At 35.3% G+C, this 144179-nt stretch overlaps 6 protein-coding genes and 1 long non-coding RNA gene across 12 annotated transcripts; 4 read left to right on the forward strand and 3 right to left on the reverse strand.

Annotated features, from left to right (window-relative positions):
• The first annotated feature begins 1202 nt into the window (after positions 1-1202).
• LOC123522841 (calcium and integrin-binding family member 2-like) lies at positions 1203-9014 on the forward strand. The gene is made up of 7 exons (XM_045300306.2): positions 1203-1331; positions 1578-1612; positions 3265-3382; positions 4478-4625; positions 6264-6370; positions 7180-7268; positions 7849-9014. Exons 1-7 carry the CDS (start codon positions 1281-1283, stop codon positions 7868-7870), a joined length of 570 nt encoding a protein of 189 aa, XP_045156241.2. The 5' UTR covers positions 1203-1280; the 3' UTR covers positions 7871-9014.
• A 33-nt stretch (positions 9015-9047) lies between these two features.
• On the reverse strand, positions 9048-16455 carry LOC123522840 (uncharacterized). Of its 2 annotated transcripts, none has more exons than XM_045300305.2 (6): positions 16304-16455; positions 14974-15137; positions 14400-14549; positions 13170-13322; positions 12694-12824; positions 9048-10260 (listed from the first exon to the last, which is right to left on the reverse strand). In XM_045300305.2, the coding sequence occupies exons 2-6, from the start codon at positions 15110-15112 to the stop codon at positions 9949-9951; spliced, it is 885 nt and encodes a 294-aa protein (XP_045156240.2). In that variant the 5' UTR covers positions 15113-15137; positions 16304-16455; the 3' UTR covers positions 9048-9948. The 2 variants fall into 2 exon arrangements, with proteins under 2 accessions (XP_045156240.2, XP_053405546.1); XM_053549571.1 differs by lacking the exon at positions 16304-16455 and adding an exon at positions 15893-16019.
• A 1970-nt stretch (positions 16456-18425) lies between these two features.
• LOC123565451 (protein FAM221B-like) lies at positions 18426-35035 on the reverse strand. 3 transcript variants are annotated; one of them, XM_053549570.1, is made up of 8 exons: positions 34989-35035; positions 27066-27152; positions 26216-26336; positions 24516-24656; positions 23771-23881; positions 22948-23148; positions 22005-22124; positions 18426-21328 (listed from the first exon to the last, which is right to left on the reverse strand). In XM_053549570.1, the coding sequence occupies exons 2-8, from the start codon at positions 27111-27113 to the stop codon at positions 21123-21125; spliced, it is 948 nt and encodes a 315-aa protein (XP_053405545.1). In that variant the 5' UTR covers positions 27114-27152; positions 34989-35035; the 3' UTR covers positions 18426-21122. The 3 variants fall into 3 exon arrangements, with proteins under 3 accessions (XP_053405545.1, XP_053405544.1, XP_053405543.1); XM_053549569.1 differs by having other exon boundaries at positions 34942-35015; XM_053549568.1 differs by lacking the exon at positions 34989-35035 and adding an exon at positions 34942-34956 and having other exon boundaries at positions 27066-27243.
• Positions 35036-35068: 33 nt separating this feature from the next.
• LOC123522839 (coiled-coil domain-containing protein 112-like) lies at positions 35069-73925 on the forward strand. Its single transcript, XM_053549566.1, has 14 exons — positions 35069-35114; positions 43667-43764; positions 46743-46864; positions 47760-47849; positions 48248-48323; positions 48765-48954; positions 51553-51639; positions 52257-52406; positions 53025-53156; positions 59080-59175; positions 59443-59592; positions 61937-62032; positions 63185-63306; positions 73535-73925. Exons 1-14 carry the CDS (start codon positions 35094-35096, stop codon positions 73563-73565), a joined length of 1461 nt encoding a protein of 486 aa, XP_053405541.1. The 5' UTR covers positions 35069-35093; the 3' UTR covers positions 73566-73925.
• Positions 73926-86867: 12942 nt separating this feature from the next.
• On the forward strand, positions 86868-87713 carry LOC128558981 (uncharacterized). The gene is made up of 2 exons (XR_008371999.1): positions 86868-87111; positions 87405-87713. It is a non-coding gene; the product is annotated as an uncharacterized LOC128558981 (long non-coding RNA).
• An 8399-nt stretch (positions 87714-96112) lies between these two features.
• Positions 96113-130217, reverse strand: LOC123522836 (uncharacterized). 3 transcript variants are annotated; one of them, XM_053549572.1, is made up of 7 exons: positions 124552-124626; positions 118757-118898; positions 110815-111387; positions 109497-109655; positions 108924-109091; positions 105830-105899; positions 96113-99460 (listed from the first exon to the last, which is right to left on the reverse strand). In XM_053549572.1, the coding sequence occupies exons 3-7, from the start codon at positions 111373-111375 to the stop codon at positions 96738-96740; spliced, it is 3681 nt and encodes a 1226-aa protein (XP_053405547.1). In that variant the 5' UTR covers positions 111376-111387; positions 118757-118898; positions 124552-124626; the 3' UTR covers positions 96113-96737. The 3 variants fall into 3 exon arrangements, with proteins under 3 accessions (XP_053405547.1, XP_045156236.2, XP_045156234.2); XM_045300301.2 differs by lacking the exons at positions 118757-118898; positions 124552-124626 and adding an exon at positions 130120-130217; XM_045300299.2 differs by lacking the exon at positions 118757-118898 and having other exon boundaries at positions 124552-124693.
• A 4147-nt stretch (positions 130218-134364) lies between these two features.
• LOC123565814 (uncharacterized) lies at positions 134365-136120 on the forward strand. The gene has a single exon (XM_045359597.2). It carries the CDS (start codon positions 134559-134561, stop codon positions 135705-135707), a length of 1149 nt encoding a protein of 382 aa, XP_045215532.2. The 5' UTR covers positions 134365-134558; the 3' UTR covers positions 135708-136120.
• The last annotated feature ends 8059 nt before the right edge of the window (positions 136121-144179 follow it).

Here is a 144179-nt window from a genome sequence, read left to right on the forward strand (position 1 = left end):
TGTTTCTGGTCAGAAAACTTTTCGATTGTAGGATGTTATTGAGAAAAACTTCCCGTTTCTGGAAATGAATTTATGTTTTTCTCCTTCTTCCCAAATGTCTCCTCAAAATGATCGGAATATAAGAATATAAAGAAATATATACGGTACCATTAAATGAGATAACCATCAAATAATTGTAACCCTGAAAGATTTGTCTAAACCCTTTCTACAGTTCTTTTTTTCCAATTATTCTAATAAGTTTTTAATTTTAAATTGAAACACTAAAAAGAAATCTCGAATTGGAAACTTTACTTTCCGTCCGAGAAGCTCATATATAGACTCTTTAATCGCCTATATAGTGTATAGTAAAACACCAAATTTTGCTTGGCTAAAATTCAAATCTTGAAATTTATTTCTGATGTCATGTAAGGAAATGCTTTTAATTGTTTCCTTTTTTTCCGACAAATATTACAGAACGTTTTATTCTGTCTATATATCCTACAGATTTTTTTTTTTTTAAAAAAGGAACTTACCTCCAGATTTTGGCTAAAATGATCTTTCTTTAAAATTGAAGTTAGGTCATGTCATAGACATTAGAACATGAGTTTTTGTTTCTAAACTATCTTAAAAATACCAAAAACAAGAAGAAAACAACACGTTTCTTAGGCCGCCGTGGCAACTATCAACTAATTTTTTTATGTGTTTCCATAACATATATAATGTCAGTTTCAGTCTTCTTAAGAAATACAGTACAGTAATAATTTTCTGATATCTAATCATTTTACATCATCAAAGGCTTTGATCTGAACCATTTGCCTTGTTCTCGGTGCTTCCGAGGGATCTACTTTCCAGAATTTATTCCATTCGAATTGATCGTGCATGATATTCAAGTGGAGATATGGTAGATCTAATAAGATTATACAATTGTTTCTCTTCTAGACTACATATTTCTAACTTTTTCTCTCAGGTTTTTGAAATTTCAGTTTATCACTGCTTGAATACGAGTATACTGAGCATAGTTGACTGATTTCCCACAAATTTAAGTTCAGTTCAGAGTAATTATAAAGGTGAGCTTCCCGATTTGGAAGTTACGTTTCCTATTCAAGAAAAAGGTTAATGAAATAATAATTAGACATGATTAAAATGTCCTGGTTGGACCAGCACAAACCAAAATAAATCTTCCCCAGGCGAGAAGTCACTTTTCGATTTTTGCATGCACGTTGGGTTTGTTTGGAGTCCAAAGAGCAGACATCAAATTAAAAAAATGAAAAAATACAGTTTATGTTGTTTCAAAATAAGAAATGGGGAATAAATTAACAGCTTTTACCGAGGAACAGTTAGAAGCATATCAGGTTGAATTATTGATTTCGTTATCTGCGCCGTTTTCGAGTTAAAATGATATTCACTGCTACTTGAAGTACACTGTATTTCGGACACCACATTATCTTTGGATTTTACATTGTACTCGCTAATCAGTTATATATTAAAGACCGTTTGTTTTATAGTTCCAACTTTTATACAGTTATTAACCATTTTATTATGATAATACGCAGAAGTTATTTGTGAGTAAATGTTATATTCCAACTTTGTTTTCGCAGGATTGCACATTTTTCACCAGAAAAGAAATTCTAAGGTAAGTATACAAAAGTTAACTTTATTTTACACTGCATATAATCTGGATCTACAGATAACACCTGGCATATTTAGACCCAGGTATCTCAAACTACTAACATGGCATATATAAAGAACTTGTACAACTGACAGTTCCCAGATAAAAGGATAGCCAGACAGTTCCCCTCCAAGACTATTCCCCGCTGACAATTCTCCCCCCACCCCCGGACGATCCCCCCCAAACTGGGGGGGGGGGTGGCAGGGGGAAATTGTCACCTTACTTTATTTATATTATTTTTTCTTTATATTGATGTAAAAATATCTTTTTTTTTTACTAATTTTGTTCTAAGGTGAGCTTTTTATTATGCCTCTTTCTCGTAATTCCGAGCCTTCTCATTGATCTGAGCCTTTGGAAAATTTGCACTTGCAGCTATTTCATGTTTCTAAATTTTATGTATGTTGTGGCAAATCATATGACAGTTAAACAAAAATAAAAAGAAAATAGTATTACTTGCATTAAAATAGAAATATACACAACAGAAAATTTTGGCACAAAATTTGCTTATAAATCTAAAATCGCAGGGGTAATATATAACTTTCTTACAGATAACAGGAACCACTTATTGTAAAACTTTTTTGTCCGCAAACACAATAATATATCTGTTCTTAATTTTAAAAAAGAACTTTTTCAAAAAAAAAGCCTTATTTTTTCAGAGCTAGTACAAATGATCGTAAGTCTCGGTTCAACGAGAAAGAATCTGGCTGTTTCAGAGGGTTAGGGTCATCATGTGAAAGCCTGGATTATTCATTTACAACAATCTTTAGAATTTTTCTTCATGGGGATTTTTTAAGTTTAGATGTTGGAATATCAAACTATAGCAAAAACACTTTTGAAACTTAAAACTGTTACTGACCAGCACTGAAATACCGGTTAAGGGGCTCGGAATAACGAGAAAAGGGCATATATTCTACATGAAAAAAATATACTTTCATCATCTTATAGAACTTCATTCAAATCATTCTCAATATGACTGAAAGATGTTGATTACTAGAATTGCGTAATGCCATTATTGCAATAAACAAATTTAATCAAAATGGTAACCAGTCAATCTTTCACACCTCTTGATTGAATTACCAGCTGTAAAACAGTAGTCAAAGCTGACATTGATCAATCAGTTATGATATTGTTGTTGTTACATTTTAATTGTGTTCTATGTGTTAGGATTATGATATCTATCAACATTATAACAATTCGTCCGTATGTATAATGACAATTATCAAATTATTAGTATTACTAACTTTGTGTGATACTTTTGATAAAGCACTTGTTGGATATTGTGATAAACCAAAATTAGATAATGCCAATCAACTTCTTGTTGTAAGGAATTTATCAAAACCTGTATTGTAAGGATATTGTACTTTTTATCCAGAGAAAACACTATTACTCCATGCTTTTTGGAATGAAAGCAAACCAACTCATGTAACATCCTTAATAAATTTCATGGTGAATTCCCCCAGATTCCAGATCTCCAAAAATTGTAACTTGTTATGTAGAAACTTTTTAATTGCAGTGACTGATAAGTGTTATTGTAGAAGTTTTACCACTGTGTTCTTGGGTTTTTTTTTTTTACATGATAACAGTGTCAGTGCTACATTTTGTCTGTAATGTTTCAGGATATTTAAACGTTTCCAAGAACTTTCACCAAATCGTGTTCCAAATGACATGAGAAATGGGAGAGTGAAGAAAGTCAGAATACCTCTAACTGAACTTGAAGTCATGACAGAACTAAGGGTACAATATTTCAGCTAATTTTTATTCACTCATTTTAAAAAAAAAAAAGACTTATAGAATGGCACATTGTCTGTTCAAAGTCAACATTTTCCATTTCTAAGTCACAAAGTATAATAGCTACAGCTTTCAAACTTTTCAGGATGATTAACTTGTTGTTTTTTTAGAAATTAGGTACCAGGTCAAGGCCACAGTGACCTTGAAACTGGAAATGATTTCTTTACTCTTGAGTCATAAAGTATAACAGCAGCATGTCTGAAAATAAACAACAGTGACTACTGTATCTAAAGTTTGGCATAGTTTTTTCTGTAAATATATATTTTTTTAAATTTAATATCTTTGGACAGTAAAAAATCAATCATTTTTTTCATGTCCCAACACTTAGGTTTAAATACTATTAGATGAAGATACTAGTACCTATAGGTTTTGGAGTCAGTTACTCAAAGGTCAAGGTCACATGCATGCCTTACCTAATTTTTCTAGTATTTTTTTTTTTCATTTTTGGACTCTTCGTGCAAAGTCACTCATGTGCATTTTGATGCCAGTTGTATTGCCTAGCTCCATTCTGCTTGTTAACAGGCATATAAGGATTATACCCACTTAGTATAAGCACTTTTTGAAAAATTTGACTGTAATATTACTTGACAATGCATTAATTATTCTCCTTAGGATAAACTTTTATATATCTCAGACTCCCACTCACCTTTCCACACACACAACCCCCTCTGCAATCCAGTAGAAATGATTTTTAGAAATAGATATCGAGATAATATACATTATCAAGATAGGGATTTGTCAATAGTATTGTTCAATGTTATTATAGATAAGAACTTGTTTTGTTGTCTCTGAAGATGTTTAGTTTTACTGGTGGGTTCTAGCTGGGGCTATTAGGGAAGAGGGTTTGAGTGTCAAAAACATGTACCAAACACCTGTGGCTGACATACATATATAAGGGAAAATGTTAATTTAGCTGCTTTGGTTCCTAATATTTACTGTTTGTAGGTTACGTCCTTACCAGATGGTTAATTTAGAGCAAACAGATGAACAAATACTGATTTCAGGGTGACAGTTCTTTGTCTTTTCACTTATTATTTTCAGGAGAACCCATTTTGTGAACGGATATGCCAAGTATTTTCAGAGGATGGATCAGGGGACATGAACTTTGATGATTTCCTTGACATGTTTTCAGTGTTTTCTGAGGCAGCTCCAAGGGACATCAAATGTGTTTATGCCTTCAAAATATATGGTACAAGTTTTATAATTATTTCATTTATTTGTGGCATATTACACTCAAAGAGACCGTATTTCCATGTACTTTGAAGCGGTACCGGTACATTTATTCCATGGAAACACTGGATTCATGAAAAATCGTCGACAGTTTTATAGCATAATCATATCTCAGCTGTAGTTTTTCATTTCAGAGTTTTCATCAGAAAACAAAAGTGGCTCTATAGATGCAACTAAGAGGTTTTCAACTTTTTAAGTCTTAAAATCTACCATTAGATAGAATCTTTGCAGGAACTAGGCCAATATTTTCTTTATTCTACACCAGCATATTTTTTTTTTTACATCATATATTAAGGAAAGATGACTTTTTTTTTTATAAGTTGACACAGATACTGTTTATTTTCATTATATACCTACAAATTTTCTGTCTCAAATACAGCATGTAAGCATGTATTATACTAAGGCGTAAAAAAAATCCCGACCTACCCTAAATTTTTGGCCAGACCCTAAATGTTTTTATGGCCTTGGAGAATTTTTCTTTTCAACTTTTTAACAAACAGTTGCAAAACTGCACTTTTTATGCTTTAAACATGGCCAGTGATGTTAGAAATTAACTTACTGATACCCTAAAGGCATAACCCCCTTATTTGTATTCATTTTTTGATACAAAAATAATTCCTGAAAAGTCTCCCTTAAAAAAAAATCCAAAAAAAAAAAAAATTTCTGACCTACCTACCCTAATTTTTTTCAGCATGTTACCGGAAACAAAGATTTTTTTTTAGGCCTAATGAAGACAGTTCTCATTAGATGGGAATTGCATGCATTGCATGCATCTGAAAGTTCATCATTTCAGACTGGGTTTCAGTCTTATTTACTTAACCCTTACCCTGCTAAATTTCTATAATGAACTTAATGAACTTGTCAATCTTTCAATTTGGACAGTACCATTAACTGTTAAAAGGGGTGTTAACCAAAAAGATACTGACTGAATAGCGAACAGTGCAGACCATGATCAGACTGCACAGATATGCAGGCTGATCTTGGTATGCACTGGTCGCAAAGGGAGAATCACTTGCCGCCAGCAGGCTAAGGGTTAAAGAATGTTGTAGTCAGTCTTGACTGTCATATAACACTAGAAATAGGAATATAATAATAATATGGTCACAGTACCTTAATCTGCAATGGTACATTTGGTTCTCACAGATTTTGCCAGGCAGGATCACATAGTGCAAGCTCCTTGTGGGATCCAGGCCTATAAAAATCCAATCGGGCCAATTACGATCTATAGCAAATCAAAGTACTGTTATAATAAACCCGTTCTACGCAAGTATAGTAATATCTTCATGAACTCTTCATTTTCTGAAATACATTGTATATCCAATGGTAGACCAATATGCTTTTTGATCTTGGCCCAATATCAGTTTTGCAAAGTTGACACGATACTGGTGCAGTATTATTTCAGACAGAAAATGGTTAGACAACTTGATTTATAGTAATGGCTTGATGTCAGACCAATATCATACAGAAATCAGTTTTCACAGTATTGGTCCAATATATACCATTTTTTACTGGGATGTTATATAACACAAAGTTGTTTTAGGATGCTTGTATTAACTTTGTTGCTAGGCTAGCAGTGAATTCTCTTTATTTTCTGCAGATTTTGATGGGGACAACTTCTTAAACCGCTTTGATTTAGAAAAAACTTTGAGGTGCCTTACACGAAATGAGCTCACAGTTGATGAGGTGTCTTTTATTGTGGACAAGGTACATCAGTTCTATAAAAAACAGTATTTGTAATTTGTATTGTTACTTGTTTAAGTGTATATTTATACTGTTAGAAGTAAATTGATATTTTAAAACTTAAACTATCTGGAATTTATTTATTAGTCCAATGTTATATTTTAGAAAGTTCTTAAACTTTCAGAATATCTCAGTTTTTTTGAATTAGTCAGAAAAAATTTTGAGGGGTATTTCCCAGTTTAAATTTCAGCCATTTTACCAGTAAATTAAACAAGAGATCACAGAGTGATCATGGTGCCAACCATTGAGCCATTTTTGAATGTTCCAAATTTCAAGACTAAATTATAAAAATCTCTTATATTGGAGATATAATATATTCTGAAAATACTAAATTGCCTCCCTTACTGATAATGTGATACCACACAAAAACAAATATCCATCATATATCATTTCTAACAAAGTTTCAGTTGGCTCAGAGATGTCAGTCTCGACTTTATTCCACTTATATTTATAGAACATCAGTAAATTACATATTTTTGGGGTGTCTTATTAAAGGTGTTCTGTGAAATATAATCATAAATGAACTTAAAATTATTTTCTCACACTTACAAAAAACGCATTAGATTAGATTATATCAATAAAGTAATAATAATTTAAATGCAACTATAAGCTAAGTAATTACACTGAAAACCTGCTCTCAAATGATCATTCAGTGTACTCTTCACTACAAATATTTGAATATCACAGTTATAAAAGACATTCCCTACAATTTGTGCACATAATACATCTTTTGTTGATGCAAAAGTTTTGTGACTGAGAATATTATGTTTCAGGTAATAGAAGAGGCGGATCTAGACGATGATAATATGTTGTCATACATTGAATTTGAACATGTGATATCAAGGTCTCCAGACTTTCTCAAGTAAGATATTCAATTGTATATACTGTAAAATCATTCTTATTTGCGGAGCCTTGACTTTTTGGTTTCGTCATTTTACAAATTTAAATTGCAATGAAAAATAAATCTCCATTTGATTTAAAGGAAAAAATTAATTCCACAAATTTTTGTCCCCATGAAAACACAATTTTAGTAAAACACCATTAAATTTCATGTCCACAAAATTGAATGATTTCACAGTACTGTAAACTTTACTTTTAACTAGATATTTTTCATGTCAGCGTTATTTTGTAAAAAGAAGTTGACATTTCTTTTATTTCCAATGAGGAAGTTGTGTAGTTGATTTTCACTGTAGCAGAAGTGTTCTAAAATTTCTTAAGTGTCTGAGAGGGGGTTAATTGTTACATTTAATTTTATTTTGTTACATTTAATTTTATTTACTTGTGGAAGGTGGAAAGGAAGTCGGGAAACATTATTCGTAGTTATTGGTTTAATGAAAGTTAAGGAATAAGAGAACTGCTGTTGAAAAACAGCATTAAATCTAAATTCAAACAGAGAAAAATTTTATGACGGAAACTTCAAAAACTTTTTTTTTTACTTTCAGCACATTCCACATTCGAATATGATTGAACAGATAGAAATACACCTCAACATGAAAGAGATTATGCTGTCTTTTAGTAGTTTGCAATACAAACATTTAGTATATTGTGACAATGTTATTTTGAAGGCATGATTAAGGCCAACGCAACAATTTCATGTGCGTTTTTTTTGTTTATTTTCTCATGAATATATATTTCGCTGTAATTTTAATGTGAAGCTCTATTATAGACTCCCCGAGATAATTGTGAGGCAGAAATGTTGAATGTACAAATTTATAATTTCAATTGAATTTGTTATTTGATTTATGTAGTTACTTTACCAGGCATTTTAAAAGATCTTAGTTTTATTTCGATTTTTAAGACACATGACTTGAGCTTTCTCCGTGATAATATGATTTCAAAGTAATCATGACTGGGGACAGGGGTATCTCCATGATTACATGGTTTTTAAAAATTTCCATAACATGATTTCAAAGAAATCATGACTGGGGACTGGGGTATCTTCACGATTACATGGTTTAAAAAAAGAAGGACAAGGTTTTTCCACGAAAACATGATTTTCAAGTAATTACGACTGGGTTTTCTCCATGATATAATGGTTTTAAAGTAATCATGAGTTTTCTGAATTACATGATTTTAAAAATCATGACTTGGTTTTCTCCACGATACAGTGATTCAAACACTCCTCATGACTTTGTTTTCTGTATGGTAACTTGATTAGAGTAGTCATGACTTTGGTTTTTCCATGATAAGAAAATTTCAAGGTAATCTCATCCAATTGTAAAATGATCTGAAAATATTAAATCTGTAAAGTTTTCGATACTTAAAAATATCGTGTAACTTTTTGAATTATTATTTCATTCACTAAGTCAATTACATTTTTCAGGAACTTCTTTGTAATCTGGCCAGAATAATTTTAACTGGTACTGAACATCATAGGTCATGTCTCACAAAAAAAAAAGATTGTTTAAATAATTTTTTTGTCTTCGAAAACTTTAAAAAAAAAAAAGAATCCTTTGATAGACAATGAACATTTTTGGAAATTGTAAAAACCCTGTTATGAAATGGAAAACAAAATTTTGTGTAAATTTTTCAGGCTGTCTTGCATACATTATATGATGATGTATCATTACCAGTACAAATATGGGTAAAACAGATAATAAAACATGTATAAATGTTGTAAATAAAGACAATTAAGCAAATGTAAATGTTTAAGTCAATTATTTATTATTTCATATAATTGTGTAAAATTTATTAAAAAATTGAAAAAAAATGAATAGATTGAAATAAAACATAACTTTGTTGAGCATTATTCATATAATATCTTGAAAGGAGAATGATTTATATAATATCTTGAAATTTCTACCAGAGTTATGAACTATCTCATTATACATGAGACCTTACCAATTGCCTCAAAGACAGAAAAATTCGAGTTTTCTGCGGCACAAAGTATCTGCCAGACTTCTCAATACTGCCTTCAAGCACTTCACAAACATTCCACTGTGAACATTACTTGCATATTCGATAATTCTGTGAAAAAAAAAACATTAGGGGCAAGTGTTAGAGGAAAGTATCAGGAATGTCTGGCAGTTGCTTGTTGCGAGGAAAACACCTAATTTTCTGTCTTAAACTCGTTTTCATGCTATAAAATCTGTCAAGTAATACAGAAAAATGCAGGCACGTTAACTTGAATTGAGCAATTTCCCATATGTGTACACTACCAAAGTGGCATGGGTTGGCCACCATGTGTTATGGGTTTGGTCAATCAAAGAAATTTGTTCTAAATGTATGGACAAATTTCATGTTCTTTATCTTCTGTCAGGTTATGAGATACTGCATTTAACCCTTCCCTTGCTGAATTTCTACAATGAACCTGTCCATCTTTCAGTCTGGACAGTATCATTAACTGTGAAAAGCAGTGATTACCAAAAAAGATACTGACTGAATAGCTAACAATGCAGATTATGATCAAACTGCAGAGATGTGCAGGCTGATCATGATCTACACTGGTTGGAAAGCTTGTCCACAGCATGACAAGCGCCAAGCCATAATATTTATAAACTTCTAACACAAAACCCAACAAAACAGTAATAATAATAACAAGATCAGTGGTCACATGCTAGCATTTCAGATTCAAAGTTCCTGTCTTCTTCAATGATTTCATCAACTTTGCGTATTTCTTCTTCATAATTTATTGACCTTTGCTCAAGGTCATTTAGCTCATATGACCCCATCAAAAGTTCAAAGTTCATCCAGTACCCAGATGGTCCAAAGAATAAATCACCACAACACTGTAACAAATCTGTCACCTGAACTTTACTTTCGAATGGTAATGGAGAATTATTATAATTCCACTGTTTGACAATTTCAGTAATTTTGGTGTTAGCACTGATTTCCTTGTCAGGAGTAGTATGTTCCTGAAAAATGAGAAAACTACATGTATAATTTTCCACTATGACAGCAGTAAAAAAGTATGAACTACCAGACCTGGTCATTAATAGTGGTTTTCAATATCACTGTTTAGGGAATACTAGTACTTGTTTAGAAAAATCAAAATTGTATATGAAACAAGAGCTGTCAGTGGACTGCGTGCTTTATTCTCAGTGCTTGATAGTATAATATAAGTTATGAGTAAAACTTTAACATTACAATAAGTATATTCTAAGTTGAAAAGGGGCCATAATTCAGTCAAAATGCCTCCTTCTTTTTACAGACTGGGGTCATGATGGTAAACAACAATGCAAAATATCAAAGCAATATCCCAATGGACTTTGAAAATATTTGGGGTGGTACGCAAACTTTAACATTACAATAAGCATATTGTAAGTCGAAAGGGGCCATAATTCAGTAAAAATGCTTGATAGAGTTGCCTCCCCCTTTTTACAGACTGGGGTCATGATGGTTAACAAGTATACACAATATCAAAGCAATATCTTAATGGACTTTAAAAATATTTGGGGTGGTATGCAAACTTTAACATTTGTGTGACGTTTACACCGACACCAGGGCAAGTAGGATAGCTCCACTATTCTTTGAATAGCTGAGCTAAAAAAAAGTACTGTAAAATCATCTTAGTTTTGTGGGTATGAAATTTTCAACTTCTGAGTATAAAATGAATGGGAATTTTGTTTGTTGTGGTTTAATTTCATGGATCTATTGACCCAAAAAATGAAATAAATGAATTAAATTCCCTGCAAATATTTGTCTCAACATTATACTGTTGTTGGATGTGAGATTCTCAAGTTAATTCTGAAAAAAAATTTTTTTTTTAAATACATAAATTTCCAAGGTATATAACACATTCTTACAATTTATTTCCCTATATAAGAAAGGAGGCTGAAATTGTGATATTATGCAATGCATTCACTGTTTGTATGTCATAGTTAGAATATCATAGCTTCAAACAACATAGCAGTATGTGAACCACACAGAATATTTGGTGAATTTCTTCAAGGTGTTCATAATAACCCTTCATAACCGGTTAGAATCGAAATTATATATTTCAAAGAATGATTTGCTCTTGAATAAGATCATTATTGTTAGATGCATATCATATAACTAAGGCTGCACCCTTGTGATATTATTTCTTTGCATCTTTACTCCAAACAATAATTTTATACAAATCACTGTTTGGGATATATTTATTTAAATTTATTTGAGCCGCACCATGAGAAACAAACATAGTGGCTGTGCGACCAGCATGGATCCAGACCAGCCTGCGCATTTGTGCAGTCTGGTCAGGATCCATGCTGTTCGCTTTCAAACCCTATAGCAATTAGAGAAGCCGTTTTCGAACGGCATGGATCCTGACCAGCCTGCGCGGATGCGCAGGCTGGTCTGGATCCATGCTGGTCGCAAAGCCACTATGTTGGTTTTCTCATGGCTCAGCTCATTTATTTGATAAACTGAAGTTAAGGTTTAGGAGTATATCACCAAAACACAGAAATATTTTATAAACGAAAAACATCGTTACCAATATTTTACCTAACAATTACATGTTCTGTCGTACTGTCCCGTACTGAAAATATTCTGAAAAAGTTGTCCCCCTTCGAAAATTAATGCCATTTGTAAAGAAATAAAAAATAAACAATTGCTGAAAACTGTGTTCCACTTAGTTATGTGAAATTTCAACACTCGCATGCTATTGCAAACGCATCAAAACAAACGTGTGTAACAGTTCTTTGAAAATGGTGAATTTTTGAAGGTGTTTAACTGCCCGGAAGTGGGGCCCCTTTAGGCAGTCCTTTTTTCGGAATTCAATGTTTATATTAGTATACAGACACTTGTTTTGTTGTTTTTGTAATGATAGCGTGTATATTACTCTACAAAACAAGTGTCAGTATACTGATATAAGCATTGAATTCCGAAAAAGGACTGTCTAAATAGGCCCCACTTCCAGAGTCAAGCGCCTTTAAAAACTCACCATTTTCAAGGAACTGTTACACATGTTTGTTTTGATGCATTTGTAATAGCGTGCGAGTGTTGAAATTTCACATAACTAAGTGGAACACAGTTTTCAGCAATTGTTTATTTTTATTTCTTTACAAATGGCATTCATTTTCAAAGGGGGACAACTTTTTCAGAATATTTTCAGTACGGGACAATACGGCAGAACATGTAATGGTCAGTTAAATATACTGATAACGATGATGTTCGTTTATAAAATATTTCTGTGTTTTGGTGATATACTCCTAAACCTTAATAATCAGTTCAAGCAAATAAAGTCCAAGGTTGTGTTAAAATTATCCGTGTTCAAGCAAATGAAGTTTCACTGTTTAGTTTTACTGTATGACAACAGATGAAGGAAAGTTTTTAAATTCTCGTACATCAATTAAAGGGGCTTCACCAACCTTGTATGCCAGACAGAACTGGACCAGTCTTCTGGCAATAAAGTTCCAGAACTGAGGACAGAAATGAACTCTTCTTAGCATTACCTCCCTTTTTGTTCTGCAAACTGCCATAAAGTCACACCATGGTAAACCTTAAATAAAAATAAAAAGATCCACATCTATCTCTTTTTAACAGAGTTTAAACATTTTAATAACACTGAAATTATGGAAAGTTTTGCACCAACAGATGTGCAGGCTGATCATGGTCTGCACTGTTTACTGTTCAGCCATTTAATTTTCTGTGAACAACCCTTTGAATAAATAAATGGTCCTGCCCAAGTTAAATGAAAGACCAGTCCATTTTAGAAATTTAGCAGGGTAAGGGTTTTCAAACTGATTATTAAGTTTTCATCTATTTTGCCTTGGACTGCTATTGGTATATTCATGGCCTTTGGAATTTCCTGATACGAGCTCTAAAAGCTTGAAACATTACTTGCCTGTAACTGCCATCTGGCCATGCATCTGTACCAAATACTGTCTTGGAATATCCCTGTACATACTGTACACAGGTGCCTTAAACTCACATAACCCAACAAGCTTTCTTGTAGCAGGGTCAAGAACAACAGCATCTGGAGATACTCCTATTTTATCTGTATATAAAAAAGTTTTTTTGTATTGCATTTATTAAAGTTAACCTGCAATGGCATATTAAGATCCAGGCTCAGTCCCCACTACCATGCTTCCCAAAATCCCGCAAATATACATTTTTGATCAGCCATTTTTTACAGCCTGAAATTGAGGAAGCAGTCATCTGAGAAGAAATTTTTAGCACAATTTGATTGCAAAAATTTGTATGAGTAATATTCATAATAGCTGAAGTGGAAAGACCGGATAACTGTTAAAGTCAAACTTTATTTGAAAACTATCATTTCAAATTTCTTTTTGATTGTGTGAAAATCCACTACATTGTGTCAAATATTCATGCATGAATAATGATATAGATCAAATGTATGTCAGATTGCTCCATTTTAGATTTAGCTGAAGCTAAATTAAGAACAAGTTTGTATATCAAAAGACTTTGATTTACAAGTCACCAAGATGACCAAGTCATTTCCAGGCGAGGCAGATGTCTCTGGAAAGTTTTCATTGACAATTTGACTTGAGACAATGCACTTTTGGTCAGTCATTCATTCTGCACATTAACACCCGTGTTACTTTTAAGAGAACCAGTTAATACTGATAGGTTAACTATCTGACATATAAATATGGATACAATGGAATATTAATGAGATAACTGGTTTAAAATCCAACAAATAAAGCAGTCAAGAAAAAAAATTCCAACAGTCTTATCTGGCACCAGTGTAATTATGTTATGTACTTAAAAGGTCACCTTGGAGTAAAGACCAGCCTTGAAAATGTCCCTGTTTCTCTACTTGTATAGCTACAAACAGCTAGTACATTTTAACCTGTTATGATAAACAACCAAAACCAAACACTTTTAAAATTAAATTTCCCAATGGGGGTCTTCATTTCACTGTCATTAGAAATATACTAGACAGCGCTCCATTTTTTTTTTGTATTTTTTATTTCTGTAAAGGGTATATCACAAATCAAACTTGATGCTAGTAAAATATAGACACTAAAGGTACATTCTAGTACAATTCACTTTTATCTTATTGAATCAATACAATTTTTATTTCACTGAAAGTACTTTCGAGATATTTTACCTTTAAGAGGGTTGTTATCATCAAGTATGGTCCAGAAACCTGACTCTCTTGTTGTGTTACCAGTCAGCAGGTCATAAGCCTCGTGTATAACTGGTTCCATTTCGGTACCATGCCGGGTGAACAGGTTACCATCATCTCTGCTCATATCATCTATATGGAAATTGTAGTATAAATTGTTAAACGGAGTATGCCAAGCTAGAGTAATTGGAAAATTCTTGAACATGTGGAATCATTCAAACGGGACTGTCAATTTCATGGATACTTTGATGAATCCACAAATAAACGCCTAATTGAAGAATAAATATTGCTTAAAATTTGTAATACTTAATTCAGGTCAAACAAGAATGCCAAAACATTTTATGCCCATGAAAGTAAATTGTTACTTAAGTCATTTATCATCCACCACCGATTCTTAAATGTAGGGAAGTTATTATCAAATACTGGTAAGGAATCCAGGGACACTGGTTAAGTTAACTGGCCTTTGCACAGATTGACATACCACCAAAAAGCAGTGTTAAACCCAACTTGTAGTGATGTACAAGTGATTTACACAAAAACCAAAAGCTTAGCCTACCATCTAATAAACTTCTAAGGAAGTCATATGGCTTTCCTTTGCCAACACCGATGGCATCGGCAAACCTCGATGCTGTCACAACCATCCCCGTCCTCAGCTCGAACCATCTCTCACTTCTCTGTTTCACATTATGCTCCATTCATACCAGTCACTACTCTTCACTCCTGAAAATGTTATATATCAACAGTTCAAAAGAACATTGTAATTCTAAATCTTCAAAAGGTTATTTATGTTGATTGAATGCCTTTTTCACTTCAAGGGAAGTGTTGGTCTAATTTTAAGGGGTCATCTGCTCATCCCTCAGGTTGTTTGTTTGAGTCCCACTGATCTCACAACCATATCAGACACCATATCTGAATTTTCCAGGAAGCAGACTCAAGAGTTGTGCAGATAAGCTTGAAGCATTCATCACTATCAAGCTTAAACTAATTAATATCAAATTTAATTTTTTGGTTTAGCAAAATATTCTGATAGCAAGTACAGTCAATAAAATGAAAAGACAGAGAAATAATTGTTGAATAAAAGTACATTTTTGGAGAGATAATTATACTTTAACTTCAAGCTAGCAGAGACAGGTTTTTGAAGTGCACAACCTGTTTCCCAGCAAGTGTTTTTACCACCTTCACTATAACACAATCTCTCTCTGCCAACAATAACCAATAACATTCCCCTTGAACGTTGGTCATATTATTACACTTATGAAAACCATTTCACCAAGTAAGTGCAAACATTGCCCATTCTTCTGTTTGGTCTTCCCCTTTATTATTGATACATATACCATCTGTTAGTCATGCATGAGACCTCTCTTAAATAAGTATTACAGGATCAACCCTACATCAATGTACTATATATTCTAGATGTACTTGGTTTAAACTGAGTTTTAAATCATACAAATTTTGATTATATTTGTTAAATTAACCTAGAACATTACAGAAAAGGCAGTATCAAAATAGTTGAAAATACATTCATTCTTTTCATCTTTTAAAATATACATGTTTCAATCAAATAGATAAATGTATTATAACTAAATTCAAAAACACGCAGGTAAAATAAATCTATTTATAAACAAAACAATTTAATTATATCAATGAAACCTTTAAAATCTTAACTCTGACCTATATATAAATCTATTTATAATCATCATGTACCAAATAGTTGACATTTGTAGTTAAAACTGGTTTAATTTTTCCTTGAAATTTCATCTCATAATACATAATTTAAAAGCTAGGTTAAATGACTCAACCAAAACTATAATACATAATGTAACACTTGTTTTTCTTTTTTATTTTGCTGAAATGCCAAGTATTTAAAGCTACTTTAGAATACATACCTGTGACTAAGTCTAGTTTAATATTATTTTCAACAAGATATGTATATTGTTAAAATACTGAAGCACCCAAAGAAGTTTAAGTCAGCTATCTAATAAGCTTGTTGTAAACAGGATGAAACTTTTCTATTTCCCTCCATCCTCCAAAAATCAAAGATCATTAAAGGGAAATAATTCATTGGCTAAAAATATTTAGATTAAATCCCATCTGACTTAAGTTATGCTCTTTAGATTTCTTTGGGCTAAATTAATAACTTCTTTTAGTATATATGTCATTTCCAGTGTTCTTAAGTCATCAAAAAATTGACTTTTTCTTATAAAATTGCACAAAATGAAATGGATTGTTTATAATTAAAATGGCAAAGTAATGTCAATTTAATTAAGGCCAAAAAAAATTTATGTTTAGTTTCTCAGGCCCCGCCGCAAAAGATTTTGACCCGCCACATCTAAAATTTTATCAAAGAAAAACTGAAGAAATTTGCGAAAAGAGAAAATTCAACAAAAAAATGAGGACAAAAGAAGCAAAATATGTGAGTACGTACGAATAAAAACGTCAAGAATGGTTCCTTTGTTCATCAATGTCTTTAAGTGTGTTAAATATGGCAGTACATCATTGGATTTCATATAAAACGGGCAATGTCATTAATAAAAAAGAAAACTAAAAAAAATCTGCACTGCCTCATTAAATTTTGCAAAAAGTGGCCTGAGAAACTAAACATTAATTTTTTTTCCTAATTAAATGCTAAATATCTGTACTGTAATGTGTAAATTAATTGAAAATTGACATGTAGTGTGTAATTTCATTGTACGATAAATTTAAAAGTAAGGCTGATATATTTTAATCAACCAAGGTCATTTAAAAAAGGAGACTAGCATATTTTATTCAGTTGAATATCCTAGTCTAACCTTTAAGTTTAAGGTCTACAAAATGTATCCATGAAGACCAGCCTTTGGGAATGGAACAATATCTTTTTCAGGAGACAACACAACTATATGTATGCCCTTAACTAAAGAGAACTATTTGACGGGTTACGACATCTAAATTTCAATAATTAAGTAATAATCATATGCGAAAATTAACTTTTTCATAATAATGCCCCCTTTTCTTTGAATTTCTTTAGCAAGAAACATTGATGCCAGAGTTATGTACTTTGTCATATTTGATCTGGAATAATCATCATAGAAAGCTACACTAAGTAATTTGAAAGTTAAAGTAGAAGTACATTGATACTTATGATGGAAGGGGCATAATTCAAAATTTATTGGTCACAATGGTGTCAAAGTTACAGCCCTCTGTATATAGATGCATGAGCAAAAACTGTTTCACACCAGAATCAAATTAAAAGACAGATTGGAAAATTGCATCAAAATTTAAACCATGAAGCTGGATGCGTACACCAATCTAATTATTCTTGAAGTTGTGCAAAAAAAAGAAAAAAAAAAGAGTTTTGTTAAAAGGTGGTTACTCGTAGGTTTTAAAACTGGTTTGTTAGGAAGACATTATGTTGATCTTCTGTGGCAGATTATATTGTAAAATCATTAATATTCATGGGGGACTAATTTTTGTAGATACTGCAGATGCAATTATCCACAGAATTTACTGCCAACAAACAAATAACATTCCCATTAAAATTTTCCTCAACAGTTAAATTCCACAAATTCATATCTCATGTTTCATGCCCACAACATCAAATGATTCGAGTATATAACGCCCTCAAGAAGTGGAAAGAAAAATAAACAATCAGAATGTAGGCCCCTATCATTTACACTAAGTTTCAACTTAGAGGTAGGCTTTAACAGCAAAAATTCATCAATTAGCAAAGATACATATTTAGAAATATCAACTGGTCTAGTCAAAAAAAATAACAAACCACTTTTTATGTATAAACATTTTTTTTTTGCAGTTTTTTTTTAATATGTCTCCAGCCTTTTCGTGGACACTGTTGTGGTTTTTATTCAATGGCCGCCTTTAGGAAATGTGCGACATTGATACATTTCTCTAATAATAAAAATAATTCTGATTTTTTTGTATCTATTTTTTTCTCCGTCTTTTACCCCCCATTAAACCAATAAAAGTTCAATTTTGAATAAGTTAAAAGTAGGTGAAAAAATAATGACAATCACCAATATTTTGAGAATTTATTGTGCTTCTTGCAATGTTGAAATAGAATAATAAAACAAAGACTGTACAAACTTAATAAATTATAAACTACATAATTATAGTATTTAAAAAAAAGCTGTATATAAAGTAAAACGGCACCACACATGAATACGAGCATGTATATTGAGAGCTAACTTGTACTGGAATATGTACTTACAGGACTTCATACCAGTATTTTAATAACATGATGCATCTTAGGTGTCACAATATTATAAATTTATTAGTGTTTTGACAAAATTTAGTTCTACACATTCAAAAAATACTACAATATTGATTGCCTGAAGTCAGCAGAGAAAGAGTTTGTTTGTTTCTTTTGGGTTTAACGCCATTTTGCAACAGTGTTTCATTTATGTAACAGCAGGCAGTTAACTAGTGGTCCTGGATTCTACACCAGTACTAACATGTTCTCCGCAAGTAAGTGCCAACTTCCCCACATGAATCAGAGATGGAGGACGAATGATTTCAGAAACAATGTCATTTATCAAATCGTCACAGAGGGGAAAGAGCAAAATGCTCTAATTATCTAGGGTTCACAGAGATCAAAACATGGAAAATAGAAGAAAACAGCCTGGGCATGCTTAAATCGCTACAGTCAGTCCCGGCGCTTCAGCCACTGATACTAGAGTACCAGGTGTTTCAATGTACATGTACTTGTTATTATGACGCATAAAAGTAGCTGGATAATGAATTAAATTATTAAATAATTCAGTCAAATTTTTAGCAGGTTTTTTAACATGTGCATAATCATGAAATTTAAAACTCTGTTTTATGACTGAAAAGAAAACATACATAGCATCAAGTAAAATGTATATATTTTTATAAATCGTATATAAACAGATCTTTAATACTTATCAACAAGTGTTGTTTGTACTGTTGGAATAAATGTGGAAAAAAATCGGATTTTCTGCAATTCTTTTTGCTTTTTAGACATTTTTCATGAAGTTGTTTTAAAAAAAAACTGCAATTTTGAGATGATCTTTTACTGACAATTAGTCAAACATTTAAAAATAAAACATGTAAAATTAATTTCTACTGCCATGTAAGAAAACACCATCTGACCTCACTCCTCAGGCGATAGTTTTAACAATTGACTGGCAAAGCTATTCAATGTGTTTACTATCGATCAGCAAGCAATACAATAAGGATATATTATTACATCACTCCTTATATAAATTGCTGGTCCATAGTTAAAGCTTATGACCAGTCTGTAGCTCAACATGGGCCTTAATTAAAGTGAAGGTAATAATCTTTGAAATTTCTAATGTCATGTAAAAAACACTTAAAAATGGTTTGCTAGCCAATAATAAAAACTATTAGTGCTCAGTCCCAGTAGTTTTAATCAAATGTTGACAGACTATTCAGTAAGATTATACTATATAAAGAAAATATTATTTTATCCAAGTTGTTCCTATCATCCTTGCTGAGAGCAATTTATCGATTTTATTCAACAAGTTAATAAATTCAATGTGGAAAGTCATAAATGTTAAATATTCTTTTTACCACATGAAGCTTTTTCTGCTGAAACATCAAAAATTCTACTTTCTTTAACTTTTATAAACAAGTCAATTTGACCAATGTCTCCTATACTTTAAATGATGATGATATCAAAGCCTTATTACACTTGTGAATTATCAATTTTATGTAAAGGCTGTATTTCACTCCTGCAATGTCAAACATGTGATAATATGTTTCAGAAATACAAGATTAAATCATTTTACTCTAAATAGTTCTAGCATTGTTTGGATCATATGGAATGCATAGCCTATAAGTAGTACATAGGGATAAATATTTTGTGCATCCTATTAATTTAATTGGTCTCAACTGTCACATGTCACATCCTTTAATTCTCCATTAAATTTGCCTTAACTGTCACATTAGTTAATTCTCAATTAAACTGGATTCATTCATCACATTAGTTAATTCTCCACTTAACTAGACTCCACTGTTACATACATAAATAAATTTTATCACAGATTTATAATTTGCTATCACATTCAATGACATATGGACGGTATTTTATGAACACTCAACAAAATTCTTCTTCAGAAAAAAACAACAACATAAATTTAGACAAAAAAATTCAGAGATTTAACAGTACATTTTTGAAAAGAAAATCTTAAATAGTACAGTAATTACAGTTCAAGTCATTTTTCATATTTTCAGACAGAAGAAAAATAAAACTGAACAGTTTCTGAACACATACTTAAAACACATAAGTTTTTAGATTAGAAGGAAAGTGATAGTAGTATTTAAAGGTTTTGAAACTGCTGTCATTATCAAACCTCACTGAAACTTGCTATCATTTTGTTTGATCTGACTCCCATTATTGCAACAGAGTTTATTAACACATACTCTTACATACTGTCACAGATCAGGAGCATTAAACTTATAACCACTCTCTGTACAGGTATCATGAAGCTCTTCCTGTACAGCCTACCAGGCAAGGCTGCATACTTTAAGATGTGTACAGTTTATATCATAAGACAAAGCTTTCTGAATATGTTCTCATTATAGCAGTGGCCAACAAAGCAGGTCTGCATTCCCCCTGACCTTGAAGTTCAGAGAGAAATATACCGGTATTCTAAAAGCTCTATGTATAGAACTATAGCCTAACACGCTTATTTCAGATTTTTTTTCGAACAGGTTCCACATAATTTCATTCTAGTCATAAACGGGTTTGAAACCCGATTTTGTGTTGGCTCCTGGAGCTGGGAAGGGATCATTATTTCCACTGGTGATCTGTTTCTGCCTGGGTATTGAACCCTCACCCTGAGTGAGAGCCAGGTACCGAGAATCATCCTCCTCGTCTCCAGTCAGAGCAATGTTACGTAGGTGGGGCATCTCAGCAAACGGCAAATACATTTCTCCTGAAAAATTGAATGTAATAAATATTGGTTTAGTGTATGCAATAATAATAATTGGAGATGAGAGGCCCAAGTTTTTTTAAATTTTCCAAATTGGGATATTATGATTACGGTACCGGAGCTAGAGAAGTTAGCATGTTTTATTGTAAAATGGTAATTTTTCCCGTCTGTCCTATTTCAGGATTAAACTGTTATGAACCTTATTCACATCTTTAAGAATGAGCAACTCCTTATTGGTTATGTGTTTCATAATGCTGCTTAATACTACTGTCTCTTTTAAATGCAAGTCGCACCATTCACAATTAGTAGAGAAAAAATAATATCATTGCAACTTTTACCCAATCTATAATATCTCAATATATTTTGTATCAATATCATATCATTGTTTGATATGACTGCAAGAATGTGCAGTCAGTCATACTTTTTTGAATAATGTGTAAAACTTTTTTTGTGAACTTTACAATGGACGATTTGCACTGGTCACACATATAAGTTAAAAGGATCATAGTAAGTAGTAATCAATATGCAGAGAAGAAACTTGAAAACCCTAGTCTTTTTGAAACAGAAATGTAAGCAAAATTGGTCAATAAAAAGCATGAATGCTGGACTTGTCCAAACAAATCCAAGGCCTTAATTTTCACATACCACTGCTTGATCCAAAGTGCATAATTTAACTTACCAACAGGAAGCCCATTTGCAACTCGAACATCTTCTGTCTCAAAGAATGTTTCATGGTCCTCCCAATGTTTATCACAGGCCGCACACAGAAAATTGGAGATAAAATGGCCACAACCACAACCTGCAGGGAGAGTACATGAAGCTTAGAACATAATTAACATCAGAATAACTTCTGATACTTTTGTAATAAGTTAATATGATACTAAAGAAAGGGTGTAATTCATTTGAGCCGTGCCATGGGAAAACCAACATAGTGGCTTTGCATCCACGCAGTCTGGTCAGGATCCACACTGTTCGCTTTCAAAGCCTATTACAATTAGAGAAACGGTTAGTGAACAGCATGGATCCTGACCAGACTGCGTGGATGTGCAGGCTGGTCTGGATCCATGCTGGTCACAGAGCCACTATGTTGGTTTTCTCATGGCGTGGCTCAAATTTTGTATGTTTCATGTGTTATATAGTCTGCTTCTTGGATTTCTGATTTAAAGTATCTTAATTTGCCTGGACTGCAGACTAACTATGCTCCTGATGGAATTCAAACTTCCAGAATTGGAATAGATACCCCTTAACTCTACACGTCACATATTATACTGACACACTTTTCTGCTATATTCAAAATAAACTGATAAGACAAATTTTATAGTCCTACTTCAATTCAGTTGAAAATAATTAACTTGATTGACACAAGTATGTGTGTTGACTTGTTCAGTTATATATGTTCGACACTTGAATGACTTCCCAAAGGTATGGTTAGGCCAGTTAGAACTTGTTTACAGTATATAGATTTGTCAAAGCAGAACAAAAGCTAGTAATCTCTAGCAATGGTTTTCAGTAGGAGGACTGTTAATTCCTCAACAGCAAGTAGGGTGGTGGTGTTCTCACAATCTAAGAAAGCTATATATAAATGTTTCGAAGCATAGACTACTAGTATATTAGAATCTAACCTGTTTTACATCTCCTCATTCCTGCAGACTCGTGTTGCTCATGTGTGTGTTTACATTTACATTTAGCTCTCCAAGTAGACGGGTCAAAGTCTCTCCTCCGCTGCATCCAAAATTCACCAACATCCTCTGCTCGAGACGGGATCCAGGCAAACCCTTTACACTTGCATCCACCCTGCTTACAGGGAACCAGCACACTCTTTCCTGATCATTTTGTACAACATACAGATTAATCAGACAGCTACTGCATGCTAACAAAACTAAATATATACAGTCAGTGATCTAGATCTTTGACATACTGATCCAAATATTACTGTTTGTAATGTATTGAAAACTGGAACCAGCATAATTATTTAGTTTGATGATACTGAAAGGAAAATGGTTTCAGTACAAGGTCGTCATAACATGGACCAAATGATCATGAAAACAAAGGTTTGATATGATCAGATCAATGAATGATATTTTGACATGTTATAGGTACAGGTTAAAGGGTTCTCCAAGTTATTGGTCTGAAACTATCAAATGGACTGACTGACAAGTTATATACTAGGGGCTGGTGGGAAAGGGGAAACTACTTACAATATGAAGCTAATGTGTACCCACAGGACAAATGTTCAATGTTAGTAACTACTAATTCCGTTTTTAAATAGAAAAGCTTTGACTGTAAGCTTTATATTCAAGTAAATTTGTGACATTAAAAAAACAGAGTGAAAAAGTTATGTTTCATCAGATTTTAAACACCATTCTGTCATACAGGCAATCCATACAGGGAGAAGTTTTTTACAGTTCCAGTTATACAGGAGAATCAACATTCAGTAAAACTCACCTGTATATTTGCCATGTTCACCTAAGAGATGACCACAGAAACATTTGGACATGTCATTCACTCTCTGACAGTCATGCTTGAAGTCAGGACATCTCCAACCAATATAGATACCTGGAAAAGTAAGAAAATAGCATTGTATCAAATTCCGTTTTACTTGTATATTATTATAGCCCAAAAAAAATTGAAATAATGAGACAGTTTATCAGAATTTTTACTCTTCACATAACAATGAGTAACTAAAGCTTTAAAATATTGCCTAAAGCTCAGTCACAGCATTTCCACTCAGTCATTTTGCTGGCTTATACATAGAAAAAAATCTGCTAGATTAAGCTAAGTCTACCCATTCACAGTCAAACCAGTCCACAAAGACCCCATTTGCAGATTGTGTAAAGAGGTGGTCTTTATTCCCAGGTTAAAATACACAGCAAATGTTTAAACAGAAAATGAAACTAGTGACAATTAGAATCAGGGGGTCTCTGTTACATGTAGCATGAAAGTTTGACAGTACAAATAAAATCAAGGCTTCTTCTGCCATATGCTATTGTCATCCAATGAAAAAAGACATACAATTGTAAAAAAGCTAGCAGCAACCAAATTTTAACTTCAGCAGCATGACAAAATAACAAGACAGTATTAGCAAAAGGTAAATGAAAATTTTGACACATGGCCATTAAATACATCCACTATGTAACAGACACCAAATGTTCCAAAGTAGCAGTAAAACACGTTTTTTATAGTTTTTTACCTGTTTTTTGCGCCCGTACTGCCGCCTCTGTCTCTGGGTCAAATAACTGCTTCAATCGTGGGGCAAAGTCTGGGTTCATGGCACGTGCAAATGATTCAACATCATAATTCTTGGCTGGTTCTATCTTTCTCATAGTATAACCTGTAAAAGTTACATTATAAGTTTTACTCTTGCAAATATTTATGATAACAAAGTCAACAGAGATGTTGCCATCATGCCGTCAATACTTATATAGATGTATTATCAAGTACTTTTAAGCCTTAGGTGAATATAACAGTCAAGCAGATCAACAAAACTACATATCACCTAAACAGAACTCTACAAGCGTAACGATATATTATATATTATTACTTATATCCTAAATAATATTGTATGAAGTTAGAAACAAGGATACTCCTGCTAATTGTGATGTTAGGACAAAGAAGTTTGAACCTGGTAAGTGACTGCATGTTGACAGAATATTAAGACTGAACCGTACAAGTGACCTTGACTTTTGCAAAGGGCTCTATAGATGTATTGTAGGAGACATGCTTCTAAATTTTACTAATGTTTCTTTTATCAGTGTTTATTATAACATGCTACTTAGTTCGTTTATATAGAGGATATTACATGAGTGTCTTTTCATACTGAATTTATTAAATGAGTTGAATAAAATAATAAAATGCGAGGCTCTGCCGAGCATTTTATCCATTTTATTCAATGAGTTTAATAAATTCAATGTGGAAAGTCACAAATGTAATATTCTTTTTATCACAGGTTAGCCTTTCCTGTCGAAACATAGAAAATTCGACCTTCTTTTACTATATAAACAAGTCAATTTGACCAACGTCTCAGATACTATAAACGACATTGACGTCAAAGCTTTATTACACAATTTATATTAGCTTGATTGTGTTGAAAGCTTTAAGAGTAATTGAACCACGCTATAGTCTGCATCCTGGAAAAACCAGTACTGGTGTCATATGAGAAGTCATGGTCGTGACCCCTGTGGGGCTTAAACCTAAGACCCCCTGGTTGAGCGGCTGACACCTTAACCACTAAACCACCACTCCCCCTGCTACTTGAATATCCATCTGTATATGAAGAAATTATAGATCTATGCATACACAATTTAAAGACCAGAGAAGAAAAATGACATGAAATCTTTGACCTCCAAGTATGAGGTTGGCCTTTGAGCTAGAAGTTTAGCTCCTGCATGTGACATGGTGAATGTGATACATGTAATTTATTTCAATATTTTGTCCACAAAGAAATAAAGACATTGACTTTTGAGATCTGGATCTTGCATGTGGCATGTTACCTTGTTATATGGTGATCATCTTTGTCAAGTTATTTTGAAATCCAACCAAACAAGACAAAGTTCTAGGCTGGACATAGTACATATGGAAGCAGATGCATGATCAGGAGCAATACTATAATGGCCCCCATTCTTAAAGGTGGAAATTTAAGAAGTAAAAGTGATAGTGACTGCATTTTTCTCTCTGAAATGTAACAGAAGGTGCCAAATGAGTCATTAATATCAAAGATTTCTTGATGATGTTCCCCATTCCCCTTCTAGCATAAGAGAATTTCCTCCTGTAATTGCACAATTCTTGCAACATGCGTTCCAAATTTTCTGGCTAGATCCCGGAGTAGAAATTAAAAAGACCCAGAAACAAACCTTTCTTTAAAGCCTAATTTAAAAGCTTATTGTAACTGACCTTCAGGTACCAACATTCCATCCTGTTTTTTCATGGCTATGGGACCCGGCATACCCTTCGGTGCCATAGTTCTGGTTCCCCTTGGAACTACAGCTTTACTGGAAGAACCACCTGGCACTGGCTATAAAAACAGAACAAAATTACCAGTGTTTGTATTCATGCAACACCCAATTTCAATAATAGCATGTTGGAATCTATTCACTCTGACAATCATAGCTGACTGGATGTTAAATCTACTTTAGTTTTAATGTTTAATATTTATAAATTTTCATGAACTGTGTCATTTATAAATGAAAGTAAATTTATTTGTAACATTTATATATAACATTAATGATAATTTTCTATTTCTCTTGAAGATTTGTAACCCAAATTAAATTCATAACAGTATAAAACAGCCATTCTGGTGGAAAACATGAAATTTTATGCTGACAAGATTAAATGAGCCATGCCATGGGAAAACCAACATAGTGGCTTTGCGACCAGCATGGATCCAGACCAGCCTGCGCATCTGCGCAGTCTGGTCAGGATCCATGCTGTTCGCTAACAGTTTCTCCAATTCCAATAGGCTTTAAAAGCGAACAGCATGGAGCCTGACCAGACTGCGCGGATGCGCAGGCTGGTCTGGATCCATGCTGGTCGCAAACCCACTATGTTGGTTTTTTCATGGCACGGCTGAAATGATCATATGAAAGTATAGCATATTATCCTACATGATTGCACCGAAGCCAACAGTATGAATTGCTCTCCTGCATTCATCAGAGATGGCTGTTATCCAACCTACTTTCTGAAACATTCTAAGGGTGTTGTGTTTCTATACAATGTATATGAAAGTAATGGTAAAGGTGGTTACCTTTTTAGAAACTGCACCTTGTTGTCTTGTTGGCTGTTTCTTGCTCATCTTGTTTTGTAGGTAAAATTGTCTTAAGTCCTAAGTTTACTGTAAATATTGCTTCAAGTTTAACTCACTAATAGATTTAGATATGTCACAAAAGCACAGTTGTTGCAGAAATGCCACTGGTATGAAGTGACTAAAATATTTTTATCATGCTAATACATTTTCCACACAAGTGACAACTTTACACAGTACATAATTAAAATTTATATCACATTATGGCCATATTAATGGCAGCGTAAGCAACAAACAAGGATCATGTTTATTGTGTTTACACATAAGTTTAAACATATCTTTGCTTCATTGATATTGTGAAGACAATAGGAATAAATACTACTTGGTTCTAAACAATATTTTTTTAAGATAATTTAGCACACCATATACATCAAAGTCTTAAATCAGAGGCATATTTACCGCCACATGGCAATTCCATTCCTTTTGATAGGGAAGAAATATGCATGTGTGCCATAACAAATAGTTGAAGTTCCCAGGACAAAATTGGCAGGTTCTAAACCTCTCTATTTACCCCAGACAGTTTTGGGTCAGCCCAATTCCATCTTCTGTCCCTGCCAACTTTCAGCTGATATCTTTCGGCTTTTCAAAATGAACTGAGGACAGGTCTCAATATAACACAAGTTTTGTTACATTATTAACATGTTTTAACAAGTAGTGTGATTTGGCTGGTGACATTGAGCTGCACTCCCTTACAGAAGAAAAAGGCCTGCTGCATACTCTTGCTGTGTACATACAGCGTATATGATGCGTACATGTGTACTGAAATCAAGGGCTTTAAATAGTACGCAGGATATACACCGCACATACACCGATAGTACGTTTGTAGTACACTTTTGACATGCAAATGAGCTCTGCCGCGTACTACTTGCTGCGTACATGCTGTGGACTACATAGTACACAGGATGTACGCTGGAGGAATTTAGTATGCGGGAAATAGTACGCAGCATGTACGCGGCACATACACTTTTCACATGCAAATGAGCCTGCGGTGTACTACCCCCGTGGCGTACATGCTGTGTACTCCTGCGGCGTACATGCTGTGTACTCCTGGCCCCGAGTCCTGCGGCGTACATGCTGTGTACTCCTGCTGCATACTCTTGTGGCGAAACTGATGTGATAATGTAAATTCCTTACCCCACCAACTTTCGTATGCAAATGCTGATCATTTGGTCAGAAAAAAACAGAAAAAAGATAAGTGACATGCATCAATAAGTATTTACCCTTACCAAAAAAATGTAGACTGATGTTATCAAATAAATTAGTATGCTTTTCTTCATCCACTTTTCAATGAAATAAATCAATTTTTGTAGCATGTAATTTGGTAAACATTTGAAGAAAATGGCATAACTGCATCAAGGGGAAACAACTTTAATGCAACTAAATATAAGTGTTATGATTTATTATAGACGATGTGTGCGTAGTATGTATTTATTTTGATTAAAATCCATCTGAGAACAATCTAGGACTGGAATTATATAAGCATTTATACAGTCGCTAATATGTCTGTAAAAAGTAGCGCGCCAAAAAATTTTGGATTGATTTTTTCCAATGGGGCGAGCGCAATTAGCCAAAAACGTTCTGAAAATATACGAGCAGCAAATCCGATGAACAACTTTTTAATTTGGTGAGGCCTTAATGAGTTAACATAATGAGCATTAAAGCCTTTATAAAACATGATAGAATGGTGTTTTGCTTAAGAGTATTCAAATAACAGTGAGAGCTATTAATTCTTCTCATTCGGGCACTGTTGAGGCATTATCTTGGTAATTATTTCATGTATTACAAAATGTAATGCAACAAAGTTCAAATAAGGCTTTTCAATTATCCAAGTTAGAAAGCTCCAGGATTAATTCAAAATGAAAAAGAATATATTTTTACACTGCATGCAAGGTGCAGCTCAGAAATCACTAAGATGTAAGCGTCACAAATGAACATTGCAAATAGTTTGGCAAATTTTCATTGTTCAGAATACGGGTAATCTGAACTATTCTATGCTATTAAGATAAAAGTTACTCAGAAATCAAGTTCTTGCTTCCAAAAAAAAAAAAAAAATGTACAAATCCTTCCTGCATGAAGTGTACTTCAGACTTTTACCTAAAAAAATTCAAAATATCAACACCAAAAGAAAATGAACAAGTCCCTCCTGCATATATGAAGTTTACTTCAGACTTTAACTTATAAAAAAAAAAAACTAAGTATAAATGCCAAAAGAAATTGTACAAGTCTTTCACCCGTATATGAAGTGTACTGCACAAATTTCAAAGTATCTGCGGTGTACATGCAGTGTACTATTTTCTTGTACAAGTCCCTCCTGCGTACATGCAGTGTACTCCTTAAATTTTCAGAGTCTGTGCTGCGTACTTGAAGTGTACTAGTGACCTCCTGCGTACATGCTGTGTACTCGTCGAAATAGTACGCGGCATGCGGTGTATGTAAAATGTACTCCTCTGGCGTACTACTGTGTTCGCGGCATATACACAGCAAATACGCAGCATGTACGCCACAGAGGCTTGCTTGTGACCGCTCTATGTCCGTTGTCCATCTTGTGTCTACAATTTCTAAAACAAGAGCTGTCGGACAGCAACGCTTGACTATTCAACAGCCTTGTCAATTGAATGAATACAAAAGTCGAAAAAGGGGCATAATTTTGTAAAAATGGGAAAAAGGGTTATGGAACCTTCAAAGTGCTTATCAGCTCATAAAGTGAACAAGTGCGTGAAGTTTCAATCCTTTCCCATAAGTGGATAATGAAATACCAGCTTACATACAAAAACTTAACAAAAAACTTCTAAGTCGAAAAAGGGGCATAATTTTGAAAAAATTGCAAAGTAGAGTTATGGGACCTATACAGTGCATGTCAGATCATGACAGTGAACAAGTGTGTGAAGTTTCAATCCATTCCCATTAGTGTGTACTGAGATAACAGCTTACATACAAAACCTTAACCAAGAATTTCTAAGTCGAAAAGGGGGCATAATTTCATAAAAAAGCAAAACAGAGTTAAGGAACCTGTGCAATGTAGGTCAGTTTATCCCAGTGAGTAAGTGTGTGAAGTTTCAATCCATTCCCACAAGTCGTTACTGAGATACCAGCTTATATACAAAACCTTAACCAAGAATTTCTAAGTCAAAAAAGGGACATAATTTTGTAAAAAAGCAAAATAGAGTTATGGAACCTGTGCAATGTAGGTCAGTTTATCACAGTGAATAAGTGTGTGAAGTTTCAATCCGTTCCTGCTAGTGGTTACTGAGATACCAGCTTACATACAAAACCTTAACCAAGAATTTCTAAGTCGAAAAAGGGGCATAATTTTGTAAAAAAGCAAAATAGAGTTATGGAACCTGTGCAGTGTAGGTCAGTTTATCACAGTGAATAAGTGTGTGAAGTTTCAATCCATTCCCACAAGTGGTTACTGAGATACCAGCTTACATACAAAACCTTAACCAAATCGGGACGCGGACGCCGACGCATGGGTGAGTCCAATAGCTCTACTATTCTATGAATAGTCGAGCTAAAAATCTTCTTCTTCAAAACCACTGGCCAAATTTAATTTATTTTCAAAACTGCCCAAAGAACTGAAATCCATGGAGAACTCAAGTTGCCATGGCAACCAAAAGGAAAAACTAAAAAAATCTTGCATAAAACCACAGGGCATAGAGCCTTGATATTTAGCACATGACATCATCTAATGTATGTATGTATGTATGTATGTATGTATACTGCTTGACGCCCCTTTCCGGTATAACTTGCAGGTGCGCGTCTGTGCCAGAATAAAAGTTAAAAGAATGACAGTAAGATGTCAAAAGGAAGACAGTGCAAGATAAAAATGTATTAACAAGAATAAAATCTGGATAAAAACAGGGTGTGGTCACTTAATAGTAGTGGGATGCGTTAACAGCATGTCTGAAATGTTCAGGATCAGGCTGATTAACGATCAGGGGTGGCAGTTGATTCCATAGGGTAACGGTGTATGGAAAGAAAGAGAACTTAAAAACATTAATGTTTGTATGGATCTGCTTAAGGGAGTGGTCGTGCATATGACGTGTTCGTCTCAATGGCTGTACTAGATATAGAGGAATTGGAATAGCTACGTAACCATGAACGATTTTGTAAAACATGAAAAGTCTAGCAATTGTCCGCCTGTCCTCGAGTGTCTGCCAACTGAGATCATTTAACATGTATGTTACACTATCATAATATGAATATTGACCCTTTACCCACCTGGCAGTTCTTCTTTGCACCATTTCTATTTTATGTATGTTTCTTTGTGTGTGTGGTGACCATACCGTAGAGGCGTACTCTAGTTGTGGCCTAACTAGAGTCTTGTAGGAGGTTTCTTTAATATTTTGGTTTTTGACTGGGAGGTTTCTGCGTAAGAAACCCAGTGATTTGTTTGCATTGTTTGTGATTCTATCTACATGTGTGTTCCAGGAGAGATCATTTGCTATATCTACCCCTAGATACTTTGCACTGGAGACAACTTCCAGGATTTGACCATGTAAAATGTAGTTATGTGTAAATTTCTTTCTATTTTTTGTTACGTTCATGACCTGACATTTGCTGGGATTGAACTCCATCTCCCAGACATGCTCCCAAGTTTCAAGTTTCTGGAGGTCCTGCTGTAGTGTGACGCAGTCTTGTTCTTTAGAGATTGTGAGGTAAACTGCGGTGTCATCTGCAAATAACCTGACTTGTGATTGTAAGGACTGAGGTAGATCATTTATGTATAATAGGAATAAGAGAGGGCCAAGGACTGAGCCTTGAGGGACACCTGATGTGACAGGTACTTCGTCGGATTTCATTCCGTCCACGAGTACTGACTGCGTTTTGCCAATGAGGAAGGACCTTATCCATGTGATAACCTGTTTGTTTACGCCGCACTCTTGTAGTTTATATATTAACTTTAGGTGACTGACCTTGTCAAACGCTTTACTGAAATCAAGTAAAATGAGATCTGTTTGTTTACCTTGACTTAAATTTTGTGCTAGGTCATCAATTAGTTGTATTAATTGTGTTTCACATGACCTTTTTTCTCTGAATCCTGGTTTGTCTGTTGCAGATCATACAAGATGTCATTCTTGTTAAAGTGGATTGAGAGATTTGATGCTATGATGTGTTCCAGTGATTTACATAGAATGCATGTTAGTGAGATAGGTCTGTAGTTGGCAGGGTCACTTTTCAGTCCTTTCTTGTACAGTGGGGTCACATTCGCTGTCGTCCAGTCCTTCGGTAAGGTTCCAGTGTCAAGGGATTTTTGGAAAAGGAGTTGTATCAGTGGCGCTAATTCAGGATGCAGTTTATTTAAGACAAGTTTGATATTATCAGGACCTGCAGCCTTGTGGGGATTTAAATTACACAGGAGCTTCTTGACACCATTTACATTTATCGTTATATCAGTCATATTTGGGTATTTACTCTCTGAGGTTTGAGGGAATGAAAAGGGAGACACTTTAGTAAATACCGATTGGAACTGTTTATTAAGTAGAGTGGCTTTATCTATACTTTGGTCTAAAGTTGCTCCTGTTGTGTTATCGATCATTTAAAGGGGTGATACCCTGTGCATCCTGTTTAGACGCCTTAAGTAGGCTATACAGTTTTTTAGTGGAATATGTAGACGTTTGACTCTTTTCACAGTCTGTGTCATACAAACCTAGTACATGTTGGATATAGTTCTCATGGGCTACTTTGATTTTCTTTTTTATTTGACCTTTTAACTTATGAAACTGGGTAGAAATTTTATGACCTTGATCCTTATTTTTCTTCATTTTAATATACAGACTGTCACGCTTGCGAATAAGCCGTTTAATTTCTTGCGTAATCCAAGGGACAGAATAACTGAACCTGATGGTTTTAGAGGGGATGAATTTGGAAATGCATTTATTGATAGCAGTTTTTATTTCACCCCATAACTCTTCGACTGGCAGGTTTTTACTATAAAATAGGCTGCTTATTCTTTCACCCTCTAAACCCATGTATTTGTGGAATTCAGGCCAGTTTGCTTTCCTATATAAGACCGAGGTGCGTGGGGGTCGTTTTGTCAATTTGGGTCTAACGTTGGAGTCAGCTACAAAAACGTCATGATCAGAGATACCAGAGACTGGGAAAACAGTAATCTTTTCTACAAGGGTGGGGTTTGAGGTAAGAAATAGGTCAAGAATGTTTTCTTTCCTAGTATTTTCTGTGACCATTTGGGTAAGATTAAAATCAGCTAAAAGATTAAGAAAATCATCGTAAAGGGTAAGATTACTACAACCCTGTTTTATAGAGCCTGTATAGTCTGAGTTCCAGGAGAATTCAGTGTAATTAAAATCACCAAGAATCCAGACAGTACCTTTCTTTTTAGAAACTAGTTCAAGGGATTTCCGAAACTCTTCGATACTATCTGTATCCGTCTCTTTTGGTTTATAATAACCACAAATAAAGAGAGGTTTACATGAAGAAAATTCAAGTTTAACCCATAGTATCTCACATTTGGTTTTGAGGGATGGTATCTCTGTAGCTTGGATGTTTTGTTTTACTAAAATAATTACACCACCACCTTTACTATTTCTATCTGTTCTGAATGGGGTATAACCTAGGGAGCTTGGAAAAATTTCTCCATCTCTGTGGTGATTTGACAGCCATGATTCTGTTCCAATAACAATATCAGGCTTATGTTTGTCCACTAGGGCATAAAATTCTGCCTTTTTATTTACTATTGACTGGCAGTTTAAGTACATTACTTTAAGTTTGGTCCTGAAGTTCTGTTTAGATTTTTCTTTTTGTGGGGGCTGACCATTATTTATCTGGTGTGGACTAACATCTGGATCTGTATGTATCGCAAATCTGTTAGAATCTGAAAAGGATGAAATATCTGAGAGGGTGGTAGAGAAATTTAAAGAGTCACATCCAGCACACAGCCATGAGAACGAACAGTCACATGCAACATCAGCGATTTTTTTCCTTCTTTATAAAGTACCCCTAAAAGGACCTTTTCCCAATTGAAAAATGCAATCTTTTTTCCCAATTATCATCCAAAATTTCCCCAAATGACCAAATTAAGTTTGCATTTTGATGATTGCAGAAGGAAAACTTAGTTACATTGACATTCACCATGATTTAACCAGTTAAACAGTTTGTTTGATGATATTTACATGGAATTAAAGGAAGAAACATTCTAAATGATGTTATTAATTAACTATAAAAATTCCCAATCTGAGTAAAAACCCCGCTATTTTTCCCAATTTATACGGTACTGGACCTTTTCCCAAAAGGGCAAAAAAAATCACTGAACATGGGCATTGTACGTTGATAGCGGGAAGTTTTCACACTCTAGGTGAAACCAATTTAGACAGGTGTCACATTCTAATGCATAATGGGAATCGAGTAATGTAACCCTCTATGTAAATTGCTCAAATTATGACCCTTGATTGACAGGCACACACCGGCGTACACAGGATAGACCCGCGTGGTGCCAGCAAGCCAAACGAACGCCTAGCCGGTTGCACCTGGCGAAACAGTGTACGCCGCAAAAGTGAAACGAATTGGCCCATAGACTTACATAGGAAAAATCTTTAAAAAATTATCTTGACTGAAAGTTCAAGGCCTAGGTCTTTGATACTTGTTAAGCAGCCTTGAGTAGTGGACCTCTAACAAACTTGTTTTTTAATGCCCCTTGAGTGAAAAGAATTTTACATTATCCCTCTAAATATATCACGATATGTATCGCGAAAAAATGTTATAAATAAGATTTTTATAGAGAAAATGGCAAGAAATTTCAACAACAAGTTCTAGACATAGCAATGTTCTACACATTTAACTTCACGGATTGTGTTTTTACCATTTGGATGGCGCATTACTTTGTAAAATATAGAAATGAATAACTACACTTAAAATTTTGTTCCCACGGCCGCCATTTGTAAACAAATAATTCGGAATTCCCCGGTAGTTTCCGGTTATTTCCGTAACTCGCACCTGTTGTGTGGCGTCAAAATGGCGACCAATGTTTCCAAGGTAAATTTTTGCCAGTTTTTCTCAATTGAAAAGCCTTTTTATGGTTGACTTTCCATTTTTGTGCCATAAGTGATAAAACGTATGACAAAAGATGACACATAGGTGGAAATGTAATCAATTGAATCTACGATTCGTGCGGAAATTAATTGTGTAATATGATTTCGCGAAGAATAGAAATGGGCTATTCCAGATAATATCTGAACCCCCCACTATGGAAGGCACTTTTTTTTTGTCCAAGGGGGGTATTTCCTGACAGTTGTCCAGGGGGGTCTGTCCAGGGGCGGGTGTTCTGGAAACGGTTTGACCAAGGGGGTCTTTTCGGGCCAAAATGCCTTCCATAGTCATGTCCAGAGGGGTCTGTCCAAGGGGGGTTCTGGAAACAGTTTGTCTAAGGGGGTCTTTTTGGGCAAAAATGCCTTCCATAGTATTGTCCAGGGGGGTCTGTCCAAGAGGGGTTCTCGAAAGAGTTTGTCCAAGGGGGTCTTTTCGGGCAAAAATGCCTTCCATAGTCCTGTCCAAGCGGGGTTCTGGAAACAGTTTGTGCAAGGGGGTCTTTTTGGGCAAAAATGCCTTCCATAGTCCTGTCTCCTGTCCAGGGGGGTCTGTCCAAGGGGGGTTCTCAAAAGAGTTTGTCCAAGGGGGTCTTTTGGGGCAAAAATGCCTTCCATAGTCCTGTCCAGGGGGGGTTCTGGGAACAGTTTATCCAAGGGGGTCTTTTTGGGCAAAAATGCCTTCCATAGTCCTGTCCGGGGGGTGGGGGTGAGGGGGGGGTCTGTCCAACGTGGGTTCTGGAAACAGGTGGTCTAATGGGGTCTTTTCGGGCAAAAATGCCTTCCATAGTCGTGTCCAGAGGGGTCTGTCCAAGGGGGGTTTTGGAAACAGTTTGTCTAAGGGGGTCTTTTCGGGCAAAAATGCCTTCCATAGTCCTGTCCAGGGGGGTCTGTCCAAGGGGGGTTCTGGAAACAGTTTGTCTAAGGGGGTCTTTTTGGGCAAAAATGCCTTCCATAGTATTGTCCAGAGGGGTCTGTCCAAGGGGTGTTCTCGAAATAGTTTGTCCAAATGGGGTCTTTTTGGGCAAAAATGCCTTCAATAGGCTTATCCAGGGGTCTGTCCCAGGGGATTCTGGAAACGGTTTGTCCAAGGGGGTCTTTTTGGGCAACTACTTACTACTTTCTACTACCATGCTTGCAGTTGTGGAGTTGAAGTATCTTCTGCCAAACAAGTCAGCAAAATTGATTCATCTTAACAAAATATAAGTTCAAGCTTTACATTTCACAAGCCAGTTGCAGGGGTGTAAAATTCCACTTGCCTATATCGTTTGCTAAAACAATTCAGCTCGGAGGTGTACGCTGTTATGGATCTCTGAGCTGAAACAAATGCCCTACTGAAACCTAACCTGGAAAGTATTTCTAATCCATTTTTCTTTTGATCTGGCCTTAAATTAGTTAAACAATCCATGCAACGTAATTTGAACACAAGTTACAGGGTTTTCCCGGACGCAGGTTTTCTGCGTCTCTGACGCGCTTTTACTGCTTTGAACTCGCATTTTTTAGTGCCTCTGCGTCCCACTGGACCCGCAAAATCGGTCACGAAACTCCTTTGCACTGAAGCCTCCTTTGCGCAGATACCCATGAAAAATGCGCAGTTTTTTACCACCGGGACCATCACGGAATCGTGGGTGCTCATTATACACAGGTATAGACGATTTTCCAACTTCAAAACAAGTTTTGTTATCGATGTTCGCCATTTTGGTAAAGGGAACCTACTCTCCCCGCTAACTGTCACCGCTAAAATCTAAGATTGCCGTTACGTTCCGTAAAAGATCGAATGGTTTATTTTTTTATTAAACAACATTAATTTCATATAAATTTAAAGTATTTTGATGAAAAAATATTAATAAATCACAGAAATTATGATACTAATTAAGGATCGAGTATTATCTTTAACCGAGATAAAACTGTGAACAACATAACTGACACGAGGTGACACGTTAATTGCCGGTAATTACTGGCTATTTAATCATAACAAAAAGACTATCACACCTTTTGTAATCAGTCTGAATTGAGAAGCTCATGCCATTTTGAAAGATACCATTCCGAAATATTGAATCAACTGCTATCTAAATTAAAAAGATACAATTAAGTTCATTCGGTTTTAGGGTAAATTTTTATAGTAATAATGTCCATTTTCAAGATCAATACTTTGTGGACCCCCAAAAATTATTAGGGACCCTTAAATTAGCAGCCGTGGGAGTCCATGGACTCCCAAATAAAAATCCCGAGGGAAAACCCTGCAAGTTATACTCGCAAGTTTCAAATTTGTACCCCTGTCGGCAATATTTTGTCCACCATTGCAGTTGCGACCTGATCACGGTTGGCCAACTAATGTGATGCAATCCTAGGAAATAATATGAATTAATACACTGCCTAGCATGGGGATTTATCTTTTATATATCCACTTACAAAGAAATATTCAACACTCAAATGAAAATGAAACTTCGCTCTATTAAGTTTAGATATCTATATATAGTGTCACAGGGATCATCCTACAAGGCGATTTGAGCGATATCGTCGCTTTAAAGTCGGCCACTTCGCCTAATTATCGCCTCCGGGCGAAATCCAAATCGCCGAGTTTTTCAGCGAGTTATTATCTGTTTACTTAAAGTTGTAAAACTTGATGCATATTCTAGATTAAATTATCGATAAATCCATAGTCAATCCCGCCTACTCGCCTGTCAAACTTCAGCCAATCGTAGCATTAATATCTAACAGTGTCAATCAATAATATTGTAAGCCGCCACCATTTTGAAAATTTTCAATCGGCGTGTAAAAAACCGATAAACTTAACGAGAGCATGATCTTATGCAACTATTGTATATTATTCTTTCATTTTATTAAAGATTACTTCAAAAATTATTTCAATTACCATAATTACAGTCAATTTCTGTAAATGAACGGCTCGGGTACTGTGGATCAGGATAAAAAATGATTTCACGGACGTCACCCTTACAGAAGCAAGCCTGTGTGGCGTACATGCTGCGTATTTGCTGTGTATATGCCGCGAACACAGAAGTACGCCAGAGGAGTACATTTTACATACACCGCATGCCGCGTACATGCCGCATACTATTTCGACGAGTACACAGCATGTACGCAGGAGGTCACTAGTACACTTCAAGTACGCAGCACAGACTCTGAAAATTTAAGGAGTACACTGCATGTACGCAGGAGGGACTTGTACAAGAAAATAGTACACTGCATGTACACCGCAGATACTTTGAAATTTGTGCAGTACACTTCATATACGCGGGAAAGACTTGTACAATTTCTTTTGGCATTTATACTTAGTTTTTTTTTTATAAGTTAAAGTCTGAAGTAAACTTCATATATGCGGGAGGGACTTGTTCATTTTCTTTTGGTGTTTATACTTTGAATTTTTTTAGGTAAAAGTCTGAAGTACACTTCATGCAGGAAGGATTTGTACATTTTTTTTTTTTTGGAAGCAAGAACTTGATTTCCGAGTAACTTTTATCTTAATAGCATAGAATAGTTCAGATTACCGGTATTCTGAACAATGAAAATTTGCCAAACTATTTGCAATGTTCATTTGTGAAGCTTACATCTTAGTGATTTCTGAGCTGCACCTTGCATGCAGTTTTAAAATATCTTCTTTTTCATTTTGAATTAATCCTGGAGCTTTCTAACTTGGATAATTGAAAAGCCTTATTTGAACTTCATTGCATTACATTTTGTAATACATGAAATAATTACCAAGATAATGCCTCAACAGCGCCCGAATGAGAAGAATTAATAGCTCTCACTGTTATTTGAATACTCTTAAGCAAAACACCATTCTATCATGTTTTATAAAGGCTTTAATGCTCATGTGTACTCATTAAGGCCTCACCAAATTAAAAAGTTGTTCATCGGATTTGCCGCTCGCATATTTTCAGAACGTTTTTGTCTAATTGCGCTCGCCCCATTGGAAAAAATCAATCCAAAATTTTTTGGTGCGCTACTTTTTACGGACGTAAAAGTGTATAAATGCTTATAATTCCAGTCCTAGATTGTTCTCAGATGGATTTTAATCAAAATAAATACATACTACGCACACATCGTCTATAATAAATCATAACAGATGGATGGACGGATAGCTCAGTGGTTTGCACACTGGCCTTCCAATTCTGAGGTCGGGGGTTCGATCCCCGGCAGCTACTCGGGAATTTTCAGAAACGCTTTTCAGTGTTTCCCACCCAACTAGAGGTGTACTGGTCAGGAACCCAGGCAATCCTTAATTGCGTGTATCAGTGCTATACACTGGGCACGTTAAAGAACCAGGCTGTCTATTCGAAACAAGCTAGGCTAAGTTAGCCGGACAAGCCTGTATCTGATTTCTGATCTCTCTGTCGTGGGGGCTTTGTCTCGCTCTGTCCCTCTGGTCAGATTCGCTCTGTGTCTGTACTAGTAGAGGATGAATTGTGCACCCTGTGTGGCTGCATTTGAACTACCGTATGTAAAGCGCCTTTGAACGTGAAATTGATCATGAAAAGGGCGCTATATAAATCTGGTATAATAATAATAACACTTATATTTAGTTGCATTAAAGTTGTTTCCCCTTGATGCAGTTACGCCATTTTCTTCAAATGTTTACCAAATTACATGCTACAAAAATTGATTTATTTCATTGAAAAGTGGATGAAGAAAAGCATACTTATTTATTTGATAACATCAATCTACATTATTTTGGTAAGGGTAAATACTTATTGATGCATATCACTTATCTTTTTTCGTTTTTTTTCTGTCCAAATGATCAGCATTTGCATACGAAAGTTGGGGGTGGTAAGGAATTTACATTATCACAGCAGTTTCGCCACAAGAGTACACAGCATGTATGCAGCAGGAGTACACAGCATGTACGCCGCAGGAGTACACAGAATGTACGCCGCAGGAGTACACAGCATGTACGCTGCAGGAGTACACAGCATGTACGCCGCAGGGGTAGTACACCGCAGGCTCATTTGCATGTGAAAAGTGTATGTGCCGCGTACATGCTGCGTACTATTTCCTGCATACTAAATTCCTCCAGCGTACATCCTGTGTACTATGTAGTCCACAGCATGTACGCAGCAAGTAGTACGCGGCAGAGCTCATTTGCATGTCAAAAGTGTACTACAAACGTACTATCGGTGTATGTGCGGTGTATATCCTGCGTACTATTTAATGCCCTTGATTTCAGTACACATCATGTACGCATCATATACGCTGTATGTACACAGTAAGAGTACGCAGCAGGCCTTTTTCTTCTGTAAGGGGCAGAACTGCCATACAAAATGTTGTAAAAAGATCGCCATTATCTATGAGTTAGATATTATTTCCGAAAAAATAATAAATAAATAAATTAAATGTATAAATCTGAACAAGTTGGTGCAAAAATCGGGCATTATAAAAGTACGAGAATTGAAACATGAATGAAAATTTTCACGCCGTTTTGATCGTGCACCTGTTAAATTTACGAGTTTCGGACATGTAAATTTCGGATAAAAATTTAAAGGCGACTTTTTCTTAGCTAAGTTTATATTTTATTTAGTATTTCATGAAAATGATAATGCAAGAATCAATTTCCTTAAATAATTACTGTTTATAAGTTACAGCTAGACCCACAGAAAGTGGATATATATAGGCAAGAAACTGAATGCTATGCCCATCCTTCTCCTTAAATTTCTCAACTTTCCCTAAATTCTGTGGAGAAGAGAAGTCACTTCTCCCTAAAATTTTGACCTAGGATGATCCCTGGTGTCATCATACCTCTTACAGCGAATATCATACTTTGTTAAATTTAGGGGACGGTGACGTCATTCACCGCATTCTTGCAACTGGCTTTTGGATTTTTTTTGTTTGTTTGCACTCCACGCAGAAACATGACGGCCTCTACACTTCCTTACTGTTTTAAGTGTTTTTCAGTTGCATGTACAGTTTTCATTATGAGAAAGAAGTAAAAGAATCATGGTGGCGCGGTTTACGAATTTCTGTGACTGATTAGGGGTGCTCGGATGTTCATGCGGACAACCAGTCTGCGGGCTGTACATAAACCAGAACCGGAAAACATCGAAAAAAATGCCTCAGTCATAATATGCGAACAACAAAGACGAGTAACTATATACGGACGTTACCGTCTCGGGGATTTTCATCCCCTCTTAAGATAATTTTTTCATATGGGCAATATCCCCACTCCGGTCAAACACTCGAAAGACCAAAATAGTTGAAGCAATTGCCAATGAAATTTTCATTGCTGCCGACGCTTTACATGCTGTAGGTTTAAATGCCGATTATTTCACGCATTGGCATTAAATTCAAATAAAACTTACATATCAAAGGGGATTCAATTCCTCATTGATTTATTTAAAAATTATCAAATGATATCCAAAATTACGAATTTTCTGGTGATTTAAACATATGTATGTACTGTACACGATTAACATTTACCGTGTATACATGCCAATAGGTACACAAGCGATAAAACCATAACTTTACATGACTATGTACTGTGATTCATCCTCCATTATTTTGGACCTTCAGAGTTTTGACATTTAGATTGTCAGTCACAAATATAAAACAATCTGAACGTCAAAATTGACAAATTATTTTGTCTACTAGGGTACACTCCATTTTGAATTTACCAATAGGCGGTCGTTATTTATTGACCTTTCCTGAGAACTTAAACATTCTAAAGTATGTTTTTATGACTTTTATTGAAAATGGTTTATGTTTATGATTAAATTAAATTCCTAAATATGCAAAATTTTGATCTTGATTTTCAAAAATAGCCACATGCTCTGAATGGTTGCATGCATCATCAGTTTCTCATGAGGGACTCTGCAAGATGCTGCGGTTTGACACCGGTTAGTTAACCAAATGGGTTTTTGTCATAACAATATGAACGCGATCATCAGAAAATTAAAACAGTCTCAGTTAATTTATGGTAGTCAAAACTACCACACCACTTGCTCCAGATCAAGTTAAAATGCCACTGTACATGATATACCCTACCTAAATGTATACAGGGATCACTTTTGGCTGCGATTTCAAGATATTCTCAAGTTATTTTGCTGAAAATCACATAAATTTTTGTCAAATGTGATTAAGAATTGCATCCGCGCAGCCGGGGATCTTTTGTCGAAATTGCAACTTTTCTCTGCAATGTGGACTTGCCGATACTTGATTATCCTATGACATTTATTAGGCACTTCAATTTCCTGTTCATCTCCATAAAGCATCCAATGATAATGATTACAATGCAGAAATCACCCGTTTTCACAGTGTCAAAATGCCACCAAAGAAAAAATTGAAGTGTTTGTAAAGCCAAAGTTTGCTTCCGCTTTGCGCGGATGAGTAGCGATAAGAATAGCAATAGCTGATGTACAGACAGTTTGGGCAGTGTCGATCACAAGTACCTCAAGAAGTTGACAAAATTAATGTAGTTTGTTTGCTACACCTCAGTGTCAGGCAGCTTCACAGTACTTGCTTCCAACAAAGTAGGCCTAAAATTTAGTCTGTCTGCAGCTGCTGACAGCTAGAATTTTAGTTTAGTTTATTTAGTAAGACACAGACAATGGAGCATACTTCTATTGTTGGACCATTGCTTCCATTATTGAGGTATAGATGGTACTTCTTCATGTAATTAGCCTGTGAAGGCTGTCAACCTAATTACAGGTTATAGTTCTAAGTTTGCACAGATGAAGACCAGAAACAAACAAACACTGGTTAGACTGCATTTGGGTAGTGTTGTTGACATGCAATACAACTAGGTTGACAGATGCCTATCTTTACTACAATTGTCATACAGCTTAAAAACTCTTGTCACATTACCCACAATCAAAGTACGACTTACACTTTTTATGGCCTAGTTTGTGCGCCATTGATACTTTTATGCCATTTGGTAAGGGACTGTTTTATGTTGAAGTTTTAGGTAAACTGAATTATTTGTATCAACTAACAAGGCTTGTAAATAGTAGGGCAGTAAGGGTTAAGGGTAAAACTGTTCATATCTGTACACTTTATTGCTACCTGTCTCCCAGCTCTATTTATCAACTGTAATAAAGTGCATCAAAATGTATCACAAGCCAAATTTGTCCAAAGCCACTTTGCTGTGAAAGTTTTTGTTCTAACTCTCAGAATAATACACATTTCTGGAGTTACTATACACTTAGTTTTAGCCTTTCACTGACTAATTTGAAATAACTAAATAGGGTGTTACAAAATCCCCTTCATACTTTTGCAGGGGGTATCATAATCCCCTCTGTGATTTTTACTTATTTCATCAAGTTCAAATACAATTATATACAGTCTCTTGCATAAAGCACGTAAATACAATGCCTTTAGCAAACATAATATAATTTGGAGCACTGATATCTATATATCTATAATGTAAATAACAGAGGGGATTATGATACCCCCTGCAAATGTGTGAAGGGGATTTTGTAACACCAAGTCATTTTTCAGTGGAGGGGATTTTGATCAAGGGGATTTTGATATACACTCAAATATGTTATATAGGATGAGGAGAGAGAAAGGGCTATCACATCATGGAGAAACAAGACGGAGGCTGCAAAGAAAGGGGAAATACTTAGAGAGATACATAAACTCAAAGTTCAGTAAGTATACAAATATTTAAAACATTGAAAAATACAATAGATTGATTTTTATAGAAATTTTAGCTCCACTATAGGGTTGCTATTCTACTCGCCCCAATGTCGGCTTGAGCTTTCTTGGTTTTCAGCAACCTTTATTTTTAGCTCACCTTTCACATAGTGACAGGGTGAGCTTTTGTGATCGTCTGTCATCTGTCCGTCCACAATTTCTTCTGAACACAATAGATCAATGTTGGCAAAAAGCCGGTCAATATGAGTATTGACCGGGCTGGTGGTCAATACTGGTTAAAACTGGTCAATACCGGTCAATACTGGTCGATTCAACACTTTTATATATTGTACATTCACAGATTAGCACAGGCTGTAATAGTAATATAAAAATAATAAAGCAGTTTGAATAATGTAAGTTCTGTTCATTAAAAAGTATAGTGGTCAATACTGGTTGATTCAGTTTTGGTCCTTGGCAATGTGTCCTGGTCAGGCTCCATTTTGGACAATATACTTAGACTGGTCAGTACTAGTTTATTCAGTGCTTTTATCTTCTTACAGTTAGCTTTGATTATAAATTAATTTAATAAAGATTTTATTACTATAAATTACACTCAGTGAAATGGACAGTATTGGTCAATTCAAATTTTGGACCTGTGCCGTATTCCTGATCAGTACATGTAGTGGTCAATACTGGTCAATTGAATACCATGATTGCATTACTTATTTTTAAAATAAAGTTACCGTTTTTCAAGCATAGAGAATAATACAGTGGGATTATTGATCATGACAGCTAATTAGTGACTGGATAAACATGCCAGCAACATACCTATTGTATATTGTAAAGACATGGTGTCATTTAGGCAATATGACAACTGCTCTCAAAACACAAACCACTTCCATGGTCCAGGTGTTCACAGCTATTTTTGCTTAAATTATTTATGCCAGTAAAAATAATTAGATTTATCACTTGTGAATCAAACACTTACTGCTACAGTTTATGAAATACTTTCAGTTAAATTAGCAGTTTTTCCACTTATGACATTTTTGTAGAAAAATAATGTATCTTTGGAATTTAGTCTTACAGAAAATGTTCGATGACCAAAAAATTCAACCAGTATTGACCAGCCGGCCACTTCTGACCAATTTAGGAGTACTGATAAGGTTGCTTTAACTAAATAATAATGCCATTCACCATAATGAAGCCCCAAATGCTCTTAAACAGTGATTATTTGATTGTTCATAAACTTTGCTAAATATCTTAACAGTCAGTATTCACTTACTAATTGACCAGTATTGACCAATCGACCAGTATTGACCGGTACTGACCACTGATCGGTTTTAACCGCCCAACATTGCAGTAGATACCACATTTTGCAATCAATTTCAAGTAAACTTGCACACAACTTGTATCAGCATAATATCTCTGTTTCTTTCGAAAACTGGCCAGATCCCATCGTGGGTTCTAGAGTTATGGGCCATGGCCCCTTAGAGGGCCAAAATTTGCGATTTTTGGCTTGTGAACATTTTACAATCAACTTTAATGAAACTTGCAAACAACTTGTATTGGAATAATCTCTCGGTGCCTTTCGAAAACTGGCCAGATCCCATCATTGGTTTTAGAGCTATGGCCCCTTAAAGGGCCAAAATTTGCTATTTTTGGCTTGTGTTCCTAGAGTATTGCCACTGAATGGGGCAATAGTTTCTAGTTTGACATTTTCAGCCATATAGAGGTTTCATTTATGCTTTGATTTGATACAAACTTGCATAGAATGTTTAACATGATGACTTCTAGGCCAAGTTTGAAGCGGGGTCATGTGGGGTCAAAAACTAGGTCACCAGGTCAAATCAAAGGAAAAGCTTAAAAACACCCTGGATGCCACATTTATGACCCTGTCTTCATGACACTTGAACAGAATGTTTATCTTGATGATTCCTGGGCCAAGTTTGAAAGTGGGGCCGTCTGGGGTTGAAAACTAGGTCACCTGGTCAAATCAAAGGAAAAGTTTGTTAACACTTGTATATTTAAGGTCAAGGTCACCAAGATGTTCTACTTTGAATTTTTTTTATGTTAAAAGATAGCTTTGGTACTTTAAAAGATAATGACTTGAAATTAGAAATATTTCTTAATAATTATCATCTGCATGTGTGGTTACAATCCCTGTAACTCTAATTGTATTTTGGACAGAATTATGCCCCTTTCATGCTTTCAGGTTTTTGGCAGTCTTCACTTTCTTCGCTTAACTTATACCCCTCTGAGTAGTACGTAGGGTCTTTTATATCTTGGTGTATCTTCCCTTTAAAGTAGATGTCTCTTATTGAGACATAAATTCATTTTACTTTCAAATCACAGTACAGTATTTATGTCTTCTCTCTTGCCAATTTGTCTTTAACTTGAGAAATAATGATAAACTACAACAAAAAAATACAGTTTTGTACCTACACTACACGTTTGTATACAGAAAAAATAATAGCCAATTGAATTAATTAAGGCAGCACATAATTATGCAGTTGGCTATTATTTAGATGACTATGTGCTATGCCATTGTCAACATTAGCTAGGTTTGCTCTTTTTTTTCTCAGAATATAATTATTAATCTTATGTGAAACAGCAATTAAATTTAAACATAAAAATCTAATAAAATGTCATGCAGTTTCTCCACCAAAAAAACTTCTAACGTATTTTAGGAAACTTGTATCATATTTGCAAATTAAGAAAACTGTTTTGTTTGTTAAATGATAATCATATTTTGAAAATAAATTCATATTAAAATTTTACTTTAAAACTGAGAAATCATTTATTTCTTGGTCATGAAATTTTGTGATTTTAATGCATTGATTTAAAGTTTTGAAGATGAAATTGATAAGACTTATATTTGTATTTCATATCTTTCTATGGATTTAATTTTGTGGATTGACACAACCACGAAATCCACGAAAAGTAGTCTCCCATTAATATGGATGGTTTTACAGTAAGCATTTTTATGATCTAGGATTCAGGCTATGGAGAGGGAGAAATGTACACACTTGTACAGCAAACGTAGTGATTTCAGGCATGACTACTGCCAGCTGGAGGAAATAGAAAATAAAGCTACTGGGGAAAGAAAATCAGAACGTAAGTTTACAGATTTTATAGCAGGTGTAGGTAAAGTTTTCAGTAAGTGATGCTAAGTTTGATGACCACATGGGTCAGTTATTTTAGCAGTCTATTTTGAACTGAACTTTAAATGCTAAAATATTGTTGTGTTTTATTTTCATAAACCGAGCACAGAGTTGTGTGAGTGGTGTTGCATACTGTATAGGGGGTTATATTTGCAGATGTTTAATTTTTGCTATATTCGCAGTATTTCATTAGCTTGTCTGATTTTTTAAAATAAACTACGCGGTATTGTCGTCATTTGATAGTTGGTTGTTGGTTAAAGTTTGTTTTTAGGTCCACCTTTTCTCAAAAACTGTAACAACTATAGATTGGAACTTTGCACATTTGTTTGTCTTTATTTAATGACTACATAAGCCAAGAAAGAGATAACTCTTAAGCAATTTCTGAGAATTTTGGCCCTTTTTGTACAAGTTTAGAGAATTTGATTTCTTTGGTTAAAATTTTTGTTTAGGTGAAACTGTACACTTGTTAATCAGAACAAGAACTATAACTCAAACATGCATTTTGATAGAATTATGACCCCTTTTGTACATTAAAAATTTGAACTTCTTGGTTATTTTTTTGTTTAATTTGTGTAATTATGTAGACCTAAGGCCATAAGTCTGATATGCACTTGTCCAAAATATGGCCCTTTATGTACTCTAAGGAAATTTGAGTGATGGCATCTACAGGTGGTGCTCAGGATACCACCACAAATATGGGAATTCACTTTCATGGTGGCATACAACTACAAATGTTAGTCCGAGATTAATTATACTGATTTCACAATGTTAAACTTGGACTTGCCTGACCTCCAAAATGAGACAGTAAAGATTGTAGCAGCATTATGACAGCTTTTCTTGTTTTTCAGAAATAAAGTTGAAACAGCAACTTGAGAAGATAAGTCACATGGTGAAAAGGTTCCATAAAGAACTGAGAGATGTCAAACCAACACCAGAATGTAAGAATTTTTATTTCCTGATAGGGTCTGTCATGACTCATGAATTTTCATACAGTGAATCAATGCTCTCTTTCTACTGTTATACTTAATTCATTTGAAATGTTTTAATGTACAAACCTTGCTAAGAAGTCATTACTTTGCAAAATATTGTCTTTATATATAGGGTTGACTGTACTTGACAATCACAGTTTTTGGCTTAGAGAGTCAGCGTTGAGAGTAGTTTCCCTTTACTGAATAGAAAAAATTGTAAACAAACTTGTTTTGAAGCTGGAAAATAGTCTTATATCTGTGTATAGCATGCATCCATGATTTGGACGTGGTATCAGGGGTAAAAAATTTGCACATTACCTGGTATACACGAGTATCTACGCTATTTATTAACTGTTATTTACATTTAGTTGTAGAGAGACTAAAGGTGATCATGGAAGAAATAGAAGGAACAATCAATGCATTTAAAGAACAACAAAGAAAACAGTATGGTATCAGTTTCTGTTCTGTTCTGTCTTTTATGTTGTAGACATTTGTATCTCTCTATATTCTTATATACATGTATTAAAGGCTTTGCTGTTCTTTTGATTGAATAAACTCAATAGTTTCTACTATTCTTGTAAAAAAAACAACTTTAGCCCATTGAATACCGTTAAATTATTGTAATTTTGTCAGAAAGAAATATCGTACTTTTTACCAAAATGGCTAAAGTTGTGGTTTCAAAATATGAGGAAGAAATAAAAAGGAATTTTCTATGTTTGTTGGGACATAATTTCAGGGTTTACTTTGGATATAATTGCTGGATTGACATGGCCAATGAAGTTACAATTTTTTTACCCCAAAATGTTAATGATTTTACGGAAAAAATATCAGTGAAAACTTAATTTTATTTTAAATTCATGTAAAATGTGTTTGACATTTCTTCAGATATGAATCTATGTTGTTAGAGGAGAGGACATCTTGGCTGGAGATTCAAGCCTTGGAAAAAAAGTTTGATTCTTGGTCCCAGATTGGCAACGACAGTTCTCTAAGCAAGAGAAATACCAGCGCTAGTAAACCACTGGCTAGTGCTAGAGATATAACCAAGGATCTACCTCCCGAAGTAGCAGCCTTTGAGGTAAGCAAGAGAAATACCAGTGCTGGTAAACCACTGGCTAGCGCTAGAGATATAACCAAGGATCTACCTCCTAAAGTAGCAGCCTTTGAGGTAAGCAAGAGAAACACCAGCGCTAGTAAACCACTGGCTAGTGCTAGTGCTAGAGATATAACTAACTTGAAGGATCTACCTCCCGAAGTGTCAGCCTTTGAGGTAAGCAAGAGAAATACCAGTGCTGGTACACCACTGGCTAGTGCTAGAGATATAACCAAGGATCTACCTCCCAGCAGCCTTTGAGGTAAGCAAGAGAAATACCAGTGCTAGTAAACCACTGGCTAGTGCTAGAGATATAACCAAGGATCTACCTCCCAGCAGCCTTTGAGGTAAGCAAGAGAAACACCAGTGCTGGTACACCACTGGCTAGTGCTAGAGATATAACCAAGGATCTACCTCCCAGCAGCCTTTGAGGTAAGCAAGAGAAACACCAGTGCTGGTACACCACTGGCTAGTGCTAGATATATAACCAAGGATCTACCTCCCAGCAGCCTTTGAGGTAAGCAAGAGAAGCACCAGTGCTAGTAAACCACTGACTAGTGCTAGTGCTAGAGATATAACTAACTTGAAGGATCTACCTCCCGAAGTGTCAGCCTTTGAGGTAAGCAAGAGAAATACCAGTGCTGGTACACCACTGGCTAGTGCTAGAGATATAACCAAGGATCTACCTCCCAGCAGCCTTTGAGGTAAGCAAGAGAAACACCAGAGCTAGTAAACCACTGGCTAGTGCTAGTGCTAGAGATATAACTAACTTGAAGGATCTACCTCCCGAAGTGTCAGCCTTTGAGGTAAGCAAGAGAAACACCAGTGCTGGTACACCACTGGCTAGTGCTAGAGATATAACCAAGGATCTACCTCCCAGCAGCCTTTGAGGTAAGCAAGAGAAACACCAGTGCTGGTACACCACTGGCTAGTGCTAGAGATATAACCAAGGATCTACCTCCCAGCAGCCTTTGAGGTAAGCAAGAGAAACACCAGTGCTGGTACACCACTGGCTAGTGCTAGAGATATAACCAAGGATCTACCTCCCAGCAGCCTTTGAGGTAAGCAAGAGAAATACCAGTGCTAGTAAACCACTGGCTAGTGCTAGAGATATAACCAAGGATCTACCTCCCAGCAGCCTTTGAGGTAAGCAAGAGAAACACCAGTGCTGGTACACCACTGGCTAGTGCTAGATATATAACCAAGGATCTACCTCCCAGCAGCCTTTGAGGTAAGCAAGAGAAATACCAGTGCTAGTAAACCACTGGTGAGTGCTAGAGATATAACCAAGGATCTAACTTCCAGCAACCTTTGAAGTAAACAGTCATTGCTTCACTTAACATTGGTATTTTCTTTGTTATTTACATATGGTTATTATTGCAGTTTTAAGGAGACAGGATGCAATGTACAAAGAATTGTAAAAGAATGTGTAAGGATTTGAACTTTCTTGAAGGAAATGGTTAACTTTAAGTCCAGTGTCAGGAACTATCTTTTAAAAGGGACTTACTTTAAAATCATGAAAGACCGTGCCATCATTATATTGTGATGCTAATGCAGTTTTGTTACTTATTAGAAGTTTTACCAAACAAGCAAACAAGGGCATTGTACAGTATTGTAATTAGTTTTTGCAACAATGTTAAGTTAAAATGCTGATCAGTATGGTATAAATATAGGCATAACACATATTTTTTCATGTTATGATAACTGCATGATTCAAAGGGGTTTGTTGGGAATATTTCCAATGTATCTCAAGGTATTCTACAGTTTTATGCTTGAATAAATGTTATTACATTAATTAGTGTCAAGAAATGCAAGACTTCTGCAGTGAAAGTATTGCCTACTATTATTCTGCAAAAGAATATGTGTATATCTTTAATGCAAAGCAAATAATCTTTTTATTACATGCAAATCTACATTTGTGACAGTCATAGTGACAAGGAATTATTCTCTAACTTTAGGAAACTGGAAACCATTGCTATTAATGCTAATTTACTTAGTAAGCACTAATTGTGTGCTTCCATCAGTCATTTTTGCCAACTGTAAAAAATATTTGCCAAATTCTCAAATCTTGTGAACAGCATTGGAAGTCCTGGACAAAGAATCCTTGAAAATGGTGTCACCTATGCCATATGAAATTTGCATATGAACATGGTATGATATTGGGATCAAGGTTCCTTAGTTTCTATTAAAATGGGATTTTAAGAATACTCAGATCTATGTCTCCACTAGAAAAGCTGTGAACAAAACAATATATATTATAAATCAATATTTTAATGCCATTCAAACATGATTATGGCAAAAAAATTGTTGTCATACTAATTTCCCATTTTTCAATAATAAAATATACAAGAAAAATGGCAAGTTCTTCTCTAGATATTTTTCCATAGTGCTGCTTTGAAAAAGTTTATAGCTCTTTCTTCATGATGCTACTGAGGAAATGTGTATAACCTGTCTGATATCACAATTAATTTATGGTTGTACTGTAGTCTGTATGCAATATGACCTGGTTACAATAATTATATACTCTTGCTCTGTTATTCCTTGTCTTTCACTGTGTGTACTGATAAAATATTTGTATTTCAGAAATTTGTGGAGCAGAATGGCGGGGTACGTGGTGGCTGGGATGAATACGATCATCAAACCTTTTTGAAATTTAGACAGCGGTACCAGGTACGTCAACAAGTACATTATAACTTCTTGTTAATGACAACTCTTAAGAGCAAGCACCAGTTTCTATAAATGTTTTCTGTTCTGTTAAATATGATTCGTAGAAAATCTTTTGAAAGGGCAACTACTTTTGTACAGTTAACATACAACTTGCATTCTTTTAAGTTTTTCTATTCCAAAGTATTTTATTGCTATTACATTTGGAAATAAATCTGCTATGTATACGTTGGTAACTTTTGCTATCTTATATGGTGTCCTGACAAAGTCATTGATACTATTACTGATGCAAAAGAAATTGTACGGCTTATTTTTGAGTGCGGCTAATTTACGAGCCCTTTTTGCCTGTAGTGAAATGGTGGCTTATTTTCGAGACCGGCTTATTTTCGAAACCGGCATATTTTCGGGATTTCAGGGTATTATTCTAATTTTCCCATCATTTAAGTATTTTTTTAGTGTTTGCAACATGTGGTCAGTTACAGTATAAATGAATGTTTGAATTATTCCTTGTAATGTATTGAACTTGGTTAATGTTGCTGACTTCAGATTACTTGCCCCTGATCAGTGTGAGAGTTGTCTTTTTAAACATTGCCATTTGACAATGAATCTGATTGAATTCGTAGGGCAAGCCTGTTTTCTTACAACATTTGTTACCGGCTTTACCAACCCGTACAGAAGAGGAGATAAATGCCCATGAAGAATGGTACCAGGAGTACTTGTTCCTGAATGAAACGAAGAAAGAAGCAATAAAAAAATGGAGGGAACGAAAGGAGGTTAAATATTCTTTTTTCAGTTCAATATGTTCAGTCTTACAGCAATGTTGTTTTTATTTATGAGAGAATTTCTGATTCTACAAATTATACATTCATCAGAAGGATTATAATTTTGCTAAAAAAAAAGATACTGTAAAGTTGTTTTATTTAGTGTGCATAATATTTAATGGTTTGGGTAAAATGAATTATCTCAAAGGGGTATGAAGTCATGGATTCTAAATTTTTAGATAGAATTGGTGGGAAGTGTCTTATTCTTCATTTTCATTTTGTAGATGGACACAAACCCCACAAAAAGTAGTCCCCCATGGATATAAATGATTTTGCATTATGTCATTATCCCATAAATCAATATAAATATGTGACCTGCCTATTCATTGGATTTGTCAAAAAATTGAGCAGTAGAAAGAAAAAGTTACAAAAATTTAATTAGATAATGTTAGCTCAATTATATAATTTATGCTGCAGGTCCTTACATGTATATAAAAAGTTAACAGAATGAAAACTTATAGTAAAATTTTGTCCTTATTCATTATTGTTGAGCGGAAATAATTAAATCAGGAAAGATACACATAAAACAATAAAAGGAAAGGAAATGTAATCTCTAAATATTTGTTTTAGGAAGAGAAAGAAGAATTGCTTGCTAAAGCTGGAGAAGAAACCGAAGAAAAACCAGATGAGAAACAGGAGAGATTAAAGGCTCAGATAGAACAAGAGAGAATGGAGAGAAAATCTAAACTGAATGCATATAAAGTATGTGAAAACTTTTATAAAGAAATTGTTGTGTTTTGAGCAAGTGGGTAAGGTTATGATAATGCATATATGTGTTGATAGAACATAGAACTTCAAGCATGCACTCAGATGCATTTGAATTATACACTCAACAAATTTCCTAATTGGTCAGTTTATATTGTATTACTATTTTGTTAATAATGCATGTATTCACACGAAATTTCACATACCGACATTTGAATAGGTACTGCAGTTAATTATTGATTTATTTTTGGAGATTCACAGCCAAAGTAACCGCATTAGGCGTTTTGACTAACATTACATATTTTGTACGTGCAAGGCATGTGCACCAACATGCACATGTTCGTTTACGCTTTTGGCGTTACTGACGAAAGTCCTACTAGAAAAACACATATCATGGTGAAATTGACACAAAAGCAACGCGATTGAGCTGTCGGAATGTTGCTAGCCGGGACACATTTATGACACGTTTGTAATTATTTTTGCAGTTTCAATGGAATTTTGATATAATTTGTTTGTAGCTGTTACTTTGATGGTTATTTCCATTTTTAGCTCGACTATTCGAAGAATAGTCTAGCTATTCTACTCACCCTGGCGTCGGTGTCGGCGTCGGCGTCACACCTTGGTTAAGTTTTTTAAGTTTTTGCATGCAAGTACATACAGCCATCAATTAAAGGCATATAGCTTTGAAACTTATTTTTTCTTTTTCTAGGTCAATTACCAACCTCTCTGGTACAAGTCCCATAACTCTGACATGTATTTTGAGCAAATTATGCCCCCTTTTGGACTTAGAAAATTTTGGTTAAAGTTTTACATGCAAGTTTCTATCTCCAAAACTAATGCAGATATTGATTTGAAACTTCACATGTGTCTTCGGGGTTATAAAACTAGTTGATAGCAGCAAGTCCCATAACTCTGACCTTCATTTTGGCCAAATTATGCCCCCTTTTGGACTCAGAAAATTCTGGTTAAAGTTTTGCATGCAAGTACATACAGCTATTTCTAAAAGGCATATAGATTTGATACTTATTTTTTCTTTTTCTAGATCAATTACCAACCTCACTGGGTCAAGACCCATAACTCTGACATGTATTTTTAGCAAATTATGCCCCCTTTTAGACTTAGAAAATTTTGGTTAAAGTTTTACATGCAAGTTATTATCTCCAAAACTAATGCAGATATTGATTTGAAACTTCACATGTGTCTTCGGGGTTATAAAACTAGTTGATAGCAGCAAGTCCCATAACTCTGACCTTCATTTTGGCCAAATTATGACCCCTTTTGGACTTAGCAAATTCTGGTTAAAGTTTTGCGTGCAAGTACATACAGCTAATACTAAAAGGCATATAGATTTGAAACTTATTTTTTCTTTTTCTAGATCAATTACCAACCTCACTGGATCAAGTTCCATAACTCTGGCATGTATTTTGGGCAAATTATGCCCCCTTTTGGACTTTGAAAATTCTGGTTAAAGTTTTACATGCGAGTTTCTATCTCCAAAACTAATGCAGATATTGAATTGAAACTTCACATGTGCCTTAGGGGTTATAAAACTAGTTGATAGCAGCAAGTCCCATAACTGATATGCATTTTGGTCAAATTATTCCCCCTTTTGAACTTAAAACTCTTTTGATATTTAAACTTTTAAGCTTGACTATTCGAAGAATAAGTAGAGCTATCCTACTCACCATGGCGTTGGCGTCGGTGTCAGCGTCGGCGTCACACCTTGGTTAAGTTTTTTAGTACCAGTCCACATTTTGACAAAGCCTTTTGAGATAAAGCTTTGAAACTTTCAACACTTGTTTACCATCATCATGGCCAGTTATAGGCAAGAGCACATAACTCCATCAAGGATTTTGGCTGAATTATGGCCCCTTTTGACTTAGAAATCATGGTTAAGTTTTTCGTACCAGTTCATATTTTGACAAAGTCTTTTAAGATAAAGCTTTGAAACTTTCAACACTTGTTTACCATCATCATGGCCAGTTATAGGCAAGAGCACATAACTCCATCAAGTATTTTGGCTGAATTATGGCCCCTTTTGACTTAGAAATCTTGGTTAAGTTTTTCGTACCAGTTCATATTTTGACAAAGTCTTGTGAGATAAAGCTTTGAAACTTTCAACACTTGTTTACCATCATCATGGCCAGTTATAGGCAAGAGCACATAACTCCATCAAGGATTTTGGCTGAATTATGGCCTCTTTTGACTTGGAAATCATGGTTAAGTTTTTCGTACCAGTTCATATTTTGACAAAGTCTTTTAAGATAAAGCTTTGAAACTTTCAACACTTGTTTACCATCACCATGGCCAGTTATAGGCAAGAGTACATAACTCCATCAGGAATTTTGGCTGAATTATGGCCCCTTTCGACTTAGAAATCTTGGTTAATATTTCGTACCAGTTCATATTTTGACAAAGTCTTTTGAGATAAAGCTTTGAAACTTTCAACACCTGTTTACCATCACCATGTCCAGTTACAGACAAGAGTACATTACTCCATCAAGGATTTTGGCTGAATTATGGCCCCTTTTGACTTAGAAATCTTGGTTAAGTTTTTCGTACCAGTTCATATTTTTTGTAGTGTTTGACATATGGCTTTGAAACTTTAATCACTTGTTTAGTATAATAGTCTCTATCTGTAGGAAAGAGAAAATGACTCTGTCATCTATTTTGGCTGAATTATGGCCCTTTTTGGACTTTGAAATTGGTTCTGTTTTCATACAAGTCCATGTTTTGTCAAAACTATTTGACATATGGCTTTTAAACTTTGAACACTTGTTTATCATTATGATTTCCATCTGTAGACAAGAGTACATAACTATTTTGACTGAATTATTGCCCTTTTTGGACTTTAAAATTGCCTCATATATTGCCATTTAGCGCAAGACTTATCGAAATCAAAGTAATACAGGAACATTGTTTGTCTAATCTATTTATTTCTTTTGTCTGAATATCCGTCGAAATATTTTGACCCCATTCTTCAATCAATTCTTCGAATAGTCGAGCGCGCTGTCATCAGACAGCTCTTGTTAGGTAATATTTTCCTGCCTCTGGGACAATATTTCGAATAGTCGAGCTTGGCTGTCTTATGGACAGCTCTTGTTAACCTTATTTCCGTTTACAAGAACCTTCAGTCGTTGGTTATCTATCATCCGTGCTCTTTTGGCAAAATTAAACCCAAGGACAATTCATTGAAGTGACCGATTTTGAGTTTTGTTGTAAAATCCTGACAGCCAGGGCGCGTTGCTCTTGTGTCAATTTCACAATGATATGTGTTTTTCTAGTAGGACTTTCGTCAGTAATGCCAAAAAAGTTCACTAACAAGTGCATATTGGTGCGCATGCCCTGCACGTGCAAAATATGCAATATTGGTCAAAACGCCTAATGCGATTACGCTGGCCGTGAGTCGGCCAAAAATAAATCAATAATTAACTGCAGTACCTATTCAAATGTCGGTATGTGAAATTTCTTGTAAATACATGCATTATTAACAAAATAGTAATACAATATAAACTGACCAATTAGGAATTTTGTTAAGTGTATGTTGATATTTTATCCGAATTTAACCTGACATCCATCAAAACACTTGCGTGTATTGGGTCCAACTAATTTTTTAACTGCTGGTAAAGACACTAGATCAGTTTATCAAAGAGCTTATCTATCATTATGCCCCACCTGTGAAGAAGGTGGGGTATATCGTTTTGCAGATGTTGGTCAGTCGGTATGTTGTTCTGTCTGTCTGTAGACTAATCCGTTTTTGGATTGGATGATAACTCAAGAACGCTTTGGCCTAGGATCATCAAATTTGATAGGGAGGTTGGTCATGACCAGCAAATGACACCTATGGATTTTGAGATCAGTAGGTTAAAGGGCAAAGTCACAGTGACCCAGAGCAGTTAAACCATTTCCAGACGATAACTTGAGAACACTTGGGCCTAGGATCATTAAAGTTGAGAGGGAGGTTGGTCAAAATGGCTCAGTGGTGGGCACCAAGATCACTCTGTGATCTCTTGTTAGCTCGACTATACGAAGTATAAGGAGAGCTATCCTACTCGCCCCGGCGTCGGCGTCTTTCCGCGTCCCCACCTTGGTTAAAGTTTTGGTGCACTTTCTCTTTTTTCAACTTATCTCTGTAATTACTTGATGGATTTGATTCAAACTTGAAGTACTATTCCTCATCATCATCCACATCATCTGACATAAGGGCCATAACTCTGGCACCAATATTTCATGAATTATCCCCCCTTTTCACTTAGATTTTCAGGTTAAAGTTTTGATGCACTTTCACTCTATCTCTGTTATTACTGAATGGATTTGATTCAAACTTACAATAGTTGTTCAACATCATCACCCTATTCATATGACACAAGGTGCATAACTCTGGCACCATTCTTTCATGAATTATTCCCCCTTTTTACTTAGAATTTCAGGTTAAAGTTTTGGTGCACTTTCACTCTACCTCTGTTATTACTGAATGGATTTGATTCAGACTTGAAATAGTTTTTCAGCATCATCACCCACATCATATGACACAAGATGCATAACTCTGGCACAATTTTTCATGAATTATTCCCCTTTTTACTTAGAATTTCAGGTTAAAGTTTTATGCACTTTCACTCTATCTCTGTTATTACTGAATGGATCTGATTCAAACTTAAACAATTGTTCAACATCATTACCCTTATCATATGACACAAGGTTGCATAACTCTGTGACCAATTTTTCATGCAATATTTCCCCTTTTTTACTTAGAATTTTAGGTTAAAGTTTTGATGCACTTTCACTCTGTCTCTGTTATTACTGAATGGATTTGATTCAGACTTGAAATAGTTTTTCAACATCATCACCCACATCATATGACACAAGATGCATAACTCTGGCACAATTTTTCATGAATTATTCCCCTTTTTACTTAGAATTTCAGGTTAAAGTTTTATGCACTTTTACTCTATCTCTGTTATTACTGAATGGATCTGATTCAAACTTAAACAATTGTTCAACATCATTACCCTTATCATATGACACAAGGTTGCATAACTCTGTGACCAATTTTTCATGCATTATTTCCCCTTTTTACTTAGAATTTTAGGTTAAAGTTTTGATGCACTTTAACTCTATCTCTGTTATTACTGAATGGATCTGATTCAAACTTAAACAATTGTTCAACATCATTACCCTTATCATATGACACAAGGTTGCATAACTCTGTGACCAATTTTTCATGCATATTTCCCCTTTTTACTTAGAATTTTAGGTTAAAGTTTTGATGCACTTTCACTCTGTCTCTGTTATTACTGAATGGATCTGATTCAAACTTAAAATAGTTGTTCAACATCATCACCCACACAATATGACACAAGCTGCATAACTATTGGCTGGCACCAATATTTAATGAATTATGCCCCTTTTTGCTTAGGATATACTTATATAGTGTTTTGATACATTTTATCTTTACCTCTCTTATTACTTTAAGTTGATATTTTTGACATAAACTCAGGCTATTGTGCAATATCTTCATCCACAATTGGAGTCATTAAACACTCCAGTGACAGCTCTAGTTTCCTCAGATGTGCCCAGTTTCACTATCCAGCATCGAAATAGTCGAGCGCGCTGTCTCCTATGACAGCTCTTGTTTGTTTAGCACTCATCTGGGTTTAATTATAGGTCATAATATTAGTAATTAAATGTGTATTTTTGGTTTCCATAATAAGAAAAAAATAATAATTGCATATAACTCATTATTGTTGCTCTCATGTTTAGGGTATAGGTTTAATTATTAGTTATAATATAAGGATTTTGAGCTAGTCTTGAAATTTGGAACATTAAAAAATGACTCAGTGGTGGGCGCCAAGATCACTCTGTGATCTCTTGTTCATTATTCATTGTTAAATCCCAGATTACTTCATTTATATGTTACTAGGTGCAAAAGGAGCTAGAGAGGGCACAGAAGGAAGAGAAGAAATTGCGAGAACAGTTAGAGACACATAAGAAACAACAAGAATGGAAAAAAAGACAGGTCTGTTCATTCACACTGTTCATAATGATAGGGGTCTTTACGTACCTTAATTAATGTTTAAAGGTCACCAGCTGGGGTCTTTACTTACCTTGAATTGTGTTTTAAGGTCACCAAGGGATTCTTTTGACTGAAATGATCTGTTAAAGTCACCCAGGTGCTTCCATTACCATTTAAGCTTATATTATGTGCTATAATGTGTTGGTGTGACAACTGAAGAAAAAATTTGCTTTGTGATCAAACTTTATTTAAAGATTTCTTGTTGATTAGGAAGAGATGAAAGCAAAGGTCATGGATCATAAAAGACAGAGGGAAGAAGAAGAATCTTATCTTGAGATGCAGAGAAAACTGTGGGAAGAAGAAGAAAAGGAAAGACAAAAACAAATATCTGCAAGAGAAATTGCTAAATTCAGACAACGGGTTGGTTTGAATGACATTTTTACAATCATTAGCTCATCTGATTTAAAAAAAAAAAAATAATGAGTTATTCTCATCCCTTGTTCCACGTCGGCTTTGCCTTGTTAAGTTTTATGTTAAGGTCAGCTTTTCTCCTAAACTATCAAAGGTATTGCTTTGAAACTTGGAACACTTGTTCACCATCAATAGCTGACCCTGTACAGTAAGAAACATAACTCCATCCTGCTTTTTGCAAGAATTATGGTCCCTTTTGGACTTAGAAAATATCAGATTTCTTGGTTAAGTTTTATGTTTAGGTCAACTTTTGTCCTAAACTATCAAAGCTATTGCTTTGAAATTTGCACCATTTGTTCACCATCATTAGCTGACCCTGTACATCAAGAAATATAACTCCATCCTGCTTTTTTCAAGAATTATTGCCCGGTCTTAGAAAATCAGATTTCTTGGTTAAGTTTTATGTTTAGGTCAGCTTTTCTCATAAACTATCAAAGCTATTGCTTTAAAACTTGCAACACTTGTTCACCATCATAAGCTGACCCTGTACGTTAAGAAACATAACTCTGTCCTACTTTTTGCATGAATTATTGCTCCTTTTGGACTTAGAAAATCAGATTTCTTGGTTAAGTTTTATGGTTAGGTCAGCTTTTCTCATAAACTATCAAGGCTATTGCTTTAAAACTTGCAACACTTGTTCTCCAACATAAGCTAACCCTGTACAGCAAGAAACATAACTCTGTCCAGCTTTTTGCAAGAATTATGGCCCCTTTTGAACTTAGAAAATATCAGATTTATTGGTTAAGTTTTATGTTTAGGTCAGCTTTTCTACTAAACTATTGAAGCTATTGCTTTGAAACTTGCAACAGTTGTTCACCATCATAAGCTGACTCTGTACATCAAGAAACATAAATCAGATGAGCGTCAGCACCCGCAAGGCGGTGCTCTTGTTTATATATGTCTCTGCTATTAAAAAAAAGTTTGTATTTTAAAAGGGAATTGAGATTGTTATTTGGACCAGTATTACAAAAAAAATATCCATTTCAAGTACGTTGTTTGTGGCTTACTTCAAAAGTTATGGCAATTTTGTCAAAACAGAATTACTTTAATCTTTTCATTCATTGTAATTATAAATAAAAAGTAAATTCATAGTGATATGGTGAGCTTGATGGTTTACATCAATATCACTGATATAGTCTGCATGATATACAAGATTCAGATATGTTCTATATCATTTTAAGTTATGTTAGGATGGTGGTAGGGTCTTTTTGAATTTTTAGCTCACCTGAGCAATGCTCAGGGTGAGCTATTTTGATCACACTGTGCCTGTTGTACATACGTGCGTCAGTCTGTCATCAACAATTGTGTTTAAAAGACATCTCCTCCAAAGCCACTGAATGGGTTTTGATGTAACTTTGCATGGTGTTCTTTTGATGGTCCTGTACCAAAGTTGTTCAAACAGTTCTGCTTTGAAAACAACATCTCCTCCTAAACTGGTGGTCCGATTTTAAAATAATTTCATACAAATGGTCCGTATGTCACCCTTACCAAGATTGTTCAAATACCTTTTTGTCAAAAAACATGGCCCCCAGAGAGCGTGGTCACTTTTCCCTATATATATATTGTGGAAACTTTAAAAATCTTCTTGTTAGAAACTGCAGGCCAGATTGCAGAATAATTTTACTTAAATGGTCCTTGTATGACCCTGTACCAAGTTTGTTCAAATTATATTGATTCATCAAAAAATATGGCTGCCAAGGGGCATGGTCATTTGTCCCTATATGTATATAGTGGAAACTTCACAAATCTTCTTGTTAGAAACTGCAGGCCAGATTTTAGAATAATTTTACTTAAATGGTCCTTGTATGACCCTGTACCAAGTTTGTTCAAATTATATTGATTCATCAAAAAATATGGCTGCCAAGGGGCATGGTCATTTGTCCCTATATATATATATATATAGTGGAAATAAAAAAATCTTCTTGTATGAAACTGCTAGCCCAATTTTAAAATGATTTCACACAAATGGTTCTTGTGTGACCTACAAATATTGTTCAGATTTTTCTGATTTGTTAAAAAACATTGCTGCCAGTGTGTGTGAAGTATATACTAGTATGATATAAGCTAACATAGAAGAAACCTTAGTTTGCCTCACCTGCTTCAGAATTCTATAAATTGGTGTATAACACTAAATGTTGAATGAAATGAAGGGAAAAAAGTTGCTACTGAAAAGGTAGATGCAACTTTATATTAATTTTTGAGTCACTAATTCATAAAAGCTTGAATCATTAAAATTTGCCACAAACTACATAGAATTGTATTAGGTTAATATAGGAACAATTACTGTTTCCAGGATGAGAGTGTATTGCATCAAAAGATGGCAAAAGAGAAAGAGAAGGCAGAAGCTGCCAAGGAAAAAGAACGCAGATTGGCAATGTTGAAAAGTCAGGTATAGTAACAGCTTTGATAGAAGCACAACTTTCTGCTTGCCTGCTCTTGAGAGTAGAACCTTTAAAATCTGACCATTTGAAATTACTTATGTTGGTTAACATAACACTCAACAAAGCAGGCAAGTTCAAACCCTGCTGCAGGTCACAACTGGTTGTCTCTTTGAAAGTGGTCAGTACTGTGCCTCTGATAAGAGACTATAACAGATTTTATCTTGGGGGAGTGGTCAACACTGTATTTCTAATAAGATACTGTAGCAGATTTTATCTTGGGGGGGGGGGGGGAAGTGTTCATGACTGAATCTCACATAAGATACTGTAGCAGATTTTATCTTGGGGGGAGTGGTCAACACTGTATCTCTAATAAGATACTGTAGCAGATTTTATTTTAAGAAAGCAGTAAGAACATTATCATGAGACAATATAACAGGTTTACAGCTGTACATCTCAAAAGAGGCTTAAATAGGTTTCCTCTTTGGAAGTGGTTTCAGCTGTATGTCTCATAAGACACTATATGTATAATAGGTTTTTTCTTAGGCAGGGTCACATATGTACCCTAAGATGCTATAACATGCCTTTCATAGTGAATGGTCACAGATGTACCTCTCATAAAAGGTTTAATAGATTTTTCTTAAGAAACTGTTACAACTGTACACCTCGTAAGATGCTATGAAAGCTTTTCTCTTTAGAAGCGGACAGAGATGTACACCTCTTATAAGACGCTATCACAGATATTCTATTAGGAAGTCCAGTTATAATACACTGTTACAGGTTTCTTTTTAAAAGCAGTCAGAACTGTACCTTCCATTAGACTGTAACATGTTTTCCTATAGAAATAGGTAACAACAGTTTTCTGTACATATCACAAGGCACTGTAGCTTGTTTTCTCGTAGGATGTGGTCACATCTGTACCTCACATAGGAAACTATAGTAGGTTTTTTTCATAGGAAGACCTCTCATAAGACACTGAACAGTTTTCCTTTTCAAAAGTGGTTACAACTGAACCTCTGATAAGTGGCTAAAAAGGTTTTTTACTTTTGAAGCAAAAAACAACTGTAGCACACTATAAGTTTTCTTTTAAGTGGCAGACTTTTGATTGGTTCATATATTCAGGATAAAAGAAACAAGCTATACTTGAACTGAATTGTTTACAGGTAGAAGTTGAGGTAGAAAGAGATCCTAACAGATTGTTGAAACCTACAGCTGGATGGAAGAATCGAAGGAAAGATAGAAGCACTGCAGGTGGACAGGTCCTTCCTAATATGATGCCTCATAGGTAAATATTAGTCTGAAGAGATTTATTGAAATATTAGAGTGAAATATATGTGATAATTTCACAGTAAAATATCATATTGATTGAGATTTTTGTGTGTGTGTGTCCGTACGTCAGAAAAATGTTTTGACGCGCCTGGCTCAAAACGGATTTGATATAAATTGGTGAAACCATGCATGAGTCTTAATCATGATGGGAACTTACACATTTCCTATTTTTGTCTGGGTTAACTCCCTGAGACCGATACCGTAACATACTTGCTGCAGCAAGATAAGAATTACCAGCTAACATCGAAGAACATTATCTGATCTTATCATAACCACACTTGCATGCAGTCAATTGAAATCATGCAGCGAAACATTATTAACTTGGGTGTAAATTAAGATAAGCTTACAAAATCTTCGAAGTTTGAACAAATATTTTTATATCTAATTTCGTCTGTAAGTTATATCCAAATAGAGTAATATTTTCACTTCGAAATATTCACAGTTTTAACACACCTTTTGCGTTTAATAAATATTTGAACATTTCTGATTTTCTTACTTTTTATGCCCCCGAAGGGAGGCATATAATTTTTGAACCGTCTGTCGGTCTGTCAGTCTGTCCGCAATTTTCGTGTCCGGTCCATATCTTTGTCATCGATGGATGGATTTTCAAATAACTTGGCATGAATGTGTACCACAGTAAGACGACGTGTTGCGTGCAAGACCCAGGTCTGTAGCTCAAAGGTCAAGGTCACACTTAGACATTAAAGGATAGTGCATTGATGGGCGTGTCCGGTCCATATCTTTGTCATCGATGGATGGATTTTCAAATAACTTGGCATGAATGTGTACCACAGTAAGACGACATGTCGCGCACAAGACCCAGGTCCGTAGCTCAAAGGTCAAGGTCACACTTAGACATTAAAAGATAGTGCATTGATGGGCGTGTCCGGTCCATATCTTTGTCATCGATGGATGGACTTTCAAATAACTTGGCATGAATGTGTACCACAGTAAGACGACGTGTCGCGCGCAAGACCCAGGTCCGCAGCTCAAAGGTCAAGGTCACACTTAGACGTTAAAGGATAGTGCATTGATGGGCGTGTCCGGTCCATATCTTTGTCATCCATGGATGGATTTTCAAATAACTTGGCATGAATGTGTACCACAGTAAGACGACATGTCGCGCGCAAGACCCAGGTCCGTAGCTCAAAGGTCAAAGTCACACTTAGACGTTAAAGGTCATTTTTCATGATAGTGCATTGATGGGCGTGTCCGGTCCATATCTTTGTCATTCATGCATGGATTTTAAAATAACTACGCATGAATGTGTGACACAGTAAGACGATGTGTCGCGCGCAAGACCCAGATCCGTAGGTCAAAGGTCCTAAACTCTAACATCGGCCATAACTATTCATTCAAAGTGCCATCGGGGGCATGTGTCATCCTATGGAGACAGCTCTTGTTTTACATGTAAACACATTAATTTCCAATTAATATAAATGCAGTATTAACACAGAATATTTACACAAGAATTGCTTGAAATTTACACCCGTCTTGTATGAATATGGATAATTAGCTCGACTTTTCGAAGAAAATGTAGAGCTATTGCACTCGCCCCAGCGTCGGCGTCGCCGTTGGTTAAAGTTTCTGATAAAGCCAAATATCTCTGTTACTATCAAAGCTATTGACTTGAAACTTAAAACAGTTATTTACTATCAAAGTCTACACCAGGAGAAACAATCCCCATAACTCTGATTTGAATTTTGACAGAATTATGCCCCTTTTTAATCCCCCGCCACAAGTGGTGGGGGTTTATAGGAATGGTCTCCTTCCGTCCGTCTGTCCGTAACACTTTCGTGTCCGCTCCATATCTTCTAAACCCCTTGAAGGATTTTCATGAAACTTGGGTCAAATGATCACCTCATCAAGACGATGTGCAGAACCCATGAGTCAGGCTTGTCAGTTCAAGGTCAAGGTCACAACTCAAGGTCAAAGGTTTGAGCCTGCCATTTTGTGTCCGCTCTGTATCTCATAAACCCCTTGAAGGAATTTTATAAAACTTGAGTCAAATGATCACATCAAGACGATGTGCAGAACTCATGAGTCAGCCATGCTGGCTCAAGGTCAAGGTCACAATTTAGGGTCAAAGGTTTTGAGCCTTCCATTTTGTGTCCGCTCTGTATCTTCTAAACTCCTTGAAGGATTTTCATGAAAATTGAGTCAAATGATCACCTCATCAAGACGATGTGCAGAACCCATGGGTCAGCCTTGTCGGCTCAAGGTCAAGGTCACAACTCAAAGTCAAAGGTTTGAGCCTTCCATTTTGTGTCCGCTCTATATCTCCTAAACCCCTTGAAGGAATTTAATAAAACTTGGGTCAAATGATCACCACATCAAGACGATGTGCACAACCCATGAGTCAGTTATGCCGGCCCAAGGTCAAGGTCACAACTTAGGGTCAAAAGTTTGAGCCTTCCATTTTGTGTCCGCTTTATATCTCCTAAACTCCTTGAAGGATTTTCATCAAACTTGGGTCAAACGATCATCTCATCAAGGCGATGTGCAGAACTTATGAGTCAGCGATGTCGGCTCAAGGTCAAGGTCACAACTGAAGGTCAAAAGTTTGAGCCTTCCATTTCGTGTCCGCTCTATATCTCCCATGGTTCGCATAGGTCCTTGAAAGTCCTTGAATTTGATCCTAAGTCCTTGAAAAGTCCTTGATTTTTTTGTTCCAAAAATCCCCTGAAAAAGTACTTGAATTTTGAAAAAAAAGGTAGAAAAGTCCTTAAATTTTGCTAAAAACGGGGGTGCAATCGTATTGTAGGGGAAAAATACAAAAAAATAAATAATAAATAAGTCAAAACGAGCGAAAAAACGGTGTAAAATAAAAATACATGCACACCCACGGAGGGAACGCTAGTTGAACACCGTTTCGGTACGGAAGTTAGATACGGAATAGCGATTTTCACAACGTTAAAATATTATGCGCAAGGTCATTGTAGCGTGATTTATCAACAACAACAATGAGAGGCCCAAAAAATAAATGTAGTTTCGCCAATAAATGGCTTACACAGGATTTTTTTTTTTTTTTTTTTTTTTTTTGATTTTTAAATTTTTTTTAATATTTTTTTTAAGGTTCTGATACTTTTATTATCCCCGTCATAGGTGTGTGTGGGTCGGGGAACCATCCACACTCCACACCTTACAAGTTATATATAAATATGTATAAGCATAATATATGCAAGTGTGATTCATGGCATAGTATCATTGTATATAGACATGAAAGAACTGTCATGATATATAGCATGTATCTGGAATCATTGCATCAACACAAGTATCGTCATGAAGTATATACAGATATGAAAGTGTAAACTGTCATGACATAACATATCTGTCATGACATATAACATATCTAGAAACACTGCATCAACACAAGTATCATTATGAATTATATGCTATATACAGATATGAGAGTTTAATCTGTCATGATATATAACCTGTATCTAGAATCATTGCATCATTATGAAGTACATGTATATACAGATATGAAAGTGTGAACTGTCATGACATATAACATATCTAGAAACATTGCATCAACACAAGTATCATTATGAAGTATATACAGATATGAAAGTGTAAACTGTCATGATATGTATCTAGAAACACTGCATTTGCAAAAAAATTTGTATAATACAGATGCGAAAATGCTACATGATGCTTAACATATAATGCTGAAGTACTAAAAGTATCAAATAAGCCTTTAAGAATAAGTGAGAGAAAGGGTTGTGCTCTGTATTTCTTGTTCAATAGTCTGGAATTTTTTCTGATTATTTTTTATGCCTCCGAAGGGAGGCATATAGTTTTTGAACCGTCTGTCCGTCTGTCGGTCTGTCAGTCTGTTGGTCTGTCGGTCTGTCAGTCTGTCCGCAATTTTCGTGTCCGGTCCATATCTTTGTCATCGATGGATGGATTTTCAAATAACTTGGCATGAATGTGTACCACAATAAGACGACGTATCGCGCGCAAGACCCAGGTCCGTAGCTCAAATGTCAAGGTCACACTTAGACATTTAAGGATAGTGCATTGATGGGCGTGTCCGGTCCATATCTTTGTCATCGATGGATGGATTTTCAAATAACTTGGCATGAATGTGTACCACAGTAAGACGACGTGTCGCGCGCAAGACCCAGGTCCGTAGCTCAAAGGTCAAGGTCACACTTAGACATTAAAGTATAGTGCATTGATGGGCATGTCCGGTCCATATCTTTGTCATCGATGGATAGATTTTCAAATAACTTGGCATGAATGTGTACCACAGTAAGACGACGTGTCGCGCGCAAGACCCAGGTCCGTAGCTCAAAGGTCAATGTCACACTTAGACGTTAAAGGTCATTTTTCATGATAGTGCATTGATGGGCGTGTCCGGTCCATATCTTTGTCATTCATGCATGGATTTTAAAATAACTACGCATGAATGTGTGACACAGTAAGACGACGTGTCGCGCGCAAGACCCAGCTCCGTAGGTCAAAGGTCCTAAATTCTAACATCGGCCATAACTACTCATTCGAAGTGCCATCGGGGGCATATGTCATCCTATGGAGACAGCTCTTGTTGAAGTATAAAAAAAAATTCCTCTGCCTGAATAAAACAATATGAAAAACCTGACAACTAATTAATAAGGTTGTTTATTATTTTCCAATTTGCCTCAAATTTGTTGGAAGTTTGGTTTTTTATTGACAATTCTTTATTAATATTGAATTCATGTTGTAGATAATATTTCATATTATTCACTGATAATAATCTACCAAAACTTTTACTTGAGAATATGAATTTTTTAATATATAGCCATGTTAAGTATTCTGGAGTACCTTTTGCTCCGAACAAGAAGCTTATTTTGTCTAATGCTAAGGAAATATTTTTAATCTCCAACTGCCTCTTAAGATCTTGAAGGAACAAACTTGTGTGTATACATTTCCAAAACAAATGTTCTATGGTTTCTGATTCACTCTTACAAAAGTCACATAGATCATTATCTTTCAAGCTTAATGTTCTTAAATACTTATTGACTGGCAAAATACGATGTAGAAGTCTATATTGCAGCCATTGTAAATTGCTGTCCCTGGTTACTTTAAATGGCATACTATAAAAATATTTCCATTCGTCATAATTGAAGTGAAATTCTGAATTCCATTTTGTTTGGCTTGTTGGGGTATCAGAGTTTCTGTTTAGAATATTATAGATGTCTTTACATCCTGATTTTGATTTTAGTATTATTCCTATAGGAAAAGGAATGAATGGATTACATTGTGATTCTGTTTCTGCTTCTCTTAGTGTAATTTGCTTACTGTAGTTCAATATAGCTCTTGTTATTCCAAGATAATGTAATGTGTTCACATGTATTTTTGTGCTATTTTTAAATTCTTCATAAGACATAAGCTTGTTTTGTCTATACATATCATTAATATATCTTATACCATTCTCATACCAGGATTTGAAAAATAGACTTTGTTTTCCAACAAGAATGTTATGATTATAAAAGATTGGACACTTTAAAAAGTCTGTCTTAGTTTCCACAGGAGTAACTTTTAGAAAATTGGAATATGATTGCAAAACACTTTTCCAAAATTTATTTGTAATTTTTTGTTCCATTTTGTCTGCATAATGTTTCCCGCAATTAATCAGTTTGTGTTTATGAAATAAATTTTCTGCCAAAATTGCCCAATTTGCTTGTGTGGCTAACAATCTTCTTATCCAGGTTATTTTCAAACTTTGAATAAAACACTGGACATTTGTCATTTTAATTCCTACTTCACAGTAATCTTTTATTATGACTGATTTTTTCACTTTTGTTGGTCCATGCCATAGGAAGTTATACAAGGTGTCATTAATAGATTTCAGTATTTTGTCACCAGGATCTGGGAGAGAGACAAACAAGTGATTAAAGGCTGGTAACAATAAACTCTTAATAACTGTACATCTTCCAATTGGCGTAAGGTATCTCCTATTCCAAAACTTAACAGAATTTTCTAAGCTACTCAATTTATCTTTATAATTAAGTATAATCATCTTCTCTAAGTCAACATGAAATTGAATGCCAAGTAATTTAAATTCATGTTTTCCCCAAGCCAGCTTGAACTTTGTCTTAATGGACTCGGTACTGAATTTTTTAGAACCAAACCATATCACATGAGTTTTTTCAAAGTTGATTTTGAGGCCTGAAATATTTGCAAAAAAGTCCAACTCTGTCAAGGTTTCATTTAATGATTCACTTGTTCCATCCAGAATTACTGATGTATCATCAGCAAAAAGTGATAATAATTGTTCTATACCATTTACCTTTATACCTTTTATTTTTTTGTTCTTTTTTATTTTCTTAGTAAGAATTTCAGAGCAGAGGATAAATATATAAGGTGACAAAGGGTCACCCTGACGGCAGCCATGGCCAATATTAAAAGAATCTGATAAAAAAACACACTGGCATACAGATGACTGTATATTCGAATAAAAGAGTTTTACCCATCTTTTAAGACAATCTCCAAAATTAAAGAAATTCAGTGTTTTCTGAATAAATACCCAAGAGAGGGAATCAAATGCTTTTTCAAAGTCGATCAACAATAATAGACCAGGAATGTTGCTTTCTTCAGCAAAATGCATAATATCATAGATCAGTCTAAGTCTTGTATTTTCACCAATATACCTATCTTTTATAAAGCCTGTTTGTTCATCGCTAATGATGCTTTTCAGAACAGTTTTTATACGTGATGCAATTGCTCCAGAAGCTATTTTATAAACAGTATTCAAAAGTGTTATTGGTCTCCAGTTTTTAAGGAACTGTTTTGGTTTGTTCTCTTTCGGAATGCAAGTAATTTAGACCATGTCTTTGGGTAATAGACAGTTGTCCTATTTCTAAAGCATAATTCAATGATCTGACAATAAAATGACCCAAGTCTTTCCAAAACAGCTTCTAAATATGTTAGTTTACCTTCAATCTCTTTACTTTCTTGTATGCTTAATTTTCTAACAGGTATATTTTCAAATAATTCATTCAAGTCAATATCACTTATCAGTGAATCATCTTTACAAGAATACAATGCCTGATAAAAAGTTTGCATTTCCATCAAGATATCCTTTTGTGTGTTTATTATCTTCCCATTTTCTAGCTCTATCTTTGAAATAGTTTTATTGATATAATTTCGCTTCTCTAAATTACAAAAAAAACTTGAAGGTTTTTCACCTTTGTCGATCCACTTTGCTTTTGATCGAATAATATGTCCTTTCAACTTATTTTCTCTTATCTCTTTAAGTTCTAATTTCAATTCTTCCATTTGGTCAGCATTTTGTTTATTTAAATTTTCTTCAAAATCTGATATCTTTGAAATTAAATCAGCCTCTGTTTTGTCAATTAAACGTTTCTTATAGCTACTATATGATATTGATGTTCCTCTCAGTTCCATAAGCAATGTCTCTAAAAACAATTGGTCGTTAATAATAAATTCAATTTCTTCATTTGGGATTTGATCAATATTTTCTGTATTATAAACTGGTAGGAATATTATTGCTTTACATCCCTTATTTTTTTCCTGATATTTTTTAAGTACTCTTCATCTTTAAGTAGGGAATTATTATGCTTCCATAATCCTTTGCCATGTTCTACCTCGGAAAAACTTAAACATATAGATGCTATTGAGTGATCTGACTTATAGCTAGTTTCAATATCAGCTTTCTGAATATTTATCAAAAGATCTTCTGTTAATAAGAAAAAGTCAAGACGTGCTTGCTGGAGAGGATTTGAACGACGCCATGTATATCTTTTTTTATCAGGAAAACTTTCTCTAAAAGGGTCTACTAGTTGTCTATCTTTCATATATTCTAGAAGCTTTAATCTTGCTTTATTATTATTTATATGCTTGTAATTATCATAGTCTAAAGGTGGGTCAAGAACTAGATTGTAATCTCCACAAATTATATATGATTCATTACCTATTTTGTCAATAAGGGTGAAAATCTTATCATAAAACTCAGGATCATCTGTATTTGGTCCATACAAATTAATTAGTGTGATTCTATTTGTTTCTAGGGTAATATCTAAAGCTATAACGTTACCAACATTATCCGAATGAGCCTTATGTACTGTATATTCAAAGTTTTTATTAAAGAGAATTGCTACATCTCTAGCATTTGAAGATGAAAAACTAAAATAGCATTCATTATTCCATTGTGAGTATATAAACTTTTCCTGACTCTTGGTGAAATGGGTGTCTTGTAAACAGTATATATGATAATTCTTTTCTTTTAAAAATCTGAAAACAGGATGATTATTCATCATGGTTAAAGGAGTTTAAGTCAGACAAGCATAAGTGTATGTGATAAACTCATTGATGTCGGAACTATGGGAGAAAGTGCGTTGAAATCACACGCAAAAACAAGAAGTGAAGTCCCTTGAGGACAAATTGAAAACTAGTCTTGAGAGCTTGAAAGACTTATAAGAAACATGTACTAAGTATGTATACAGGCAAATATAGCTCATAAAAGGTAATCCCATTGAAGATCTCATAAAGGTTAAGATATGCTATTGTAGCTTATGGAAAATAAAACTGTTCTGTAACTTTTCTTCTGTCATAATGCCTTATGAAGAGCCTAAATGGTTTTGTAATTTAAGATTTAAAGCGATTAAAATAGTCCTTGAAAATCCATAAAAAGTCCTTGAAAAGTCCTTGAATTTTTTTTGCCAAGTCCTGTATGAACCATGTCTCCTAAACCCCTTGAAGGAATTTTATAAAACTTGGGTAAAATGATTACCTCATCAGAACGATGTGCAGAAATTATGAGTCAACCATGCCAGCTCAAGGTCAAGGTCACAACTAAGGGTCGAAGGTTTGAGCCTTCCATTTTGTGTCCACTCTGTATCTCCTAAACCCCTTGAAGGATTTTCATCAAACTTGGGTCAAATGATCACCTCATCAAGAACTCATGAGTCAGCCATGTCAACTCAAGGTCAATGTCACAACTGAAGGTCAAAGGTTTCAGCTCTGTATCTCCTAAACCCCTTGAAGGATTTTCATGAAACTTGGGTCAAATGATCACCTCATCAAGACGTTGTGCAGAATTCATGAGTCAGCCATGTCAGTTCAAGGTCAAGGTCACAGCTAAAATCAAAGGTTTATCCTTTCACTATCCATAGCAGTGGCGGGGGATTTAGCTGTCTTTCAGACTGCCTTGTTTTCTGTCCAAATGATCACCATTTGCATAGTTGGTGGGTAAAGAATTTACATTACGATTTGTTTTCAGGAGAGTTTTGATTTTCAAATTTTCCAATCATTTAGTAGACTAATGTTAATGCACGTTAATCTCCATTTCAGACTTTAATTAAGACTTTGTTTCAACAAATTTAATATGTTATGAAAGTTTAAAGTTAGAAAAAAGAGCTGTACATAAGACATCATGCTCGACTTTTCTAAATCAGAGCTTTGCCAGTAAAAGGGGCATAATAGTTAGAAGCTATTAAAGTACAGAGCTATTGGTCATTATATAAAACTTAATTAAAAATATTCTATGTTAAAAAGGGGTATAACTCTGTCTAGATTCAGACTTAAGAGTATTGTTTCTCCTGGTGTAGACTTTGACAGTAAATAACGGTTCTAAGTTTCAAATCAGAAGCTTTAATAGATCTAGCAACACTCACATAGATATTTGATGTATCAAAAACTTTGTAAAGTCAGCTAAGAATGCTACATTTTCATAGCAGTAAATATTCGATTTGATATTTGATTACAGTGTACTGTATGACAATGTTATTACCTTTTTTCACGAGTTCGCTTTGTTGTGCGTCTGCAGGTTAGATTTTCTCAATCCCTGGGGACTTACTTTATAATTTAAAAGGGCTATACATTCTATTTTAAGGTTTTTATTAGTCAGTCGAGAGCCAAATGAAGACAAATATATTTCTTCGCTCTTCGATCGCTCCTGATTTTCTCAAAAACAAAAAAAAAATATTTAGATTATTTTTTCGCTCGCCGCCTCAGATTTTTCAGAAAAAAATCCGATGAACAACTTATCAATTTGGTGTGGCCTTATATATGACTTAAAACCCAACAAAACAACAATGAATTTAAGGCTATCTGGTATGTTTTTAAATTTTTGCCCTTAGCAGCTGTTTTTGTTGAGGAATTAGACAATTGAAAGTATTCAGATGTTAATCAGATGTCTTATTTATGTCTATTTTATGAAGTTTTGTTTTCTTCAGGGCTGTTCCAGCTTGGCGACAAGGTCCGTGAAGGTCTTAGCACCTTTGACTGATGTAAGCCTGGCAGATGTTGAATAAAGCAATAAAGGGCTTGTGTCTGGATAATAGCTGGTAGCTCAAAAAACTGGTATGATGTTGCTCTCATAGAACATGTGTACCTGGTTCTTATTGGTAAAATATACTAATGAAAAACATTGCCAATATAGTCCAAGGAGTTAGTATGATGCTCTTCCTGCGTTGCACAAGTACCTAGCTTCTTTTTTTGATGAAATCTGTGTGAGAATCTTTGCCAGTGTAAAGAAATAAAAGGAGCTAAAAATAGAATTAAGTATTGTAACATTGTACTACTAAAAAAACCGAAATTAAAAGCTGTTTAGAAAAATTTCATAAATTTTTTGTTATATTTTCTCATTTACATTACCAGCACATCCTTCTTCCTGGCAAGAACAACAACCAGAGAGGTTCTTGAATTGGAGCATTTTCTATACCCAGGCCTGCTCTGCCATTAGCCATTGTAGGCTAATAAAATGCCACTTTGTCAACAAAGTTTTCAATTCGGCTATATTTGATGGTCCATTTTGCATTTTTAAACATAATTATGTCTCCGTCCCCACAGTGGTGTGGGAGACATTTTGATTTACTCCAGTCTGTGTGTGTGTGTCTGTCTGTGTGTTTGTCTGTCACAAAACTTGTCCTCACTCTAAGTCAGACATTTCTCATCCGATCTTAACCAGACTTGAAAATTTGTTTGGTCATAAGACCTCAGCAAAGTTCGATAACTAGCCAAATCGGCTCAAGCACTTTTGAATTATGGCCCTTAAATTACTTGGATGCACTTGTCCAGACAGTCTGATTAAATTCATTCATCTAGACCATTCACAGCATCTACCGGTAGACATTTTTCATACGGACAGTTGTGGGAGACATGAGCTTTTCTCAAAAGCATCTCTAGTTTTGTAGGATTTTACCAGTTTTTAGCCCACCATCATCAGATGGTGAGCTATTAAAATCACTCTGCGTCCATGGTCCGTCCGTCCGTCATTCCGTCCGTCCGTCCGTTAACAATTTCTCGTTATCGCATCTCCTCCGAAACTACTGGGGGGATTTTGACCAAACTTTGTCAGAATGATGTATTGGTACCCTAGTTGTGTCCCCCTGAAAATCAGACTGGTTCAACAATTTATGAACGAGTTATGGCTCTTTGTTTATTTTTATAATTTACATAGATTTATATAGGGAAAAACTTTGAAAATCTTCTTGTCCAAAACCACAGGGCGTAGGGCTTTGATATTTGGTATGAAGCATCATCTAGCGGTCCTCTACCAAGGTGATTCAAATTATATCCCTGGGGTCAAATATGGCCTCGCCCCGGGGTCACATGGTTTATATAGACTTATATAGGGAAAAACTTTGAAAAACCTCTTGTCCAAAACCACAGGACCTAGGGCTTTGATATTTTGCCTGTGACGTCATCTAGTGGTCTTCTACTAAGATTGTTCAAATTATCCCCCTAGGGTCAAATATGGCCCCGCCCTGGGGGTCACATGGTTTGTATAGACTTATATAGGGAAAAACTTTGAAAAACCTCTTGTCCAAACCACAAAGCCACAAGACCTAGGGCTTTGGTATTTTTAGCCCACCATCATCAGATGGTGGACTATTAAAATCACTCTGCGTCCGTGGTCCGTCGTCCTTCCGTCCGTCCTTTTGTCCGTTAACAATTTCTCGTTATCGCATCTCCTCAGAAACTACCAGGGGGATTTTGACCAAACTTTGTCAGAATGAAATATTGGTACCCTAGTTTTGTCCCCCTGAAAATTAGACTGGTTCATGAATTTTTAATTGAGTTATGACCCTTTGTTTATTTCTATGATTTACATAGATTTATATAGGGAAAAACTTTGAAAATCTTCTTGTCGAAAACCATAGAGCCTAGGGCTTTGATATTTGGTATGAAGCATCATCTAGTGGTCTTCTACTAAGCTTGTTCAAATTATCCCCCAAGGGTCAAATATGGCCCCGCCCTGTGGGTCACATGGTTTACATAGACTTATATAGGGAAAATTTTTGAAAATCTTCTTGTTCAAACCACAAAGGCTAGGGCTTTGGCATTTGTAATGTAGCATCATCTAGTGGTTCTCTACCAAGTTTGTTCAAATTATCCCCCTAGGGTCAAATATGGCCCCGCCCTGGGGGTCACATGGTTCATATAGACTTATATAGGGAAAATCTTTTAAAATCTTCTTGTCAGATTATTTCCCTTGGGTCTAATATGGCCCCGCCCTGGAGGTCACTTGGTTATTATAGACTTATATAGGGAAAAACTTTGAAAAACCTCTTGTTCAAAACCACAAGGCCTAGGGCTTTGATATTTTGTATGTGACATCATCTAGTGGTCTTCTACTAAGCTTGTTTAAATTATCTCCCTAGGGTCAAATATGGCCCCGCCCCGTGGGTCACATGGTTTACATAGACTTATATAGGGAAAATCTTTGAAAATCTTCTTGTCCAAACCACAAAACCTAGGGCTTTGGCATTTGTAATGTAGCATCATCTAGTGGTTCTCTACCATGTTCGTTCAAATTATCCCCCTAGGGTCAAATATGGCCCCGCCCTGGGGGTCACATGGTTCATATAGACTTATATAGGGAAAATCTTTTAAAATCTTCTTGTCAAAAACCTACAACATTCAAATTTTGACCACATGTATGGTTTTGAGTGGCAAAATGAACCTTGACATGAGCTGACCTTGATTTTGACCTAGTGACCTACTTTCACATTTCTGTAGCTACAGCCTTCAAATTTGGACCACTTGCGTAGTTTTGTGCATTGAAAAGAACTTTGACATTGACATTGACTTAGTGATCTACTTTCACATTTTTGAAGGTACAGGCTTCAAATTTGGACCACATGTATAGTTATGTGTTCCGAAATGAAATTTGACCTTGATTTTGACCTAGTGACCTACTTTCACATTTCTCAAGCTACAGTCTTCGAATTTGGACCACATGCATAGTTTTGTGTACCGAAACAAACTTTGACCTTTACATTGACCTAGTGACTTACTTTCACATTTTTGAAAGTACAGCCTTCAAATTTGGACCACATGCATAGTTCTGTGTTCCGAAATAAAATTTGTAACCTACTTTCACATTTCACGAGCTACAGCCTTCAAATTTGGACCACTCGCATAGTTTTGTGTACCGAAATGAACTTTGTCCTTAAGATTGACCTAGTGACCTACTTTCACATTTCTGTAGCTACAGGCTTCAAATTTAGACCACATGCATAGGATTGTGTACCGAAACAAACTTTGACCTTGACATTGACCTAGTGACCTACTTTCACATTTTCCAAGCTACAGCCTTCAAATTTGGACTGCTTGCATAGTTTTTTGTACCGAAATAAACTTTGACCTTAAGATTGACCTAGTGACCTACTTTCAAATTTCTCAAACTACAGCCTTCAAACTTGATGGACATGCATAGTTTTGTGTACAAAGAACTTTGTCCTTGAAATTGATCTAGTGACCTACTTTCACATTTCTCAAGCTACAGCTTCCGAATTTGGACCACATGCACAGTGTTGTGTACGGAAATGAAATTTGACCTTGAGCTAGTCGGTAAGTCTTGAAATTTTGAACACTCAAAAATGGCACATTGGTGGGCGCCAAGACCACTCTGTGATCTCTTGTGTATGTGACATCATCTAGTGGTCTTCTACTAAGGTTGTTCAAATTGTCCCCCTAAGGTCAAATATAGCCTGCCCTTGGGGTCACATGGTTTACATAGACTTATATAGGGAAAAACTTTGAAAATCTTCTTGTCCAAACCACAAAGCCTAGGGCTTTGATATTTGTTATGTAGCATCATCTCGTGGTTCTCTACCAAGTTTGTTCAAATTATCCCCCTAGGGTCAAATACGGCCCCGCCCCGGGGGTCACATGGTTCATATAGACTTATATAGGGAAAAGCTTCTAAAATCTTCTTGTCAATAATCTACAGCATTCAAATTTTGACCACATGTATAGTTTTGAGTGGCAAGATGGAACATTGACATGAGTTGACCTTGATCTTGACCTAGTGAGCTACTTTCACATTTCTGTAACTACAGCCTTCAAATTTGGACCACATGCGTAATTTTGTGCACTGGAAAACTTTGACCTTGACATTGACCTAGTGACCTACTTTCACATTTTTAAGGTACAGGCTTCAAATTTGGACCACATGCATAGTTTTGTGTTCCGAAATGAAATTTGACATTGATTTTGACCTAGTGACCTACTTTCACATTTCTCAAGCTACAGCCTTCAAATTTGGACCACATGCATAGTGTTGTGGATCGAAATAATCTTTGACCATGACAATGACTTAGTGACCTACCTTCACATTTCTCAAGCTACAGCCTTCAAATTTGGACAACATGCATAGTTTTGTGTAACGAAAATAACTTTTACCTTGACATTGACCTAGTGACCTTCTTTCACATTTTTGTAGGTACAGGCTTCAAATTTGGACCACATGCATAGTTTTGTGTTCCAAAATGCAATTTGACCTTGATTTTGACCTTGTGACCTGCTTTCACATTTTTGTAGCGACAACCTTCAAATTTGGACCACATGCATAGTTCTGTGTTCCGAAATGAAATTTGACATTGATTTTGACCTAGTGACCTACTTTCACATTTCTAAAGCTACAGCCTTCAAATTTTGACCACATGCATAGTTTTGTGTACCGAAAAACTTTGACCTTGACATTGACCTAGTGACCTACTTGCATATTTCTCAAGCTACAGCCTTCAAATTTGGACCACATGCGTAGTTTTTGTACCGAAAAAACTTTGACATTGACATTGACCTAGTGACCTACTTTCACATTTCTCAATCTACAGCCTTCAAATTTGGACCACCTGCTTAGTTTTGTGTACCAAAATGAACTTTGATCTTGAGATTGACCTAGTCACATTTCTCAAGCTACATGCTTCAAATTTGGACCACATTCATAGTTTTGTGTTCTGAATTGAAATTTGACATTGATTTTTTATCTAGTACCTACTTTTACATTCCTCAAACTGCAGCCTCCAAATTTGAAGCACATGCATAGTTTTGTATACCAAAATGAACTTTGACCTTGAAATTGATCTTATGACCTTCTTTCATATTTCTGAAGCTACAGCTTTTAAAGGAGGTGGGGGGTGGGGGCAGTTAGGTGTCTATGCAAAATGTTTTTTGATTTTATTTCATACTTTGTGGTATTATACCTACATGTATTAAGTTCCATTAACAAGTGTTACTGTTACCAGTTTTGACTAACTTTTATAGATATTCACATTTAAAGTGGGTGGGGTAATCTGACATGTGACCAGCCAGGAACACAATTTCTGTTATTTTTTTTTAAATGGTTCTAACTTTTTACCTGAAACTTTCATGATAAAATAACTAAGCAATAGCCATTCACACAACATGTTGCATTTTAAATTGTTCTGAATACTTTTTTCAGAACAGAGCCACAAAGTGGTCTAATCAGATTTACTGATTTTCAATGGACGCACTTTACCAAAAAGCTAAAACATTTTTCATTAGTTGAGATATTAAGGTGTTATTTTCAGCAGATATTGTTAACTAAATAAACATAAAAATGACAGTTTATCAGTACACTCTGATTAATGTTGGAAGTGTGGTACACTCTCGAACTGGGAAAAAGTGGGTGGGGTAAATAAATATTCGAAGCAACACTACAAAAATTGTGCAGTTGTTAAGAAATGGCCTCAGATTGTCTATTACTACCTTAATTTTATTAAATACAACATTGATTGATAAATTTTAATAAAAAATTTCCCACTTTATACATGTGTGTCATGGAAAAAGCATGGACCTTGAACATGACATGTAGACAAACCAAATTAACCCTGAAAGCTCAAAGTATTTAACAAAAGGTTTTGCCTGAGGCAGTATATTTTGAGGAAAGCTATTGTTCAAATTAACATTAAATTTTCTGCATTGATGTTTCCATGACAGATATGTATAAAGTCTTATTAAAGAGAATTTTTTGTTGTTAAAATTTATCAACAAAGTCTGTATTTAATAAAACTATAGAATGTAAAAATCTACTTGTAAGAAACTGCAAGGCTTAGGCTTAGGCTTTTGATATTTGTATTTTTGCATTGCCTTGTGGTCCTCTACCAAGTTTGTTCAAATTATTACTCTGGGGCAGAAAGAGGTCCCAAGTTTTACATAGACTTATACAGGGAGAACTTTAAAAATCACCTTGCCTGAAACTGTAAGGCCTAGGCTTTTGATATTTGGTATGTTGAGTTGCCTAGTGTCCTCTACAAAAATTGTTCCAATCATGCTCCTGAGGTGAAGAGAGGCCCCACTTGTTATATGAGTTATAAGGGAAAAATTCTTTAAATTAAAAATTATCTGATCATATTTCCTAGACTGTAAAATTATAATTATTTGATGGCCCCAAGTAATTAGGGGTCACTTGACTGTGACCTAGACCTACTGATCAACTTTCTTTTTTGTTTTTTTTTACGATACAGCCTGGAAATTTGGATGGCATACACAGTTTTGCACACCGATCTTAAAACTGACTTTCAGTGACCATGAAGGTGACCTACTGACCTACTTTCTTGTTATTGTCGAGCCCGCTTGCGGAAGCAAAGACATAGTTGTCCAAATGTCTGTTCGGTGTATGTGCGTGCGTGCGTTCATCCGTCCGTCCTGATTTGTTTGTCCGGACCATAACTTTGAATTGCATGGAGCAATCTTGTTTATATTTGGTATGAGTATTAACCTCAGTGAGATGGAGTGTCATGCGCAAACCCCAGGTTCCTATCTCAAAGGTCAAGGTAACACAGGTCAAAGGTCAAATTCAAAAATGACTGTCCAGAGCATTTCTTCGTCATGCATGGAGGGATTTTGATGTAACTTGGCACAATTGTTCATCATCATGAGATGGAGTGTCATGCTTAAGAACCAGGTCCCTAGGTCTAAGGTCACACTTAGAGGTCAAAGGTTACAAGAATGACAACTTTGTCCAGAGCATTTCTTCTTCAAGCATGGAGGGATTTTGATGTAACTTGGCACAAATGTTCACCACCATGAGTCGGAGTGTCATGCGCAAGAACCAGGTCCCTAAGTCTAAGGTCAAGGTCACACTTAGAGGTCAAAAGTAAGATACAAGAATGACTTTGTCTAACCTTGTCCAGAGCATTTCTTCTTCAAGCATGGAGGGATTTTGATGTAACTTGGCACGAATGTTCACCACCATGAGTCGGATTGTCATGCGCAAGAACCAGGTCCCTAGATCTAAGGTCAAGGTCACACTTAGAGGTCAGAAGTCAGATACAAAAATGACTTTGTCTGGAGCATTTCTTTTTGATGCATAGAGGGATTTTGATGTAACTTGGCACAATTGTTCATCATCAGGCGTACGGAGTGTCATGCGCAAGATCCTAGAATTACTTCCCTTTGTTGTTACTATAAATAGCTTATATTTGTAACTTTTTTATTACTAGTTGTAGGGAAAAATCAAGACCACTTTTCTGTAGTACAACATGCATGTTACATCCAATTTGCAGGTGTATTTTGACCTATCTCTACTGTTGCGGATTTTTGTATGACTTAGATTTTTTTTTTGATTTTTTTTTAAATTTACGTTCCTTTGTTGTTACTTTAAATAACTTATATTGTAACTTTTTGCATAAATGTTTGCCGCAATCAGACAAGGAGTGTCATGTACAACTCCCAGTCCTTTTGACAGCTGGCGGGCTTGACATATTGCCCGTGGGCATCCAGTTTAATATACAGCCTTGAAATTTGGATGACATGTACAGTTTTGCACACCGATCTTAAAACTGACTTTTAGTGACCATGAATATGACCTACTGACCTACTTTCTTGTAGCATTAGTTTGACATTTAAACGTGCAGCTCTTATAACCCAGGTAAGCAATCCAGGGTCATCATGACCCTCTTGTAAGTTTTCTGACCAAACAACGTGTTATGACTGAAGTATTGCTCCTGAAAATTTACAAATATGAATTAATGCAAACTTCATGAAAGCATCACTATGAAGGCATGACGTCGTTAACGTCGTTGAAATATGATCGCCGTGCGCTGGATCCTTGTTAGTGACTGTTTTTGAGGAGGAATAACTCTCGATTGCATGGTCATAACCACGTCAAATTACAAGTGCAGTGCAATAAGTAGATCCTGACGGTTTATTTCTTGTTTTGCTTCAGTAAAGTAAATAAAAGGTAGAGAAAAAAAGTCTGTTAATTTTGAGAAGCCCGCTTATAAACTTGAAATCTTCTTGTGTGAAACTAGTTGCCCGATTTTAAAATAATTTTACATAAATGGTCATTGTGTGACCTACTCCCGAGATTGTTCAAATTACTACGATTCATAAAAAACATGGCTACCAGGGGGTGGGCGGGGTGGGGGTGGACACAATCTCCTATATGTATGTAGTAGAAAGTTGAAAAAATCTTCCTGTAAAAACTGTTAGCCCGATTTTAAAATAATTTTACACAAATTGTCCTAGGGTGATCTAGAAATACTGTTAAAAAGAGGGCGTAGTCACTTTTTGTCATCAATTTCTTTAAACAACATCTTCAAAACTACTGAATGGATTTTGATGAAACTTTACACAAATGATCTCTGGGCAGCCCTCTTTCATATAATATTAAATGGTTCAGGTTCATTGAACATATAGGTACGACGTGTTATGTCATCCCCCGGTGTCAGTCTGATCGTCCGTTAGCAATTTTTTGTCCGCTATATAACGCTTGAACCCCTTGAAGGATTTCAAATAACGTTGACACAATTGTTTAACACATCGAGACAACGTGCACAGCGCATGTTTTGTATGGCTTGGTTCAAGGTCAAGGTAACACTTAGGGTTCAAAAGTCATATAAGTGTTTTGTGTCTCTTTAACTCGATAGTAAAGAAACTTTACACAAATGTGTACCACATAAAAACGATCTGCAAAGCGCATGTTCTCGATGGCTAGCTACAAGGTCAAGGTCACTCATAGGAATTAAAGGTCATACCTTCTGGCGTATTTTTACAGGGTTGGGGGAGGAACTGGGTTTAAGGTCGCACCAACACAATTATAGACCATATGGCGACTTTCCAGCTTTGATGAGGGAGGAAAACTTCAGGTGCCCCTTCTTGCATTATGCCATCAGAAGTGGGCACCTTGGAGGAACCACCCACCTTCCATATGCCAACTGGATGGCTCCCTCACATGAAGAATGTAACGCACCGAGTGAGGCTCAAACCCTCATCGATGAGGGGCAAGTGATTTGTAGTCAGCGACCTTAATCACTCGGTCACGAAGGTCCCCATCTTCGGCCGCATATTGCTCCGCATTGCGGTCATCTTGTTTCCTGTAATCTTAATGATAATTGTACAGAATATTTGTCTCTATGAAATCCCAGACGGGTTAAAAATTTAGTAAGGTTGTTTCAAAAACTAGGTCACTAGGACAAACATGTTTATACTTTATTTATACTTCTTTGGTATCTAACCCAGGTGAGCGACCTAGTGCCATCGTTGCCCTCTTGTTTATTCATGTTCTACTGTTTTTCATTGTAAAAACACCCACGAACTGGAACATTTATAAAAGAAAGTTGACTATTCCTTTTTGTGAATACCTTACTTTTCCTGTTTTGTAAATAAAGAACGCCGGTATTTGACAAATATTCCTTTATTGCATAACTAAAATGTTCTTGAATAACTGCGCTTAAAGCAAAGAAACAAGTGAACATGAAAATAAATTAAATAACATCTGTTCTCCAGCTGAACTTTATTCAAATATTTTCACAAGTTTTTGTATATAGTCATGATAGTTGCTTTAATGATTAACAGCTAAGTATGAAATACATGTAGAAAATAATTAAGCGTGACTGCACATTAAAAGTAGAATCTGGATAACTACCAGTATGTAATGTTACATGTTCTCTTTATAATGTTTTTATACAACATCATAATGATTGACCATTGACGACTTAATTTAGTAGGACCTTTGAGGCCGAGTGGTAGAGGTCCTCGACATCGAGTGACATGTCTCTCCAAGGTTCGGGTTCAAAATCGCTTGCGGTGAATGTGAGTATAACACCAGGAATTACGGAAGCTTGATATTTAGAGATATACATTGGCGCTCACCAATGCCTGAAATAATGCCTGCAGGTGTACCCGGGATATTCATCAACCATTAAGCTTTAAAAATTTGCTGTGTCTGTGTGACTCTAAACAAAATATGTAAATATCATTTGAAAATATTAAACTTGCTGACATTATTTTTTCACTCAGTACAGTCAAACTTCTCGAGATATCACGTCTTGTAAAGGGATAATTATGCCAGGCTAGTAAAATAATGAATACAGCAAACAAAGTAGGAAATGATCCGATCTGTTTGAATTAAGCTTATCAGTAAAATATAAGATATATTGAATCCACAATAATTAAAAGGATCATATTTTTTTTATCCACTGTCCCACTTTTGCATCCCTTTAAAAAACACTTGTACTAGGCCACTTTTTTATGATGATCTCTTAATCTAGGTCAAGTTCGAAACTGGGCCATGTACGGTCAAAAACTAGGTCAGTGAAGTCATTGGGAACACTCTAGAGGCCATAGTTGTGACCCATTACGGAACTTGGTCAGAATGTTAGCCTTGATGATTTTTAGGTCAAATTCGAAACTGGGTCTTGTGCGGTCAAACACTAGGTCAGTAGGCCAGATGAAAGGAAAAGCTTGAGAACACTCTAGAGGCCACAGTTGTGACTCAATATTTCTGAAACTTGGTCAAAATGTCTGTCTTGGTGATTTCTAAGTCAAATTTAAATCTAGGTCATGTGGGTTAAAACTCTAGGTCACCCGGTCAAACAAAAGGAATGTTTGTCTTTAAGATTTAAGGTCAAGTTCTAAACTGGATTATGTGGGGTGAAAAACTAGGTCAGTAGGCCAGATCAAAGGAAAATGTTGTCAACACGCTAGACACCACAATATAAATTTGAAAATTATGTGAATTAAGCAGAACAAGAGTGCCAGAATGTCACAATATACGCCCGTCACAGCAAATTTCTTTACTCTAGCACCTGTATTTGCAGATGTAATTTTAATTTTATGGTTGTTTAGTAATCATTGTAATTCTTTTGTTTTTCTAAGTCCACAAAAAACTCCTTACCAGGTAGAGATACCTTAAAATACACCTAAAATTAGAAAGTAACAACTCCCTTACAGAAGCAAGCCTCTGTGGCGTACATGCTGCGTATTTGCTGTGTATATGCCGCGAACACAGTAGTACGCCAGAGGAGTACATTTTACATACACCGCATGCCGCGTACATGCCGCGTACTATTTCGATGAGTACACAGCATGTACGCAGGAGGTCACTAGTACACTTCAAGTATGCAGCACAGACTCTGAAAATTTAAGGAGTACACTGCATGTACGCAGGAGGGACTTGTACAAGAAAATAGTACACTGCATGTACACCGCAGATACTTCGAAATTTATAACAGTTATATTTAGTTGCATTAAAGTTGTTTCCCCTTGATGCAGTTACGCCATTTTCTTCAGATGTTTACCAAATTACATGCTACAAAAATTGATTTATTTCATTGAAAAGTGGATGAAGAAAAGCATACTAATTTATTTGATAACATCAGTCTACATTATTTTGGTAAGGGTAAATACTTATTGATGCATGTCACTTATCTTTTTTCTTTTTTTTTCTGTCCAAATGATCAGCATTTGCATAAGAAAGTTGGTGGGGTAAGGAATTTACATTATCACAGCAGTTTCGCCACAAGAGTACACAGCATGTATGCAGCAGGAGTACACAGCATGTACGCCGCAGGACTCGGGCCAGGAGTACACAGAATGTACGCCGCAGGAGTACACAGCATGTACGCCGCAGGAGTACACAGCATGTATGCCACAGGGGTAGTACACCGCAGGCTCATTTGCATGTGAAAAGTGTATGTGCCGCGTACATGCTGCGTACTATTTCCCGAATACTAAATTCCTCCAGCGTACATCCTGTGTACTATGTAGTCCACAGCATGTACGCAGCAAGTAGTACGCGGCAGAGCTCATTTGCATGTCAAAAGTGTACTACAAACGTACTATCGGTGTATGTGCGGTGTATATCCTGCGTACTATTTAAAGCCCTTGATTTCAGTACACATCATGTACGCATCATATACGCTGTATGTACACAGCAAGAGTACGCAGCAGGCCTTTTTCTTCTGTAAGGGCTATGTTGTACCACAGAAAAGTGGTCTTGGTTTTTCCCTACGGTCAGTTATAAAAAAGTTACAATATAAGTTATTTATAGTAACAACTAAGGGAAGTTAATCTTTAAAAAAAAAAAAAAAAAAAAATTGTAAAATTGGAAAAAAAAAAAAATTGTAAAATTGTAAGTCCACACAAAAATCCTTACCAGGTAGAAATTGGTCAAAACACACCTCAAAATTGGATGTAACATGCATGTTGTACTACAGAAAAGTGGTCTCGATTTTTCCCTACGTCTAGTAATGAAAAAGTTACAATATAAGCTATTTATAGTAACAACAAAGGGAAGTAATTCAAAAGAAGTAAACTGCGCATGACACTTCGTCTCATGATGGTGTATAATTGTGCCAAGTTACATCAAAATCCCTCTATGCATGAAGAAGAAATGCTTCGGACAGTCATTCTTGTATCTGACCTTTGGCCTCTATGTGTGACCTTGACCTTAGACCTAGGGACCTGGTTCTTGTGCATGACACTCCGCTTGTGGTGGTGAACATTTGTGCCAAGTTATATCAAAATTCCTCCATGCATGAAGAAGAAATGCTCCGGACAAAGTTTTCATTCTTGTATCCTTTGACCTCTAAGTGTGACCTTGACCTTAGACCTAGGGACCTGGTTCTTGCGCATGACACTCCGTCTCATGATGATGAACAATTGTGCCAACTTTCATCAAAATCCCTCTATGCATGAAGAAGATATGCTCCGGACAAAGTTTTCATTCTTGTATCCTTTGACCTCTAAGTGTGACCTTGACCTTAGACCTAGGGACCTGGTTCTTGCGCATGACACTCCGTCTCATGATGATAAACAATTGTGCCAACTTTCATCAAAATCCCTCTAAGCATGAAGAAGATATGCTCCGGACAAAGTCATACTTGAATTTGACCTTTGACCTCTAAGTGTGACCTTGACCTTAGACCTAGGGACCTGGTTCTTGCGCATGACACTCCGTCTCATGATGGTGAACAACTGTGCCAAGTTTCATCAAAATTCCTCCATGCATGTAGAAGATATGCTCCGGACAAGGTCTGTGGACGCCGACCGCCCGCCCGCCCATCCGCCCGCCAGGGGCGTTCCCATAATACGTCCCGTTTTTCAAACGGGCGTATAATAAAAAACGTTGTCATCAGGCCATATCAAAGGAAAAGCTTGTGAAATTTCTAGAGGCTGCAGTTGTGACCCAATCTTTATGAAACTTGGCCAGAATGTTTACCTTGGTGATTTCTGGGTCAAATTTGAGTCTAGGTCATGTAGGGTCAAAACCTAGGTCAGTAGGCCAGATCAAAGGAAAAGCTTGCAAACACTCAAGAGGCAACAGTTGTGACTCAACCTTTATGAAATTTGGTCAGAATATTAATTTTGTCTTGATGGTTTCATTGTCAAGTTAGAATCTGGGTCATGTGGTGTCAAGAACTAGGTCAGTAGGCCAGATTAAAGGAAAAGCTTGCGAACACTCTAGCGGCCACAGTTGTAACCCAATCTTTATGGAACTTGCCAGAATGTTTATCTTGATGATTTCTAGGTCAATTTCGAAACTGGGTCATGTGGGGTAAAAACTAGGTCATTAGGCCAGATCAAAGGAAAACCTTGTGAACACGAATACTCTGTAGGCCACAGTTGTGACTCAGCCTTTATGAAACTTGATCTGAATGTTTGTCTTAATGACCTCTAGATCCAGTTTTAATCTGGGTCATTTGAGGTCAAAAAGTAGGTCACATGGTCAAATCAAAGAAAATGTTAGTGAACACTCTAAAAGCAACAGTTTTTTCTTAATGTATATGAAACTTGGTCAGAATGATTATCTTGATAATTTTAGGTTAGATTCGAAAATGGGTCATGTGTGGTCAAAAACGAGGTCAGTAGGCCAAATCAGCTTTGGCGAGCGATATAGGGCCATCATGGCCCTATTGTTACATAAAACACATAAACTAAAATAAAAACTAAAATAAAAAGGTCAAGGTCAGTTTTGAGAGAAAGACGGGCTTTTGCGAGCTGTCAAAAATTTGAATTTTTCTAGGATATCCTCAGTTTCACAGTGATAAATTTACATCGGATATATGTGGAACACTTTTATGAACTAAACGATAATGAAGGATTTGTAAAAACTTTAACTAGAAGGCTGTGAAAAGGATTTTATTGGCAGGCCTACAAACAAAGGAATTCAACCGGAAAATGTAAAATGGTGGAAAGTTGAAAAACCGGTCTGGCTAGTCAACTCAACTTTATAAACATTACAGGTGACATTTATATAGTTATATTACAGGCATTTTTCGAGACTTTTAAAATCAATATTCAATATTCAATATTCAATTGAGAAATATGCCAAAGAGAGAGGAGTCCGCCGATAAGCGCCGGGTCAGGCAGTCAAAAGATGACTCCACAATTTGTACCCCCAGCGCTGAGTCGAAGGAGGGTAAAGATAGTAAAGAGAAAAAGTCTGATAAAACCGAAAAATGTGAAAAACAGACAAAAATAGACACTATGCTAAGTCATATTTCCAAAGAAGAGGATGAACCAACCCTGAAGGATCTCGTTACCATGGTAACCGCACTTGATAAAAAAATGAGTAAGCTTGCATCCAAGGAATACATAGAAAAGACGCTTGAAAAGAGGATGCAAAGTATCGTTACGACTGATTTTTTCAACGATCAATTACAGTCACTAAAATCTGAGTTAAGTGATGAGATAAAGAAAGACATGGACAAAGTCTACGAACAGTTGAGAACCATTAAGTCAAAACTCAAAGAGTCAGAAATTGAGATAACGACTTTAAAGAACGCAGAAAGTGATCGAAGGGTTGAATTCGACCAGATGAAAGAAGAATGCAACAAATTAAAGCAACGGAATAAAGACTTAAAAGACATGATAATGGAGACTAAGGACGTCAACAAATACAACAGATATCAAACGAACGAGCTTGAACAATATACACGTAGAAACAGCATACGGGTGTATGGAATGGATGATAAAAATAAGTTCGAAACACCGGCTCAAACGGAGGAGTTAGTTACCAAGCTCCTTAAAGACAAATTAAACATTACATTGGGCAAGAATAGGATAGATGTGGCACATAGACTGGGACGTTTCGCGGCGGATGCAAACAGACCAATAATCTGTAAATTTCTTTACAGATCAGACAAAGCAATGGTAATCAGAGCCAGGAAAGCCCTCAAGGGCTCATTCATTGTAATAAGGGAAGACTTAACATTGAAAAATGCCAGACTGCTAGAAAAAGTGTCCACCAAGGAGGAAGTAAATAGCTGCTGGTCAGATGAAGGAAAAATCATCGCGCTCCTTACCAATGGCAAGAAAGTGAGAATAGACGTGTATACAGATCTATCCAGGTCACTGTTATAAACAATATCAAATTTAATTATCTCATAAATACATGATAGAACATTTGTAATGTGCCTTATCTTTATATATCTGTTTTTCAGGTTATGTGTTTAAAAAGACTCTAAAAAGACTCTAAAAGGACTACAAAGTGTCTCTTTATTATAGTTGAACAGTCTAAAATGACAGTTTAATTGTGTTTCATTGGTATGTTCCATGTTTATATGCACATGTATTTTCACGTGGTTGTATTTACAATGTAGGGAAAAACCCGCGTTCGTCTATTTGATTGGATGTTATTTATACGCTGATGATGCATTGTGGATTGTCAGTCTAAATTTGCATATCCGAGTGCTGGTCGGCAATTTACGGAAACATCCGAACGATCTATACTAATTTATGATTGGCTGAAGGATTTGTTTGGTGCGCGATTTTCCGTTGGGCCGCTTCGTCGTTCACAATTAAAAATTTATAGTACTGTATAAATATTAATTTCTTTTGTATCATTAATTCCATAAACACTTCAGTTTAGTCTGAGTCACTTTGAAGGTGCAGTATTTGCAGCATTTGCTTTAAATGACATTACGAAAAAAAAAAAAAAAACAACACTTTATGATGATGTAAGCGGTTTTGAACTAATTTCGATGGTTGAAGCGGCTTTGTTCTACTTTTTTTCACAGAGTAAATGTTTACAAACAGTTTAACACAAATGCAGCCGTCTTGTACAGTTTAACACAAATGCAGCCGTCTTGTAATTATTATTGATAGGTAAAATTAAGGATTATGGTTTTATACATTTGATTAAAAAATGACACGTCGTTTCGCGGGTTGAACTCTTGTTCTAGATTTATATAGAAACAGGTCTGGCACAAAAAATGTTATACATTGTTATACATGAAATGTTATTTATCTTTATTGAGAGCTGTTTATAAGCAACACAGATTGTCGTATACATGTGTTTTGTAAGTGTAATTATAAGAGGATGTTTATGTTCAATTAAGACCGTCATCTATTGAGCTGTCACCAGTTGCTGAAACATAACATGTACAAATTAGTCCACTTGTAAATATTTGATTTGTAGACATTGGATGGTATATATTAACGAGTTTATCTCACAGCCTTCAGCAGTAATTTTAGAAAATGATTCTACCTTTACACGTTTTTTCATACTATGTTCTATACGGGTGCAGTGCAGTGCAGTTAGACTTTAACGACAATGACGGTACTTTTTCAATACTTGTTCTAAAGTTTAGTATTTACGCTGATGTAAAATATGGGTGAGTCTATTACACTAGTCTCAATGAATGTACAGGGGTTGGGCGATAGCACAAAGAGAAAAGATGTTTTTAATTATTTAAAAGGTAAAAAATTTAATATTTATTGTCTTCAGGACACACATTTTACAGATAAAGAAATTGCATATATCCGTGCCATGTGGGGATACGATTGCTTTTTCAGTAATTTTAATAGCCAGTCCAGGGGTGTAGCCATACTTATCAATAATAATTTTGACTTTAAGTTTAAAAATTTAGAAACTGACCAAAGAGGCAATTTTATTATGTTACATGCCACAATAGAGCAGAACGATCTTAGTATAATCTGTCTTTATGGACCAAACAAAGATGACCCAGATTTTTACTCATTTATTAAAGAAAAAATTTCTCTAGTAGATAATCCAGTTGTTGTGGTTGGAGATTACAATTTAATTTTAGATCCAAATATAGATTGTTTTAATTATGTTAATATAAATAATCCAAAAGCCCGGGATATTTTACTTCAAATTATAGAAGAACATAGTTTAATAGATTGTTGGAGAGAGTTAAATATGGAAGAAAGACAATTCACTTGGTTCAAGCGAAACCCTATTAAAAAGGCCAGACTTGATTTTTTTCTTGTTTCTAGCAACCTTTTTACATATGTAGACAAAGTCTTAATTGAACCTGGCTATAGAACAGATCATTCAATGCTTTTGTTAGGAATTAACTTTGGTAGGTTTGTAAAAGGTAACTCTTACTGGAAATTTAATAATTCTTTACTCAAAGATACAGCATATGTTAATCAAATTAAACAACTTATACAGGAAGTTAAATTTAGGTATGCCCATAATACTCAAGCATCTTTAGAGCCTTTGGAGAGTATAAACAATGAAATTTTTCGACTAAATATTGATGACTGTTTATTTTTTGAAACTCTTTTAATGGAGATCAGGGGCAAGACAATTTCCTACTCTTCATACAAAAAAAAAGCAAGAAGAAAAAAGACAAGATTTATTATTAAATGAAATAAGTAATTTAGAAAAACAACCCAATATAGATTATAATTTATTGGAAATTAAAAAAACACAGCGGATTTAAGGTCAAAGAAAATGCAAGGTGTCTTTATAAGATCAAAAGCAAAATGGGTTTCGGAAGGCGAAAAACCAACAAACTATTTTTGTCATTTAGAAAATAGAAATTATACATCAAAAATAATGAATTCTCTCTTCTCATCATCTGGTACATTATTAACTAAGCAAAACGATATTTTAAATGAAGTTGTAAAACATTATAAGCAATTATATTCATGTCGACATACAGATAATGCTGACCTTAATAACATATTTATAAACAATGAAATACCAAAGTTAAGTGAACAAGAAAAAATAAGCTTAGAAGGCTATTTAAGTTATAGTGAAATGTTATTAAGTTTGAAGAAAAGCGTAATGACTCTTCTCCTGGTACAAGTGGTTTTACTGCAGCATTTTTTAAATTTTTCTGGATTAATATTGGTCACTTTTTAGTAAGGTCTATAAATCAGTCATTTGACAATGGAGAATTATCAATTACTATGAAACAAGGGGTCATAACCTGTATACCCAAGGGTGAAAAGGATAAAAAGTTTATAAGAACTGGCGCCCCATTTCTCTCCTTAATGTATCATATAAAATTGCATCAGCCAGCATAGCTCAACGCCTAAAAACTGTTTTGGGTAAACTTATCAGTGAAGATCAGACTGGGTTTTTATCAGGGCGATACATAGGGGATAATATTAGACTTGTATATGATATAATGCAATTTACTGAGGAAGATCAGACACCTGGTATGTTGTTACTTATTGATTTTTCAACAGCATTTGACTCAATTTCCTGGTCTTTCATGTACAGAGTGCTTCAATTTTTTAATTTCGGTGAAAACTTTATTAATTGGATTAAGCTTTTTTATAATGATATAAAGTCAAGTGTAATTATCAATGGGCACCTGTCTGATTGGTTCAATATAGAACGCGGTTGTCGTCAAGGCGATCCTCTTTCTCCTTACATCTTTATTCTCTGTGCAGAAATTCTTGCAATTTTAATAAAAAAAAATCAAAATATAAAGGTATACAAATAAATAACACAGAATTTCTTCTGTCACAATATGCTGATGATACCTCAATAATGCTAGATGGAACTGAAAAATCTTTAACAAATACTATGCAGACTTTAGAATATTTTGCTAGGATATCTTGGTTAAAAATTAATGTAGAAAAAACAAAAGCAATTTGGATAGGGTCCATGAAAAATAGTAACTTAAGAATTTGTCCAGATCTCGATTTACAGTGGGAATCAAAATGTTTTAAATTACTTGGTGTTAACTTCACACTGGATATGAACAATATAATTGAGGCCAATTACTTACAAAAAATTGAGGAAATTAAAAAATTATTTAATCAATGGTCAAAGAGACAAATAAGTCCAATAGGTAAGGTTGTAGTGATTAAAACACTAGCTCTTTCTAAGATAAATCACCTTATTATGAGCTTGCCTAATCCAAGTCTTGGCACTATCAAAAAAATTCAAACTATTTTCTTTAAATTCCTTTGGTCTTCTGGTCCGGACAAAATAAAACGTAACATTGTTATGAATTCATACGAATATGGAGGATTGAGAATGATAAATCTTGAAACTTTTATGTCTTCATTAAAAATCACATGGCTGAGAAGATACATGAACTATAACACTAAATATTTTAACATGGTCAAAGAACTATACCCGTTTATTAACAATTTGACTAAATTTGGTTGCAACTTTTGTCAAATTAAGATGAATATAGTAAAAAATAAGTTCTGGAAAGATGTTTTCACAGGTTTTCTTAAACTGAATGCAAAATATCCAAAGTCTTGGGGTGAATTTTGCCGTCTGCCAGTATGGCACAATAACATGTTTAAGGTGGGAGGCACATGTGTTTGTTTTCCCAGATATGTAAGAAAAGGTATTGTTTTTGTTAATGATTTTCTGGACAGAAATGGTAATTTTCTGTCTTTTGAAGATTTCGTTAGGTTATTCAATATAAATACAAACTTTTTAGAATATAGAAGTATAATAGAAGCAATGAGAAGCTTTATTGGTACTTTAAACATTACTCATCTAGCAACAAAAGAACCTACTCCAATGCAACCTTTGACCGTTAAAATAATAAATTCTCAAATCAAGGGATGTAGAAATATTTATGACTTTTTATGCAACCCTAGTGTTTTTCCAACCTCAAAGAGGAAATGGTGTGATGAGCTGAACCCTGCTGCAAATCTTGACTGGAAATCTTTATATAAACTGCCCTTTTCTGTTACAAAAGACCCTATGTTACAGTGGCTACAGTTTAGAATTAACCATAGAATACTAGGTACTAATTGTATATTACAGAAAATGGGAATAAGAAATGATTTATGTAGTTTTTGTAACACATCTAGAGAAACTTTAAAACATTTGTTTATTGATTGTCATGAAACTTCAACTTTCTGGCATAATGCAAAAGAGTGGTTAACAGCCAAGTGTCCTGCAATAGTACCAGATTGGTCAAATGTAGATATTATATTAGGAAACACAACATTTAGTACAGCTATAACAAACATAATTCTAGCTGCAAAATGGACCATTTATAGATGTAAAATGAAAAATATAGTTCCTAGCACTTTGCTATTTAAACGCCAAGTACAACTCTTAATTAAAACAGAACTGTATAATGCCAAAAAAGACAATAAAATGTTGAAATTTAATTCAATTTGGGGAAATTACACCACCCTACTTGTCAATGAAGACTAAGTACTCTTATCCAATTAAGGTAGGTCTCCACTGCACTGCACTGACAATATGACTCTTTAATGTGATACATTCATGTTTTGAAATAATACTTCAAACTGTAATATGCTGTTTTTTGACATGCACAATACTCTCCTGATCTTAATCTTTTATTCTTTTTGAACTTTATTGTAAGTCAGGGGTATTTTGGATAAATAATAGCATTTGTCTCCCTTAGTTAACAAAGTACTTAAGGTCTCAAGAGTTGTCTCTCTTATCAAGCACATCCCACGTTTTTGGTCTTGTTCCTTTGGATTTTGATTGTTTCGGCATTGGAATAAGACTAGAAAAGAAAATCTTCTGTAATCAAAAAAATATGGATATAGTAGTTTTTGGAAGAACGGGCTCTAGATTCATCAAAAGTAACGCCTCGTTAAACAACTTCGAAAGGTTCTGAAATAGTTAGAATTATTTGTACTTTAAAATGTTATTAGTCACACAATTTCTTTTAAGTGGGGAGTAATATGCATATCGTTAAATATTTATGTACATTAATTACCTCTGTACCACTGTTGTTTTTGTGACTTATGTAAAAAAAAAAAAAAATAAACGGGGTTACCCTCCAAGGGCCTCAAACAAAAAAAAAAAAAAAAAAAAATAAAAACTAGAAATGTGTCCATGGGACACGGATGCCCCCACTACATGACATTAAAATGACAATTTTTTTCCCAGGTCAGGGGCCACAACTCCTGCAATACTGAATGAATCCGGATGCGAAACCCTAGGTGCACAACTGCACATGCTGACCAACATTCCTGTAAACTTTGGTGACTCTAGCTCAAATACGTTTGGAGCTACGCACGACACAACATTAAAATGACCCATTTTTAACTAAGTCAGTGGCTATAACTTGTACACAACTGAATGAGTCCGGACGCGAAACCCCAGGTGCACAACTGCATATGTTGACCAACATTCCTGTAAACTTTGGTGATTCTAGGTCAAATACGTTTGGAGCTATGCGCGACACAACATTAAAATGACCAATTTTTTACTAAGTCAGAGGCCATAACTCCTACATGACTGGATGAATCCAGACGCGAAACCCCAGGTGCACAACTGCACATGCTGACCAACATTCCTGTAAACTTTGGTGATTCTAGGTCAAATACTTTTGGAGCTATGCGCGACACAACATTAAAATGACCAATTTTTTACTAAGTCAGGGGCCATAACTCTTACATGAGTGGATGAATCCGGACGCGAAACCCCAGATGCACAACTACACATGCTGACCAACATGCCTGTAAAGTTTTGTGACTCTAGGTCATATACTTTTGGAGCTAGGCGCGACACAACACTAAAATGACCAATTTTTACAAAGTCAGGGGCCATAACTTCTACATGACTGAATGAATCCAGACGCGAAACCTCAGGTGCACAACTACACATGCTGACCAACATTCCTGACTCTACGTCAAATACTTTCAGAGCTACGCGCGACATAACATTTTCGGAAGGATGGACGGACGGACGGACGGACAAGAGCAAATCTGTATCCACCCCCACAAAAGCGGGGGCATAAAAAAGCTGCGTTAAGAATGCAGAAGTGTATGCATATAACGATACATAATGCATTTAGGAATAACGAAGCATATCACTTAAATTATAAAACTTGCTTTAACAAGCAAAGCATTTAACAATTAAGTTGAGTTATATATCTACATTTATGAAATCTTCTACCTCAACACTAAGATATTCGCCACAATATCTGTAAAATTACACAAGTTTAGCCAAAAAAAAATATAAATAGAAAAAAAAAAACATATGCTAAAAGTACAGCAAAACCAAATGATGCAGTCATTTAAAGGGAAGCCGTTTTTAAAATGTCACAAAATACATATAATTTTATCTATGTAATTCGTACAAAATCTTATCAAAATAGATCATTATTGCAACATAAAACTTCATTAGGTGTTTTCGCACTAAATTTAAATTTGCTTGTTTTCATAATTCATATTTTACAACACATGTAAAGAAAGACCTCTTTTCATCATTTCTTACCATGGTCCTTATATACAGATTTGACTGTATATCGTTTTCACGATTTTGACATAATTTCCTTATTCAAACCTTTACAGCAATTAAAAAAGTCATCATTGTAACAACACTAATGACTTATGCAGGTGAATATTAGTTCCTTATTTAATTAAACTTCATATACCACATTAAAGAACGTTTCCTGTTTTGTACCAGTATAAAAAATTTCCAGGTTAGTTTTACAACTATATAGTTCTATAATCAACTAAAAAAACAACAAGTAATCAAATAGTATAGCAAAACATAGAATAATTCTTAATTACCTCATGGTAATTATAAATACTCTTCTAAACAAAATATGTCACTAGAAATTGGTTGCTGTATATCTACAACTATGACACATATTCTTTATTTCAACTATCAGTACAAAATAAGAAACGGTCATCTGTGTTTTAAAAGTTAACAGTAATGATTTATACTGATGGATATTACTTCCTTGTTGAAAATTGATGTGAAGTTTCATGTTCATATTCCACATTGAACAACTCCTCCTGTTCTCTAACATACAGCAATGCAGCTGCTTCCTTTCCTCCTTTTATTGCGAACATACCAGGTTCATATTCCTCTCCATCTCGTGTTATACACATTCCCAATGCTATCACATTTACAGGTAGTGGTATTAGAGGAAGACTATCAACAAACTGCTGCCATGTTGTCAAGCTCATTCTGACAGAACGAAGATAAATGATCTCCATATTCTTCATCTCAGATGGACATTTCATTATATTGTCAGTAAATGTAAACAAACTTAAAGTAAGTTTACGGAGCTGGGGCAGTAATGGTAACAATGCAATCAATTTGTCTGCTACAGTATGATATGATGGCTTGTTATAACTGCGGGTATCATACTGCAAATAAAGTTCTGTTAATTTGTTAGCTGTACTAAGTATATCAAATACTTTCTCACAGGTTGTGTTCTCCAATGATAAATATTCAAATATTTCTAGGCTGGAAGTGTTAACGCGAGTCATAGAGTTATCGTATTCCAGGTACTGTAGCTGTTGATGCTTTGATAAATTTACTTCATGCTGTTTCCTGCACTTGGAACTGTATGAACAGACCTCACATGTTGTACCACAAATCGATATCTGTTCAAGATGACTGCTATCTGATAGGAAAGTGCATAATGAGGTAAAGTCTTCTTGTGGTATAATGCTAAAATGTATCTTTAACGCGACAAGATGACTCATATCAGACAGACGACGGACTATTGTTTTATGTATATGTTTCATATCATTTTCAGGGTTAAAATCTACATACAGCGATTTCAGAGTTGAAGTATTACCTTCAATTACGTGACAGAAAGTCTTGATATCTTCATCATCAATTTTACTGCTATCCCAGTAATTAATGTACATTGCTTCAATATGCTGACATTTCTGCAAAAAATTCCATACTCTTTCAAGATTCATTTCCACATTAAATGTATTAATTCTTAACGAAATGACACTGTCAGGAGAAATGTACTGTTCTAAATTTGAGCAGAAATTACCGCAAAGAGACTCCCTCGTTACCAAAATGTCACCTAGATAAAAGTTACACTGTATACGAGTTTGACATGCTTGTACTTCTTCTATACAGTTTATAATACATCCCTGGATAGTTGATATAAGACCTCTATGTCTGTATTCATCATCTATCGTTCTTCTGTACTGCAGGACACGTTTGTCTCTTGTAACAATATAGGCTATATACTTTGATACGGATGTAGCGATTCGAGGCTCCAGACCACATAACATAATAAATACATTTGCTTGTTCTAATGTTTCATCCAAAGTCGTGCAATTGGAGAATACTCTTTGAATAAATGCTGCACACTTATCAGACAAATACACATTTTCCGAGCCAGCCGACGATACATCAGCGTTGAATTTGATAGCAATATATACTGCAGCCAAATATTCTTGAAATGACTTGTGAACAAATGCAGTTACAGACTTTCGACTTCTACTTGCACACAGACTTTGGCATTTACTTTCAGTCAAGATTCCCAGTTTCAAACAACATGAATTTACTTTTTCTGATATTTTCAGTTGTTCAAAAGTAGAACTGTCAAATGTCAAAGATGTTTCTTTCATGTTATTGAACAATGTTTCATAAGCAAGCCGTGATACTTCATGAATGATATGACTATATGATTTACAGAATTCATTATCTGTCAAATACAGAGGAAGCTGTACATTTTTCAGGCTTTCCGATGTGTTAATCATTTCTGTGGACAGGGGATCTTCGGGGCATTTTTTCTCATTCCAATCAAAGAACAGGTCCAGCATTTCAGTGTATAGGGCACATCTTGAGATTCCGTCACGAAGTTTGTTGTCATACCACAAGCAAATCAGCTGTTGCAGCGTAATTGCTGTGTGGGTTAGACTTGCCACTGATTTGTTTTCAAGCGCCTTTTCACAATCAATTGAGTTTTTGTTTTTCGTAAACGTCTTGTTTAATAGTGGAACCGTACTTTTTATAATCATCTTAATGGATGTATCATCAATCCCTGTAATGATAATTTTTTGTCGTATCTCATAATCAGTTATTCCTAATGATTCAATTTTCCATGGTCGTGACGTTGTTATGACGGTATAATCCTTCAATGAGTCACGCTTTGGGGGGCTTTTGATCAGACGTTTTGTGGGCGGAGGAGCCCATTCATCAAGACCATCAAGGACAACGAGACAGGTTCGAGACTCACAATCAAGAAGCTTCTTAAGAGCAGGATGCTCATACTCTTCTTCCAACATTTCTTTGATTTTTATTTTATCTGTATAATGACGGAGAGGAAGAAGAAACAAGAAGTTGAATTTCTTCATTTCTTTGACCCCACTGAACTCATCTTCAATACTTTGTACTTCTTCAGAATGTGCCAAACACCAGTAATTTACTAAACTTTTACAGAAACTACTTTTACCACATCCCGCCTCTCCAAGAACGTAGATGGATTTTATAGGTTTACTGTCTATTGTAAAAATGTCAGACATTGATAGCATATCTGTAACCTTTGGTTTATTATCTGATTCATCTTTTGATTCAATCATCATTCGTGGTCTAACGTACACATCTTTAAAGTCAATCATATTATCCTCTTGTTGTTGTGGAAGTACTGCCATGCGTAGTATATCTTCTCTGTAATGCTTTATCAACATTGTTTGTAACTCTGTAATAGTAAAACACATCTAAATAAGTTAACTGCAGTGAGGAAACATCGTACATTTTAGTGGAATTGGTGACAACCCGATGCTAAAATACTTCTTGGTTTTGTTATCCTAAGAAGTAGTTCATTAAAGTTATGAAGTCCTTAATTTGAAGTCATCCCTGTTTAGACTGGTTAAATTTAAAATGTATTTATTAGCAGATGTGAATTAATTTCATTTCTTCTGTCTTTAAGAGTTGTTTGCGTTGTTTTATTTGTGGTCTGTAGGACTACATTTATGTGCGGAAGAATCACAGAAGGACTCTAGATAGCCGGCCAGGACAGATGTGTGTTGAAAGTATGGACAGTGATTGAAAATATTTTGGATAGTGTTAAAGTTTAGAAATACAGAGCTGTTGTTGTGAAATCTACAATTTATATCCAAAAGAGCTTGTTCTTCAATGTATATAAAAGAAGGAGAAAACGGATGGACGAACCGAACGCACGTTCCTATAAGTGTGTATTTATGTGGCTACTCTTTTGTTCTCCCTATTTTTCTTTTAGCCACGTAAGAGAAAACAAACACATAAAAGCATCAAAGAAAACGTACAGTTACCTATTGTTCCTATAGCCACCTATAGCAAAAGTGGTTTTCAACCAGTAGGGAACCTAAAAAGCTTACATGCAGTTCGAAATCTTCAGTCGTTTTAGTTATTTTTAAACGAAAATCCTATCTTAATACGGCCGGAATAAGGATCAAGGTGTAATACAGAAAAAAATGTGCACTGACCGAGTAATACATCTCATCAGGGAGATAAATTTGATTTTTATATGTTTTGATAAATACCCCTTAAATTTAGCCGTTTAGTATACTGGCTTATTCTAATGGATTCATTGCTTGATACGTTGGAAAATAAGACGGTAACTTTTTGGTGCTTTTTTCTGTTTGGAATACTTTGGGTGTTACTAAAAAGTTTGCGTAAATTTTGTATATATCTTTGCCAGTGGATTTCTATCAACATATAGAAATTATGGATTTTAACATGATTATACAGCAACCTACCGATCGGTTTTTAACTTGTGTGTAATCGCAAATATTCTTAAAAAGTATCGCCGTGATATATGAAGGAATAAGTGTTTTCGCGAAAAACATGGCGCACAAGGTTTTTAAGAAATAACGACAGAAAATAATCTATGATTATATCTTGATTTGTATTTTCTCAAAAAATTCGGACTAAAATTATTACAAATATTAGCTGTATTAACATATCATGCAATTCTGGCTTTCTACAAAAACAGCAAGAGTGTTTCATTTCTTTTGTTACAATAAGTATCAATATTTTGTCAAACAGGACAAATTTAGTATTTTATTGCCAGTAAGTACAGCATCAGTATATATTTAGACCTCTTTAATATACAAATAAAGTATAAAATTGATGTTTTGCTGTAGTGTTTTATTGATGTTTTGTTAGCATTGCATTATCTCATTTGCGTGATACTTTTGCACTATTTCTATATCAGTAAAATACCGAATAGAATTAATGTTTATTTACTGTGTTTTATTTGCCCCTTTTTCATATGGGTGTGGTCAAAAAACGTAATGCTATAAACATTCTTTAGTATCCTTTAAGCTTGTTGGACAGTAATATATCCAATAGAAAAAATAACCGGTGCATATAAATTTATCGATATCTACACTTAAAATACAAACTAATATGTCCCACCACTCAACATGCAGACATGTAAAGTGCCACAAATTTCGGAATATAACTCCAGAGAAAATCACTGACCCTGTTGAAAATCATTAAACTGGAACCTGCCAATAATATGCATCAATTACTATGGAATGATATTTAGGTAAATATTACACAATGCCTGCTGACTGTTACAATTTACTCACTGACACTCCCATTGTGCTTACTGGTATAGTAATCATGCATGCTGGCACCTTTAACACGCTTGTTGACAATGATACCACGCTTGTTGACAATGATACCATGCTTGCTGACAATGATACCATGCTTGCTGAAAATGATACCATGCGTGCTGGAAGTTACAACTACTTTGCTGATTAGACCATGATGTCTATATCATAATTTCATTTGGCAAAATGACAGTGCCGTGTACCGTATTGGAATATTTCAACCTGCCGGGACTGTATATAAGCAACATTGCACAGTTACAATGCTCACAGAAGAAAATACACGATGTGACCACACAATATGAAAGATGCAATCAGCCGCTAAGCAAGTTGAAAGTAAGCATAATGCAAAGTGCAACATTGCACGTCACATTTTGATACCAGGGGGCGCAAGTTCGTAGTTAACGGATTTTAATTAGCTCTTGACTAAGTGTCAAAACAGTCATCCCTGACTCAAGTTCATATTCTACATGTTCAAAATGACAGTTTGACACATTATTAGCAATCTGCAAAATTCTGTCCTGAACAGCCAGTTTAATTTGTGAAATCTCAGGAATTTCAAACTGTAAGTCCTCCACTTACATAACACGTCACTTGTAAATAAACGCAACATTAAAATAAATAAAGTTAAGACAAATGGCGATTTGCAAAAAGGGAAAGTAACTATTGTTAGATCTCTATACATATTCGGATATCCTCGATAATCTTTCCGGCAAATAATTATTCAAAGTACGGACAAGGCAGTCTGAAAGACAGCTAAATCCCCCGCCTGCTATGGATAGTGAAAGGGTAAACCTTTGGCCTTTAGCTGTGACTTTGACCTTGAGCTGACATAGCTGACTCATGAATTCTGCACAACGTCTTGATGAGGTGATTATTTGACCCAAGTTTCATAAAAATCCTTCAAGGGGTTTAGGAGATACAGAGCTCAAACCTTTGACCTTGAGTTGTGACCTTGACCTTGAGTTGACAAGGCTGATTATTGAGTTCTTGATGGGGGATCATTTGACCCAAGTTTGATGAAAATCCTTCAAGGGGTTTAGGAGATACAGAGTGGACACAAAATGGAAGGCTCAAACCTTTGACCCTAAATTATGACCTTGACCTTGAGCCAGCATGGCTGACTCGTAAGTTCTGCACATCGTTTTGATGAGGTGATCATTTGACCCAAGTTTTATAAAATTCCTTCAAGAGGTTTAAGAGATATAGAGTGGACATAAAATGAAAGGCTCAAACCTTTGACCTTGAGTTGTGACCTTGACCTTGAGCCAGCATGGCTGACTCATAATTTCTGCACATTGCCTTGATGAGGTGATCATTTGACTAAAATTTAAAATGAATCCTTCAAGGGAATTAGGAGATACAGAGCAGAAACAAAATGGAAGACTCAAACCTTTGACCTTCAGTTGTGACCTTGACCTTGAGTTGGCATGGCTGACTCATGAGTTCTGCACATTGCCTTGATAAGGTGACCATTTGACCCAAGTTGATGAAAATCCTTCAAGGGGTTTAGGAGATATAGAGCGGACACAAAATGGAAGGCTCTAACCTTTGACCCTAAGTTGTGACCTTGACCTTGAGCGGGCATGGCTGACTAATGGGTTCTGCACATCATCTTGATGAGGTGATCATTTGACCCAAGTTTTATAAAATTCCTTCAAGGGGTTTAGGATATATAGAGCGGACACAAAATGGAAGGCTCAAACCTTTGACCTTGAGTTGTGACCTTGACCTTGGGTGGACGAGGCTGACTCATGGGTTCTGCACATCGTCTTGATGAGATGATCATTTGACCCAAGTTTCATGAAAATCCTTCAAGGGGTTTAGGAGATATGGAGCGGACACGAAAGTGTTAAGGACAGACGGACGGACGGACAGAAGGAAGGACGGAGACCATTCCTATAACCCCCCCCCCCCCCCACCACTTGTGGCAGGGGATTAAAAAACACGACCACTTGAACATAGCGCCCCATGTTATCAAAATGTGACATATACTTTTGAAATGACATTATGCTTACTCCTATTTTGCCTAGTGCCTGATTACATTTTCCTTAATGGTTGATCACTTCGTGAATTTTGTTCTTGGATGCATTACAGATTAACCAGTATAACCATAGCATGTTGAAATATTCCAATACGGTACACGGCACTGTCATTTTGCCAAATGAAATTATGATATAGACATCAGGGTCTAAGTAGCAAAGAAGTTGTAACTTCCAGCACGCATGGTATAATTGTCAGCAAGCATGGTATCATTGTCAACAAGCGTGGTATCATTGTCAACAAGCGTGTTAAAGGTACCAGTATGCATGATTACTATACCAGTAAGCACAATGGGAGTGTCAGTGAGTAAATTGTAAGTCAGCAGGCATTGTGTAATATTTACCTAAATATCATTCCATACTAACCTTTGACCCTAAGTTGTGACCTTGACCTTGAGCGGGCATGGCTGACTAATGGGTTCTGCACATCATCTTGATGAGGTGATCATTTGACCCAAGTTTTATAAAATTCCTTCAAGGGGTTTAGGATATATAGAGCGGACACAAAATGGAAGGCTCAAACCTTTGACCTTGAGTTGTGACCTTGACCATGGATGGACAAGGCTGACTCATGGGTTCTGCACATCGTCTTGATGAGATGATCATTTGACCCAAGTTTCATGAAAATCCTTCAAGGGGTTTAGGAGATATGGAGCGGACACGAAAGTGTTAAGGACAGACGGACGGACGGACAGAAGGACGGACGGACGGAAGAACGGAGACCATTCCTATAACCCCCCCCCCACCACTTGAGGTGGGGGATTAAAAAACACAACCACTTGAACATAGCGCCCTCTGTTATCAAAATGTGACATATACTTTTGAAATGACATTATGCTTACTCCTATTTTGCCTAGTGCCTGATTACATTTTCCTTAATGGTTGATCACTTCGTGAATTTTGTTCTTGGATGCATTACAGATTAACCAGTATAACCATAGCATGTTGAAATATTCCAATACGGTACATGGCACTGTCATTTTGCCAAATGAAATTATGATATAAACATCAGGGTCTAAGCAGCAAACAAGTTGTAACTTCCAGCACGCATGGTATCATTGTCAGCAAGCATGGTATCATTGTCAACAAGCGTGGTATCATTGTCAACAAGCGTGTTAAAGGTACCAGTATGCATGATTACTATACCAGTAAGCACAATGGGAGTGTCAGTGAGTAAATTGTAACAGTCAGCAGGCATTGTGTAATATTTACCTAAATATCATTCCATAAATTACGCTTTACACTAATCACGCGTGAAGTTTGATGAAATACATCTCAATGTTATACTGCAAATAGCATAACCATTGACAAAGCAGTGGCCATAACTATGCTGAATATCAATGAACCCATACGTGCTGATGATATGCATAACACGCTTGCACTGTTAACGCCTGTTAGGTTTGATGATAAACTGTCAACTGATGTAAAAGAAGTTGCCAAAATATCGTAACATTTGACAAATAAAGGGCCATAACTCCACTCCACTGAAAATCACTGAACCGGAAAATTCCGATGTATTTCTCAATTAATTTTGCCACTTATCACCTCTGTAAGCTTTAGTAGAAATCCGCCAAATGATATAAGAGAAGTGGCTAAACCATCATAAATCAAAGACCATAACGCCACTGAAAATCATAGAGCTGGCCCATGTCGATGATTCACACAACAAGATTTGGCAAGGACCACTTTTGTGAAGTTTTGAGTTTGGTGTAAATCCATCCTGAGGTGGCGAAGGAGTTGTTGGACACATAGTGGCGTCCAGACAGACAGATAGACAGACAGACGGATGGACAACACTAAATCAATATGTCTCTCCCACTACATGAGGGATACATAACTCAATTGAAGATTTTATGTAACTAGTTATTTCTTTAAAGCTTGTGTCTGAAAGACAGTTTAAGAAGCCGTATCAGTCATCCAACTACCGTTGTCATGCATAATTCAACCCAATAACTTTCATTTTACATGTAGAAAGACCATCAAGTAAAATTTAGTCTCGAAATAAGTGAAAGGCTACAGTTGTTGTTATGCGACTGATAAATCAAAATGTTTGATTGCTTTTCATAAGGATCATGCAAGAAATGGTTGCCACGTGTAACTACAATTACCTCTATCATATATCATACGTCATACGTGTTACAGAAAAAGAACTGTATTTATCACATAGCAAATCACTACCATTTGATAAAATAAGACCTAATTCGGACAGCTCGCATTCAATTTCACTACCTATTAGAATGTACTATTACCTAATTTGGAGTGCCATATACAATTTACCATATGATACACTCAGACATAATTCAATGTACTATTACCTAACTTGGACCGCTCATAATCAATTTACCATTGTATGTACTATTACCTAATTTGTGTGCTATTAACAAATTTGGATGTTCTTTTATCTAATTTGATGTACCATGTAACTCTTACCTAGTTTGGATTGCTCATAATCAAGTGGTTCCTGTTGAGACGAGACATATGCCTTGAGCCTTTTCATCTCCTTCAAAGAAAAAACATATCTGTTATACAATTTCTGATAAGTATGCAACGTGAGAGACATGTACATCTTGACTTGCTGAATGGTTTGGTAGAAAGACGATATGTCAGCAATTAACGAGGTTATGAATCTGAACTTCCGCTACTATGATTCTGAACTTCCGCTACTATCATTTAATAATATAGTTTCGATTCAATTCAAATGTTACAAAGTTACCTCACTGATGACAAAGCTCCGGTTCGCTCAACAATTCGAAAATGTCGTCTGTCAGAAGAGAACTGAAATCCGTTTCAATGACGGATTAACATGTTCAGATCGGTTTTTATGGGATAAGTGTGTTTAATTGAACATACTGCACAAATGAGTAGATCCTTTGGAAGCACAGAATGTCAGAGTGGATGAAGTGGTCTAGTGTATCGGTGCCTGACTATAAAAGCAGGGTTCGTGGGTTTGAGCTCCCGCTCCATTAACTAAATCACTACTAACATTAGGATAAGAGTGACGTGTGTGAGTTCTTTACACCTTGAACACCGAGGAACCATGTAAGCTTCTGGTATTTGAGCGTCTTCTGTATCTTGCCACCCCATATGTGTAAAAAGGTGACTGCTAGAAATCAGTATAAATGCACGGACATACACGGAGAATCAAACCAATCAAACTAAAAGCAGACCCAATTATTTGAGCTGTTCATGTGAAGAAGTAATGAAATACGCAGTACCACTCGTTCCCCTAGAACCTGTTTAAAGAGGAACTCTATCATTTTGAATATTGAATGAGCTCCCTAATCCCAGGCACCAGATAATATAACAACCTTGAAAGCGAGGCCGCTGTCCTAAGGAAAGATGCGGCAAAACGAGACAGTTGAAAGTCTGACAAGTTTTTTTTTTTTTGTTTTTTGTTTTTTTTAAATGTATATAGTAAAAAGGGGATGTATAGGAGAAACAAACAAGAGGACCATGATGGTCCTGAATCGCTCACCTCTTCCAACATGACCCAGTTTTGAGTATGACGTCGTTTTTTCTATTATTTGACATAGTGACCTAGTTTTTGAGCTCATGTGACCCAGTTTTGAACTTGACGTAGATATTATCAAGATAAAAGTTCTGACCAATTTTCATGAAGATCCATTGAAAAATATGGTCTCTAGAGAGGTCACAAGGTTTTTCTATTATTTGACCTATTGACCTAGTATTCGAAGGTACGTGACCCTGTTTTGAACTTGATGGTCCTGAATCGCTCACCACTTCCCACATGACCCAGTTTTGAGTATGACGTCGTTTTTTTTTTATTATTTGACATAGTGACCTAGTTTTTGAGCTCATGTGACCCAGTTTTGAACTTTACCTAGATATCATCAAGGTGAACATTCTCACTAATATTCATGAAGATCTCATGAAAAATATGGCCTCTAGAGAGGTCACAAGGTTTTTCTATTTTTATATCTACTGGCCTAGTTTTTGACCGCACCTGGCCCAGTTTCGAAACTGACCTAGATATCATCAAGGTGAACATTCTCACTAATTTTCATGAAGATCTCATGAAAAATATCGCCTCTAGAGAGGTCACAAGGTTTTTCTATTTTTATATCTACTGGCCTAGTTTTTGACCGCACGTGACCTAGTTTCGAAACTGATCTAGATATCATCAAGGTGAATATTCAGATCAATTTTCATGAAGATCCATTGAAAAATATGGCCTCTAGAGAGGTCAAAAGATTTTAATAATTTTAGACCTACTGACCTAGTTTTTGACCGCAGTTGACCCAGTTTCAAACTTGACCTAGATATCATCAAGATGAACATTCAGACCAAATTTCATACAGATCGCATGAAAAGTATGGCCTCTAGGGAGGTCACAAGGTTTTTTTATTATTTGACCTACTGATCTAGTTTTTATGGCATGTGACCCAGTTTCAAACTTGACCTAGATATGATCAAGGTGAACATTCTGACCAATTTTCATGAAGATCTATTCAAGGGTATGGCCTCTAGAGAGGTCACAAGGTTTTTCTATTTCAAGACCGTCTGACCTAGTTTTGATTGCAGTTGACCCAGTTTCAAACTTGACCTATATATCATCAAGATAAACACTCAGACCAACTTTCATACAGATCCCATGAAAAATATGGCCTCTAGAGAGGTCACAACGTTTTTTCATTATTTGACCTACTGACCTAGTTTTTGAAGGCACGTGACCCACTTTTGAACTTGACCTAGATATCATCAAGATGAACATTCTGACCAATTTTTATGAAGATCCATTCACAAGTATGGCCTCTAGAGAGGTCACAAGGTTTTTCTATTTTTAGACCTACTGACCTAGTTTTTGACCGCACATGACCCTGTTTCGAGCTTGATCTAGATATCATCAAGATGAACATTCAGACCAACCTTCATACAGATCCCATGAAAAAAATGGCCTCTAGAGAGGTCACAAGGTTTTTCTATTTTTAGACCTACTGACCTAGTTTTTGACGGCACGTGACCCAGTTTCGAACTTGACCTAGATATCATCAAGATAAATATTCCGTCCAACTTTCATAAAGATCCCACAAAAAATGTGACCTCTAGAGTGGTCACAAGCAAAAGTGTACGCACGCACGGACGGACGGACGCACGCACGGACGACGGACGCTGCGTGATCACAAAAGCTCACCTTGTCACTATGTGACAGGTGAGCTAAAAACAAAGACACGAAACCTGAGGAAGTGGTCAGAGGAAGGAAAAGACACATGACTGATTCCAGTGTGACCTACAAGAAACATACTCCATTCAGTACAAACATGACTGATTCCGGGATGACATATAAAATACCACCTCCAGTCCAGAAATGACCAATTCCAGTGTGACCTAAAATACCTCCTTCAATTGAGATATTTGCGATTCTAGTGTGGCATATAAAATACCTCCTTCAGTTCAGATATGACCGATTCTAGTGTGACCTTTGACCGATTCCATTGTGACCTTTAAAATATACCTCCTTCAGTTCAGATATGACCGATTCCAATCTGAACTGCAAGAAACATACCTTCTTCAGTTCAGATAGTTGTTTTTTAAGTCTGTCACATTCTTCCTTTGTTGCTAGATCTTCTGTTTTATTTTCAAATGTCTCTAACATATCTCTTATTTCTTCAGCGACATCTCTGAGAAGTTGTGCTTCATTTTCAGTAGTAATGATGAAATCTTTATTCTTGAGCTAATAACATATAGTAAATGTAAGTGAAATACGTGAATATCTTGAGCAAATAGTAAACGCTGAAAATATTTGATTTTTCAAAAGTGGAAAGTGGTAGTAAATACGTTTCATGTACAAATATAATTATATTAATTGAAACAGGAACAACATTGAGAAAATACTTTTTTCATTATTTGTGTTGCAAAACAAAATATGCATCTTAAATGCTTGTTTCATTTTTAAGATGTTTTCGTGTATGCATTTTTACAAACCTTTTACCTACCACTGCAACTACAGAAAAAAGATATATCGAGCGTTTTACCAAATTATTTAAGTCATTTTTACTGTTTTAAACATGCAGCCAAAACTAGTTAAAGGTAGCATTTTTGCAAGCTAAAGCAGCTACGAGTTTTGTTAAATGCTTACTTCTTCAAGTTTCTTTACAGCGTCTTTAGCGTCCTGTCGGTTGTTCAGTTCCTTACCATCTTGAAGAACAGCTATCATATCATCTATGTAACTATTTGCTTCTGTTTCTTCTAGTTCCATTGTACTTGAGTGGAATATCTCGTTTCTGTCCGCTATTACCTTTATTATAATTTCATATATTAATTTTACAATTTGACAAGCGCATCCTACATTGATCCTATCTATTAATGGCTAATTCAACATTACAAGAGCACCGCCTGCGGGTGCCATCGCTCGTCCGCAAGTGCTGGACAATATGTAGGAAAAGAGTTATAGTTCAGATTTCTAAGTACTAAAATGGTCATAATTCTGACAAAATGAAGGTAAGAGTTATTGGTCTTGGTCTACTTATTCATCCAATGATGATTAACAAGTATGCAAAGTTTCAAAGCTTTAGTTCTTACAGCTTTAACCAACGTCGACACCGACGCCAAAGCCGACGCCGACGATCAAGTGACGACAATACCTTGAAGATTTTTTTTCTTCAAAAATTAGACACGCTGAAATATATACACTTTCTTTCCATTTATAGGTCAACTACCTTGACGGAAACTATCGAATAAAGATCAAAAGATGCTATACTTTGAATGATGTAAATGTAATATCTGGTATCTTTATGTGAAATGTAGTTCTATATAGAAATATGTCAATGTCATTTCATGTCTAAGGCGTATAAAAAATTTTTTCCCGGATTCCCGACCTACCCTTAATTTTTGGCCCGACCCTAAATGTTTTATGGCCTTGGAGAAATTGTTTTTAACTTTTTAACAAAAAGTTGCAAACTGCACTTTTTATGCTATAAATATGGTCATTGATGTTAGAAATTAACTTACTGATGCTCTAAAGGTATAACCGTAGAATTTGTATTCAGTTTTTTTTGACACGAAAATAATTTCCAAAAAGTCCCACTTAATAAAAACAAATCCCCCCCCTCCCACCCCCCAAAAAAAATTACTGACCAACCTACCCTAATTGCTTTCTGAGCATGTTACCGGAAACAAACATTTTTTTACACCTAATAAACGTTTAAAATAAAATGATACTCATTTTATTCGAACAATGCTGAAACGCAAATTATACATGAATTGACATCTTTTTTATTAGAAATGTTACTCTTAAATACGCATTTTATAGTTTTCGTTCAATTTCAAATTTCAATTTGAACAGATGAGCATTATATATATATATATATATATATATATATATATAAATGACAGAAAATATCAACCACATATTGTTAGTTTGAGTATACTCACATAACACTTTTAATATATATTACCTTTGAGAAGATGTCGGTTTTATTAATTGTGCATTGGATATAATTGTGAAAATATAGGTTGTTTCTTATCAGATGTAGTAACCCAATGCAATCGATGTCGGCTGCTGATGCTTTCTTTTCGTATCCGGGGGCGTTGATGAAACATTTAGCTATACTCCATGGATCTGTACACCAATGCTGTGGCTCAGTGTTTTTCCAATAAGGTGCTGGCGGGGTAGATCCGTGTTTTTTCACAATTTCGTCATAGATAGCGCCACAAACTTCGTTTGGGCAAGTAATTTTACCAGCAGGATTGCAGCAGATGCAATTTCTTTGACCTAACTTACATGATCTGTTTCCTCCTTTTGCATGGTCAGGTCTAAGTGTCGTCCAACTGCATTGACCACATGCTACTTTTGATACCTTATTTGTTTGTTCAATTTTGTCTAAAATTTCTTTATGCTGTTGTTTTGCAATGTCATCACAAAAAGGTGATATTCCTTCTCTTAGATAGGTCAATCCAAGTCCAGCCTTCACCCATTGTCTGTATTTTTCCTTCTCTAAATGGCGCTGATGTGCCATCGTTAGTTTTGTCTAAAACAAAAACAAGTATAAAATTTAATGTGTTAACTCTTCTGTCAGTATCAGCTGAAAACATAATGTAAATATATTCCCATTTATTTTCTGAATATACTGAATGGAAAGCATGTTCATTCTTAATGAATATGATATTTGGTCGAAAATCAACTTAAAGTTATTAATGTGTGAGGATAAATGGACGATCAACTGAAGACATACACAAATTTACTTCAAATTACAAAAAAAGGTATATTTATGAAATTTCTCATATGTTTAAAAAGTATTTCAAACAATTTAAACGAAATTTTAAAAAAAGGCTTAACTTATTTTAATTCATTTCACAACTTCAACCTAGTTTTAAAAGAGTCACAAAAATAGAAATAAATGCCTAAAATCAACAAAAGTTGTTTATAAAACATTTAAGTTCCCTACGGTGGGTGGTCCCATTTTCAGTCCGGTGATCACAATGATCTTGGCCTTTGACCTTCTAAACCCGGAAAAAAACAGGAGTCATCTACTATGTCATGCTGTGATTTTTTAAGGTTCTGGGTCAAGTGGTTTTCAAGTTATTGAACGGAAACTGTTCGCTCTACCGACAGACGGACAGACGACTCGACCAACCGAGCTACAAACCAACGTGACCGACATGTGCAAAGAAGCAATATACTCCCGCTTCTTCGAGGGAGGGTAGTCATGGTAGTAGGGGATAATTAACGAATCAATTCTGTAAATGCAGGGGAAAAAATGACAAAAGCAAAATGACTTCTTTATCCTGCCATATCTTTGACAAAATATTGAATGTGGCTTGACATTTGATTCAATCAATATACTTATAAATGCTAGCTGCACGTTAATTCAAATTCAAACAGACAGGTACACTTTGTGACTTTTTATAAAACGGTAGCGGTAGTAATAAAGATAAATCGATATCATTGCATGATTCGATTTTGTTGAAACATCAATATGTTTTTTTACGACCCATGTTTCTAAATGTGTGTAAAATATCATAAATGTACTACTTGTTGTATAAAAGATAAATTCATAACAAAATAGAGGTGGCGTTAGAAGTATCGATTAAAATTTGTACGCGTTAGTCTTCAGCTGATTACCAATTATAGTCAAAACCTATTTTTGCATAATTTTTATCTCACCACCAATTGTGATCTAAATATTTCATTTGATTTTAAAGTTTCATATAATTTTCAGCTAAACAACATCTATGTAGAATAAATATGCCTTTCATTCAGCACGTTCAACTTAGATATAGGAATATGTTTGTCATAATGGTCATAAATATATACGCGTAAAGTTTTGGCTGACTACTTGTTACGGCCATAAGTATATACGTGTAAGTTTTCGGCTGTCATGTACACCAATTATGGCCATAAATACATACGGTAAATTTTCAGCTGACCACCGATTACCACCCTTAGTATATACGTGTAAGTTTTTGACTGATCACCCATTACGGCCATGAAAATTATACGTATAAGATTTTGACTGGCCACCAATTACAGCCATAAATACATCCGTGTAAAGTCTCGACTGACTACCAATCACCGCCATTATAATAATGTAGGTTTCCGATTTGGGCTGACTGCAAATTACGGCCATAAATATACACTTGTAAGTTTTTGGCTGACCATCCATTTTAGCCATAAATATATGCGTGTAAGATTTTGACTGACTGCCCATTACGGCCATAAATATATGCTTGTAAGGTTTCGGCGGCTGACAAACAATTACCGCCCTAATAATATAGGTGTGAGCTTACTGTTGACAACCCATTACGGCCATAAATATATACAAATGTACGTTTAAGTTTTGCGCTGACCATACATTACATCCATATGTATATACATATAAGGTCTTGGCTTACTACTCATTACTGCCACGAGGGAATACGTGTTAACTTTTGGAACACCACCAATAGCATCATTCAGCTCTGACGTCACAAATTGGATTCAGACCTTAAAAAGGTCACGTGGTATAACCTCAGACAAGCAATGAACACAAATCACAGGTACCCTGTGGCTGGACATATAGCCGTCGTGTTTACTACCCGCCTACAAAAACTGAAAAAATAATCAAATTTGGTGGTCCCTTTTGATGTGACGAGTTTCATTTGAAATAGAACAACCTCGCGCACAATCTTAGCTTACTGTTCAAAAGCAGCGTCTACAATATACTAGCCCCTAGACTATGATATATCATTTTACATTTTTATGATTGAATGTGGTGAACTGAGCCAGTCTATATTCTATGTCCGATATCATATGATAATTAAATTTTAACATCATTCCTCTGTGAAAATCTCTAAGAAAGACTGGCTTTTGTCTCAATGAAATGACATTAGACATTTAATTACAAAAATACAAATAATTAAATACTGTTAGAAAGGCATGTGAAGTCGTTTTATTTACTTAATGTATAGACTTCCATCTTGTGCCAAGTCTTTTCATTGTCAAGTATATATATATTCTTGGCTGACTACACATTAGCGCCGTCAATTTATACGTGTAAGTTTTCAGTTGACACCCCGTATCGCCATGCATATATACGTGTAAGTTTGCAGTTGACACCACATATTGCCATGAACATATACGTGTAAGTTTGCAGTTGACACCCCGTATTGCCAGGAATAGATACGTGTAAGTTTGCAGTTGACACCCCGTATTGCCAGGAATATATTCGTGTAAGTTTGCAGTTGACACCCCACATTGCCATGGATATATACGTGTAAGTTTGCAGTTGATACCCCGTATTGCCAGGAATATATACGTGTAAGTTTGCAGTTGACACCCCGTATTGTCAGGAATATATACGTGTAAGTTTGCAGTTGACACCCCGTATTACCAGGAATATATACGTGTAAGTTTGCAGTTGACACCCCGTATTGCCAGGAATATATACGTGTAAGTTTGCAGTTGACACCCCGTATTGCCAGGAATATATACGTGTAAGTTTGCAGTTGACACACCGTATTGCCAGAAATATATACGTGTAAGTTTGCAGTTGACACCTACTATTACCAGGAATATATACGTGTAAGTTTGCAGTTGACACCCCGTATTGCCAGGAATATATACGTGTAAGTTTGCAGTTGACACCACACCTTGCCATGGATATATACGTGTAAGTTTGCAGTTGACACCCCGTATTGCCAGGAATATATACGTGTAAGTTTGCAGTTGACGCTCCGTATTGCCAGGAATCTAGGAATAGGTTTACTGTCCATATTCAATTACTTGAAAAATGAGGGTAAGTTTTAATGTAGTATCTCAATGGTTAAAATACGGTATTTTACGCCGCAAACTTACTAAGTTAAAATGTGACATTAATCTGAAAATACTGCAGAAAGAGATACGGATGTGTGACTAATAAACATTGTAACTATAAGAAAGCAGGATAAGTTTCAATAGAAGATCTTAAGTACTGAAAAAGATATTGGAGTTTATAAAACTTTAACCTAACTTTCTATAAAATTAAGGGGCATAACTATGTCAACACTGCAGTTAGAGACACACAAATTGTTGCACTAATAAACATTACCACAATGAGCAAGTATAACATATTTCAACTGAATATCTACTTCATACAAAAAAAAACAACTTTGTTTTCTTTGGATGTCGGCACCGACACCGACGCGGGGGCGAGCGCAATGGCTCTTCTTATTATTTTAAAATTCGAGTTTAAAACGGGTAGGAAAACATTTTATGAATTTTGAGTTATTCAATAGAATTTCCTTTTATTTTCACCAAATACGATTAAAGGTGACCTTAAACACAACGAGAATCTTCAATTAAGGTATTGGACTCCTAAAAGTAATGTTTAAAAAATGGCATTTACTTGGTATATTCTTATAGTTGATAGTGTTTTGCACTGTGTTGCAATGTTAAACAACTTTACCGTGCCGTTTGATTTTTATCAATTTTGTATAATATATGGTATTTCCTCAAACTCAAGAAGAGATAAATTTCCAAGTGATGGCCACTGTCCAAAACGTTTGCAGAGAGTTCATTATACCATTAATTTTGATAAAAGAGTAAAGGCAAAATAGAGAACTTTTACCGCATGTAACTTAGTATTTTTAAAGATGTCCAACTCTCCCTTCTTCTGTTTCAGAGAGAGAGAGGTAAATTCACTTTGAACAGCAAGAAATGGTTTTTTATCAAATGAAAAATTCCACTTTTGTACAATAAATCAATAAGTATTGAAACAAGAGCTGTCGGAGGACAGCAACACTCGACTATTCAACAGCCTTGTCAGTTGAGTGAAAAAAAGAGTTGAAAAAGGGGAATAATTTTGTAAAATTGCAAAACTGGGTTATAAAACCTGTAAAATGCATATCAGTTCATGACAGTGGACAATTGTGTGAAGTTTCAATCCATTCCCATTAGTGGGTACTGAGATACCAGCTTACATACAAAAACTTAACCAAAAACTGCTAAGTCGAAAAAGGGGCATAATTTTGTAAAAATGCAAAGTAGAGTTATGAAACCTGTGCATTGCATGTCAGATCATGACAGTGAACAAGTGTGTGAAGTTTCAATCCATTCCCTTTAGTAGGTACTGAGATACCAGCTTACATATAAAACCTTAACTAAAAATTTCTAAGTCGAAAAAGGGGCATAATTTTGTTGAAAAGCAAAATAGAGTTATGAAACCTGTGCAGTGTAAGTCAGTTTATCACAGTGAATAAGTTTGTGAAATTTCAATCCATTCCCTTAAGGAGTTACTGAGATACCAGCTTACATACAAAAAAAATAACCAAATCGGGAAGCCGACGCCGACGCATGAGTGAGTCCAATACCTATTCTTTGAATAGTCGAGCTAAAAAGTAAAAACTTACTAGAAAACAGGAAAATACGGGGAAAATCGGCCCCAGTTGGGCTTGAACCTACGCCCCCGCCCCTCTGAAAAAATTCAGTCAAAGTATGTTTATGGTAGGAATTTAATACTCTTCAAAAGCAGGTATTTTATTACGACTCTAATACCTTAAACCAGCGATGACCTATTTCTATTCTGATCTTTTCAAGTACTCAATGCAACGATAATTTACTATCTTATTTCAAAGGACCTTTATTGTTTATGAATAAGCCTTTGTTAGTAGAGAAAAACACTACTTTAATTGTATACAAATTGTATTACCTCCTAACATATTTGGCTGTACATTTTTTCTGCGATTTATTCTCACTGTGTTTTGAAAAACATATGTTGCATAAATTCTCATATTGTATAAAAAGTCGATAGATCAAAATTGGTTAGTTTACGACGCATGAAACATCTAATAAGGGATCACTATACACATCGAACTTGTCCCGGACCAGTATGCGGAAATACTGTGGCCAAATGTTTCAAGATTGTCTAAAAATATTTGCATATATCGTGATAAAGCAAATATTTCGATTGTTTTTTATAATTTATAAATATACAATCACGTATGTGTGAGAAAGTTACGTTAAGTAATTTCGATAGTTACCGCAGGAAGTACCGAAAATTCCATTTCCACCAAATTTTCCGTGAGATAAGCAGCGCGTAAGTACATAAATTCCACTGTGACAGGAAAGGCCGTACCGGCGACAGTAACCATCAGAACAAATCAACACCCTTTACAATATTTACAAATTTATTTACATAAGATGATTATTAACAATGAATAGATATGAAAAGAAAAAAAAACTGATTAGAAGAAAGAAAAAAAGAAAGTTCAGTATCTCTAGATACAAAAGTTCTTATAGTCCATTCTAATCTGACGTGACACAGGTCTTTAATGTAATTGTGAACTTTAAGTAGTACAAACAAAACGTAGCTTCTAAATTCAAAATACAGTCCCTTTAAACCGTGAATACGTTGATTCCGTGTTGGCTCCCTATGGTGGTAGGTGATTGCATCCCTGAGCTGACTTCAGAGGATAACAAAAATCATCGTCTTTGCGGTTTACGGCACAACCATGGGACGAAAGCTCTGCGCTGGGAATATCACATCCAGGCGAGTGAAGACAAGTGAACCTCGGGCATTGTACTTCCGGGTTATGACATCACCAGGTAAAATCGTCTGGCGGAAGAAGCTAAAATATATAACATATGGTAAGCACCATAGCAAAACAAATAAGTCAGGGCATAAAGCTGCTCCTTTGGGTACACCATACCTCCGTAGGCTCCCATAAATAATACGTGCTACTTATACAAAATATACGTGCTACTAAGTTCAGACGTCACATGATTAAAATACGTCACATATTACTTCCATTATTACAAAGATTACTTACTTAAAAGACTAAAGTTAAAGTATGAAATGATATGAAAAGTATATGAGGAAACATTATAGATACGGACATGATAAACTGCAGCCATTATTTACAACTACAAATTAACAAAATTCAATGTAAATCAAACGTTATATGATAGTTGGCATCCATATAATATCTAATGCCATACACTAAAACGGACATTGTATGTGTATGCAATAGACTGTCACACAATTTCATATTACAATAATATATACATGGTACTAGACTTGCCATATAAATTTATACATAACAATACAATGCAGTAATGGCGTTCCATAATAACGAAATGTTTGACATAAGTTTTTGAAACAAAGTACTTTATAAATATCATGTTACAAATTTCAGTATAAATTTTACATCTTATATAAACGAAACATTTAGACTCCTCTTTCTAAATAATTTACAAAAGTCTGAAAAATTTAATAAATTATCCTGACATACTGAAACTAACCAAAATCATGTGCCAAAAAGTAAATGTTACAGAATTCTGTAGAATGAACAAAAATTTATCAAATAAAAATCGTAATGCAAAAATCATACAAAAATCTAACAAATAAATTTCTTACCTCGATCGAGCATGAATTTCTAGCAAGAAAATAATTCAGACATAGATTCGTCTATAATGTCGGAAGGTGGTGTGCGCAAGGCATATCTAGTCCAGTCTATTTAAAGGATAATGTCCCGCCAAATACTAAATTTCATGGGATTCACGGCTAAGCCGTGAGCTATGACTATTGTCATTTTCACGGGATTCACGATATAGCCGGGAAATCTAACTACTTTGGCGCGAATTTAAATTGACAATTTGAGGCCCATTATAGTGGTTTTGGGGATAAAAACATAAATTACTGAAGTTTATAAAATATCAACTTTCTTATTACTGAACAGAATTTAATGAAATTTACATGGAAATTTAAGTTATGAAATACCGAAAAATATAAGAGGTATTTCATGCGTGAAATCTGACATTTACCTCAATAACTCAAAAATTTACAAAAAGATGATGCAATACCTGCATTTACACTACAGATAAAATAAGGCCCGTATGTCAATTTGTGACATCCACTATAATAAATTAAACATTTCTTATACTTGCACAATCCTTGAAAAGAATTTTGGATCGTTGCCAAATCTTGTTCACATTAAGTCTGAGACTTCTCTTAGAATTTTAGGCAGTTTGGTACACCATACGTAGAAAAATCATTGTCCGCACATTGCACTACTTTTATGTATGCTGAAAATAGCAATATGTACAGATTTATTTTCGTTTTAATACATGAGGTGGTCAGATTTGAAAACAGATTTTGTACTAAGTTTAGTTGTATTCAGTAAGACAATTCTCCTATGCACTAATCGAAACTTTGAACTAACTTTTGCCATTCATGAATTTTTAATAAAGTATTTTGAAAGGATTTATAAATCTAACCAAAAATTTGGAAAAATACAGGTAAAATATCTTCTTTGTTTATTTCCAAATTTTAGTTTTACTTTTTATACAGCTACTTTTAGTTCAGGTCTTGCAAACTGAGCTGTTTTTGTACTCTGGAACAGCTGCATTTGAAAGCTTTTGTTCACTATATTTTCACACCTCAAATGAAGATCACCCTAAATTCAAGATGGCGGAAGTACCTTAAATTAATCTCGTACAAAGAACCGAAAAAATCGTCGGGAAAACAGCGTGGAAACAGCCATTCAAAACAAATGGGTCGCCGCTCATTGATCAATAAAATTGGTTTGGTCATCGATAATTGGATCAATTAAAATAAATATCAATGGATACTTCAAACATATCTATTGAAAACGTGCTTTCTTTAATAATTTATCGCATCCGTCTTCCCCGCTCCAGTTAACTCGCACACACATGTCACAACATTATGTAATATACACCTGTCAAAACATGCGTCAGCTGATACTTGCTATCGGTTTTATCTACCCGGGAGAATATCCGAGAGGCGCGAAACGGGAACCACGCTTCCGGACCAAATACACAATAACAACGTGGGGAAAAAATGAAAATATATGTGGAGCCATAATGTTTCGCCACTCGAGATTTTTTGGAGCCACTTTAGTCAAAGTTGGAGCCAGTGGCTCCAAATGCGATAGGCAGCGGACGCCCCCCGCAAAAAAGAAGTAAATATTTAATTCAAGTTAATAAATAAAATACCCTAATATTTTCCTTGAGTTCCATAAATGATATATATGTTAATACCAAAGTTTTCATTAAAGATTTAGAAATAACGTTGCTATGAAACTGATGGGTCATAGAGTAGTGTAACTTTAAACTTTCACTATCCGAAACTGTAAAAAAGAAATGAATTCATGCAGGAAAATAAATCCCGTAATCAATGAAGGTATAACAATCAACATTTCTGTTCAAATATTTTACATATTGTGTGAATAGAATGAAAAACTAACTAAAACGCTGTGAATAGACTGAGGAGTGTATACATTTTATACCTGATATTTAATATTGTACTTTTTATTATTTTATGCAATTCTCAATTAGTATACTGAACGTCGGTAAAGGTATATTAATAAAAGGCAAAAACGTTAAAACTGCTGCGATAGATCGGTGCCAATATCGTGTTTTAGCACACTGTACCAATATCGTGTTTTCGGCACACTTTGCCAATATCGTCTTTCAGCACACTGTGCCAATATAACTTAGCTTAGCAAGTAAACTGGTATTTGCGGGCCCGGATCCAGGGCCCGGCCGTGGGGGCCTGTGCCCCCCCCCCCCCCCCCCCCCCCCCCCCCCCCAGTTGGCCGAGAAGTGACTTGTACCACTCAAAGATGCCCCTCAAAATTTAGACCCAGAAATGCACCAGAGGCCACCATTTCATACCTGTATTTCAAAATTTTCCAGGGGGAGATCCCACTGACTCCGAATCAAGAGGAGAGTATCGTACCCATCCAATACCTCAAAATTTAGACCTAAAATGCACCAGAGGCCACCATTTTATGCATGTATTTAAAAAAATTCCAGGTGGAGTTAACTTGATCCGCCCCTGACCCCCTACTTAACATATGGGCAAAGGTGCCCCCTCCAAAACCTTGCGCCTCGGCGTTGATGTCTTCGTTCAAGACTGGTGATCCCCCAGTCAAAAATTTCTACATCCGACCCTGATTTGTGTAATTATAATGTTAATGTGTTACTAGTTTTTGCAAGGTATATATTATTGATATATGTATATGTAATTTAGAAAATTAATTACATTTTCAGAATAATTTTGAGTTTTTACAGTAAGCAGGCGGGAACCTGTGGCATTTTTCATAGTACGCAGAGGTAATGTTGGGGTGGGGGGGAGGGGGGCGTCTTCGGCGTATCCTCCCCTTGATAATTTTTTTTTTAATTTGCGAACGGCAAATATGGCATTTTGGCGCTATTTGAAGCAAAACCTGTGGAGTCCATGTTTCGGAGAAAAAAGTTTGAACATCACTAAATCATAGAAAGAAAGCATTGTTTTACATGAAAATTAAACAGCATATAAAACATGTATATTTTTCTACAAAACCATTGTCAATTTACTCATATATGTATTGAATTCTGGAATGGGACTGCATGAAGGGGCCACACTTCTGGACAGTTCAGCGCCTTTAAAAACTCAATGGAATTTTGTCTTTACACCAATCTGAATACTGGTCAACAAGCATGCTAAGTTTCATGATACTGTTACAAATGTACCGATTCTGACCTTGCATAGGAAAAGCATTCCGGCAAAGGTCAACGACGTCTTCATTACGTCAACTTCCTTAAAGTATTTCCCTTATCTTTTTTTCAGCTAAAGCAGTATTCTTCAAAATGTTTCTTTTGAATTATTTTTCTATCGTAATATTGCGCTTCGTGTTTCATGCATTGCTTTCTCTAGCGATAGGCTAAGCGCGAGATAAAGATGAAAAAGCACGACATCGTGAAATTTAAGCAATTTTGCGCTTTGCCGTCATGATCTAGCGCTGATATTACTTTACCTATCGCCTGCGCATGTGAGCGAAACGTAAAGCGCGAAATCATGACAGCAAAATGAAGCAAAACATGACTATTTCACGCTTTGTCATCGTGATCTCGCGCTTTGCCATTCTGATTTCGTGCTTTGACATCGTAATTCTGCACTTCGCATATCATCTACTCATGATGGAGAAGCGTGAAACGCAAAACCACGATAAAGAAGCGCAAGATCACGATGGCAAAGTCTGAAATTACGAATTTTTCGCGATCTCGTGCGTCGCTATCGTGATTTCTCGCTTTGAGGTCACGATGGCGAAGCGCAAGATAGCGAAATATTAGCAATTTCGCGATTCGCCATCGTGATCTTGATGTGAACGTTAGAGAAGAGTGAAACGTGAAATAACGATGGTGAAACCCGAGAGCACGATGGTGAAGTGCGAAATTAAGAACATTTCCTGATTTCCACTCGTGATCTCGTGCTTCACTATCATGATTTTGCGTATCACTACCGTGATCCAACGCTTTACGTTCCACCTGCGCATAATGAAGAAGCGCAAACGCAAAATTATGACTGCGAAGCGCTTTGCAACAATGGTGACGCGCGAAATGATAAAAAATTCAAATTTCGCGCTTCGCTATTGTGATCTCGTGCTTCGCCGGCGTGATCTCACGCTAGCGAAAATAATGTATACAGTTAACTCTCCAAATATAATATTGAAAAATATGTAATCACCAATTACAAAGAAAGATCATATTTATCTTACCGTGAATTGGTTGTCAATTACTGTAATATCGTACGACTTGTATCAGTGTCATACCTTGACATTACGCGTAGGATTTAATTAAGTGTAATTATTTGATTTCTATTGGATTTTATTTTCTACAACATTGTGACCATGGAATAATTGGTCAAAGTGATCATTTTTTACATTTTAGTGCAATTATAAATATTTCTATGATATCTTAAAATAACGTAGTAATTATAATGCGTGACAAATGTCCTTTTCAAAAGTTTTAGGCTTGAAAATGTAACTTTGCCGATTTCTCAAACAATGTTTTATAAATTTTTGACATTGTATTACAGTGATGTTATAGAAATTTGCCTTTCAAAGGCGTATGATTGTAATATTTCACATGTTCATAATTATTACAAAATAAGCAGTCAAATAGTAGGATAATGGAATAAATTGCAGAACTGTGTCATAAAACTACAAAGACAATTGGTGAATTTCAATGCATGTTAAATCAACTAATCGTATAAATCAGTTTGCTACACAAATAATGGTTCGCTATATGTTTATAACAAAAGGTTTTTAAATTTTTTTAAGATGTTCAGAAACTTTGGAAAATAATGTAAATAAAAGACAGTATGGATTATAGAAATCTCATGACAGTTTAAATTATATTCTACTCTTAAATTTAGAAACTGAACATTTTATTCTGTATTTACTCTTACAATCATTCAATACACATTGTTATTATTCCTATTAAATGTAATCATTTACAATAATTAATTTCCCTATGCACACTATGACAGAAAGAAATGAGAGAAAAAAGTGGCCCAGAACTTTGGCTGAAAAGTGCTCTTAAGTGGCTCCAACTTTTTTAATTTGGCGAAAAGAGTGGCGACAAGTATGAAAACCCCAGAGGAGGCCCTGATTATTACACGTTCTTTTTAAAAGTTTATCAAATCTGGAAAAAAATGTCAAATGCAAGAATTTGCGCATGAACAATACACAGTAATAGATATCTTATGAAATTTTAAAGAAATATTTCTGCTACCGTCGCTCGTAACCGTTAGAATGATAAATACTTTAAATATGTTTCATTCATGGTATAACCCGGCTGACAACATGGTCTAGTTGTAATATACTTGACTGCTTATACAGAGGTTAAAGGTTCAGATCCTGGTCCCAGGCATTAAAATGTCTGAGTTGCCCTGAGTTTATCCTACCGAGCACGTGTGTTAAACCGGTATCTGAACCTGTCTCTACAACTTATCTGTACCTGTCAGAGTTTCTCTCCTGCCCCTCATGACATGTTAAAGATTAGTAAACAGAATTGGCTTATAAAGCTTATTTTGTGACATTTAAATAAGAAAATGACTAGACGGCTATGTTAATTTATTCATTTCATGTAATTTGATACATCATTACATGCGACCATGAATAGTGTAATCAATTCTTTGTATATGGCCTTTTAGAAATACGAGCCAAATCTATTTGAATAAAACATTTTCAAATCAATATGTTTACAAAAGTTGTCATTGGCAATTTATAAATCACAAGAGAGGGCCTCTAAAATCTTATCTTATATGCACCTTCTCCGTTACCTCAGTTTTTAACCTTTTTCTAATTTCAATACATAAATATAAATTATATTTCAATCAATATTTTCCATTGTTAGAAATGTTTTAGATTTGAAAATATAGTAAATAGGCGTAAAATAATACAATGTATTTTGAACTGAAACTTCCTGTGTATATTTTGTCACGACGATTTTTGTTCAAAACCTTTACGCAACAACCGACATTTTTTGTAAATACCTAACAAAAGACACAAAAAGGAAGTAAATGAACACTTTGAGATTAAAATTAATTTACAAGATATAATTAAAAATTCCACGGTCAGAATAGAGTTATACAATATAGTCGAAAATACCCAAGATATCGAAAAATAATCAAAACGCATATTAGCACACGTCCTGTTTTAAAGAAGCATGTACAATACCAAAATAATGATTAACTGTCTGAAAGGAAATTAAGAAAATCTCCCCTTACAAAAAGGTAAGTTAAACATTGATTTTTTTTTTAACAAATACTATCGGTCCTTGGTCCTTCACGAGCTACTAGTCATTCAGCGCAAAATTTTATATTATAATAGTATTTTTTACTTTATGAAAAGCTTCATGTAAAAATTTGGTTCAATAAATTTGTATTTACCTTTCACAGCTGTGTATTTTTCTCCCTTAATATCCCGGGCTCATTGCCGCCATGTTTTGCCTTTGAGAATAATTGTCATCAATGGTTTTACAACGCATGCGTTAATATTTAATTTGTTACTGCGCATGCTCGCTTCCGTATAAAACAGGTTTTAGATACGGATCAAGGTTGTCATTATTACGAAGGTCATACTGATATAATTAAGAAATAATATATCCCACGCTGAACAAATCATTGTTTGGAGTTCATATACGAAGGGATTACATCACGAGGGCGCATCTGAACGACAAACAATGGTCTTATTCAAGCGTAAAGAATCACTGTTAAGATACAATATTTGCTCTTTAGACAATATTAATAATAACTAGGTATATTCTTCACGCACGTCCACAAAAATATACCTGTTTTGTGTCATTTCTATCCATCTGGACTTCTTTGTTTAGCAATAGATCAAATCGGTTCATGCTAGAATGAATTTTGCACGTTTTTTTTTTTATATTTAAAGCAGTTATTAAATATATATATTGGAACTTTAAGTTGTAAAAATGGCCTGTACTTTATCAGCAACAACGCTTTCAACTATCATGCCCAAACGATAACGTGATTTTTACAAACTTAGCACATGGAATTCAACAATTTTGTAACTCACAAAAACTTCATGAAAATCATTCTTATAATACAGGTAATATACAGCTATACTACAAGTTTTCATAAGGACAATTCAGGCCCTTCCCGAATAAAAGTGTTTTTACAACTTCGTCTGTAAACTTTTTCAGTTAATCTCTTTTCAGTATAATTTTAAGAATATAAATGAGTAACTGTCTTACACTGCAGAAACAAAGTATGATTGAAATTTACCTAAATACACTTATTTATGTACACATGGCTACATTAATTTAATAAGATTTTAGACATTAAACACATTGTCTTGGCCTAATATATGTCACTGTCAATTTTAAATTTAAATTTTGTACATCTCATATTTTTCGTGCAAGTCGTGCATAATTACCATCATGGAAATACAATTATTTTGTTGCGCGTCTTAAATGGATATTCGTTTGAAACAATTTTAAAATCACGTGATCCCGAAGAATTTCCGACCGATAACGGAAAAGCGATAAACACGAAAGTAGGACAAAAAGACCCCCATGTCAGTCTAAAATACAGAAACAATCATTTGTTTCTCTGTACATGTGTTGATTTCAAGGGAACATTGCACGGCTATCGTAATGTTTAGTACTATATTTCAAAATGTGTAGTCTTTTTTAGCTCATCTGATTTTTTGAAAAAAAGTGATGAGTTATTGTCATCACTTGAGCGGTTGTCGGCGTCGGCGTCGGCGTCTGCGTCGGCGTTGCCTGGTTAAGTTTTATGTTTAGGTCAGCTTTTCTCCTAAACTATCAAAGCTATTGCTTTGAAACTTGGAATACTTGTTCACCATCATAAGCTGACTCTGTATAGCAAGAAACATAACTCCATCTTGATTTTTGCAAGATTTATGGCCCCTTTTGTACTTAGAAAATATCAGATTTCTTGGTTAAGTTTTATGTTTAGGTCAACTTTTCTCCTAAACTATCAAAGCTATAGCTTTGAAACTTGGAATACTTGTTCACCATCATAAGCAGACCCTGTACATCAAGAAACATAACTCCATCTTGCTTTTTGCAAGAATTATTGCCCCTTTTGGACTTAGAAAATCAGTTTTCTTGGTTAAGTTTTATGTTTAGGTCAGCTTTTCTCCTAAACTGTCAAAGCTATTGCTTTAAAACTTGCAACACTTGTTCACCATCATAAGTTGACCCTGTACAGCAAGAAACATAACTCCATCATGCTTTTTGCAAGATTGATGGCCCCTTTTGGACTTAGAAAATATCAGATTTCTTGGTTAAGTTTTATGTTTAGGTCAACTTTTTCTCTTAAACTATCAAAGCTATTGCTTTGAAACTTGCAACACTTGTTCACCATCATAAGCTGACCCTGTACAACAAGCAACATAACTCTATCCTGCTTTTTGCAATAATTATTGCCCCTTTTGGACTTAGAAAATCATTTTCTTGGTTGAGTATTATGTTTAAGTCAACTTTTCTCATAAACTATCAAAGCTATTGCTTTAAAACTTGCAACAGTTTTTCACCATCATAAGTGGACACTGAACATCAAGAAACATAACTCTATCCTGCTTTTTGCAAGAATTATGCCCCTTTTTAGACTTAGAAAATCATAGGTAGGACAATATTTCTATTACACAAAAAAAAAATCAGATGAGCGTCAGCACCCGCAAGGCGGTGCTCTTGTTTAAGATTTATGTCCATTCATTTGTCTTTATTTTGCACCTTTAAGACAAAGACTATTTCCCAAATGTGCACGGATTTTTCATGCAATGCAAAATGTCATGTCCTAATTGCTGACATATATTTACAGGTTCGTAGCAAGTTGGACATTTTGTTATATTCATAGTATCAAATAAATTGTGACACATGTTGTCTTGTTCTTACTTCTAACTATTTGTTTTTATCATACATACACGTTACAAACGTTCTTCAAATCCGAAACCAATCTGGACTATGTAAAACAAAGAAGCATGTAGGTAAGTCAGTTATCATTCTCGGAATAGGTCTGCATTGTGTTTATAGACCTGTGAGGAGATTTGAAAACCTCGCTCGCTACGCTCGCTTGGTTCACAAATCCCTCACAGGTCTATAAACACAATGCAGACCTATTCCTCGAACAATAACTATTACATATATATCTTTATTTCATCCAGACACTCCATCGTGCATGTAGACCAATGTGCTAATGTGAACTTGAAATGTTTTTATTTTGGCGCTCGTTTTGGTTAAAAGAACGTCGCTTCATACGCGGCGTCGGCGTCTTTGATCTTTCTTTGCGGCATATTTTATGTAGTTCAAACTTGATTTAGCTCAGCAATTGAAATACAGCCCCAAAGCTGCTGGTGTATTTTCAAACGCGCCTTTTATACACGCCAAACATTTAAACATTTAGAGTATTGTTCCAGTGTTTGGGACCCTTACCATTAGAAGGATATAGATAAATTAGAAAACATTCAGAGGCAAGCTGCGAGATTTGTAGTAAATAATTACAGCAAGACCCCGGGCACAGTCACAAATATCCTTACAAATTTAAGTTGGAATTCCCTCCAATCCAGAAGGAAATATAGTAGATTGATTTTATTTTATAAAATGGTTCATAACCATGTTGATGTCGATCCTAAACAATATCTCGCTCCAATTACTAGACAATCTAGACATTACAATCACTGAGCTCTGCAAATACCTTCTACCACAGTTGACTACTACAAGTATTCATTCTTCCCCAGAACTGTAGTAGAGTGGAACATCTTACCATCTCATGTAGTCAGTGCTGAAACAATCTTCGGATTCAAATCAGCAATGCCTGCATCGATGTTCCAACTATAATTACTATGTATACATGTTTATATCCTGTTTTTTTTCCACCCTACTAATATTTCTCTTTTAATGCACAACAGCTTATGTATGTACATGTTTTACTCTTAGGGCTATAAGGTGTTAGGTTTTTGCACCTTTATTATCACCAACTGTCAGGGAGTAGTAGGTGGACTGAGTAGCTTGGAAAACCTGATAGTCTTTCACTTTTTACCCTCCCCCCACGCAAAAAGTATTAGTAATTGAACGAGGCCATTATCGTAAAGAAGAAGAAGAAGCTCCTCAGGTACTAGTTTACCACTTTTGACAGTTATACATTTTTCTATAGCAAACCGTCTAAAATATACGTGTATACGTATTACAAAAGAGAGCTATCGTTTTAATATGGAAGCGTCATTGCTATAGTGCCAGGTGGATTTAAAGTTTATCAAAATTACAATTTATACACACCATATAAAACAATTAAATTATGTATTCATTCTAAACAGAATTATAAGAGACTACTGTGAAATCTTTAATATTCGTGGGGGACTAATTTTCGTGGATTTCGTGGTTGAGCCAATCCACGAAATTTAATCCCAACGAACAAGTAAAATTCCAATTCATTTTATGTTCAAAAGTTGAAATCCACGAAATCATATCCCCACGAAATTGCCGTTTTGACAAAAACCACGAAATTTCATGCCCACGAAATTAAATGATTTCACAGTATATCTAAAAGCCATATTTGTACATTCTAACGAAATTAAAACAGTAGATTATACACATTCGTAAAATGATATATAATACATGTCCATATTTACAAGAAAAGCTGATGCATTTAGTTTGAAATTATACAAAAAATAAAACTGATAAAAGGTTAGAAAAATGACGATGTGTAATATTTTTATATCATAATCAGAAGTTTATTATGTCCTACATAATAACTTAGTAATTTCTAATTACGAGACAAAACTGTTTCAAACCTGGCACTAGGACGCTTCCATATTTTAACATAAAGAGATATCTTTATAACGTAAAATACATCTCTTTGTTTTAAAGAGATATCACCATAATTTACAGAGATATCCCTATATATATCTTGTTATGATCGGAAACGATACTTCCTGTGTGGAAGTCTATATGTGCCTGCCGAAGTCCGACCACACCACACCCACCCGTCGAAAACCATTGTGGTAAACTTTCGTCAACAGTTCCTTGTCCAACATATAGATAGTCTCGCCTACCTTGTGAAAGGTGTCAGTTTGAGCCCGGGCTCAGTCTTGTAAAAATTAATTTTAAAGAAGCTATCCAGCAAGCCTGCGATAGTTTCAGGTTCTTTCCAGTGTGTTTCTCTTCTACAAACAGATGATCTCCGACGTTTAACTTAAATTGAACTAACCGTTAAAAATGACCCCATGATTGATAGAATTTTAACGACTGTTCAGTTTTCAACGTCCTTTTGTCCTATTTAATGTTGAAATGTTGGCGGGGTCAATTTTTAACGTTGAAAAAGGACCCATGGAAACAATTTTCAACAGGATTAATATCTAATATTACACCGGCACCTACAACAACCACAGACACTTGGGGACAGGAACCCCCACCCACCCAACTCTCCTCCGCCACTGGTAAAGTTTAGCGAATAACGTTAGCATTTTAACATGTATAGAGTATAGATGACGATCATAAAGCATGTGGCCAGACGAAAATAATGGTGGGAAGAAATGTGTCTCGTAACTGTTTACTTTTTCCGCAAATTTGAGCTGAATCTAGATGGATGGATGACCGTTTCCATTTCGTCAGACTACCGTTACCTCAGGCAAGATTTTAGCCCCGGTCGTCTACATGGAGCTAAGAAAATCGATTCAGGCATTATGTTTATCTTACACAATAATTACCCTTAGTTCTATAAACATCACGAATAACCAGTTGAATATAAATGCCATTAAAGTACATCTAACTATTTTATTTAAAACACATAACTAGCCCCTGCCAATTTAAAGTCCTTGTTTCGATTTCAGGAGATATAAATCTACCAAAATCATAAATTAGCATGTTTATCATGTCAAATATTCAACATTCTGTTAGTGATTTGTACAAGTATAGATATTTATATCACAGAACATTTATTTCATAAAAAGTAACATAAAAACGTATTTACCTAAATATTCTGTGTTATTTTCTTATTCCAGGGCTCAGTTCGGCCATGTTTGCCTTGAGGATATAAACAAATCTACAATGCTTCAATGCGCATGTCAATATCAGCTATAGGCCATATCTATTTACAGGTTATACACGTAATAAACTGTGTCTTTTCGGTGTAACGTTTTATCGATCATTTTAAAATATAAGGGACTACAATGTGGGATAAAACAAAATTTAAGTATATCTAGTTATTTACCTTGCCCATTGCTAATCAGGGTTTCTCCATACCAGAGAAGGGGTATTTCTATGTTCTCATTGACACGTCCCATTTATACTTTTATTTCAAATACTTGTTGCTTTTTAAAAATTAAAGTTAATATTGATAAACATGTATATTATATTTATATATGGTTCAAGGACTCTTTATGTGTGATCTGGGGATTGACTTTGTCTGAAGATTAATAATGACTTAAGTTAATAATAAGCTAGTAGGTGATTGTTTATATCTGAGCATTATTAAGGATAAAAGTATGAGCTTAGATTGATATTCTTAGAAAGAAGATTGGCTATATCTGAGCATTGTTAATGACAAAAGTGTAAGTTTAAACGATATTTTAGAAAGGTGATTGGTTATATTTGAGCATTAGTAATGATAAAAGTACAATGTATCAGCTTAAATGATAATTTAGAAAGGTGAGTGTCTATATCTGAGCACTGGTAAGCTTAAATGATATTCTTAGAAAGGGGATTGGCAATGTCTTAGGATTGATAATAATAATTCGAGGATTTCCCACACCTTAAAAATGGCAGCATTCACTGATACAAATAACAAAAGATTTCTGGATGTGGCCATATTTCAGATGCAAAATTAAGATGTAAACGTGCCAAAAGATAGTCATTACAATAATATTGTGATAGGCAAGATTGATTTAAGAGCTTAGTTTAAGGAAATAACTTTATAGTAAACTGAGCTGTCAATCAAAGTCAGACTGATATCTTATTATCAGAATAATTTAAAAGAAATTGCTTTCTCCTTCACAAGGAAAGATGTTTCTCTAGAAAGAGCTATCTGGGAAGTTGTCTTCAAAATACCATTACATTTGGTCAACTATCATTCTACGAACTGTAATGAAAACCAAAATAAGACATACTGTCTGTCGAAAAAAGAGCAACCCTGTGGCGAGAACCGCCATATCCGACGAATAATGTGTACACTGTGATGAAGGTCAGAGTCAAAGCGGTTCAATTATAAACCTTCACTTATTGTGATCTTACCAGTTTTGGGCTTTTCACAGTAAACGGAGAATGCAAGAATGATTCAAGTAAATCTATACCTTTCATCACAAGCTAAAATGCATTGTATAAACTGTAGAATCCCAGATATAACTCGAGATAAGATGTCGTGCGCTCGAGATAAAGATGTTGTGACCACGAGATTAGATGTCGTGCGATCGAGATAAGATGTGTGTTCGAGATAAGATGTCGCGCGTACGAGATAAGATGTCGCACGAAATAAGACGTTGTAAGCCTGACATAAGATGTCGTGCGCTCGAAATGAAAAGACACCAAGAGATAACTCGAGATTAGATGTCGTTCACACTAAATAAGATGTCTTGCGCTCGAAATGAAAAGACACCAAGAGATAACTCGAGATTAGATGTCGTTCACACGAAATAAGATGTCTTGCGCTCAAGATAAAATGTCGTGAGCACGAGATAAGATGTCATGGGCACGAAATAAGATGTCGTGCGCTCAAAATGAAATGTCGTGCGCACGAGATTATTTAACCTAAACAAAGATAAATGCATTACCTGAGCATAGTATCGAAGTCATTAGGGGTATTTATGTTAGGATCATTCTATAGTAGTCGCAACTTGACCGCGATGGTTGACCTTAGGCTGATTATTCATATCGATAATTTCATTGTAGAAATAAGGGGTGCTTAGGGTAGCCGTGTATATTTATATGGAATTATTTTGTACACAGTGCAGTATCAAAGTATGTATACTTACATCTGATCAGTTAAAACTTTTCAATGCTCTAATTTATATTCACACAAATTTATATGTCCATGTTCTCGTGTAGCTCGTGTTTTACGTACACTCGTTTTCAAAATAGGTTGTGCCTCATTTTGTATTATAATACAAAGGTCAACCATCGGGGTCAAGTTGCGTCCACTATACAAAAGCTTTCATGTAAACGTATTAGGTTGGTTTACAAACATACACTTTCTCTTTCTTATGGCTATAGGCAGACAAAAGGTAATCTACCATTCGTTCCACCTTTTCCGTACCAAAGGTTTTCCTTGATTTCTCTTTAAATATAGGATAATACAATTTATATCGTATGTCATTCTTGAGAAAGCCTAGGTTATTAATGATTCAAACTATCACGTTTGGATAATGTCTGCATGTATAGTCTCAAATGATTTTGATGGGGTATTTTTACATTGAAACCAAAGATTTTAAAATTCAGTTTTGATATTTTTTCTTAATGGATTGTCTTTACGCTTTCATGACATTTAAGATAGGCATATAAGCATCATTTCGATTTACATAAAACCTAAACAAAACATATCGAAACTTCGTTAAAGAATTTTAACACGGAAAATCATTTAAGGTCATAAAATTTACATGATTGATAAAAGTATAGCCTGTCTCTCTTTCTGCATGGTCATTTTACTCATTTTAGTCATTTACTAAGTTCAGTTTAAGCCCCTAAAGTAACACATTTATCTGATTGCTAAACCGAAGCCATATGCAATAAAATGTCAATACAGAATCGTTACTTCCAATGTAAATTTAGAAACTTAAAAAGCGAGAAATATTACAGAACAAACAAACATAGGTACGGGAGCCAGTCTAACAATAGTATAGATTAGCTAAATTTTAAAAAGTTCCTACTATCACTTCTGGAGATCTTTAGAGTGATATATAACGTATATCTCGGCCTTGCAAAATAAATCTGCATTTCAAGAAAAGAAAAACCTGTTACGGATTTAGCAGATCAACCAGCTATATTTCAACCTGAAATTTAAACGTCCCGCCTGCGCTGCTGACCACTCGTGCCCTCCGAAATAATTCAACTGCGAACTGATTAAAACGATATAAATGTATTTATTATCGGGAGCATACACCGTAACTAGAAATCTCCTTATAAGGAAATAAGCGGGTTTATGATTACGCGGTAAAAATGCAGTTTTTCGGTAGTAGTAAGAGTTGCCATTCGAGGTTTATTAGACAAGCCGTCAAGTTGTGAAATTTCCGAAAATGTTTAAATATTTTCGTTTATTTGTTAAAAAAAAAAAAAAAAAAAAAAAATGTCAACAATTATTATGTCATACCATTTCACATGACTCACAGTATTTAATTTTAATTTCAGATTTACAGTTCGGCAGGCGATTAAATGGAAGTGTAACAATTGTGAAACATATTATGGACTCTTTTCGTCACATGAAATAAGTTTGGTTTTTCACATGCAATTATACATATACATTGTTTTGTGCCTAAAGACGTTATTATACGTAATGTAAAAATCGATTTATATTTCAGGAAAATTCCTCCTATATTTTCAGTCATGTTTTTTTGCGTCAAAACTACAAAAACGTTTTATTTTGCTTCAAAATTGGGTATATATGTCAGGCAGGCCGGAAGGAGCCGCTGTTCTTGAGCCTTGGACCCCTTCATTAAATACCTCCCCCTCCCACGACGGAGTAGGGTTAGGTATCCCGCTCGCAGCACACCTGACTTTGGCTTTTTCAGAAATTTACAAATATGTTTTTATAAAGATATTTTATTAATTAGAAATTTCATTAAAAATTTTGTTGGTGAACGAGAAGATGTGTAATATTTTGACAGTATGGATTCTGACAGTATATCTTTTTGTTGGTTGGGTTAATAAACGGTTGATTGGGACGGTTTGCTAACGATCCCTCTAGCCTAATTCAATCTTGTGTTATGTTGTTTTTAAAGTGTATGTTCAAAGAGTGTAAATGATTTATGCTCGTTTGAGAGTAACGAATTAGAGCATAATAGTTATAATTATTGCTAAATATCAACATTATAAAAGCCAGTGTCCCGTTTTCAGATACATAATTTGTCAACATAAAACTGGTGTATAGATGATTAATTTTACATATACTTATCAATTAATGATGCGACTAATATGAATACCTTTAGGCAATTTTGAATTTTCATAAAATAACCACTTCCTTATAATAACAAGTGTAATTTTGAAAAATACAGTATTTTGGCCGTTAAAATTCAGTTTTAAGGATACCGAATAATTTAAATGTATAATTTATTAAATGATATTTTTAGATGAAATGTTTGGTTCAGGTCGACCATTGTATTGAATTTATTTTTGAAAATAATGTGATGAAACATAAAGCTTATTGTTGATATAACTTACAGCAGGATTTACAAATATTATTCACTTTTGAGCAAATATTTGACAATGTGGACGAAAATTATTCCAGTTCTTTTTGTGTTGTTGACAACTTACGCCTATCCGAATGGACCACCGAAAAGCGTGTGCAAGGACGGTATGCCTGTTCATGTTAAGGATGGCAAAAATGTCCCACCCCAGAACACTTCAAGTCCTTTTGTTATAGATGTTAATTCTACTGTTGTGCGACCAGGAGACACAATTCGGATCAAAGTTCACAGCAATCAGGGCGAAATGTTTCGCGGACTTTTCCTACAGGTACACCCGATTCCTAATGGCGCAGACGACGAAGTAAAATATGAAGCTGCTGGTCTTTTTGATAGGAAAATTAAGAATGTGAAAATTATGACCTGTAGAATACTGCTAGATACATTGACACATAAAGATTCATTCATGAAAATTGAAGCAAACTTTGACTGGAGAGCGCCTCTGTATCTCACACGCGATGTAGTTGTTAGAGCGACAATTTTAAAGAATTTTGATACTTACTGGCATAATGTTGAGTCGCCAAGAATTATACTGCTTAAAGAAGAGACATCAGCGGTTAAAAATCTTGAGAAACCGTGGCTGGAAGAGATCATAAAAACTGTTAAAGCTGAAGAAGATATTAAACTTAGACGTGAACTTGCAAGAGCAAGATTTGAGCGAGGTTTCAAGAAAGCAATAGATCCTAATGGATTTATTATGATAAATTATGTAACTAACCTGCTTCCCTTCGAAGACAGCCCTGTTCCTACAGCCGTCATTTCCAAGGATTATTCAAAAGGCAAGAACGAATCAACACAGGAGGCTCCCTCTGGAACTATTTCTGATAATAACGAATTGACCAATCAGAATACATCTATTGATGATGCTGAAACTTTTACGGACAATAAAACAGGTGCTGGTGGTAAATCTGACAGTGATAAAAGCCTTTTTCAGAATAGGACAAACTTTGAAAATAAAACAATGTCGAAAAATATTCATGGGGAAGAGTTTAGTGTCGGACAAGTACATACTGATGACAGTTATGCAGATTTGCTAAACAAAACGTTCGATCTGACACATACGAAAAACACCCCCATACTGGAAAGGTATTATCAAGTACTTGTGAGAAGTTTGCTGAAGGGAGATAAAATGGTAGCGGACACACTGGGTGAACTTATAGAACAAAATTAACTTCGTGAAATGCAAACTTTCAATTTGACATAGTCAATATAAAAACTTTTGATTCGTCTAAAATGAGGACTACTGCAACTTCTTCCAAAAACAGGACGAAATTAGGAATTAAAGAGACTTCATAATACTTCTTTCAAATGTGTTTCGTGTTACGTCGGTCAATTAACTAAACAAGAACTTCTAAATTCTGTATCTTTCTTTGCAAGTAATTAGCAATTTCAATTTCCTCACATTGATCACATTGATATGTAGTGGAGTACGAATGACGACAGGCATGAGTTGTCTTCAGACTAAACACGCCGAGATTAGATATCGAACTTGTGACCTCACAATTCATTTCCTGTACTGTGCTCTCCATACTTAACCAAAATATAACTCATTTCTTAACTGTTAATATCATCATTATAACAATATATATGTATGTTTTACTAATCTAAGATTCCGATATTCCCCGGCTGCTAAAACTTCGACGTTCCGAAACTACACACACGGACAATAAGTAATCGCACGGATATATTGCCAACAGTCATTACAAATCCATTTCTGACATCAAACTGAATACTGCATACATTTTACCCCAGTACATACAATGGTGGCTGATTTATGTCGTTTCGTTGTCCCGTCGAACGTCGTTATGGCGCCCCGACAAACGTCGCCCTGCCGAATATCGCTCCGCCGAATGTCACCTCGCCAAAACGTCGTCTTTTCGCCATTACTTTTTAATTTTTCTGACGTCAAACTGAAAAGTACATGCATCTTACCTCAGTGCAGATTATAAGAATCACTGGTTGTGGGTAAAGATGGGAATATACGGCACGAGGGTAACTGTTTAGGCGGTAACGAGGCTCCTGGCAATTTTTATTGATAAAATACATTATGACTTAAATCATTCGTCCTCCACCTCTGATAATTCATGTGTGGAAGTTTGCAGTTACTTGTGGAGAACAGGTTTGTACTGGTACAGAATCCAGGAACACTGGTTAGGTTAACTGCCCGCCGCTGCATGACTGAAATACTGTTGAAATACGACGTTTAAACCCAAAACAAACAAACAAATCTACATAGTATTATATCATTTTGCTGCTTTTAACTCAAATTTCAACATTCTGAAGGCTAGATTTGAGGATATTTTCCAGTAATTTTGATGTCATGTTCAGGCGATTTTTTTATACATTTTTATCTCCAGGATTTCGTAACTGGCATCCGAATCCGCGCAGTCTGGTCAGGATCCATGCTGTTCGCTTTCAAACCCTATTGCAATTGAAGAAACCATTAGCGAACAGCATGAATCCTGACCAGACTGCGCGGATTCGCAGGCTGGTCTGGATCCATGCTGGTCGCAAAGCCACAATGTTGGTTTTCTCATGGCACGGCTCATATAGAGGATATTTGTTTGTTTTAGTGTAAGATCGAAATATATTTCACCGAGTGAACACTATAATGAAATATTTTCACAAGTGGTGCAGCCAGTGTAAATGACCGTATGCTTGTTTTATGAGATATTTGCCCATGGTTTAAGAGATCAGCACATTTCAAGCTGATTTCAAGACACTAATTGGTTTTAACTAATGTATCAAACGTTTTGATATCATATTTTATTTTGAATGAGACAGATTCATTGCCGTTTCTTTAAAAAATACTCATGGACAGTCATTAATGTCATAAAGAATATTCAATGTATGCCGAGTCCAGGCTTTACTCAGTGTTATCCCGATAGACTGTGACTAAAAAAATCTGGTGCGCCAGACTCTGGGTATTACGGTGGCATAGAGGGGACATAGGAAATATTTTATTTATCACGTGCGCACTTGTTAGCTAACACGTGCGAACATGTTAATTAACACGTGCGCACGTGATAACTATCACGTTCGCACGTGTTAGCTATCACGTTCGCACGTGGTAGCTAACACGTTCGCACGTGGTAGCTAACACGTGCGCACGTGATAAATAAAATATTTCCTATGTGAACGTGATAGCTATCACGTGCGAACGTGATAAATAAAATATTTCCCATGCGAACATGAAAGCTTTCACGTGCGAACGTGTTAGCTACCACGTGCGAACCTGATAGCTAACATGTGCGAACGTGATAGTTATGACGTGCGCACGTGATAAATGAAATATTTCCTATGTCCCCTCTATGCCACCGGATTCAAGCGTTTTAATGTCTAGTATCTTCAATGTACATATTTTGTAACCGTAGTAATCCTAACCCTAACTCATGGTAATCCTAACCCTAACTCATGGTAATCCTAACCCTAACTAAATGAGTGCGGACATGCAAACGATTGCGTACTTTTCCCGTGCACTCCGATGATAATGAATTTGTGGCAAGCGCAGAACGACTGCATGAGATTTGTTATGGGAAACACCGATCCACTACTTCAGGTTTATCAAACCTGCAGAACTACCTTAGAAAAACATGGTAGGTATATTCCAAATTGTGATCTCCAGATATTTGTTCAGATGTAAATTGACCGCCTGGAAATGATCTTCGCAGATACAATATCAAAATTTTCATATTGTCTTAGGTAGTGTGAATTAAACTAACAAACTACGAAAAGCAGTGACAACCCTGGAGTTATCATTTTGAGATTCTTACTGTGAGTGTCATGAAATGTTCCTTACAAGGGAAAAGAGGTGTTAAACTTAATTCTATCAATGGCGTCATTTAATTATTTATGTGATATTGACGCACTCCTAATTAATCATACGAAAACCATGCAGTTTTCAGACTGCATGTATTTATCAAATTCAATTCGTTCGCCAATCCTATCAAATTATTTGGTCTAAATAGTGACTTTGCAAAATTTGAATCATGAATAAAAAATTTAAAGCAGGGCTATCTTACGACAACAAGCTACGGAGGGGAAAAAAACATACTGTAGGCTTACACTCAACAAAATGCCTAATCGGTCAGTTTTTATTGTATTACTTTTTTGTTGATAATGCAAGTGTTTACACGAAATTTCACATACCGACATTTAAATAGGTACTGCAGCTAATTATTGATTTATTTTTGACCGACTCACCGCCAAAGTAACCGCTTTAGGCGTTTTGGCCAATTAGGCATATTTTGCACGTGCATGGCATGTGCACCAATATGCACGTGTTAATGAACACTTTTGGCATTACTGACGAAAGTCCTACTAAAAAAACACATATCATCGTTAAATCGACACAAGAGCAACGCACCCGGGCTGTCGGAATCCTACAACAAAATTCAAAATCAGTCATTTCAATGAATTGTACTTTGGTTAAATTCCGAATAAAGAGAGCAGATGGTAGATAACCAACAAGTGAAGGTTCTTGTAAACGCAAATAAGGTTACAAATGGAAATAACCATCAAAGTAACAGTTACAAACAAATAACATCAAAATTCTATTGAAATTGTAAAAACAATAACACACGTGTCATAAATGTGTCCCAGCTAGCAACATTCCGACAGCTCGATCCTGTTGCTCTTTTGTCAATTTCACAATAATATGTGTTTTTCTAGTTGGACTTTCGTCAGTAATGCCAAAATTGTAAACGAACATGTGCATGTTGGGGCACATGCACTGCACGTGCAAAATATCCAATATTAGGCAAAACGCCTAATGCGATTAATTTGGCCATGAGTCACCAAAAATAAATTAATAATTAGCTGATGTACCTATTCAAATGTCGGCATGTGAAATTTCGTGTAAATACCTGCATTATTGGCAAAATAGTAATACAAATATAAACTGACCGATTAGGAATTTTGTTGAGTGTAGTTATTTAAGCGGTGTACTAATAAAAGCGCTTTTAGCGCTATCGCACGTGCGCTAATTCATGTCCGCGCATTAATTTGTCCAAGCATTTTCATGCACATTTTCATTTGATGATGTTTTCTTTGAACTTTTGCAAATAAATACTCTTGAGAGTTTGCACTAGTTAAACTGCTTGCTAATATTTTAAGGTTTTGTATGATATTCCTGTTTATTGATTATTGTTTATCGATTTCCGTATCACCTTCGAGCATGTGCGTTGTTGCAGTCGCTGGTTTACGGATATGTGTGAACGTTTGTATTAAGACACAATGCATGTAAGACAACGGGGATTTAATGATAAAAATGTATGACAATCTCGTTTTATTTCAGCAATGATAACTAGTATACAGAATATAAAACACGCAGATTATTGTAATTAAATACAAGAAGACAACACAGTTACGTAGCCAATATTATACTTTATATACTGTACGTAAACATAAAGCTACATCACAGTTGAAAGTATCATTGAAAAGATACAAGTATCATCACGGCACACTATCTTAAAGTCATACTTGGTACATGTTTTTAAAGTTTTTAGCTAACGGATTTATTTCGATTGCGTCCATTAGACCTGTAAGGCGCCATCCTGTCATGACTGATTCTTATTTCTGTGTGCATCGACCAGCCAGGCAGCATGGATAGGTATTAGTCTACTCAATTTTAAGTTTACGTCAAGATTTTCAATCGTCATTGTCGCAGCTGATGGTACTGGAGGAACAGTCAGCAGCATTTTCATTTCCACTTAACAGCCACTTTGGCAACATTACGATAGGAATGACAAATGAAAACTGAATTTTATTAGACTTTAATCAATCATCAGATATTACCTGTAGTAACTAGTATTCACAAAACGTTCACTGACCAATTTTCGCATTTTCGAGAGATTTACGGTATAACACTTAAGTAAATAATTTCAAATACATCATACTTTTTTAAGCCCGCTAACAGTGAAAAAAAAAGTTGATTTCATAATCAGTATGACGTATAATTACAGCAGAAACACATTACATAGAAATTGCCGACGGTTAAGTTTATTTCTGAAAATCTTCGTGAATCTCCATAAATCTCCAAGAGCCTCATTTCGGACATCGCTAAAATTATAAATTAGCGGTCTAACGAGAGCGCAAATTCACGTCCACGCATTAATAGATAGTTCACAAAAAAACTGCGTTTGCGCTAAATTTTTGCCGCGCTAATAAATGTATGCCTACAGTATGCAAACGAGCTAAGGGCCGTACATTCCATTCTATTGCGGTGACTTTACATTCGGCCTTGCTTACTGCCGAAAGACATGCAACCAGTAACAAATAACACGAAACCTTTCCAAAATAACAAATAATCACTGCCAAAGAAGTGGTACCCATGTCGAATTACGACCCACAACTGCCCGAATGACAAAACCTCAGTCGAAGTTTGCTCTTGTCTGTATGTAAGCAGTAAGCGGTAACCCATCATGATGAGCGACATCTCAAAAAAGATTGTTAATAACGTAAGTGGGTGGGGTGGGGCGATAGTCTAAGATACAGAAGACGCTCCAATCCCAGAATCTTCCCTGGTTCTTTAGCGCCCTTGCCTGAGACTCTTATGCCAATGTTAGTAGTTTTCATTTGGAGGAATGGAGGCTCGAACTCACGATCCCTGGTCTAGCGGATTCATTTAATGAAGAAGGAAAGATGGTCACGACTAATTGACTTTTGAACCGGTGAACTTAATCATTGTTGTTCTTATTCGCAGCAATACATTTCAATATCGAGCAACAATGTGTGGAAATAAACCACAGGCATAGTCAGTATGTCAAAATTCATTTACACCATTATTTCCACTACTATATTAACAGATATTTATCAAGAACAATCAGACTGTGAATCCTGAAACATCCCTTTCCGACGGTAAGTTTTTTTCTTTTATCTTTTTTTTTCAAATGTTTTACTCTCTATGCCAATGAAAGAATTCAGTTTTGTAATATTTTACTCTAGGTTTTATTAAAGGTCCATAGTGCTTTTGTTTGAAATGTAGCAGCCACATTTTCTGTTATGAACATAAAATATTTTATTTCTTAAATAAAATTTCTGAGTAATTTGACAAAGGTTTGAATATCAATGTAGTAGAAACTACTACTGAGTCTATTAATTTTATTACCTCCCTTTATAACTCTGACCTTAACAGGTCATGTGTGTGTTGTTGTTTTTTCTAACCATGCAATTATGCATAGTCACTATTTGGACAGCAAGGTTTTTACATAGAATTTAAAGCCTTATGGAACTTAATATGGTAATAAGCACTTGATGTACCCTCCAGTAATTTGCATGCTTTGAAAATGTTAAATCTATAGGAAAGTACATTGTTTTTTATGAAGATTCAGAATTTGTTTAACAATTTCACTACTTTTAACAACTGAAACAGAAAAGTCAATATATCAAACAATATCTTACTATAATTATCTGACAACATGTGAAATGCCGGAAATGTATGACAAATATTCAAAAAAAAGAAACAAAAAAAACTTCTTGTCTAAATCTTAACCACTGAAACAGAAAAGTCAATATATCAAACAATATCTTACTATAAAATCCATTATCTGACAAGATGTGAAATCGCGGAAATGTATGACAAATATTTAAAAAAAAAACTTCTTGTCTAAATCTAAACCAAAGTCTTAGTAATTGTCAGATGATATCAAAACCTAGGACATTTAAATTTATTTCATATTTTTCTTTGGATTAAAGATAAAAACTCCTTCGTTTTGTTTCTGCTTTTTTTTCAGTGTGCAACTTCTCTTCTTAGCCATTTGAATGTCTTATAAGAATTACTTCAGTCTCGGAAGCGTTTAGTTTGTGAAGGGTTTCGCCTCAGAAAACAGCTTTTAGTCCGCACGAGAATAAAGCGCTCTTGGCGAGCTGTTGTGATCACTCACCGTCCGTCGTCCGTCCGTCCGTCAGTCCACACTCTTCAAATAACATCTACTCTGAAACCATGCGGTGGAAGTTGATGAAACTTGACTTAGATGTTTCTTAGGTGATCTTCTTAAAACTATATTCAAAATATTCCGCTTGGTTGCACACAGAGGTCACCAGAGCTGAAAATGGAAAAATCTTCAAGCTACAATTCCTCCTAAACACATAGTTCGATTTTGAAATAATTTCACACAAATAATCATCTCTTTAAAACTGTTTAAATTATTCCAATTATCAGAAAACATGGTCACCAGGAGGCGCGGACACGTTTCCCTATTTGCGTATAGCGGGAACTTTAAAATCTGCTGAGGCGATTTAAAAAACTTCACAAAATTGGTCATTGTGTTACCCTCTACGTCGCGTGGACATGGCTGCCTTTTACAAATATATGTATATTCAGTGAAACCTTTAAAATTCTTCTTGTATGAAACGTTTTCGTCAAACAGCAACAACTTGAAAAAATGAAGAAAACAAGGAGAAAACAAAGACATGGCCGCCAGCGGGCGTGGTCACCATTTCCAAGATGTATAAAGTGGAAACATAAAGTCTACTTGTGAAAACTGTACCTGCTCAAATGTAAAGTATGTTCATACAGGGTCCTTGTGTGACCTTGTACCAAGATTGTTCAAAATATTCTGATTCGTCTAAAACCATGGAGTGAAACTGCAAGCACTATTTTAATATAATAATTTAATCACTCAAATTGTCCTTGTGTAACACTCTATCAAGATTGTTCAATTTATTCAGATTCGTCCAAAACATGTATATCGCGGTAACTTTAAAAGTCTTGTGGTATGAAACTACCGGCAAGATTTAAAAGAAACTCACTCAGATGGTTCTTGTGTGATCTCAAATTATTCTGAGTCATCCGTAAAATGTCGTTAGGGAGCATGGTCACTTTTCTAATATGTATACAGTGGAAATTAAAAAAAATCTAGCCAGAAAAGCAGGCCCAATTTTGAAATGATTTTACACAAAGTTTCTTTTGCTGACCCTTTATGACGACTAATTGAATTATTTTGATTCGTCAAAAATATATATTGTATTCAGAAACCGCGCTCGTCCTACTTTAAAATTATTTAACACAAATATTTCTTGAATGACTCTTGACAAAGATTTTATAGATCAGTTTGTTCCTTCGAAAACTATGGCCGTTTTGTTTGATATTGTTTAGAATCCTTAGAATCCTACGTCATTATTCCCACAAGCTATAGAGCCATATTATGATGGCCCTCTTATTATTTTTAGACAAGTCAGTTATCTGGTGTAGAGCTGTTGTTTTTGTCGTGTATGTGGTGCAACAGGAGAATAAACGTGTTTGCCGAGAGACACTCGCTCTTACGTGATACTAACACACCTTTTTTCACATATGCATATTCCGAGGCAAAACGTAAACATATAACGGCCCTGTATAACGGACAATTAAAAAGGTAACAACGTCAACATTGCTAAACAACGCCGATATTCATGATCAGCTAATGAAATTGCTGGACAATATTTTCTAGTTTTTAGTTTTCTGCACGTATTACGCTAGAATAACGTTATGGATAATAACATCTCGCTATTAATGATACTGAACTAATTTATAAACTTTCTGTTTCGGTGCCGGTCAGTTGTTTAAGTATATTTGACCCCTTCACTTATCTTGTTTTTTCCTTGCACTTTCCACGACTATACTGAATGTTGGTGTACATTCCTATAATGTATTCAGTGGATGGCT

Source organism: Mercenaria mercenaria, chromosome 8 (genome assembly GCF_021730395.1).
Source record: "Mercenaria mercenaria strain notata chromosome 8, MADL_Memer_1, whole genome shotgun sequence".
NCBI lineage: Eukaryota > Metazoa > Mollusca > Bivalvia > Venerida > Veneridae > Mercenaria > Mercenaria mercenaria.

Excerpts from the sequence above, each read along its gene's own strand:
- LOC123522841 (XM_045300306.2), top strand. The coding sequence starts at position 1,281 with ATGGGGAATAAATTAACAGCTTTTACCGAGGAACAGTTAGAAGCATAT. Across the intron at positions 3,383-4,477 it reads AAGTCATGACAGAACTAAGG|GAGAACCCATTTTGTGAACG; the intron begins GTACAATATTTC and ends TATTATTTTCAG. Across the intron at positions 7,269-7,848 it reads AGGTCTCCAGACTTTCTCAA|CACATTCCACATTCGAATAT; the intron begins GTAAGATATTCA and ends TTTTACTTTCAG.
- LOC123522840 (XM_045300305.2), bottom strand. The coding sequence starts at position 15,112 with ATGGAGCATAATGTGAAACAGAGAAGTGAGAGATGGTTCGAGCTGAGG. Across the intron at positions 14,550-14,973 it reads CCTTAGAAGTTTATTAGATG|ATGATATGAGCAGAGATGAT; the intron begins GTAGGCTAAGCT and ends ATTTCCATATAG. Across the intron at positions 12,825-13,169 it reads TGGCCAGATGGCAGTTACAG|GTTTACCATGGTGTGACTTT; the intron begins GCAAGTAATGTT and ends TTTTTATTTAAG.
- LOC123565451 (XM_053549570.1), bottom strand. The coding sequence starts at position 27,113 with ATGAGCAAGAAACAGCCAACAAGACAACAAGGTGCAGTTTCTAAAAAG. Across the intron at positions 26,337-27,065 it reads AAGGTGCAGTTTCTAAAAAG|CCAGTGCCAGGTGGTTCTTC; the intron begins GTAACCACCTTT and ends CTGTTTTTATAG. Across the intron at positions 24,657-26,215 it reads TGGAATGTTGGTACCTGAAG|GTTATACTATGAGAAAGATA; the intron begins GTCAGTTACAAT and ends TAACTTTTACAG.
- LOC123522839 (XM_053549566.1), top strand. The coding sequence starts at position 35,094 with ATGGCGACCAATGTTTCCAAG. Across the intron at positions 35,115-43,666 it reads TGGCGACCAATGTTTCCAAG|GATGAGGAGAGAGAAAGGGC; the intron begins GTAAATTTTTGC and ends TATGTTATATAG. Across the intron at positions 48,324-48,764 it reads AAAGAACAACAAAGAAAACA|ATATGAATCTATGTTGTTAG; the intron begins GTATGGTATCAG and ends ACATTTCTTCAG.
- LOC123522836 (XM_045300301.2), bottom strand. The coding sequence starts at position 111,375 with ATGGCACATCAGCGCCATTTAGAGAAGGAAAAATACAGACAATGGGTG. Across the intron at positions 109,656-110,814 it reads AAACCGACATCTTCTCAAAG|GTAATAGCGGACAGAAACGA; the intron begins GTAATATATATT and ends ATTATAATAAAG. Across the intron at positions 105,900-108,923 it reads AACTATCTGAACTGAAGAAG|GAGATGAAAAGGCTCAAGGC; the intron begins GTATGTTTCTTG and ends TTTTCTTTGAAG.
- LOC123565814 (XM_045359597.2), top strand. The coding sequence starts at position 134,559 with ATGTGGACGAAAATTATTCCAGTTCTTTTTGTGTTGTTGACAACTTAC.